Source organism: Aristolochia californica, unplaced genomic scaffold (genome assembly GCF_029961685.1).
Source record: "Aristolochia californica isolate CCGP_79_NKW_82.1479 unplaced genomic scaffold, dmAriCali1.0.hap1 SCAF_5, whole genome shotgun sequence".
Classification (NCBI taxonomy): domain Eukaryota; kingdom Viridiplantae; phylum Streptophyta; class Magnoliopsida; order Piperales; family Aristolochiaceae; genus Aristolochia; species Aristolochia californica.
Window position 1 is genome coordinate 5,940,950 of NW_027182214.1, and position 144,179 is coordinate 6,085,128.

Genomic DNA, 144,179 nt, shown 5'->3' on the forward strand with positions numbered 1-144,179 from the left:
GACAACGATTCAATTATTGAATGAATAAAGACAATTATTAGGTGATTTTTTGGGATTTCCTTTAAAGTTCAAAAGGCTGAACAGAAAAAGAAACAGGGAACCAAGGTAGCAAAGCAAGAGAAATGTACGGAGTAGGATATTTTGAAGTAAGAAGACTTTCTTTCGCCTCTCTTTATGTTCTCTTTTTTCCATAATGATTTTGTTATGCAACTTGTATTCGACATAAAGGAGAGAAATTTTCACAACAAAGTATGAGAGGATGAATTGAACCACATTTTACATTGATTTAAGAGTAGTATTTATACACAATTTATAACAGAAATCTCTTCATCCAAAGGGTACAAAACATCCAACCTATGTCTACAAACTTCATAAAGTTGTATAGGGTCTCAAATAGGCTCCATGGGTTTGGTATCATAAACTGCATCAATTTCTTGTGGGTTCAGGTTTCAAGAATTTTCACTCTCATACTTCCCTATTTACTCTCAATACTGGCAAGCATGTTCTGTTTCTATTAGTGTATGTCAACAATATTATCATTATTAGTAATAGTGATGATCATATTTCTCTTGAGCAAGATCCTGTCAGTTATTATCCGGATTTTATCAAGGCTCACACAAGCTACAGCAAGACAACTCATTTCCTAATGAAAGACAACCCGGCTTCCTAGATTTTTTATCAGACAAAATAAATGAAATAAACAGTAAATTTTTTTTCTGTCTTTGTAAAGAAATCAGTTGTTTCTTTAACAGAGAGAAATTTTCAGCGAGTGCAGAGAAAGAAAAAAAGTTAAAGAATGGGGATGGGAAAGAGAAAGCTGGAGATGAAGAAGATTGAGAATCGACAAGCTTCGCAAGTCACCTTCTCCAAGCGGAAGAAGGGACTGTTCAAGAAAGCTAAGCAACTCTCCCTTCTAATCGGCGCTTCCATCCTCGTCGTTCCCTTCTCTCCCACCGGCAAGCGCTTTGTCTTCGGAGATGTGGGTTTGTTGTAGCGCTATCTCGAAGGCGAGACGAACATCCCATAGGCGGTGGAAGACGAAGATCCCTTTGTCTCCTTGGACAACATCGACTTGGAGCAATGCACCCTTGATGAGCTCGAAGTTTTGATTGCCAATCTGGAGGAGGAAGAAGCCACGATACTGGAGCTAGCGGACGAATTGAATGCTACCAAGCCGGCCTCTGGGCAGCAGTTGACGTTGGAGGCTGCACCTGCTGCTATAATTGACGAAGTGGAGGCTACCCAACTGCATCACGATCTTGAGATATTTCTTATGGATACCGAAGAAGTAGGAATTACCTCATCCGAGATTTCGCTACCATCGGAAGATTTCTTTATTGATTTTCCGCCACTGGATGTCTCCGACTACTACCTGGATTCATTCCTGCGTTGATGTTGGTTTTGTTTAATTTTATACTGTTTGATTCCTCACCATTTCTGGGTTCTGGCACTGTACTTCTGTGTTTGACACATTTGGTTTTTTATTCTTTAGAGGGATGATTATACCTTATTCTAATTGATTGACTCTCAAAACTCTCTTTGGGATTCAATAATAATTCTTGCTCATTTTCGGGAAATTTTCTCCCTCTTTCACCGTTTACTTCCTCTTTACTACATTTACTTCATGGTGGCTTGTGTATTGGGTGTGGATGAAGGTTTCTGTAAATCTCTTGCCCGTCTGGAGACTAGAAGAGATGTAAATTAGTTTATATTTTTGTTAAATCAAAGGTTGAAGACGATTATTAACTCTAAAACCGATCCAAAAATCTAAAGTCCAACACTAGAAATTGCATCGAAATGGACACCAAAAATAATCGACCTATCTTGCACAAATTAAAACTTGTATAGGTATTGGGAAAGATCTGGACAACCAAATGATCCCGGTTCTGAATCCGAGACTGTCACCGGATTCAGATTGCAGGACCCCTATTGAGGAGAACCGAGAACTTAATCCTTCGCACTTGTAAACAACAATTGATGTTTTTTCTCATTTCAGACGTTTCAGAAAATATACAAGAAATTTCAGAAAATCCAGGAGATAAGAGTTTACATCTTCCGGACATCAACTGTGGCAAATGGTTAATAAGTGGTTGCATTAGACTAGAAAAAAAAAGACAATGTAAAGTTGAAAAAAATTTTGTACAAAAAGGATTTTTTTTTTCTTTTTTCTCCTTGAACCGATGAGAATGCCTTCATGGTAGCTGCAGCTTCTACCAAATAACAAAGACATGGCATTGGTGTTATACAGAGTGTCATAAAGACCAAAAACCCTGGGTTTGGGTTTTGGGTGGGTGAAGAAAACACTCATATCTATTCAGACACCCACTCTGAATAATCTCCTTAACTCCACCATCACGAGCATGATGAGGTGCATAAATGAAAATTGGTCAATGGATCTCCTTGAGGAACTCCCTCAAAATTTTCAAGATGTAATTTTTACTGTCTTTGGACATACATTAAGGAATTCCTACGAGGTGAGGATACGAGACCTCACCATGTGACAAAGAGGACATGGAAATAGTGACTCATGTTTTGAATCCCAAGAAGGGAACCTTCTCTCGGCTCACCATAACTGATATTTTCTGGTTGATGACTATCTTCTAGAGGGTCACTCTGGATTATGGATATTTCATGGCCAATAGGATGGCCGATGTAGTTGTTAACTCAGAGGCGGGCAATCTACTATTCGCACAAGAGATTACCATCACCCTTCTCCAAAGTGGCATAGACCTCTCGAATGAGGTTTCTATGGACATGACAAGGAAGATGTCCATAAGAGAAATCAAAGTTGGAAATTTTTGGATTTGTCAAGTGGTGTGGATAGTGGATTCATTAAGAAAATATACCCAAGGAGAAAACCCCACAATAAGCCACTTCCAGAGACGAGATGAGTCTCGAGTCTCTCGAGGAACAATAAGAATTTTCAAAGGGGAAAAGAATGGAAGAGGGTGCATCATCGTCTACTGATCATCTCTCTACTCTTGCAGAAGTCATCAATGATGTTCGGCTTACTCAAGTAACAATTGTTTCCCGCTATGACAAGACGACACAGCTGCAAATGATGGAGCAGCAGTTTGACATCATCCTCAGTCGACTTCCGCCTTCATCCTAGTTGACCATAGGATCTACCCTTTTTTTTTCCTCCCGTGTACATGATTATACTTATATGGTTTTTGTTTGATACTTGCACACATTTTGTAATCATTGGAACTTCTTTCTAGCGTACTACAGCGTAAAATTCATAAAAGCACTTTGAATCAAAAGGCACATGCAGATAAAAATAAATTCTTAGTTTATTTTAGATAGTTTGATTTTTTAAAATAAAATAATTTTAACATGTTTTAAATTAATAAATAATTTAAAAATGTTTTTAATTTATTAATAGTTTTATAAATAATTATTTATTTAACATAATTTATCATTATAAATGATAAAAATTACTTAATTTTATAATAACCGCATTTTTAATTTTTTTAATAGCTAAATTCTCTCTCACAAATTTGAAATCAAATAAATTGTTAAAATCCTTAATTTATATAAATAAAAAGATGTTATTTTACATAAAATTACTATGATAGATTTAATTTTTATAACATAAACTAAGATAAATTTAAAAATTTTTAAACAAATAAATAAATACATTAAATTAAGATTTTTTATTTTAATTCAATATATAAATTAGGAGTATTGAGAGTTCTTTCTAGCGAAAGAAAGCATAAAATTCACAAAAGCACTTTGAATAAAAAGGCACATGCACAAAAAAATAAAATCTTAGTTTATTTTAGATAGTTTCATTTGTTTAAAATAAAATAATTTTAACATGTTTTAAATTAATAAATAATTTTTACTAGTTTTAAATTTATTAATAATTTTTATAAATAATGAGTTATTTAACATAATTTATCAATATAAATGATAAAAGTTACTAAATTTTATAATATCCGTATTTTTAATTTTTTAATAGATAATTTTATCTCACACAAATTTTAAATAAAATAAATATTTAAAATCCTTAATTTATATAAATAAAAAAGTAGTTATTTTACATAAAATCACTCTGATAGTTTTAATTTTTATAAGATAAACTAAGATAAATTTAAACTTTTTTAAACTAATAAATAAATTAATTAAATTGAGAGTTTTTAATTTAATTAAATATATAAATTAAGAGTACTGAGAGTTCTTTCTAGCGTACGAAAGCGTAAAATTCACAAAAGTACTTTGAACAAAGGACACATGCAAAAAAAAAAAAATCTTACTTTATTTTATATAGATTGATTTGTTTAAAATAAAATAATTTCAAAATGTTTCAAATTAATAAATAATTTTAACATGTTTTTAATTTATTAATAAATTTTAAAAATAATTAGTTATTTGACATAGTTTATCAATATAAATGATAAAATTTACTTAATTTTATAATATCCGTATTTTTATTTTTTTAATAGCTAAATTCTCTCTCACAAATTTGAAATCAAATATATCGTTAAAATCCATAATTTATATAAATACAAAAGAGGTTATTTTACATAAAAAATACTCTGATAGATTTAATTTTTACAAGATAAACTAAGATAAATATTAACTTTTTAAACTACTAAATAAATACATTAAATAAATATTTTTTAATTTAATTAAATATATAAATTAAGAGTACCGAGAGTTCTTTCTTGCGTATGAAAGAGTAAAATCCACCAAAGCACTTTGAATCAAAAGGCACATGCAGATAAAAAGAAAAACTTAGTTTATTTTAGATAGTTTGATTTGTTTAAAATAAAATAATTTTAACATGTTTTTAATTTATTAATAATTTTTATAAATAATTAGTTATTTAACATAATTTATCAATATAAATGATAAAAATTACTTAATTTTATAATATCCGTATTTTTAATTTTCTAATAGCTAAATTCTCTCTCGCAAATTTGAAATCAAATATATTGTTAAAATCCTTAATTTATATAAATACAAAAGAGGTTATTTTACATAAAACTACTCTGATAGATTTAATTTTAATAAGATAAACTAAGATAAATATTAAATTTTTTAAACTAATAAATAAATACGTTAGATTAAGATTTTTTAATTTAATTAAATATATAAATTAAGAGTACCGAGAGTTCTTTCTAGTGTACGAAAGCGTAAAATTCACAAAAGCACTTTGAATCAAAAGGCACATGCTGATAAAAATAAAATTTTAGTTTATTTTAAATAGTTTGATTTGTTTAGAATAAAAAATTTTAGTTGGAAAAGACTCTTGGGATTACATTGATGGACAAATCACTGCTCAGAACCTACATCCACTGACTTCATCAAAGAACATAAGAAGTGGTTGACTGAAAATGTAAAAATCATCACTTGGATCAACAACTCCGTGGATTCGTCTATCAGTTTGCAACTTTTGAAGTATGAGACTGCAAAAGAAATATGGGACTATTTGGAAACTCTGTATGAGCAGACAAACTATGCCAAAATATATCAGATTGAGAAAGAATTGTTGTCCGCTAAGCAAGGTGATCGTACAATTCAAGAATTCTACTCCTTTATGACACCTCTGTGGGATCAACTATATATGATGGATCCACCCTCCTTTCGGAAGCTCCCTGAATATAGCAGAGCATGTGATGATCGCAAGCTTACCGATTTTCTTATGGCTCTTCGCAGTGATTTTGAACTGATAAGAGGATCTATGATCCATAGAGCTCCGCTACCCAACTTGTCTGCAACTGTATCTTAATTGTTGGCTGAAGAAACATGGTTGAGGTCTTTGGGTGGGCTTTCTTCCAGTAAAACATCATCACCTGATATGTCACAGGTACTTGTTTCTGGAACACACTCTCATACTCCTCAGCCATCAGGGGGCATACTTGGTTCTGGAACACACTCTCATACTCATCAGTCATCAGGGAAGCCTAAAGTGCCACTTCCACAAGATGAATGTTCCCACTGTCATGGTAAAGGTCATTGGAAACACCAGTGCCCCTCATTGCAAAGCAACAATAAAAATCAAGGCAATTTCAAACCTACACAACATCATGCCTCTGGTCGTTAACATCAAGGCCATTTCAAATCTGCACCACATCATACATTTAGTTGTCCACCACCACATAGAGGTTTTCATCCATCTGCTGCCATTGGATCTTTGGATTATTCAGATGCACCTTCTGCACCAGCTCCCCCCAGCATTCTACGCCTGATCTCTCATCATTAGCTGTCGAGCTCACTCGCATTCTTGGCAAGTCGTCTGCTCCCAGTACTCAATTTGCATCCCATGCAGGTATGTCTTGTTTGGCTGGCTCCAGTGACACTCACAAATGAATCTTAGATTCTGAGCGACACACCTTATGACACCTCATTTGTCTCGTTTACATGATTGTGTTAAGCCTTCTCACCCAGTTAACATCCAAGCTGCTAATGGCTCTCTCATGCCACTAGCCTCGGTTGGAACAGTCACTCACCCTACTTGGTCTTTGTCTGATGTTTTCTATGTTCCCCGTCTAGCTGTTAACCTTTAATCAATTGGCAAACTTACTGATTTGGGTCTTATCATTACCTTTATTTCTGATCATTGTCTTATACAGGATCGCAAGTCCGGGAGGCAGATTGGGATAGGCCATAGAAAAGGTGGTCTTTACTTGCTTGATGACTTAAAATTGCTAGTATCTCTACAGGTATCTAGTTTGTCAGTTCAATCCATGTTGCAAGATTTACTTTCTATAAATAATCATTTTTACTTATGGCATACTCGTTTAGGACATGTTTCTGCTTCTCGTTTACAGTTTATGATCACACACAATATGTTGGATTCTACTATTAAATATTCCCCTCTTAGTTATTGTGTTGGTTGTAATCTTGGCAAACAATGCCATTTACCTTTTACATTAAGTCACTCGGTTACCTTTTCTCCTTTTGATCTTGTTCACTCTGATGTTTGGGGCCCTGCACCTGTTTCCACTAAAGGTGGGGCTCGCTTTTATGCATTGCTTGTCGATGATTTCACTCGTTTCTCTTGGATATTTCTTATGCATCGAAAATCAGATTTTTATTCTATTTATGTTCAATTTTGTGCTATGGTGCGAACCCATTTTTCCACTCACATTAAAAAATTTTGCTCTGATTCGGGTGGTGAATATATGTCATCTTTATTGAATGATTTTCTGAAGTCTGAGGGCATTATTCATCGGTTGTCTTGTCCTTATACACCTCAGCAGAATGGTGTTGCAGAACGTAAACATCATAATCTTGTTGAAACCGCTCGCTCTTTACTGCTCCATGCCTCTGTCCCTTCTGAATTTTGGGGGGAAACCCTTCATACTGCCACTTATTTGATTAATCATATTCCTTCATTTATTTTTGGTAGTATCTCCCCTTTTGAACGGTTGTATGGTGTTCGTCCTACCTATGAGCACTTGCATGTCTTTGGCTGTGCATGCTTTGTCTTATTACCCCCTTCCTGTCGCACTAAATTGTCTGCCAAATCTGCATTATGTGTGTTTCTTGGTTATGGTTTTGGTAAAAAAGGATACCGATGTTACCATCCTGAGTTTAGTAGACTTTTTGATTCTTGCAATGTTAAGTTCTTGGAACAGTTATGTTACTTTCGGATTCCCTTGTCTACTCCTGGTTTGCATGATACAGAATTGTTACACATTGATCCCTTTGTATCTGATGAGTCCCATGATGACCAGTTAATCACTCACCATCCATCCACTGATTCACCCCTCCATCCGGAGGTTTCCTCTAGTCTGCCTTCACAACAGTCACATGCAGGTACTGACTTACCTTCTCCCATGGCGCCTCTCCCTCTCGACTCTCTGGACTCTGGCGATCCGCATCTTGCCACCCCTCATGTTTCCACTTGTGTCTGACGTCCCCCACAGATGGTGAGTGAGTTATTTAACATAATTTATCAATATAAATGATAAAAATTACTTAATTTTATAATATCCGTATTTTTAATAGCTAAATTCTCTCCCACAAATTTGAAATCAAATATATCGTTAAAATCCTTAATTTATTTAAATACAAAAGAGGTTATTTTACATAAAACTATTCTGATAGATTTAATTTTTATAAGAAAAACTCAGATAAATATTAACATTTTTAAACTAATAAAAAATACGTTAAATCAAGATTTTTTAATTTAATTAAATATATAAATTAAGAGTACCGAGAGTTCTTTCTTGCGTACGAAATAGTAAAATCCCCCAAAGCACTTTGAATCAAAAGGCACGTGCCGATAAAAAGAAAAAACTTGGTTTATTTTAGATAGTTTGATTTGTTTAAAATAAAATAATTTTAACAAGTTTTAAATATTAAATATTTTTTACATGTTTTTAATTTATTAATAATTTTTAGTAATAATTAGTTATTTAACATAATTTATCAATATAAATGACAAAAATTACTTAATTTTATAATATCCGTATTTTTTATTTTTTAATAGCTTAATTCTCTCTCACAAATTTAAAATAAAATATATTGTTAAAATCCTTAATTTATATAAATACAAAAGGGGTTATTTTACATAAAACTACTCTGATAGATTTAATTTTAATAAGATAAACTAAGATAAATATTAAATGTTTTAAACTAATAAATAAATATGTTAGATTAAGATTTTTTAATTTAATTAAATATATAAATTAAGAGTACCGAGAGTTCTTTCTAGTGTACAAAAGCGTAAAATTCACAAAAGCACTTTGAATCAAAAGGCACATGCAGATAAAAAACAAATTTTAGTTTATTTTAGATAGTTTGAATTGTTTAGAATAAAAAATTTTAGTTGGAAAAGACTTGTGGGATTACATTGATGGACAAATCACTGCTCAGAACCAACATCCACTGACTTCATCGAAGAACATAAGAAGTAGTTGACTGAAAATGCAAAAATCATCACTTGGATCAACAACTCCGTGGATCCGTCTATCAGTTTGCAACTTTTGAAGTATGAGACTACAAAAGAAATATGGGACTATTTGGAAACTCTGTATGAACAGACAAACTTTGCCAAAATGTATCAGATTGAGAAAGAACTACGGTCCGCTAAGCAAGGTGATCGTATAATTCAAGAATTCTCTTCCTTTATGACACCTCTGTGGGATCAACTATATATGATGGATCCACCCTCCTTTCGGAAGCTCCCTAAATATAGCAGAGCATGTGATGATCGCAAGCTTACCGATTTTCTTATGGCTCTTCGCAATGATTTTGAACTGATAAGAGGATCTATGATCCATAGAGCTCTGTTACCCACCTTGTCTGCAACTGTATTTGAATTGTTGCCTGAAGAAACATGGTTGAGGTCTTTGGGTGGGCTTTCTTCCAGTAAAACATCATCACCTGATATGTCACAGGTACTTGTTTCTAGAACACACTCTCATACTCCTTAGCCATCAGGGGGCATACTTGGTTCTGGAACACACTCTCATACTCATTAGTCATTAGGGAAGCCTAAAGTGCCAGTTCCACAAGATGAATATTCCTACTGTCATGGTAAAGGTCATTGGAAACACCAGTGCCCCTCATTGCAAAGCAACAATAAAAATCAAGGCAATTTCAAACCTACACAACATCATGCCTCTAGTCATCAACATCAAGGCCATTTCAAATCTTCACCACATCATACATTTAGTTGTCCACCACCACATAGAGGTTTTCGTCCATCTGCTACCATTGGTTCTTTGGATTATTCAGATGCACCTTCTGCACCTGCTCCCCCCAGCATTCTACGCCTGATCTCTCATCATTAGCTATCGAGCTCACTCGCATTCTTGGCAAGTCGTTTGCTCCCAGTACTCAATTTGCATCCCATACAAGTATGTCTGGTTTGGCATGCTCCAGTGACACTCACAAATGAATCTTAGATTCTGGAGCCACACACCATATGACACCCCATTTGTCTCTTTTACATGATTGTGTTAAGCCTTCTCACCTAGTTAACATCCAAGCTGCTAATGGCTCTCCCATGCTACTAGCCTCTGTTGGAATTGTCACTCACCCTACTCTGTCTTTGTCTGATGTTTTCTATGTTCCCCATCTAGCTATTAACCTTCTTTCAATTGGCAAACTTACTGATTTAGGTCTTACCATTACCTTTGCTTCTGATCATTGTCTTATACAGGATCGCAAGTTCGGGAGGCAGATTGGGATAGGCCATAGAGAAGGTGGTCTTTACTTGCTTGATGACTTAAAATTGCCAATATCTCTGCAGGTGTCTAGTTTGTCAGTTCAATCCATGTTGCAAGATTTACTTTCTATAAATAATCCTTTTTACTTGTGGCATACTCGTTTAGGACATGTTTCTGCTTCTCGTTTACAGTTTATGATCATACACAATATGTTGGATTCTACTATTAAATATTCCCCTCTTAGTGATTGTGTTGGTTGTAATCTTGGCAAACAATGCCATTTACCTTTTACATTAAGTCACTCGGTTACTTCTTCTCCTTTTGATCTTGTTCACTCTGATGTTTGGGCCCTGCACCTGTACCCACTAAAGGTGGGGCTTGCTTTTATGCATTGCTTGTCGATGATTTCACTCGTTTCTCTTGGATATTTCCTATGCATCAAAAATCAGATTTTTATTCTATTTATGTTCAATTTTGTACTATGGTGCGAACCCATTTTTCCACTCACATTAAATTTTTCGCTTTGATTCGGGTGATGAATATGTCATATTTATTTATTGATTTTCCGAAGTCTGAGGGCACTATTCATCAGTTGTCTTGTCCTTATACACCTCAGCAGAATGGTGTTGCAGAACGTAAACATCATCATCTTGTTGAAACCGCTCGCTCTTGACTGCTCCATGCCTCTATCCCTTCTGAATTTTTGGGGGAAGCCCTTCATACTGCCACATATTTGATTAATCGTATTCCTTCATTTGTTTCTGGCAGTATTTCCCCTTTTGAACGGTTGTATGGTGTTCGTCCTACCTATGAACACTTGCGTGTCTTTCGTTGTGCATGCTTTGTCTTATTACCCCCTTCCTATCGCACTAAATTGTTTGCCAAATCTGCATTATGTGTGTTTCTTGGTTATGGTTTTGGTCAAAAAGGATACCGATGTTACCATCCTGAGTCTGGTAGACTTTTTGTTTCTCGCAATGTTAAGTTCTTGGAACAGGTCTATTACTTTCGGATTCCCTTGTCTACTCCTGGTTTGCATGATACAGAATTGTTACACATTGATCCCTTTTTATCTGATAAGCCCCATGATGACGAGTTAATGACTCACCATCCGTCCACAGATTCACCCCTCCGTCCGGAGGTTTCCTCTAGTCTACCTTCACAACAGTCACATGCAGGCACTGACTTACCTTCTCACATGGCGTCTCTCCCTCTCGACTCTCTGAACTTTGGTGATCCACATCTTGCCACCCCTCGCGTTTCCACTCGTGTCCGACATCCCCCTCAGAGGTATTGTCCATCTTCATATTTGTTCTCTTCCCCCGATTTGACCTTTTTGTCTAAGATTCACTCTTTAGTTGAGCCTAAGTCATACAAGGAAGCTGCATCCGATGCAAATTGGCGACAAGCCATTTAATGATGAGCTCACTGCTCTGCACCAAATAGGTACCTGGGAGTTGGTTCAACTTCCTCCAGGTAAGCATGCTATTGGTTGTAAATGGATTTTCAAAATCAAAACTCAATCTGATGGAACACTTGAGCGATACAAAGCTCAGTTAGTTGCTAAAGGATTCTCACAAACTAAAGGCTTTGATTATGATAAGACTTTTGCTCCTGTTGCTCAAATGAAGACCATTCGTACCTTGATTTCTATTGCAGCAGTTCAAAAATGGCATCTTCATCAACTGGATATTAAAAATGCTTTTTTAAATGGTGATTTGACCGAGGAGGTATATATGCGGCCACCACCAGGCCTTCCTCATCCTGTTGGTTATGTTTGCCGTCTTCAACGGGCTTTATATGGTTTCAAACAGGCTCCTCGCGCTTGGTTTGCAAAGTTCAGTTCCTCCATGATTCGTCTTGGCTTTGTTGCTTCAAACTATGATTCTGCCATGTTCATTCGTAAAAGTGTTGTGGGGCATATTGTGGTCCTTCTATATGTTGATGATATGATTGTGACTGGTGATGATGAAGATGACATTGCAGACCTTAAACAACAACTTCATTCTCTCTTTGAAATGAAGGATCTTGGATATTTACGGTATTTTTTGGGTATTGAAGTTGCCTATTCTCCAGAAGGTTATATTTTGTCTCAATCAAAATACATCTCTGAAGTGATCAGTCGAGCAGGATTGACAGATGATCGGATTATGGACTCTCCCATTGAAGTCAATCATCGCCTTAGCCCTACAGATGGTGAATTGTTGTCCGATGTTACCCGATACAGAGAGGTAGTTGGGTCCCTGGTTTACTTGACGGTCACCTGTCCTAATATTACCTATGTTGTTCATGTGGTTAGTCAGTTTGCTTCTGCCCCTCGTACCACTCATTGGACAGTTGTTCTCCGTATCTTACGTTACTTACGTGGCACTGTGCATCATGGCTTACTTTTGTCTTCCACCTCTGATTTGGTTTCCACTGGTTATTCTGATGCTGGCTGGGCTGGTGATCCGACAAATCGAAAATCGACTACTGGGTATTATATCTTCCTTGGTAATTCTTTGGTGGCTTGGAAGAGTACGAAACAATCCATTGTCTCTCGCTCTTCTGCCGAGGTAGAATATCGGGCTATGGCAACCACTATTGCTGAGTGAATTTGATTTCGCCGCTTACTTGAAGAACTTGGCTTTCCTCAACTGTCTGCTACCCCTATGTTTTGTGATAATCAAAGTGCCATTCAGATTGTCAAGAATCCTGTTTTTCATGAGCGTACGAAGCATATTGAGATTGATTGTCATTTTGTGTGGCATCACTATTTACATGGCTCTCTCACCTTGCCCCATGTTTCCTCCACATATCAACTTGCTGATGTCTTCACCAAATTGCATACAACTCCTCGTTTTCATCATCTCATAAGCAAACTTATGGTACTTGCCCCTTCATAAGTTTGAGGGGGGGTGTTAATGTAAATATGTGTATGTAAAGGGGCATACTTGTCTTTTTCGTTTGTCCAAGGGTATACTTGTAAATTCCCCTTTTCCTCTTCCTTTTCGAATAGGGTTTCTGATGAACCCATCAGCTACTTTATATTTTTCGAGATTCTGAGTTTCATAAGGAAAAACTCTCTGAAATCAGAGAGATTTACATGATTTGTTTAAAATAAAATTATTTAAACATGTTTCAAAATAATAAATAATTTTAACATTTTTTAATTTATAAATAATTTTTATAAATATTTAGTTACTTAACATAATTTATCAATATAAATGATAAAAATTAATTAATTTTACAATATCCGCATTTTTAGTTTTTTAATAGCCAAATTCTCTCTCACAAATTTGAAATCAAATAAATTGTTAAAATCCTAAATTTATATAAATAAAAAAGAGGTTATTTTACATAAAGTTACTATGATAGATTTAATTTTTCTAAGATAAAATAAGATAAATTTTAACTTTTTTAAACTAATAAATAAATACATTAAATTTAGATTTTTTAATTTAATTAAATATATAAATTAAGAGTACCGAGAGTTCTTTCTAGCGTACGAAAGCGTAAAATTCATAAAAGCACTTTGAATCAAAAGGCACATGCAGATAAAAATAAAATCTTAGTTTATTTTAGATAGTTTGATTTGTTTAAATTAATAAATAATTTTAACATGTTTTAAATTTATTAATTTTTATAAATAATTAGTTATTTAAAACGATTAATCAATATAAATGAAAAAAAAATCTTAATTTTATAATATCCGTATTTTTAATTTTTTAATAGCTAAATTCTCTCTCACAAATTTGAAATCAAATATATTGTTAAAATCCTTAATTTATATAAATAAAAAAATATTGTTAAAATTACTTAATTTACTAGGTGCAGCTAATGTCATTAAGAGTATATGACCATCTTAGGCGCTCGTCCACACAATTAATCTTAGGATTTCAATGTGAATAGTTCGTGAAAGAACCCAAAAGTCTCCAAGAAATGGTAAATGTAGATGGTTTCTACTTATTTAAACAGACCTTTCTCAAGATTCAATCCCCCATCATTTCGTATTAAAGGGTAAGAAGCACTGAGTTAGCAATTCTTCCTTCCTTGAATTAACTTCTTAAGCTCAATAATTTTAACAACTATCAGTAAATGGAGAACTAAAGAGATCTAGTTTGCTTCTGTCCTGAGATGCATCAACATAAGTCCAGACATATCTTATACACTGATTAATAACTGATTTCCAGGAAAGCAGATGAAGGGACTCACCAACAACATGTTTTGTCATAATCTTTCATGGAGAGTCAGTGAGTATACTGTATTAAGTGATATTGACTTCAGTAGAGACACTCCAGCAACCATTGGATGCAAATATAAGTTTGTCAAAGTATAATATGTGAGAACCAAGGAGTGCAGCTACTGTACCTTGGTTGGCGCTGTTGTGTGTTGGCAACTTGGCACTGTCTTTCGTCTTGACACAGTTCTTGCTGCTTTGAGCCTGTTTGTACAGTGGTCCATGTCCATCATTACTGGTTTCTCCATTTACTATCACACCATCCAGTCCAACTGTTATTTCATTGGATCCGCAGCTCTCCTTTTCTTCTCCTCCCACATCATCTTTCTTCTTGGTATTGAACGAAGCTTGATGACTGTAGTGAGTTGCTTCTTAGATCTTCAACAGAGGATTCTGGCTGGCAGGTTGCCATCCACCTCTCTAACCAGCTCCATCCCCAAGTTGGGTTGCCTGGAGTCTGATTGGGCTTGTTTCTTTTTGGATGTACAGGTTCTTAGCAGTCAACAAGTAGAACATTTGGATACTTGAGTCTTTACTCTGAACATACAGAAATTAGAGTCGATAAGTTGAAAATAAACAGATCAGTGTCCTTGAGAAACCTAGACTTACCTGTTGTGAAAATGCATAAGCCAATGCTCTCTCACGCCTTGTTGTTGCCTCCTGCCTGTGTTGAATTCTTAACTTTGCTATATTGCTACTCACTGTGCTGTCGTTCCATTCTTCCTTTGATGGCATCCTTCAAGGTGAACAATTTTTCTAAAAATTCAATTTTCTTTTCGTTCATTTGTTTTTGACAATCACACTAGTCTGAGTTGAAATACCAATTCCAAACAAGTTATATAATTCTATCAGCTTTCAAGTATTTTACCATCTGCTATTCTGGGCCTTAAATCTATTAGATTGAACTAACTCTTACTCAATTGGTCATCTTCTCCTACCTGTTAATTTATTACGTATTGGATATAAATAAAAAAATTCTATTAGACAGAACTATTCGATGGAGACAATTCCAAGTTATGGCTACTTCTAGAGTGGCAATTTCAAAAGTACCATCAGCTTACCTATCGGCAGTTGCTATCTGTTAGATCCCAATATATGTGTTGACAACTTGTTTATATGCCTACTACAGAAATCAGATTTCTCATTTCCTAGTATGATTGCTTATGTTATGAGTTCACTTCAATTTACCCAAGTATTATTTAAGAGGAATAGAGACTGAACTTTTCATAATTAAATGATAGTTTTACATGTGGTTCGACAAAATTTTGATGTCATACTATGAAATATACATGCAGAACTTTCCCTTTAAGGTCTCAAGCAGGCAGTGTAGTTTCAATTTACATGTACATGTCAGTTTCAAGTGAGAAGAGTTGGCATGTGTAATACCTTCTGCTTGGAGATTTGGGTTTTGGACTTCTGATGTACTCGAGGATGAAAAGGGGCAGTTTCATGTATTTTTCAGTTGAAGCACCAGTTTCGACTTCAACTGATGTGCCTCCAGACTCGGTGAATGGTTTGCTTTCTTCACTACTCTCCCTTTTACAGAACCCTCTGGTTTCTTGGAACTGACGCCTGGCCTGATAGAAAGACAGCAGCAAAATGGCTTTTCAGAATCACCCAAGTAAAGTCACTAAAAAGAAACCCTTGACTTGAAAATCCAACAAGATCAGTTAGCCTCATTGTGGATAGGTGAAACTCTGAAAGTCTTGAGTCAGCCACTTCTTAAGGGCATGCCTCTTGATGTTAGACCATCAGAATTTCTTTTCCAAGAGGCTATTTCTTTCAGCATGACTGTCAACCAATTGCCCAATTTAAGAATCATGCTGCATAATTTCTATTGGATTACATCATTTATGATGCTAATACCTAGATGGCTTTTGTAGCTATTAGTAGATACAATGTTTAGGAAGCATAAGCAAACCAGAATGCCGACTGGATAACTATAGCTGCATCATCTTTCTGTGAGCATCATGCTTGGTTGACGTCTTCTCTTTCTGTAATTTGTTCTTCATAAGATTCAGACTGTATTTCTTGATGAATTTCTTCATCCTTTATTGGCTCTGTTGTGAGTTGCCTCGGAACTCCTTACAGAAGCAGAATCCTCCTCTGCAAGAACTGAATTTACTTCGTCCACTCCCAACTCTTCTTGTCCATCGCAATGCTCTTAATCTGCTAAAATCAAATAAATATCACTCTATTTAACATAAAAATGTGCCAAGTAACAAAGTCTACAATGTCAGAAAATCTTCGGTCATATGAAGACAAAAACTACAGAAACAGGACAAATGCTCCAAAAGTTCGGTATAGACCTCACAGTTAGAAACAGCCGGAAGATTAAATTCTTGACTCATTTTCGTAAGATTTACCGGGCAAAACTACACAAAAATGCGACTCTTCTTACAGCCATACGGTTTAACTTGCTGAAACCGTTGTATTTCAAAACCGTTGTGTCTGTTAGGACAGCAAAGATGATAATTACCTGGATTCAGTTTATGCCCCGAGATTACGATTACAACCCTGAGATTATTAAAACCAAATCTCTTGTGCAAGATCCCGTCAGTTATTATCCGGATTTTATCAACGGTTTCAAGCTACTGCAAGACAACTCATTTCCTACTGCCTTCCTAGATTTTTTATCACACAAAATATATGAAATAAACGGTAAAGAAATCAGTTGATCTGCTATGTTATTTCTTTAACAGAGAGAAATTTTCAGCGAGAGCAGAGAAAGAAAAAAAGTTAAAGAATGGGGATGGGAAAGAGAAAGCTGGAGATGAAGAAGATTGAGAATCGACAAGCTTTGCAAGTCACCTTCTCCAAGCGGAAGAAGGGACTGTTCAAGAAAGCTGAGCAACTCTCCCTTCTAACCGGCGCTTCCGTCTTCGTCGTTGCCTTCTCTCCCGCCGGCAGGCCCTTTGTCTTCGGAGACGAGGGTTTGTTGCAGCGCTATCTCGAAGGCGAGACGAACATCCCAAAGGCGGTGGAAGACGAAGATCCCTTTGTCTCCTTGGACAACATCGACTTGGAGCAATGCACCCTTGATGAGCTCGAGCTTTTGATCGCCAATATGCAGGAGGAAGAAGCCACGATACTGGAGCTCGCGGACGAATTGAATGCGACCATGCCGGCCTCTGGGCAGCAGTTGACGTTGGAGGCTGCACCTGCTGCTGTAATTGACGGAGTGGAGGCTACCCAACTGCATCAGGATCTTGAGATATTTCTTATGCACACCGAAGAAGAAGGAAATACCTCGTCCGAGATTTCGCTACCATCGGAAGATTTCTTTAATGATTTGCCGCCACTGGATGTATCCGACGAAGATTTCTTTAATGATTTGCCGCCACTGGATGTCTCAGACTACTACCTGGATTCATTCCTGCGTTGATGTTGGGTTTTTTTAATTTTTATACTGTTTGGTTGCTCACCATTTCTGGGTTCTGGCACTGTATTTCTGGTGTTTCACACGTTTGGTTTTTTATTATGTACAGAGATGATTCTAATTAATTGACTCCCAAACTCTTTGGGATTGAATAATAATTCTTGCTCATTTTCACCCTTTGCTTCTTCTTTACTGCATTTATTTCATGGCTGCTTGTGTATTGGGAGTGGATGTAGGTTTCTATAAATTTGTTGCCCGTCAGAAGACTAAGAAGAGATGTAAATTAGTTTATATTTTTCTTATATCAAAGGTAGAAGACGATTATTAACCCTAAAACCTGTCCAAAAACCTAAAGTACAACACTAGAAATTGAATCAAAATGGACACCAGAATTAATCGACATATCTTGCACAAATTAAAACTTGTATAGGTACAGGGAAAGATTAATCTTGCTGACTAATAACTTGTGGGCAGTCCTCTTCTACATAATTGCACATTTTATTTATTTTATTCACTTTAGGTCTAACAAATAAAGATTAATTAATCTCTACGCATTTCTTAGTAGTAGTGCTGACGTGTCTAGGCAATACATGTATCACTGCAGTGTCTATGTATTCATTAACTGGTTGACCAGAAGAAATCATGTAGCCATCCTTGAATTTAATGGATTTGGTACGATGGGCACCTCACCATCGCAGTTGTAAAAAATTGACGTTTTTCTCATTTCCGAAGTGTTAAAAAATATACCATAAATTGCTGAAAAGATAGGAGATAGAGTTTCCATCATCCGGACATCAAACTTGACAAATGGTTAATTAGTGGTTGCATTAGTCTAGAAAAACAAATGTCATTCTAAACATATTGTTATTTCATTAAAACTTTTTTATTTTGAAAGACTATATATCTATCTATTTCTAGCTATATATCCATATTATCTAATCTAATATATACGTTAATGGAACAGGGGTCAAGTTTTTCTCATAAACTAGCCGAGATGGCAAATGCTCCCTGCCCCCTCAGCCTCTTAAACAAACGAGAGTCGAAAGATAAGTGGAAGAGAAACTCGTAGAGAAAATCGATATCGTTAGATGGAAATCCATATTTTGGCACTATCTTCCTCCAAGAATCTCGATGCATGTCCAAAGGTGAATGAGGATTTTTACAGTAGAACGCTCTATGGAGGAGCAAATGAAGATAAAGACATCTCATGACATCAGTAATCCTCAATCCCCTTTTATTCTGGTAGCATATGCCAAATATTTTGCTAGCTGCTAGGATTTTTTCGATCGAGGTGTGCAATCAAGCAAGCTCGAGCAATTCCATTCTTGCCTAACTGCTGCCAAGACTTTACTTTGCTGGTAATTTTTCCATATGCGGCCTTATTTCAGCTACAATTTGCATGACAAAGGAGTCTTGGGACTTGGCTCATTGTAGCATGGATTATTGTACAGTAGAATGCTCATTGTGAGTTTCTTCGTCCCTCTTCTTTTCATCTTTCTTTTGTTTGTAAGACTGAAGGGAGCTCTTAGATTTGACAAAGATTCAATTATTGAATGAATAAAGATAATTATCAAGTGATTTTTTGGGATTTCCTTTAAAGTTCAAAAGGCTGAACAGAAAAAGAAACAGGGAACCAAGGCAGCAAAGCAAGAGAAATGTATGGAGTAGGATATTTTGAAGTTAGAAGTCTTTCTTTCGCCTATTTTATGTTCTCTTTTTTCCTTAATGATTTTGTTACGCAACTTGTATTCGACATAAAGGAGAGAAATTTTCACAACAAAGTATGAGAGGATGAATTGAACCACATTTTACATTGATTTAAGAGTAGTATTTATACACAATTTATAACAGAAACCTCTTCATCCAAAGGGTACAAAACATCCAACCAATGTCTACAAACTTCATAAAGTTGTATATGGTCTCAAACAGGCTCCATGGGCTTGGTATCATAAACTGCATCAATTTCATGTGGGTTCAGGTTTCAAGAATTTTCACTCTCATACTTCCCTATTTACTCTCAATAATGGCAAGCATGTTCCGTTTCTATTGGTGTATGTCAACAATGTTATCATTACTGGTAATAGTGATGATCGTATTTCTCTTGAGCAAGATCCTTTCAGTTATTATCCGGATTTTATCCAGGCTCAAACAAGCTACTGCAAAACAACTCATTTCATCCAAAAACCTAAAGTAAACCACTAGAAATTTAATCAAAATGGACATCAGAATTAATCGACCTATCTTTCACAAATTAAAACTTGTATAGGTACTGGGAAAGATTAATCTTGCTGACTAATAACTTGTGGGCAATCCTCTTCTACATAATTGCTCATTTTATTCACTTTAGGTCGAACAAGTGAAGATTATTTAATCTCTATACATTTCTTAGTAGTGGTGCTGACGTGTCTAGGCAATACATGTATGACTACAGTGTCTATGTATTCATTAACTGGTTGACCAGAAGAAATCATGTAGCCGTCCTTGAATTTCATAGATTTGGCACGATAGGCACCTCACCATCGCAGTTGTAAATAATTGAAGTTTTTTCTCATTTCAGACATGTTAGAAAATATACCATAAATTGCTAAAAAGATAGGAGATAGAGTTTCCATAATCCGGGCATCAAACTTGACAAATGGTTAATTAGTGGTTGCATTAGTCTAGAAAAACAAATGTCATTCTAAAGTAAACCAAGGGTCATATTGTTATTTCGTTAAAACCTTTTTATTTTGAAAGACTATATATCTATCTATTTCTAGCTATATATCCATATTATCTAATCTAATATATACGTTAATGGAACAGGGGTCAATTTTTTCTCAGAAACTAGCTGAGATGGCAAATGCTCCCTGCCCCCTCAGCCTCTTAAACAAACTGGAGTCGAAAGATAAAAGGAAGAGAAGCTCGTAGAGAAAATCGATATCGTTAGACGGAAATCCATATTTTGGCACTATCTTCCTCAAAGAATCTCGATGCATGTCCAAAGGTGAATGAGGATTTTTATAGTAGAACGCTCTACGGAGGAGCAAATGAAGATAAAGACATCTCATGACATCAGTAATCCTCAGTCCCCTTTAATTCTGGTAGCATATGCCAAATATTTTGCTAGCTACTAGGATATTTTCGATCGAGGCGCGCAGTCAAGCAAGCTCGAGCAATTCGACTCTTGCCTAACTGCTGCCAAGACTTTACTTTGCTGGTAATTTTTCCATTAGCGGCCTGATTTCAGCTACAATTTCCATGACAAAGGAGTCTTGGGACTTGGCTCACTGTAGCATGGATTATTGTACAGTAGAATGCTCATTGTGAGTTCCTTCGTCCCTCTTCTTTTCATCTTTCTTTTGTTTGTAAGACTGAAGGGAGCTCTTAGATTTGACAACGATTCAATTATTGAATGAATAAAGACAATTATCAGGTGATTTTTTGGGATTTCCTTTAAAGTTCAAAAGGCTGAACAGAAAAAGAAACAGGGAATCAAGGTAGCAAAGCAAGAGAAATGTACGGAGTAGGATATTTTGAAGTAAGAAGACTTTCTTTCGCCTCTCTTTATGTTCTCTTTTTTCCATAATGATTTTGTTATGCAACTTGTATTCGACATAAAGGAGAGAAATTTTCACAACAAAGTATGAGAGGATGAATTGAACCACATTTTACATTGATTTAAGAGTAGTATTTATACACAATTTATAACAGAAATCTCTTCATCCAAAGGGTACAAAACATCCAACCTATGTCTACAAACTTCATAAAGTTGTATATGGTCTCAAATAGGCTCCATGGGTTTGGTATCATAAACTGCATCAATTTCTTGTGGGTTCAGGTTTCAAGAATTTTCACTCTCATACTTCCCTATTTACTCTCAATACTGGCAAGCATGTTCTGTTTCTATTGGTGTATGTCAACAATATTATCATTATTGGTAATAGTGATGATCATATTTCTCTTGAGCAAGATCCTGTCAGTTATTATCCGGATTTTATCAAGGCTCAAACAAGCTACTGCAAGACAACTCGTTTCCTACTAAAAGACAACCCGACTTCCTAGATTTTTTATCAGACAAAATAAATGAAATAAACAGTAAATTTTTTTTGCGTCTTTATAAAGAAATCAGTTGTTTCTTTAACAGGGAGAAATTTTCAGCGAGAGCAGAGAAAGAAAAAAAGTGAAAGAATGGTCATTTTACAAAGCTATAAGGTGTAGCTTTTGTTTGATTTTCTTGATCTTGCATCTAAGGTTGTAGATGAGATCAGTATATCTTTCCCGATAATAGTAATACCATACCATTGCTGGGATTGTATTATCTTCTGGTTGAAGAATATTTCGTTGGAGTAAAGCGAGGTCAAGGCTTTCTCTTTTTAATTTTAAATGATCTAAAAGTTTCTTTTTATAGATAATTCTGGTGTCCAAGGTGTAAAAGGTGTTTTATACCTTGATGGACCTGGAGAACCTAGACGTTCTTTTGAACCTAGATGTTCTTTTAATGTTAAGACTTCTGTTAAAAGTTCTTGCATTTTATCTTTGTTTAGATTATCTAAACTTTGTTTTAGTTCTGTTAATTCTTTGAAGAAAATAGGACTATTTCCATGGTCAATCTTTTCTAGAATATTTTCTAGGATGTTTTGACACTTTATTATTTATCTTTGTTTATGTTCATCATAGAGGAAATTTATTTTCTATTGGAGATTCTCAATAGTTTTTTCTAACCGATTAAGGGTCTTACCATAAGACTCTAAGGTTTGATTGGAATATGTGACAATGTCACTATTTCCTATTGATGGGCCTAAGGGTTTATATGGGTTATGTGCCATCATCGATGTGATGTGAAGAGGAACATAAGCATACAGCCTTGGGTTTCCTATTCCTTCGAAACGGGAACTGTTTGAGGTTCTACTTGTTGAGGTAGAGGGCCTATCCTGTTCGATGGAAAAACTGGATCTAGTGTTTGTGATTACTAGTTTTCCTTCTATCTCCTTTATGGTTTTTCAGGAGAGGGGAAGGTGTCTGGGTGCCAAAAGTTGGACTACCCATTCTGTTGGCCATGTTAACTCTCTGGGGTCGAGTTCTTCTATGGTCAAGTTATCAGAATAACCAATGTTTTTGGCTAATTCTGTGAGTTTCTTTGAATCTTTAACTGAAACCTTTCCAAGTTTGATTCCTCAGGCTACTATGCATACAAGTATGCGCATAATTCTTCTTCCTGGTTGAATTCCATTTTTCGACCAGTAATCTGTATAGATTTTTAGGGACAAGTTATCTTGGATGTGCCTGTCTTCTAAATCTATTTGTAGATTGGGCCATGTTGTAAAGGATACTGGGCCTAATCCAAAGTTAGCTCTAACTCCTCCGAGTAGGGCTTTTTCAAAATTATTCTTCACAGAGTTATCTACTATAGCTGCTATGAAGGGTAAATTCTGATTGATTCGTATTAAGGGGTCTAATCCTATAAGAACTAGTCCATAATGGACATATTTAAATCTTTTTAGCTTAGCTAAGTCAGATTCACTTAATAATCTGTAGCAGAAGGTACTTGAGTCGGTATCCTGTATTTCTACAGATAGTTCCTTTTGGAAGACGAAGAATTTCTTTTGGAACTCAATCCAATCTTTGTTGTAGACTTCAGATATCCTAGGGATACTTATTGTCCACTTTTGTCCATCCTGCATAAGATTAGGATGTTCATCGTATTTTCCTTGTCTTTCATGATGTATATGAACACTATTTTGGAGAGAAGTACATTTTATTCCTATTTCTTCAAACATTTAGGAATGTTAGATGAGTTGAGGTCTGTTCTAATTTTTGGAACAAGATTTCAATCAGTCGTTCTAATTGATACAAAGTGATGAAAGGAGAGATGTGTTGTATAACTAATTCCCTCAATTCATCATTTTGAGTTAAGGAACAGATGTCTCGTATAAGACAATCTCTATCTGTTCCTTTATGAGATTTTACAAAAGCTAGAGAAAGCTGGAGATGAAGAAGATTGAGAATCGACAAGCTTTGCAAGTCACCTTCTCCAAGCAGAAGAAGGGACCGTTCAAGAAAGTTGAGCAACTCTCCCTTCTAACCGGCGCTTCCGTCCTCGTCGTTGCCTTCTCTCCCGCCGGCAGGCCCTTTGTCTTCTGAGACGAGGGTTTGTTGCAGCGCTATCTCGAAGGCGAGACGAACATCCCAAATGCGGTGGAAGACGAAGAGCATTTCTCCTTGGACAACATCGACTTGGAGCAATGCACCGTTGATGAGCTCGAGCTTTTGATCGCCAATTTGGAGGAGGAACAAGCCACGATACTGGAGCTCGCGGACGAATTGAATGCGACCAAGCCGGCCTTAGGGCAACAATTGACGTTGGAGGCTGCACCTGTTGCTGTAATTGACGGAGTGGAGGCTACCCAACTGCATCAGGATCTTGAGATATTTCTTATGGATACCGAAGAAGAAGGAAATACCTCATCCGAGATTTCACTACCATCGGAAGATATCTTTAATGATTTGCCGCCACTGAATGTCTTCGACTACTACCTGGATTCATTCCTGCGTTGATGTTGGTTTTTTAAAATTTTTATACTGTTTGATTGCTCACCATTTCTGGGTTCTGGCACTGTATTTCTGTGTTTGACACATTTGGTTTTTTATTTTGTAGAGAGATGATTATACTTATTCTAATTAATTGACTCTCAAAACTCTCTTTGGGATTGAATAATAATTCTTGCTCATTTTCGGGAAATTTTCTCCCTCTTTCACCGTTTACTTCCTCTTTAATGCATTTACTTCATGGCGGCTTGTGTATTGGGAGTGGATGAAGGTTTCTGTAAATCTCTTGCCCGTCTGGAGACTAGAAGAGATGTAAATTAGTTTATATTTTTCTTAAATCAAAGGTAGAAGACGATTATTAACCCTAAAACCTATCCAAAAATCTAAAGTCCAACACTAGAAATTGCATCAAAATGGACACCAGAAATAATCGACCTATCTTGCACAAATTAAAACTTGTATAGGTACTGGGAAAGATCTGGACAACCAAATTCATCCCAGTTCTGAATCCGAGACAATCACCGGATTCAGATTGCGGGACCCCTATTGAGGAGAACCGAAAACTTAATCCTTCGTAATTGTAAACAACAATTCATGTTTTTTCTCATTTCAGACGTGTCAGAAAATATACCATAAATTACACAAAATACAGGAGATAAGAGCTTCATCTTCCTGACATCAGCTATGGCAAATGGTTAATTAGTGGTTGCATTAGTCTAGAAAAAAAAAAGACAATGTAAAGTTGAAGATATTTCTGTACAAAAAGGATTTTCTTTTTCTTTTTTCTCCTAGAACAGATGAGAATGCCTTGAGGATAGCTGCAGCTTCTACCAAATACCAAAGACATGGCATTGGTGTTATACAGAGTGAGCATCATAAAGACCAAAAACCCTGGGTTTGGGTTTTGGGTGGGTGAAGAAAACACCCATATCTATTCAAACACCCACTCTGAATAATCTCCTTGACTCCACCATCACGAGCATGATGAAGTACATAAATGAAAATTGGTCAATGGAACTCCTTGAGGAACTCCCTCAAAATTTTCAAGATGTAATTTTTACTGTCTTTGGACGTACATTAAGGAATTCCTACGAGGTGAGGATACGAGACCTCACCATGTCACAGAGAGGACATGGAAATAGTGACTCATGTTTTGAATCCCAAGAAGGGAACCTTCTCTCGGCTCACCACTACTGATATTTTCTGGTTGATGACTATCTTCTAGAGGGTCCCTCTGGATTATGGATATTTCATGGCCGATAGGATGGCCGATATAGTTGTTAACTCAAAGGCGGGAATTCTACTATTTGCACAAGAGATTACCATCACCCTTCTCCAGAGTGGCATAGACCTCTCGGATGAGGTTTCTATGGACATGACAAGGAAGATGTCCATAAAGAGAAATCAAAGTTGGAAATTTTTGGATTTGTCAAGTGGTGTGGACAGTGGATTCATTAAGAAAATATATCCAAGGAGAAAACCCACAATAAGCCACTTCAAGAGACGAGATGAGTCTCGAGCCTCTTGAGGAACAATAAGAATTTGCAAAGGGGAAAAGAATGGAAGAGGGTGCATCACCGTCTACTGATCAACTCTCTACTCTTGTAGAAGTCATCGATGATGTTCGGTTTACTCAAGTAACAATTATTTCCCACCATGACAAGACAACAAGACTGCAAATGATGGAGCAGCAGTTTGACATCATCCTCAGTTGACTTCCGCCTTCATCCTAGTTGACCATAGGATCCACCCTTTTTTTTCCTCCCGTGTACATGAGGATACTTATATGTTTTTCGTTTGATACTTGTACACATTTTTTAATCATTGGAACTTCTTTCTAGCGTACGAAAGTGTAAAATTCATAAAAGCACTTTGAATCAAAAGGCACATGTAGATAAAAATAAAATCTTAGTTTATTTTAGATAGTTTGATTTGTTAATGTAAATATGTATATGTAAAGGGGCATACTTGTTTTTATCGTTTGTCCAAAGGTATACATGTAAATTCCCCTCTTCCTTTTTGGATAGGGTTTCTGATGAACCCGTCGGCTACTTTGTATTTTCGGGATTCTGAGTTTCATAAGGAAAAACTCTCTAAAATCAGAGAGATTTACATGGTATCAAAGCGGAAAATTGAGCGATTTTGCTTCGATTTTGCAGTCTAAGTTGATTTGGTTGTTCTCGCACTCGAAATGTTTTTTGTTTTGCTCGGTTTGCGCTCGTTCTGCTCGTCTGCAGTTTTCGCGCCGCTCATCTGCTCCTTGTCCGGTGATCTCTGGTGCTTGAAGATGCCTCGCCGCCCCGTAAAAGCTCTGTCGTTGGTTGAATCGATGTTTTTGCGTCATTCGAGGTCGGTTCCCCTCTATTTCTGCTTTATTTGTGGTTTGTATTACTTTGTTTTGTCGACTTATGGTGCTAGCTTGTGCGGTCTCTATCTGTGGAGAGCATTACGGGCTCACGGTATTCTAAGAATCCTGCTGTTGGTTTACTGTGGAAGTTTATTGATTTCGGAGTTTTGGAGTGGGTTTGGACAGTAGCTCTATGTGGTTGTTTGAAGTTCTCGTGTTTCTATTTTTTTGAGAAAGTGTGGTATAGATTTGTGTTTGTGAGGGAGGTTGATTATAGTGGCTGGGTTAAGAGTTGGTTTCGGTCTTGTCACTGCCTGCTCGTGAATCCAGACTGGTGCAACCATCTTCTGTTGCTTGTGGCACTTTTGCTATTGGACTTATAGTTTTATGGATTCAATTAGTCATGGTTTGAAGGTTATCTTTGTTCGTTTAAATGGGAGTAATTACTCTCTTTGGAAGTTTGTGATGCGAAATTTTTTAGTTGGAAAAGACTTGTGGGATTACATTGATGGACAAATCACTGCTCTAGAACCTACATCCACTGACTTCATCACTTGGATCAACAACTCCGTGGATCCGTCTATCAGTTTGCAACTTTTGAAGTATGAGACTGCAAAAGAAATATGGGACTATTTGGAAACTTTGTATTAACAGACAAACTTTGCCAAAAGATATCAGATTGAGACAGCACTGCGGTCCGCTAAGCAAGGTGATCGTACAATTCAAGAATTCTACTCCTTTATGACACCTTTGTGGGATCAACTATATATGATGGATCCACCCTCCTTTCGGAAGCTCCCTAAATATACCAAAGCATGTGATGATCGCAAGCTTACCGATTTTCTTATGGCTCTTCGCAGTGATTTTGAACTGATAAGAGGATCTATGATCCATAGAGCTCCTCTACCCACCTTGTCTGCAGCTGTATCTGAATTATTGGCTGAAGAAACATGGTTGAGGTCTTTGGGTGAGCTTTCTTCCAGTAAGACATCATCACCTGATATGTCACAGGTACTTGTTTCTGGAACACACTCTCATACTCATCAGTCATCAGGGAAGCCTAAAGTGCCAGTTCCACAATATGAATGTTCCTACTGTCATGGTAAAGGTCATTGGAAACACCAGTGCCCCTCATTGCAAAGCAACAATAAAAATCAAGGCAATTTCAAACCTGCACAACATCATGCCTCTAGTCGTCAACATCAAGGCCATTTCAAATCAGCACCACATCGTACCTTTAGTCGTCCACCACCACATAGATGTTTTCGTCCATCTGCTGCCATTGGATCTTTGGATTATTCAGATGCACCTTTTGCACCAGCTCCCCCCAGCATTCTACGCCTGATCTCTCATCATTAGCTGCCGAGCTCACTCGCATTCTTGGCAAGTCCTCTGCTCCCAGTACTCAATTTGCATCCCATGCAGGTATGTCTTGTTCTGCTCGCTCCAGTGACACTCACAAATGAATCTTAGATTCTGGAGCCACACACCATATGACACCCCATTTGTCTCTTTTACATGATTGTGTTAAGCCATCACACCCAGTTAACATCCAAGCTACAAATGGCTCTCCCATGCCAATAGCCTCGGTTGGAACTGTCACTCACCCTACTTGGTCTTTGTCTGATGTTTTCTATGTTCCCCATCTAGCTGTTAACCTTCTTTCAATTGGCAAACTTATTGATTTAGGTCTTATCATTACCTTTGCTTCTGATCATTGTCTTATACAGGATCGCAAGTTCAGGAGGCAAATTGGGATAGGCCATGGAGAAGGTGGCCTTTACTTGCTTGATGACTTAAAATTGCCAGCATCTCTACATGTGTCTAATTTATCAGTTCAATCCATGTTGCAAGATTTACTTTCTATAAATAATCCTTTTTACTTATGGCATACCCGTTTAGGACATGTTTCTGCTTCTCGTTTACAGTTTATGATCACACACAATATGTTGGATTCTACTATTAAATCTTCCCCTCTTAGTGATTGTGTTGGTTGTAATCTTGGCAAACAATGCCATTTACCTTTTACATTAAGTCACTCGATTACTTATTCTCCTTTTTATCTTGTTCACTCTGATGTTTGGGGCCCTGCACCTGTATCCACTAAAGGTGGGGCTCGCTTTTATGCATTGCTTGTCGATGATTTCACTCGTTTCTCTTGGATATTTCTTATGCATCGAACATCAAATTTTTATTCTATTTATGTTCAATTTTGTGCTATGGTGCGAACCCATTTTTCCACTCACATTAAATTTTTTCGCTTTGATTCGGGTGGTGAATATATGTCATCTTTATTGAATGATTTTCTGAAGTCTGAGGGCACTATTCATCAGTTGTCTTGTCCTTATACACCTCAGCAGAATGGTGTTGCAGAACGTAAACATCGTCATCTTGTTGAAACCGCTCGCTCTTTACTGCTCCATGCCTCTGTCCCTTCTGAATTTTGGGGGGAAGCCCTTCATACTGCCATTTATTTGATTAATCGTATTCCTTCATTTATTTCTAGCAGTATCTCCCCTTTTGAACGGTTGTATGGTGTTCGTCCTACCTATGAGCACTTGTGTGTCTTTGGCTGTGCATGCTTTGTCTTATTACCCTCTTCCTGTCGCACTAAATTGTCTGCCAAATCTGCATTGTGTGTTTCTTGGTTATGGTTTTGGTAAAAAAGGATACCGATGTTACCATCCTGAGTCTAGTAAATTTTTTGTTTCTCGCAATGTTAAGTTCTTGGAACAGTTCTGTTACTTTCGGATTCCCTTGTCTACTCCTGGTTTGCATGATACAGAATTGTTACACATTGATCCCTTTGTATCTGATGAGCCCCATGATGACCAGTTAATCACTCACCATCCGTCCACTAATTCACCACTCCATCCGGAGGTTTCCTCTAGTCTGCCTTCACAACAGTCACATGTAGGTACTGACTTACCTTCTCCCATGGCGCCTCTCCCTCTCGACTCTCTGGACTCTGGCGATCCGCATCTTGCCACCCCTCGCGTTTCCACTCGTGTCTGACGTCCCCATCAGATGGTGAGTAAGTTATTTAACATAATTTATCAATATAAATGATAAAAATTACTTAGTTTTATAATATTCGTATTTTTAATTTTTTAATAGATAAATTCTCTCTCACAAATTTGAAATCAAATATATCGTTAAAATCCTTAATTTATATAAATACAAAAGAGGTTATTTTACATAAAACTATTCTGATAGATTTAATTTTTATAAGATAAACTCAGATAAATATTAACATTTTTAAACTAATAAATAAATAGGTTAAATCAAGATTTTTTAATTTAATTAAATATATAAATTAAGAGTACCAAGAGTTCTTTCTAGCGTACGAAAGCATAAAATTCACAAAAGCACTTCGAATCAAAAGGCACATGCAGATAAAAATAAAGCCTTAGTTTATTTTAGATAGTTTGATTTGTTTAAAACAAAATAATTTTAACATGTTTCAAATTAAAAAATAATTTTAACATGTTTTTAATTTATTAATAATTTTTAAAAATAATTAGTTGCTTAAAATTATTTATCAATATAAATGATAAAAATTACTTAATTTTATAATATCCATATTTTTAATTTTTTCATAGCTAAATTCTCTCTCACAAATTTGAAATCAAATAAATTGTTAAAATCCTTAATTTATATAAATAAAAAAGTCGTTATTTTACATAAAATTTCTCCGAAAGATTTAATTTTTATAAGATAAACTAAGTTAAATTTTAACTTTTTTAAACTAATAAATAAATTTATTAAATTAAGATTTTTTAATTTAATTAAATATATAAATTAAGAGTACCGAGAGTTCTCTCTAGCGTAAGAAAGCGTAAAATTCACAAAAGCACTTTGAATCAAAAGGCACATGCAGATAAAAATAAAATCTTAGTTTATTTTAGACAGTTTCATTTGTTTAAAACAAAATTTTTTTAACATGTTTTAAATTAATAAATAATTTTACTTGTTTTTAATTTATTAATAATTTTTATAAATAATTAGTTATTTAACTTAATTTAGATAGTTTGATTTGTTTAAAATAAAATAATTTTAACATGTTTTTAATTTATTAATAAGTTTTATAAATAATTAGTTATTTAACATAATTTATCAATATAAATGATAAAAATTACTTAATTTTATAATATCGTTATTTTTAATTTTTAATAGCTAAATTCTCTCTCACAAATTTGAAATCAAATACATCGTTAAAATCCTTAATTTATTTAAATACAAAAGATGTTATTTTACGTTAAACTATTCTGATAGGAACACCCATACTTCAAATTTAATATATAAATAAATACGTTAGATTAAGATTTTTTAATTTAATTAAATATATAAATTAAGAGTAGTGCGAGTTCTTTCTAGTGTACGAAGCGTAAAATTCACAAAAGCACTTTGAATCAAAAGGTACATGCATATAAAAATAAAATCTTATTTTATTTTAGATAGTTTGATTTGTTTAAATTAATAAATAATTTTAACAAGTTTTAAATTTATTAATAATTTTTATAAATAATTAGTTATTTAAAATGATTAATCAATATAAATGAAAAAAAAATCAAAATTTTATAATATCCATATTTTTAATTTTTTAATAGCTAAATTCTCTCTCACAAATTTGAAATCAAATATATTGTTAAAATCCTTAATTTATATAAATAAAAAAATATTGTTAAAATTACTTAATTTACTAGGTGCAGCTAATATCATTAAGAGTATATGACCATCTTAGGCGCTCGTCCACACAATTAATCTTAGGATTTCACTGTGAATAGTTCGTGAAAGAACCCAAAAGTCTCCAAGAAATGGTAAATGCAGATGGTTTCTACTTATTTAAACAGACCTTTCTCAAGATTCAATCCCCCATCATTTCGTATTAAAGGGTAAGAAGCACTGGTTAGCAATTCTTCCTTCCTTGAATTAACTTCTTAAGCTCAATATTTTTAACATCTATCAGTAAATGGAGTACTAAAGAGATCTAGTTTGCTTCTGTCCTGAGATGCATCAACATAAGTCCAGACATATCTTATACACTGATTAATAACTGATTTCCAGGAAAGCAGATGAAGGGACTCACCAACAACATGTTTTGTCATAATCTTTCATGGAGAGTCAGTGAGTATACTGTATTAAGTGATATTGACTTCAGTAGAGACACTCCAGCAACCATTCGATGCAAATATAAGTTTGTCAAAGTATAATATGTGAGAACCAAGGAGTGCAGCTACTGTACCTTGGTTGGCGCTGTTGTGTGTTGGCAACTTGGCACTGTCTTTCGTCTTGACACAGTTCTTGCTGCTTTGAGCCTGTTTGTACTAGCTCCATGTCCATCATTACTGGTTTCTCCATTTACTATCACACCATCCAGTCCAACTGTTATTTCATTGGATCCGCAGCTCTCCTTTTCTTCTCCTCCCACATCATCTTTCTTCTTGGTATTGAACGAAGCTTGATGACTGTAGTGAGTTGCTTCTTAGATCTTCAACAGAGGATTCTGGCTGGCAGGTTGCCATCCACCTCTCTAACCAGCTCCATCCCCAAGTTGGGTTGCCTGGAGTCTGATTGGGCTTGTTTCTTTTTGGATGTACAGGTTCTTAGCTGTCAACAAGTAGAACATTTGGATACTTGAGTCTTTACTCTGAACATACAGAAATTAGAGTCGATAAGTCGAAAATAAACAGATCAGTGTCCTTGAGAAACCTAGACTTACCTGTTGTGAAAATGCATAAGCCAATGCTCTCTCACGCCTTGTTGTTGCCTCCTGCCTGTGTTGCATTCTTAACTTTGCTATATTGCTACTCACTGTGCTGTCGTTCCATTCTTCCTTTGATGGCATCATTCAAGGTGAACAATTTTTCTAAAAATTCAATTTTCTTTTCGTTCATTTGTTTTTGACAATCACGCTAGTCTGAGTTGAAATACCAATTCCAAACAAGTTATATAATTCTATCAGCTTTCAAGTATTTTACCATCTGCTATTCTGGGCCTTAAATCTATTAGATTGAACTAACTCTTACTCAATTGGTCATCTTCTCCTACCTGTTAATTTATTACGTATTGGATATAAATAAAAAAATTCTATTAGACAGAACTATTCGATGGAGACAATTCCAAGTTATGGCTACTTCTAGAGTGGCAATTTCAAAAGTACCATCAGCTTACCTATCGGCAGTTCCTATCTGTTAGATCCCAATATATGTGTTGACAACTTGTTTATATGCCTACTACAGAAATCAGATTTCTCATTTCCTAGTATGATTGCTTATGTTATGAGTTCACTTCAATTTACCCAAGTATTATTTAAGAGGAATAGAGACTGAACTTTTCATAATTAAATGATAGTTTTACATGTGGTTCGACAAAATTTTGATGTCATACTATGAAATATACATGCAGAACTTTCCCTTTAAGGTCTCAAGCAGGCAGTGTAGTTTCAATTTACATGTACATGTCAGTTTCAAGTGAGAAGAGTTGGCATGTGTAATACCTTCTGCTTGGAGATTTGGGTTTTGGACTTCTGATGTACTCGAGGATGAAAAGGGGCAGTTTCATGTATTTTTCAGTTGAAGCACCAGTTTCGACTTCAACTGATGTGCCTCCAGACTCGGTGAATGGTTTGCTTTCTTCACTACTCTCCCTTTTACAGAACCTTCTGGTTTCTTGGAACTGACGCCTGGCCTGATAGAAAGACAGCAGCAAAATGGCTTTTCAGAATCACCCAAGTAAAGTCACTAAAAAGAAACCCTTGACTTGAAAATCCAACAAGATCAGTTAGCCTCATTGTGGATAGGTGAAACTCTGAAAGTCTTGAGTCAGCCACTTCTTAAGGGCATGCCTCTTGATGTTAGACCATCAGAATTTCTTTTCCAAGAGGCTATTTCTTTCAGCATGACTGTCAACCAATTGCCCAATTTAAGAATCATGCTGCATAATTTCTATTGGATTACATCATTTATGATGCTAATACCTAGATGGCTTTTGTAGCTATTAGTAGATACAATGTTTAGGAAGCATAAGCAAACCAGAATGCCGACTGGATAACTATAGCTGCATCATCTTTCTGTGAGCATCATGCTTGGTTGACGTCTTCTCTTTCTGTAATTTGTTCTTCATAAGATTCAGACTGTATTTCTTGATGAATTTCTTCATCCTTTATTGGCTCTGTTGTGAGTTGCCTCGGAACTCCTTACAGAAGCAGAATCCTCCCCTGCAAGAACTGAATTTACTTCGTCCACTCCCAACTCTTCTTGTCCATCGCAATGCTCTTAATCTGCTAAAATCAAATAAATGTCACTCTATTTAACATAAAAATGTGCCAAGTAACAAAGTCTACAATGTCAGAAAATCTTCAGTCATATGAAGACAAAAACTACAGAAACAGGACAAATGCTCCAAAAGTTCGGTATAGACCTCACAGTTAGAAACAGCCGGAAGATTAAATTCTTGACTCATTTTCGTAAGATTTACCGGGCAAAACTACACAAAAATGCGACTCTTCTTACAGCCATACGGTTTAACTTGCTGAAACCGTTGTATTTCAAAACCGTTGTGTCTGTTAGGACAGCAAAGACGATAATTACCTGGATTCAGTTTATGCCCCGAGATTACGATTACAACCCTGAGATTATTAAAACCAAATCTCTTGTGCAAGATCCCGTCAGTTATTATCCGGATTTTATCAACGGTTTCAAGCTACTGCAAGACAACTCATTTCCTACTGCCTTCCTAGATTTTTTATCACACAAAATATATGAAATAAACGGTAAAGAAATCAGTTGATCTGCTATGTTATGTCTTTAACAGAGGGAAATTTTCAGCGAGAGCAGAGAAAGAAAAAAAGTTAAAGAATGGGGATGGGAAAGAGAAAGCTGGAGATGAAGAAGATTGAGAATCGACAAGCTTTGCAAGTCACCTTCTCCAAGCGGAAGAAGGGACTGTTCAAGAAAGCTGAGCAACTCTCCCTTCTAACCGGCGCTTCCGTCTTCGTCGTTGCCTTCTCTCCCGCCGGCAGGCCCTTTGTCTTCGGAGACGAGGGTTTGTTGCAGCGCTATCTCGAAGGCGAGACGAACATCCCAAAGGCGGTGGAAGACGAAGATCCCTTTGTCTCCTTGGACAACATCGATTTGGAGCAATGCACCCTTGATGAGCTCGAGCTTTTGATCGCCAAGATGCAGGAGGAAGAAGCCACGATACTGGAGCTCGCGGACGAATTGAATGCGACCATGCCGGCCTCTGGGCAGCAGTTGACGTTGGAGGCTGCACCTGCTGCTGTAATTGAGGGAGTGGAGGCTACCCAACTGCATCAGGATCTTGAGATATTTCTTATGCACACCGAAGAAGAAGGAAATACCTCATCCGAGATTTCGCTACCATCGGAAGATTTCTTTAATGATTTGCCGCCACTGGATGTCTCCGACGACTACCTGGGTTCATTCCTGCGTTGATGTTGGGTTTTTTTAATTTTTATACTGTTTGGTTGCTCACCATTTCTGGGTTCTGGCACGTTTCACACGTTTGGTTTTTTATTATGTACAGAGATGATTCTAATTAATTGACTCCCAAAACTCTATTTGGGATTGAATAATAATTCTTGCTCATTTTCACCCTTTGCTTCTTCTTTACTGCATTTACTTCATGGCTGCTTGTGTATTGGGAGTGGATGTAGGTTTCTATAAATTTGTTGCCCGTCAGGAGACTAAGAAGATATGTAAATTAGTTTATATTTTTCTTATATCAAAGGTAGAAGACGATTATTAACCCTAAAACCTGTCTAAAAACATAAAGTACAACACTAGAAATTGAATCAAAATGGACACCAGAATTAATCGACATATCTTGCACAAATTAAAACTTGTATAGGTACAGGGAAAGATTAATCTTGCTGACTAATAACTTGTGGGCAGTACTCTTCTACATAATTGCACATTTTATTTATTTTATTCACTTTAGGTCTAACAAATAAAGATTAATTAATCTCTACGCATTTCTTAGTAGTAGTGCTGACGTGTCTAGGCAATACATGTATCACTGCAGTGTCTATGTATTCATTAACTGGTTGACCAGAAGAAATCATGTAGCCATCCTTGAATTTCATGGATTTGGTACGATGGGCACCTCACCATCGCAGTTGTAAAAAATTGACGTTTTTCTCATTTCAGACGTGTTAAAAAATATACCATAAATTGCTGAAAATATAGGAGATAGAGTTTCCATCATCCGGACATCAAACTTGACAAATGGTTAATTAGTGGTTGCATTAGTCTAGAAAAACAAATGTCATTCTAAACATATTGTTATTTCATTAAAACTTTTTTATTTTGAAAGACTATATATCTATCTATTTCTAGCTATATATCCATATTATCTAATCTAATATATACGTTAATGGAACAGGGGTCAAGTTTTTCTCATAAACTAGCCGAGATGGCAAATGCTCCCTGCCCCCTCAGCCTCTTAAACAAACAAGAGTCGAAAGATAAGAGGAAGAGAAACTCGTAGAGAAAATCGATATCGTTAGATGGAAATCCATATTTTGGCACTATCTTCCTCCAAGAATCTCGATGCATGTCCAAAGGTGAATGAGGATTTTTACAGTAGAACGCTCTATGGAGGAGCAAATGAAGATAAAGACATCTCATGACATCAGTAATCCTCAATCCCCTATAATTCTGGTAGCATATGCCAAATATTTTGCTAGCTGCTAGGATTTTTTCGATCGAGGCGTGCAATCAAGCAAGCTCGAGCAATTCCATTCTTGCCTAACTGCTGCCAAGACTTTACTTTGCTGGTAATTTTTCCATTTGCGGCCTTATTTCAGCTACAATTTGCATGACAAAGGAGTCTTGGGACTTGGCTCACTGTAGCATGGATTATTGTACAGTAGAATGCTCATTGTGAGTTTCTTCGTCCCTCTTCTTTTCATCTTTCTTTTGTTTGTAAGACTGAAGGGAGCTCTTAGATTTGACAAAGATTCAATTATTGAATGAATAAAGATAATTATCAAGTGATTTTTTGGGATTTCCTTTAAAGTTCAAAAGGCTGAACAGAAAAAGAAATAGGGAACCAAGGCAGCAAAGCAAGAGAAATGTATGGAGTAGGATATTTTGAAGTTAGAAGACTTTCTTTCGCCTATCTTTATGTTCTCTTTTTTCCTTAATGATTTTGTGACGCAACTTGTTTTCGACATAAAGGAGAGAAATTTTCACAACAAAGTATGAGAGGATGAATTGAACCACATTTTACATTGATTTAAGAGTAGTATTTATACACAATTTATAACAGAAACCTCTTCATCCAAAGGGTACAAAACATCCAACCTATGTCTACAAATTTCATAAAGTTGTATATGGTCTCAAACAGGCTCCATGGGCTTGGTATCATAAACTGCATCAATTTCATGTGGGTTCAGGTTTCAAGAATTTTCACTCTCATACTTCCCTATTTACTCTCAATACTGGCAAACATGTTCCGTTTCTATTGGTGTATGTCAACAAAATTATCATTACTGGTAATAGTGATGATCGTATTTTTCTTGAGCAAGATCCTTTCAGTTATTATCCGGATTTTATCCAAGCTCAAACAAGCTACTGCAAAACAACTCATTTCCCATCCAAAAACCTAAAGTAAACCACTAGAAATTGAATCAAAATGGACATCAGAATTAATCGACCTATCTTTCACAAATTAAAACTTGTATAGGTACTGGGAAAGATTAATCTTGCTGACTAATAACTTGTGGGCAGTCCTCTTCTACATAATTGCTCATTTTATTCACTTTAGGTCGAACAAGTGAAGATTATTTAATCTCTATACATTTCTTAGTAGTGGTGCTGACGTGTCTAGGCAATACATGTATCACTACAGTGTCTATGTATTCATTAACTGGTTGACCAGAAGAAATCATGTAGCCATCCTTGAATTTCATAGATTTGGCACGATAGGCACCTCACCATCGCAGTTGTAAATAATTGAAGTTTTTTCTCATTTCAGACGTGTTAGAAAATATACCATAAATTGCTAAAAAGATAGGAGATAAAGTTTCCATCATCCGGACATCAAACTTGACAAATGGTTAATTAGTGGTTGCATTAGTCTAGAAAAACAAATGTCATTCTAAAGTAAACCAAGGGTCATATTGTTATTTCGTTAAAACCTTTTTATTTTGAAAGACTATATATCTATCTATTTCTAGCTATATATCCATATTATCTAATCTAATATATACGTTAATGGAACAGGGGTCAAGTTTTTCTCAGAAACTAGCTGAGATGGCAAATGCTCCCTACCCCCTCAGCCTCTTAAACAAACGGGAGTCGAAAGATAAGAGGAAGAGAAGCTCGTAGAGAAAATCGATATCGTTAGACGGAAATCCATATTTTGGCACTATCTTCCTCAAAGAATCTCGATGCATGTCCAAAGGTGAATGAGGATTTTTATAGTAGAACGCTCTATGGAGGAGCAAATGAAGATAAAGACATCTCATGACATCAGTAATCCTCAATCCCCTTTAATTCTGGTAGCATTTGCCAAATATTTTGCTAGCTACTAGGATTTTTTCGATCGAGGCGCGCAGTCAAGCAAGCTCGAGCAATTCGACTCTTGCCTAACTGCTGCCAAGACTTTACTTTGCTGGTAATTTTTCCATTTGCGGCCTGATTTCAGCTACAATTTCCATGACAAAGGAGTCTTGGGACTTGGCTCACTGTAGCATGGATTATTGTACAGTAGAATGCTCGTTGTGAGTTCCTTCGTCCCTCTTCTTTTCATCTTTCTTTTGTTTGTAAGACTGAAGGGAACTCTTAGATTTGACAAAGATTCAATTATTGAATGAATAAAGACAATTATCAAGTGATTTTTTGGGATTTCCTTTAAAGTTCAAAAGGCTGAACAGAAAAAGAAACAGGGAACCAAGGCAGCAAAGCAAGAGAAATGTACGGAGTAGGATATTTTGAAGTAAGAAGACTTTCTTTCGCCTCTCTTTATCAAATATTTTTTCCTTAATGATTTTATTATGCAACTTATATTCGACATAAAGGAGAGAAATTTTCACAACAAAGTATGAGAGGATGAATTGAACCACATTTTACATTGATTTAAGAGTAGTATTTATACACAATTTATAACAGAAATCTCTTCATCCAAAGGGTACAAAACATTCAACCTATGTCTACAAACTTCATAAAGTTGTATATGGTCTCAAATAGGCTCCATGGGTTTGGTATCATAAACTGCATCAATTTCTTGTGGGTTCAGGTTTCAAGAATTTTTACTCTCATACTTCCCTATTTACTCTCAATACTGGCAAGTATGTTCAGTTTCTGTTGGTGTATGTCAGCAATATTATCATTACTGGTAATAGTGATGATCATATTTCTCTTGAGCAAGATCTTGTCAGTTATTATCCGGATTTTATCAAGGCTCACACAAACTACAACAAGACAACTCATTTGCTAATGAAAGACAACCCGACTTCCTAGATTTTTTATCAGACAAAATAAATGAAATAAACAGTAAATTTTTTTTGCGTCTTTGTAAAGAAAACAGTTGTTTCTTTAACAGAGAGAAATTTTCAGTGAGTGCAGAGAAAGAAAAAAAGTGAAAGAATGGGGATGGGAAAGAGAAAGCTGGAGATGAAGAAGATTGAGAATCGACAAGCTTCGCAAGTCACCTTCTCCAAGCGGAAGAAGGGACTGTTCAAGAAAGATGAGCAACTCTCCCTTCTAATCGGCGCTTCCATCCTCGTCGTTCCCTTCTCTCCCACCGGCAAGCGCTTTGTCTTCAGAGACGTGGGTTTGTTGTAGCGCTATCTCGAAGGCGAGACGAACATCCCAAAGGCGGTGGAAGACGAAGATCCCTTTGTCTCCTTGGACAACATCGACTTGGAGCAATGCACCCTTGATGAGCTCGAGCTTTTGATCGCCAATCTGGAGGAGGAAGAAGCCACGATACTAGAGCTAGCGGACGAATTGAATGCGACCAAGCTGGCCTCTAGGCAGCAGTTGACGTTGGAGGCTGCACCTGCTGCTGTAATTGACGGAGTGGAGGCTACCCAACTGCATCACGATCTTGAGATATTTTTCTTATGGATACCGAAGAAGTAGGAATTACCTCATCCGAGATTTCGCTACCATCGGAAGATTTCTTTATTGATTTGCCGCCACTGGATGTCTCCGACTACTACCTGGATTCATTCCTGCGTTGATGTTGGTTTTTTTTAATTTTTATACTGTTTGATTCCTCACCATTTCTGGGTTCTGGGACTGTACTTCTGTGTTTGACACATTTGGTTTTTTATTCTGTAGAGGGATGATTATACCTTATTCTAATTGATTGACTCCCAAAACTCTCTTTGGGATTCAATAATAATTCTTTCTCATTTTCGGGAAATTTTCTCCCTCTTCCACCGTTTACTTCCTCTTTACTACATTTACTTCATGGTGGCTTGTGTATTGGGAGTGGATGAAGATTTCTGTAAATCTCTTGCCCGTCTGGAGACTAGAAGAGATGTAAATTAGTTTATTTTTTGTTAAATCAAAGGTAGAAGACGATTATTAACCCTAAAACCTATCCAAAAATCTAAAGTCCAACACTAGAAATTGCATCGAAATGGACACAAAAAATAATCGACCTATCTTGCACAAATTAAAACTTGTATAGGTATTGGGAAAGATCCGGACAACCAAATGATCCCGGTTCTGAATCCGAGACAGTCACCGGATTCAGATTGCAGGACCCCTATTGAGGAGAACCGAGAACTTAATCCTTCGCACTTGTAAACAACAATTGATGTTTTTTCTCATTTCAGACGTTTCAGAAAATATACCATAAATTTCAGAAAATCCAGGAGATAAGAGTTTACATCTTCCGGACATCAACTGTGGCAAATGGTTAAATAGTGGTTGCATTAGACTAGAAAAAAAAAGACAATGTAAAGTTGAAGAAATTTTTGTACAAAAAGGATTTTTTTTTTCTTTTTTCTCCTAGAACAGATGAGAATGCCTTCAGGGTAGCTGCAGCTTCTACCAAATAACAAAGACATGGCATTGGTGTTATATAGAGTGTCATAAAGACCAAAAACCCTGGGTTTGGGTTTTGGGTGGGTGAAGAAAACACCCATATCTATTCAGACACCCACTCTGAATAATCTCCTTAACTTCACCATCACGAGCATAATGAGGTGCATAAATGAAAATTGGTCAATGGATCTCCTTGAGAAATTCCCTCAAAATTTTCAAGATGTAATTTTTACTGTCTTTGGACAAGCATTAAGGAATTCCTACGAGGTGAGGATACGAGACCTCACCATGTCACAGAGAGGACATGGAAATAGTGACTCATGTTTTGAATCCCAAGAAGGGAACCTTCTCTCGGCTCACCACAACTGATATTTTCTGGTTGATGACTATCTTCTAGAGGGTCACTCTGGATTATGGATATTTCATGGCCAATAGGATGGCCGATGTAGTTGTTAACTCAAAGGCGGGCAATCTACTATTCGCACAAGAGATTACCATCACCCTTCTCCAAAGTGGCATAGACCTCTCGCATGAGGTTTCTATGGACATGACAAGGAAGATGTCCATAAGAGAAATCAAAGTTGGAAATTTTTGGATTTGTCAAGTGGTGTGGACAGTGGATTCATTAAGAAAATATACCCAAGGAGAAAACCCCACAATAAGCCACTTCCAGAGACGAGATGAGTCTCGAGCCTCTCGAGGAACAATAAGAATTTGCAAAGGGGAAAAGAATGGAAGAGGGTGCATCATCGTCTACTGATCATCTCTCTACTCTTGCAGAAGTCATCGATGATGTTCGGCTTACTCAAGTAACAATTGTCTCCCGCCATGACAAGACGACACGGCTGCAAATGATGGAGCAGCAGTTTGACATCATCCTCAGTCGACTTCCGCCTTCATCCTAGTTGACCATAGGATCTACCCTTTTTTTCCCCTCCCGTGTACATGATTATACTTATATGTTTTTTGTTTGATACTTGTACACATTTTGTAATCATTGGAACTTCTTTCTAGCGTACTAAAGCGTAAAATTCATAAAAGCACTTTGAATCAAAAGGCACATGCAGATAAAAATAAATTCTTAGTTTATTTTAGAAAGTTTGATTTTTTTAAAATAAAATAATTTTAACATGTTTTTAATTTATTAATAGTTTTATAAATAATTATTTATTTAACATAATTTATCATTATAAATGATAAAAATTACTTAATTTTATAATAACCTCATTTTTAATTTTTTTAATAGCTAAATTCTCTCTCACAAATTTGAAATCAAATAAATTGTTAAAATCCATAATTTATATAAATACAAAAGAGGTTATTTTACATAAAAAATACTCTGATAGATTTAATTTTTACAAGATAAACTAATAAATAAATACATTAAATAAAGATTTTTTAATTTAATTAAATATATAAATTAAGAGTACCGAGAGTTCTTTCTTGTGTATGAAAGAGTAAAATCCACCAATGCACTTTGAATCAAAAGGCACATGCAGATAAAAAGAAAAACTTAGTTTATTTTAGATAGTTTGATTTGTTTAAAATAAAATAATTTTAACATGTTTTTAATTTATTAATAATTTTTATAAATAATTAGTTATTTAACATAATTTATCAATGTAAATGATAAAAATTACTTAATTTTATAAAATCCATATTTTTAATTTTTTAATAGCTAAATCTCTCTCGCAAATTTGAAATCAAATATATCGTTAAAATCCTTAATTTATATAAATACAAAAGAGATTATTTTACATAAAACTACTCTGATAGATTTAATTTTAATAAGATAAACTAAGATAAATATTAAATTTTTTAAACTAATAAATAAATACGTTAGATTAAGATTTTTTAATTTAATTAAATATATAAATTAAGAGTACCGAGAGTTCTTTCTAGTGTACGAAAGCATAAAATTCACAAAAGCACTTTGAATCAAAAGGCACGTGCTGATAAAAATAAAATTTTAGTTTATTTTAAATAGTTTGATTTGTTTAGAATAAAAATTTTTAGTTGGAAAAGACTCTTGGGATTACATTGATGGACAAATCACTGCTCAGAACCTACATCCACTGACTTCATCAAAGAACATAAGAAGTGGTTGACTGAAAATGTAAAAATCATCACTTGGATCAACAACTCCGTGGATCTGTCTATCAGTTTGCAACTTTTGAAGTATGAGACTGCAAAAGAAATATGGGACTATTTGGAAACTCTGTATGAACAGACAAACTTTGCCAAAATATATCAGATTGAGAAAGAATTGTTGTCCGCTAAGCAAGGTGATCGTACAATTCAAGAATTCTACTCCTTTATGACACCTCTGTGGGATCAACTATATATGATGGATCCACCCTCCTTTCGGAAGCTCCCTGAATATACCAAAGCATGTGATGATCGCAAGCTTACCGATTTTCTTATGGCTCTTCGCAGTGATTTTGAACTGATAAGAGGATCTATGATCCATAGAGCTCCGCTACCCAACTTGTCTGCAACTGTATCTTAATTGTTGGCTGAAGAAACATGGTTGAGGTCTTTGGGTGGGCTTTCTTCCAGTAAAACATCATCACCTGATATGTCACAGGTACTTGTTTTTGGAACACACTCTCATACTCCTCAGCCATCAGGGGGCTTACTTGGTTCTAGAACACACTCTCATACTCATCAGTCATCAGGGAAGCCTAAAGTGCCACTTCCACAAGATGAATGTTCCCACTGTCATGGTAAAGGTCATTGGAAACACCAGTGCCCCTCATTGCAAAGCAACAATAAAAATCAAGGCAATTTCAAACCTACACAACATCATGCCTCTAGTCGTTAACATCAAGGCCATTTCAAATCTGCACCACATCATACATTTAGTTGTCCACCACCACATAGAGGTTTTCGTCCATCTGCTGCCATTGGATCTTTGGATTATTCAGATGCACCTTCTGCACCAGCTCCCCCCAGCATTCTACGCCTGATCTCTCATCATTAGCTGCCGAGCTCACTCGCATTCTTGGCAAGTCGTCTGCTCCAAGTACTCAATTTGCATCCCATGCAGGTATGTCTTGTTTGGCTGGCTCCAGTGACACTCACAAATGAATCTTAGATTCTGGAGCCACACACCATATGACACCCCATTTGTCTCTTTTACATGATTGTGGTAAGCCTTCTCACCCAGTTAACATCCAAGCTGCTAATGGCTCTCCCATGCCACTAGCCTCGGTTGGAATTGTCACTCACCCTACTTGGTCTTTGTCTGATGTTTTCTATGTTCCCCATCTAGCTGTTAACCTTCTTTCAATTGGCAAACTTACTGATTTAGGTCTTACCATTACCTTTGCTTCTGATCATTGTCTTATACAGGATCGCAAGTTCGGGAGGCAGATTGGGATAGGCCATAGAGAAGGTGGTCTTTACTTGCTTGATGACTTAAAATTGCCAATATCTCTGCAGGTGTCTAGTTTGTCACTTCAATCCATGTTGCAAGATTAACTTTCTATAAATAATCCTTTTTACTTATGGCATACTCGTTTAGGACATGTTTCTGCTTCTCGTTTACAGTTTATGATCATACATTTACCTTTTACATTAAGTCACTCGGTTACTTCTTCTCCTTTTGATCTTGGTCACTCTGATGTTTGGGCCCTGCACCTGTACCAACTAAAGGTGGGGCTCGCTTTTATGCATTGCTTGTCGATGATTTCACTCGTTTCTCTTGGATATTTCTTATGCATCAAAAATCAGATTTTTATTCTATTTATGTTCGATTTTGTACTATGGTGCGAACCCATTTTTCCACTCACATTAAATTTTTCGCTTTGATTCGGGTGGTGAATATGTCATATTTATTGAATGATTTTCCGAAGTCTGAGGGCACTATTCATCAGTTGTCTTGTCCTTATACACCTCAGCAGAATGGTGTTGCAGAACGTAAACATCATCATCTTATTGAAACCGCTCGCTCTTGACTGCTCCATGCCTCTATCCCTTTTGAATTTTTGGGGGAAGCCCTTCATACTGTCACATATTTGATTAATCGTATTCCTTCATTTGTTTCTGGCAGTATCTCCCCTTTTGAACGGTTGTATGGTGTTCGTCCTACCTATGAACACTTGCGTGTCTTTCGTTGTGCATGCTTTGTCTTATTATCCCCTTCCTATCGCACTAAATTGTTTGCCAAATCTGCATTATGTGTGTTTCTTGGTTATGGTTTTGGTCGAAAAGGAAACCGATGTTACCATCCTGAGTCTGGTAGACTTTTTGTTTCTCGCAATGTTAAGTTCTTGGAACAGGTCTGTTACTTTCGGATTCCCTTGTCTACTCCTGGTTTGCATGATACAGAATTGTTACACATTGATCCCTTTTTATCTGATGAGCCCCATGATGACGAGTTAATGACTCACCATCCGTCCACTGATTCACCCCTCCGTTCGGAGGTTTCCTCTAGTCTACCTTCACAACAGTCACATGCAGGCACCGACTTACCTTCTCCCATGGCGTCTCTCCCTCTCGACTCTCTGGACTCTGGTGATCTGGACCTCACAGTTAGAAACAGGCGGAAGATTAAATTCTTGACTCATTTTCGTAAGATTTACCGGGCAAAACTACACAAAAATGCGACTCTTCTTACAGCCATACGGTGTAACTTGCTGAAACCGTTGTATTTCAAAACCGTTGTGTCTGTTAGGACAGCAAAGACGATAATTACCTGGATTCAGTTTATGCCCCGAGATTACGATTACAACCCTGAGATTATTAAAACCAAATCTCTTGTGCAAGATCCCGTCAGTTATTATCCGGATTTTATCAACGGTTTCAAGCTACTGCAAGACAACTCATTTCCTACTGCCTTCCTAGATTTTTTATCACACAAAATATATGAAATAAACGGTAAAGAAATCAGTTGATCTGCTATGTTATTTCTTTAACAGAGAGAAATTTTCAGCGAGAGCAGAGAAAGAAAAAAAGTTAAAGAATGGGGATGGGAAAGAGAAAGCTGGAGATGAAGAAGATTGAGAATCGACAAGCTTTGCAAGTCACCTTCTCCAAGCGGAAGAAGGGACTGTTCAAGAAAGCTGAGCAACTCTCCCTTCTAACCGGCGCTTCCGTCTTCGTCGTTGCCTTCTCTCCCGCCGGTAGGCCCTTTGTCTTCGGAGACGAGGGTTTGTTGCAGCGCTATCTCGAAGGCGAGACGAACATCCCAAAGGCGGTGGAAGACGAAGATCCCTTTGTCTCCTTGGACAACATTGACTTGGAGCAATGCACCCTTGATGAGCTCGAGCTTTTGATCGCCAATATGCAAGAGGAAGAAGCCACGATACTGGAGCTCGCGGACGAATTGAATGCGACCATGCCGGCCTCTGGGCAGCAGTTGACGTTGGAGGCTGCACCTGCTGCTGTAATTGACGGAGTGGAGGCTACCCAACTGCATCAGGATCTTGAGATATTTCTTATGGACACCGAAGAAGAAGGAAATACCTCGTCCGAGATTTCGCTACCATCGGAAGATTTCTTTAATGATTTGCCGCCACTGGATGTCTCCGACGAAGATTTCTTTAATGATTTGCCGCCACTGGATGTCTCCGACTACTACCTGGATTCATTCCTGCGTTGATGTTGGGTTTTTTTAATTTTTATACTGTTTGGTTGCTCATCATTTCTAGATTCTGGCAGAGAGATGATTATACTTATTTTAATTGATTGACTCTCAAGACTCTCTTTGGGATTGAATAATAATTTTTCCTCATTTTCGGGAAATTTTCTCCCTCTTTCACTGTTTACTTCCTCTGGACTGCATTTACATCATGGCGCCTTGTGTATTGGGAGTGGATGAAGACTAGAAGAGATTTAAATTAGTTTAGATTTTTCTTAAATCAAAGGTAGAAGACGATTATTAACCCTAAAACCTATCCAAAAATCTAAAGTCCAACACTAGAAATTGCATCAAAATGGACACAAAAAATAATCAACCTATCTTGCACAAATTAAAACTTGTAGGTACTAGGAAAGATCGGGACAACCAAATTGATCCCAATAGACAGTCGTCGGAATTAGATTGCGGGACCCCTATTGAAGATAACCGAGTACTTAAGCCTTCGCAGTTGTAAACAACAATTCATGTTTTTTCTCATTTCAGATGTGTCAAAAAATATACCTACAGGAGATAAGAGTTTATATCTTGCTGACATCAGCGGTGGCAAATGGTTAATTAGTGGTTGCATTAGTCTAGAAGAAAAAAAGACAATGTAAAGTTGAAGATATTTCTGTACAAAAAGGATTTTCTTTTTCTTTTTTCTCCTAGAACAAATGGGAATGCCTTGAGGATAGCTGTAGCTTCTACCAAATACCAAAGACATTGCATTGGTGTTATACAGAGTGAGCATCATAAAGACCAAAAACCCTGGGTTTGGGTTTTGGGTGGGTGAAGAAAACACCCATATCTATTCAGACATGCACTCTGAATAATCTCTTTGACTCCACCATCAGGAGCTTGATGAGGTACATAAATGAAAATTGATCAATGGATCTCCTTGAGGAACTCCCTCAAAATTTTCAAGATGTAATTTTTTCTGTCTTTGGACATACATTAAGGAATTCCTACGAGGTGAGGATACAAGACCTCACCATGTCACTGAGAGGACATGGAAATAGTGACTCGTGTTTTGAATCCCAAGAAGGGAACCTTCTCTCGGCTCACCACAACTGATATTTTTTGGTTGATGACTATCTTCTAGTGGGTCCCTCTGGATTATGGATATTTCATGGCCAATAGGATGGCCGATATAGTTGTTAACTCAAAGGCCGGCAATCTACTATTCGCACAAGAGATTACCATCACCCTTCTCCAGAGTGGCATAGTCCTCTCGGATGAGGTTTCTATGGACATGACAAGGAAGATGTCCATAAGAGAACTCAAAGTTGGAAATTTTTGGATTTGTCAAGTGGTGTGGACAGTGGTTTCATTAAGAAAATATACCCAAGGAGAAAACACCGCAATAAGCTACTTCCAGAGACGAGATGAGTCTTGAGCCTCTCGAGGAACGATAAGAATTTGCAAAGGGGAAAAGAATGGAAGAGGGTGCATCACCGTCTACTAATCAACTCTCTCCTCTTGTAGAAGTCATCGATGATGTTCGGCTTACTCAAGTAACAATTATTTCCCGCCATGACAAGATGACACGGCTGCAAATGATGGAGCAGTAGTTTGATATCATCCTCAGTCGACTTCCGCCTTCATCCTAGTTGACCATAGGTTCCACCCTTTTTTTTTTCCTCCCGTGTACATGATTATACTTATATGTTTTTCGTTTGATACTTGTACACATTTTGTAACATTGGAACTTCTTTCTAGCGTACGAATGCGTAAAATTCATAAAAGCACTTTGAATCAAAAGGCACATGCAGATAAAAATAAAATCTTAGTTTATTTTAGATAGTTTTATTTGTTTAAAATAAAATAATTTTAACATGTTTTAAATTAATAAATAATTTTAACATGTTTTAAATTAATAAATAATTTTAACTTTTTTTAATTTATTAATAATTTTATAAATAATTAGTTATTTATCATAATTTATCAATATAAATGATAAAAATTGCTTAATTTTATAATATCCGCATTTTTAATTTTTTAATAGCTAAATTCTCTCTCACAAATTTGAAATCAAATAAAATTTTAAAATCCTTAATTTATATAAATAAAAAAGAGGATATTTTACATAAAATTATTCTGATAGATTTAATCTTTATAAGAAAACTAAGATAAATTTTAACTTTTTTAAACTAATACATAAATACATTAAATTAAGATTTTTTATTTAATGAAATATATAAATTAAGAGTACCAAAAGATCTTTCTAGTGTACGAAAGCGTAAAATTCACAAAAGTACTTTGAATCAAAAGGCACATACAGATAAAAATAAAATCTTAGTTTATTTTAGATAGTTTGATTTGTTTAAAATAAAATAATTTTAACATGTTTTAAAATAATAAATAATATTAACATGTTTTTAATTTATTAATAAAATTTTCAAATAATTAGTTATTTAAGATAATTTATCAATATAAATGATAAAAATTATTTAATTTTATAATATCCGTATTTTTTAATTTTTTATTAGCTAAATTCTCTCCCACAAATTGGAAATCAAATATATTGTTAAAATCCTTAATTTATATAAATACAAAAGAGGTTATTTTACATAAAACTACTCTGATAGATTTAATTTTTATAAGATAAACTAAGATAAATTTTAACTTTTTTAAACTAATAAATAAATACATTAAATTAAGATTTTTTAATTTAATTAAATGTATAAATTAAGAGTACCGAGAGTTCTTTCTAGTGTATGAAAGCGTAAAATTCACAAAAGCACTTTGAATCAAAAGGCACATGCAGATAAAAATAAAATCTTTGTTTATTTTAGAGAGTTTGATTTGTTTAAAATAAACTAATTTTAACATGTTTTAAATTAATAACATGTCTCCCTCTTTTTCCCCACGAGCTAAATCCATGGAGTCTTAAAAATCAACAATTATAATTCTTGATTTAATTAAGGCTAATTTCTAAATATACCTTCTTAGATATCATATTTCTTAATGAATTGAAATTTGAATGCGATAAAAAATTAGGAATAAATTTCTTCACTTAAACCAAGCTTTCTCCATTCCAAAATAAAAAATTAAACTAGGAGGAAAGTCACAAAAGATTCTCCTAGCTACAAGTCAAGTTGAAGGAAGTTGATGAAAAACTTGATTTTGTTTCATCCTAGTTTCTCATTATATTGCAGACCCAGAATCAATTTGAGAAAGAGAAAAGTTGATGTTCTTGGATTAGCGGAAAGAATGATTGAGTAGATAATGAAAAAAATTTCTTGGAGTTCAACTTTATTATATCCCTCCAAATGGTTCAAATCCCATATTAAGTAGCCCAAGCTGATTGGTATACAACCATATATGTAGAAAGTTTTTGTTTAGGGTATTTCCTGGAATTAATTGTGGCTTGTCGAATTGGTGGTCCAGGTGGCATGCGTAGATATCCTCCATAGTGCCTTTGTCAAGTTCAACTACCCCAAACTACAAGTTGTTTCCATTTGCACAATTCATTGACCTCATATCTTTTGAACTTGAATCCTCATTAAAATTGAATTCAGCTATCTCCTTGTCATTGGCTCCTCCTACATGCGGCGGTCTACGGTTCTCAAATTCACCGAATTAGCCGCAAGGTCTTCTGAGATTTCATAGCAGGTAACTTGGTCAACCATCCCTTCTAGAAGTTCCCACCATAATCCCACTAAACCCTTGACATCATTAAAATTACTTTTGTCATCTTTGCCTTACCTGTCCCCCTCAAACATTATTTGAGAATTTTTTTTGTCATATATGCCTTACTAGTGCCCCTTAAAGCATTAATGAGAATTACTTTTATCATTTATGCCTTACTAGCCCCCTTAAAACATTTAGCTACTACTCACTTCAATTGTAGCCCCTTCAATGACCAATGACCCTCATTCTTGATTCTTGAGGTTCAACTATAGAGTGGCTACTCATGGAGGTGGCTCCCAACTTAACATAGTGGGAAAGAAATACTCTACAAATGGAGTAGCACTAGTCCTTAAAATGAAACTCAAGACTAATACAACATGGTTAGGGGTTGATCATGTAAAAATATCTCCTTGTTGGAAGACACCTCAAGTGGCATTAATGTAATAACATTACCCACATCAAGGAGGTGGCACAAAGAGTAATTAAATGATCTTCTCATAAAAATGATGCAACAATGTAATTAAAAAAAATGATATATATCTACATATGTCTTTTCCTTTTGAAAGCTAGTAGCCCTAAGAGCATTGCAGTCATTGAAACCTTCCTTCATAAACTATAAATAGAGGCTCAAGGCAAGAGGTAGATCATCAAGTCTCCCCTCTTCTCTCTCAAATTCGTCCTTACACTTTTCTCTCAAAGTCTCTCCCTTTCTCCTCTCCTTGGCCGTCCCTCTATGTCTTCACCTCTCTTCCTTCTTCCTCTCTTTTTCTTCTTCTCTTCTTCTTCCTCTCCTCTCTCTCACCCTCTACTCGAGGACCTTATGTGAGGTCTTGGGTTTAAAAGTATCACTAGGAATATAGGATTGTAGTTTATGTGTATAATCAATATTTATTAAAAAAAACTGCTTTGGAGTTGTGAAGTGCAATTTCTGATTGATCTTGGGTGAAGCATCAAATCATTTCCTTTGAATAGTTCTTGGATTTTATTGCTTTTTGTTTGCTCATTGGAGCTATTGGATAGTGAGCTAGATTTCTAGCTTGCTAAACCACAAGAAGTATATACATTTCTTTGTTCTTGATGCTTACTTTTCAATCATTGGATTATATACTACTAAAACTGATGACAACTACCGGGTTACATGAGGATCTTTTAAAGAAGGAGATTGCTAAATATGATGTTATTCGAGCAGAATGATTACGTATGTCCTCCTTCAACTTGAAATGTTCATTCAAAAATAGGGTATCAGTTTGATTTACAACTGTTGTTTTATACATATAAAAAATATCAAAATGTACAAGGAATCAAAAAGAGATACAAGTATAGTCAATCATATGTCAAAAAGAGCTATACAATATGAACTAGGGCCTTGATACTACTCCTGAGATGGAGGTGGAGGTGGAGGTGGAGGTGTAATATGTTCAATATGCGCTATGATGATATTGAAGAACAAGTATGGAGGAGTCTTACATGACTCTCACAGACAAAAGTCTCACAAAGCAATAATTAATATGGCATAGTCTAACATGAGTCTCATGGAAGGAAACCTCACATAAGTATTTTTATTTAGAGGAATTTCATTATTTTAGTCTTCTATATATGTTTTAGTTATTATTTTTTCTAGCACTTATCTTTATGATTTAGACTTTAGGTATAATTGAGACATTAATCTAATTCTACTTATTTCCACTATTATAAATAGAAGATCATTGTACTCAATTAATAAATCAAGTCAGTGAATTATTTTCTTCTCCAAAAATTCAACATGGTATCAGAGCAAGTTCACTAAATTGGTGTTACATCAATCTACATAAACAATGTATTTCTCTCTTCCAATTTAGTTCTTAGTTCAGTTTAGATTTACCCATCAAAGAGTTTTTATTCATTGTCAAGTAGTTCTTAGGATGTCATTGTCTTCATCTACATTTCTTTGCACCTCCTTCTTTTCCTTTAAAAACACATATTTTTGTTCTTTTACTGCACAATCTGAGATTTATCCCTTTGTACAACATCAAGACTCCAAATACCAGACAAAACTCCAACACTTGCTCAGTTCTACCATACAATATGAGAACCATTTTTTGTCATTCTATTTTCAACTTGTTACCTATGGTTGTATTTAATCTTTACCATTCTATTTTTGACCTCATGCAAAAACTTCATCTTTCATCATCAAAATATATGTTGGTTGCTTCAAGGGGAAGAATTCAGCAATTTTTCATTCGAATTTTTGCATGTGATTGAGAAACATATTCCGAGTATTATTGCATTAGGGTCCACATTATCTTGACCTAGTCTTCTTCCATTAGAACCATGTAGAATTTGATTCTTCAAGATGATGTTAGATTTCTCCCGCTAAACCATGACCCTAAAACGATTTAAAAATCTCTTCTACTAAGTTGATTCATAGTCTCCCATGACAACTCTGATTCCCTCTTGAGTCCTATCGAAGGAGGACTATTTCAGTTGTGCTCTGCCTTTGGTCTTGCAAAAAATTGCAATTCAACAACAAGCAAGTATCCAGTCACATAACACAACAACACAATGAATGGTCTTATGAAATCAACAACAACCTCAGTTCATCTTGTCGTGGGACTATTGGTTTTTCATTGGCAATCAAAACAAGGCATTCAAAAGTTTCCTCTACGCTCACATGCAGCATCATCAAATCTACCAATTTGTCACAAAATCAACAAAGCTTCATGCAATAAGAGTCCAACTCTGATAAGACTCAATGCCATGAGTATCACTTTCCTCTACCAAAGGCCAATGTTTTGAACACTAAGTGCAGAAAATCTAGAAATCCAATTTACCCATTTGTGAGGAAGGCAACAGCCTCCATATGAGAAGTTGAGCTATTGTTGTCTCAGTAATTAAACTTGATCTATTGTTGCTTCAGTAATTAAACTTGATTTGTTGTTATCTTACTGATTGACGTGAATTTTATACGCAATCCTATTTTCTACAAGAAACAAAGTTGCATCCTCAAAAGGTTCAAGAGAAGCAAGCTTTGAGTTGTTAAGTAGCAGTTCATGGAACTGCTTCACTCAATTACCATTTATTGCTACTGTGATTCATGTCTTTGTTGACATGGTTCGGAAGCTACGAGAGACCATAATTCAGAACCAAGTAAGCGGATGCGAGTATGACTTTTGCATAAAATAATTTTTGTAATTGTTCAACAAGTAGTCCCACTTCAAGTAGGACTTCATAGCCGTACAATTCCTTTATTTGTTGCAACAACGGAAAAAACTCTTCCAACTATATTGCTCCAAGTTCAGAAATTAAGTCATATTTTTTTCTCAACAACTACTACTACAGACCAATCATTAAGACATGTGCCATGTTTCCTTTTCCTCCCTTCTCCTTGTCAATGAGTTCTTGATCTTCTACATAGTCATCTAAAAAAATTAAGGTTCACCCTCTAGGAATTCCCTTGAGGTCATACATGGTCCAACTTATTTGTCAAGTTTTATAATTGTACTACTACAGTCTTCCCTAAATTTCAAAAAAGGCCACTTTTTCATTGTTTTTCCTCTAATATTTCTTCAATTTATCATTTTCATCACTTTTGAAGTAATAGCTAGACCCACTACCTACAGAGTATAGGAGTCTACCCAACATCTAGCGTGAGTCAAATCCTTTTATACTTCAGCCAAGAGGTGGTTTTCTAAGCTACCCTTAAAAACTTAGTATTTTTATGTCTAAAATTAGGCCTTTTTCGCCTTTGAGTTTGAGGAATTTTCATTTTTAGATTATGACGGCTTTGACTGGTGTATGGAGTTTTGTCATACATCTAGGAGTGATTTTCTTCTCCCATATTTGTTTTATCCAAGTTGGGTTCTAAGTCCTTTTATCCCCAACTTGTGGGAAATAATTAAAAGAAAAAGTAAAAAGAAAGAGGTATTTTATTTTATGTGACAAGGATTATCAAGTAAGGGTAGAACAAAAAATGAAGATTTTGCATCTGTGAAGAATTTTTTTTCAGTCAAAGAAGAACGAAGACCAAATTTTTTTTTCTTGCAAGTTGAAGTTATAAACTCCAACTTGAGGGGGATTGCTGAAGAACAAGTATGGAAGAGCCTTACATGACTCTCGTAGAAAGAAGTCTCACAAAGCATTTATTAATATGGTGGAGTCTAATTGTTGTCTCATGGGAGAAAGTCTCACAGAAGTGTTTCTATTTAGAGGAGTTTTAGTTATTTTAATCTTTTATTTATGTTACAATTGTTTAATTATTCTAGGATTTATCCTTAGGAGTTAGACTTAGGGTGTAACTAGGACATGGGTAATTTTATTGTAATTTGAGTCTACTTATTTATTCTACTATAAATAGATGTTCATCTTACTTAGTTAACCAATAAAGTGAGTGAATTATTTTATTCTCCATAAATTCAACAATCCAAACCCTATTTAAAAAATAGGGTTTCGCAAAAAATATGTTTAACTTTAATTTCACTATTAGTAGGGGATACTAACTCTTCGAGGGGAGTCTTTTTAATTCAAACCATGATCCCAAGGAAATTTTCAAAAGCAAAGACCTCGAGCTTTAAATATGAAGACATTTTTTTCTGGCATTGATGACAAACATGGATATTATTAGCTTTTTGTTTATGTGTAGCTGGTTCAGTGGTTCTATCCTGGCTCCTACGTTTTTACCTTCCTTACAGAAACTTGGATAGGCCCAATTCATGTGTTTAACATGTGACATTGTCATGATTGTGCATGGTTCCATGTTAACCACTAAGCCAATGACTTTTCAGTTTTATTTCCATGACAACCTTAACCCTATAATAGCTTGATTTTTTTCGTGGAAGTTGTTCATTTGAAAATTTTACTAGAAGTTTAATAATGGGTCTTTCTCTTTGATAATGGGTTTATAATAGCTTGATTTTGTTTGTGGAAGTTGTTCATTTGAAAATTTCACTAGAAGTTTAATAATAGGTCTTTCTCTTTGATGAGTTATACTGTGTGATGCTTTTTAATTATCTTGTTGAAGAGTTATCAAGAATGTACAAGTTTGCTAGTTTTCCAAAATCACTTATTTGTATAAATGGTTACATGGAGGGTTTCTTATGTGAGGTCTTGGGTTCAAAAATATCATTGGGGATATAGGGTTGTAGTTTAATTGTATAATCAATATTTATAAAAAAAATTGCTTTGGAGTGTGTTAACTGCAATTTCTGCTTGTTCTTGGGTGAAGCACCATATCTTTTCCTTTGAATAGTTTTAGGATTTTATTGCTTTTTGTTTGCTCATTGGAGCAATTGGACAATGAGCTGGGTTTCTAGTCTGCTTAACCACATCATGGTGCTTTTTTCTCAATCATCGGGTGATATATTACCAAAACTGATGACAACTACTGGGTCACATGAGGATCTTTTTAAGAAGGAGATTACTAAGTATGATGGTATATGTGAAGAATGATTATGTATGTCCTCCTTCAACTGGAAATGTTCATCCAAAAATAGCAGTTGATGATAAGTATTAACCCTTTTTCAAAGTAAGCTTTACATGAACTATTATTTATGTGTTTATTCATTTAAAAGAACAATTATATTAACTTTCAATATCAAAATTTCAGAATTGCATTGAAGCAATTGATGGGTTATCAGATTGCAATGATGAAGGGATTGAGGAAGAGGATCCAGTAGAACTTGTTGGGGATGATTTAGTATTTGGACAAAATCAAGAAAAATGTGAAGATGATTTGCAGAAGCTAATTAACAATCTACAGTCTCAATATCGGGGAGAAGAAGGAAAAATGAACAAACTAAATTAGCTAATCATTTTTCGTAACAATATAGCAGCTCATACGTGGGACAATTATGTAGAGTACAATAGTTGATTTAACATGACCAATTTGTTTTTAAATAAAAAAAATTTAAATTTTGTATTTGACATTTTTATTTTACTAAAAATTTATTGGATAAATATGGTAATGTGTGAGATTATTCATTAACTTTCATTTATTTTCCTGGAAAAGGCACTAACGTATCTATTTAATTTTCCTTGATTTTTTTTAAAAATTCCTTTTTATTTCCTAATAAGGCACTAAAAAGGTTTTTATCTTAAGTTTTTTTTTTGGAAATTTATATCCTAGGAAAAGCTAGGGAAAAACATTTCTAGTTTTTCCTACGATATAAATTTTCAAACAGGGGCACTTATAGGGCCTAATAAGATTTCATACTAAAGGTTTCAAGGAAATGTATATCCTAGGAAAAAAACATTTCTGGATTTTTTAGGATATAAAATGTCGAGATATAAAATGCTTAAGTGCTAGAAGTTCCGCTTAGAAGCATCAAAATCATATCTTGAATATACAAAGAAAAGTTAGATAAGAAAACTAGCTAACAACAATTAGGAAAGATCCAATTTTCCCTATTATCTAATCCAAAGAGAATTCCAAAAAATATAAGTGGAATAAAGGCTAGTAAGGCAAGCAAAAGGAACTTTCTTCATAGACATGCAACTCCAATGACTAGGAATCTTTGGGGGGGGGGGGGGGGGGGGGGGGGGGGCATTTTGAAAGTGAATTACCTAGTAAGAGTAAAGGTGAAATTGAATTACTTTTTTTTGTGTTAGTTTGCACAAAGGAAAATATAGTGAAATTTATTAATAAAATACTCTAATAGATTTAACTTTTATAAAATAGTTTTTATTTAATTTTTCTATTAATAATTTAAGAAATATTTTAACTTGTTAAAATTAATAAATAATTAATAAAATAAAATAAATTTTTATATTTAATTTTATATATAAATTAAATATTTAACTAATTTTACCTTTATAATACCCAAATGCTTAATAAAATTGTTACTTTTAATATCTAAATTCTCACTCTTAAAATATTGATTAAATATAAAATTAAAAACCATAAGTTTATGTAAATAAAAAAGAGGGTATTTTATTTTTATTTAAAATAATTTTATAGATTTAATTTTATAAGATTGTTTTATTTAACTAAAACAAAATATATTTTAACTTGTTTTAAATTAATAAATAATTTAAAATAATGGCATTAAAGAATATAGAGAGTTCTTTCTAGAGTACAAAGGCAAGAGAGAGGAAGGGCCATTGGCTCGTGCACAAAGATCAAATTAAAGATTTTCTACTTGTACATTTTTTAGGGAAGGAATGATGATAATTGCATTGTTGTGACATGCATTGAGTTTATGCACCCATTAATAAAAAGTATTACCATTACAACCCAAACATAATTAAAACCACATCTTTTCTTTTGTGAGATCCTGTCAGTTATTATCCCCATTTTATCAGCAAGGAAAAGGAAATAATGGCTAAATTATAGTCAATAAGGGTTTCAAAACTGAAAGATAACTCATTTCAAGCCTCGACTTTGTAGATTTTTATAATACAAAAGAAATGAAATAAATCGTAAAAATCTTGCGTTTTTATAAAGAAATCAGTTGATCTATTATGTTATTTATTAAAAGAAATTTAGAGCGAGAGTAGTGAAAGAGAAATGAAAGAGAAGCCATGAGAAAGAGTAAGCTGGAGATAAAGAAGATTGAGAATCGACAAGCTCTACAAGTCAGCTTCTCGAAGCGGAAGAAGGGACAGTTCAAAAAAGCTGAGGAACTCTCCGTTCTAACCGGCTTCTAACTGGCGCTCCAGTTCTCGTCGTTGCCTGATTTCAGCTACAATTTCCTTGACAAAGATGTGTTGGGACTTGGCTCGATTATTGTATAGTAGAATGCTCACTATGAGTTTATTTTCCCTATTATCCAATCCATAAAGAATTCCAAAAAGTATAAGTGGAATAAAGGCTAGTAAGGCAAGCAAAATAAGATTTTTCATAGTCCTGCAACTCTCTAGTGACGAGGACTCTATATTGCATATTGAAATTGAATTACCTAGTGAAAGTGAATTACTTTTATGTGTTAGTGTGCACAATGAAAAGTGTGAAAAATATTTTTTGTTGATAGTGTATAGTAAAAAATATAGTGGAAAGTATATAAGAAATTTATTAATAAAATATTCTAATAGATTTAACTTTTATAAGATATTTTTTATTTAATTTTCCTATTAATAAGTTAAGAAATATTTTAAATTGTCTGAATAAAAAAATAATTAAAAAATAAATTAAATATATAAAAATAAAATACTTAACGAATAATTACTTTTATAATGCCCAAATACTTAATCAAATTGTTACTTTTTAATATGTAAATTCTCTCTAAAAATATTAATTAAATATAATATTCAAAATCATCAATTTATTTAAATAAAAAGAGGGTATTTTATTATTAAAATTTAATTTTATAGATTTAATTTTATACCATAGTTTTATTTAACTAAGCTAAAATGTTTTTAAAAATTTTTAATTAATAAATAATCAAAAAATAAATATTATTTATTTAATTAAATATATAAAAATAAAACGATTAAACAAATCTTTAATTTTTTTTTATAATATCCAAAAGTTAATAAAATTTTTACATTTAAAATATCTAAATTCTCACTCTAAAAATAGTCATTAAAAATAAGGAATTTATAACCCTGAGATTTTCTTTTCATCTAACCATTACAACCTTAGGATCCAGATTTTATGAGCAAGGAAAGGAAATAATGGCTAAAATACGAATATCATTGATAGTCGAAGTAGTATTTCAAAACCGTTGTGTCTATTAGGACAACAAAGATGATAATTACCTGGATTCAGTTTATGCCCCGAGATTACGATGATAACCCTGAGATTATTAAAACCAAATCTCTTGAGCAAGATCATGTAAGTTATTATCCGGATTTTATCAAGGCTCAAACAAGCTACTGCAAGACAACTCATTTCCTATTGAAAGACAACCCGGCTTCCTAGATTTTTTATCAGACAAAATAAATGAAATAAACGGTAAAATGTTTTTGCTTCTTTATAAAGAAATCAATTGATCAGCTATGTTATTTCTTTAACAGAGAGAAATTTTCAGCGAGAGCAGAGAAAGAAAAAAAGTGAAAGAATGGGGATGGGAAAGAGAAAGCTAGAGATGAAGAAGATTGAGAATCAACAAGCTTTGCAAGTCACCTTCTCCAAGCGGATGAAGGGACTGTTCAAGAAAGCTGAGTAACTCTCCCTTCTAACCGGCGCTTCCGTCCTCGTCCTTGCCTTCTCTCCCGCCGGCAGACCCTTTGTCTTCGGAGACGAGGGTTTGTTGCAGCGCTATCTCGAAGGTGAGACGAACATCCCAAAGGCAGTGGAAGACGAAGAGCATTTCTCCTTGGACAACATTGAATTGGAGCAATGCACCGTTGATGAGCTCGAAGTTTTGATCGCCAATCTGGAGGAGGAAGAAGCCACGATACTGGAGCTCGCGGACGAATTGAATGCGACCAAGGTGGCCTCTGGGCAGCATTTGACGTTGGAGGTTGCACCTGCTGATGTAATTGACGGAGTGGAGGCTACCCAACTGCATCACGATCTTGAGATATTTCTTATGGATACCCAAGAAGAAGGAAATACCTCGTCCAAGATTTTGCCAGCATCGAAAGATTTCTTTAATGATTTGCTGCCACTGGATGTCTTCAACTACTACCTGGATTCATTCCTGCGTTGATGTTGGGTTTTTTAATTTTTATACTGTTTGATTTCTCACCATTTCTGGGTTCTGGCACTGTATTTCTGGTGTTTGACACATTTGGTTTTTTATTCTATAGACAAATGATTATACCTTATTCTAATTAATGGACTCTCAAAACTCTCTTTGGGATTATATAATAATTCTTGCTCATTTTTGGGAAATTTTCTCCCTCTTTCGCTGTTTACTTCTTCTTTACCGCATTTACTTCATGGCGGCTTGTGTATTGGGAGTGGATGTAGGTTTATGTAAATCTCTTGCCCGTCTGGAGACTAGAAGAGATGTAAATTAGTTTATATTTTTCTTAAATCAAAGGTAGAAGACGATTATTAACCCTAAAACCAATCCAAAAATCTAAAATCCAACACTAGAAATTGCATCAAAATGGACACAAAAAATAATCGTCCTATCTTGCACAAAAAACGTTTTGAAGACAAGAACCCAATTTTTGCATGGTACTGGGAAAGATCTGGACAACCAAATTGATCTTGCAGACTAATAAATTGTTGCCAGTCCTATCCTATATCATTGTTCATTTTACTCACTTTAGCTCAAACTTAGGTCCAACAAGTGAAAACTTTTGTGTGGGGAAGAACCAAAAGAAGAAACAAATAAAACCATCTTCATTCACGACAAAAACCCACTGAATTTAATGAAGGAAAAGATAAATTTAAGGAAGGGACAAAGATAGTTCTTGCAAAAACATATGAGATTGTAAAACAAACAAAGGGTCATATTGTTATTTCATTAAAAAACAATTTATTTTGAAAGACTTTTTATCTATCTATTTCTAGCTATATATCGATATGATCTAAGCTAATATATATATATGTTAGTGGAACAGGGGTCAAGTTTTTCTTAGAAACTAGCTGCGATGGCAAATGCTCCCTACCCCCTCAGCCTCTTAAACAAACGGGAGTCGAAAGATAAGAGGAAGAGAAGCTCGCAGAGAAAATCGATATCGTTAGACGGAAATCCATATTTTGGCACTATCTTCCTCCAAGAATCTCGATGCATGTCCAAAGGTGAATGAGGATTTTTACAGTAGAATGCTCTATGGAGGAGCAAATGAAGATAAAGACATCTCATAACATTAGTAATCCTCAATCCCCTTTAATTCTGGTAGCATATGCCAAATCTTTTGCTAGCAGGGAGGATTTTTTCAATCGAGGCGTGTAGTCATGCAAGCTCGAGCAATTCGACTCTTGCCTAACTGCTGCCTAACTGCTGCCAAAACTTTACTTTGCTGGTAATTTTTCCATTTGCGGCCTGATTTCAGCTACAATTTCCATGACAAGGGAGTGTTGGGACTTGGCTCACTGTTGTGTGGATTATTGTACAGTAGAATGCTCATTGTGAGTTCTTTCATCCCTCTTCTTTTCATATTTCTTTTGTTTGTAAGACTGAAGGGAGCTCTTAGATTTGACAAAGATTCAATTATTGAATGAATAAAGATAATTATCTAGTGATTGTTTGGGATTTCCTTTAAAGTTCGAAAGGCTGAACAGAAGAAGAAACGGGGAACCAAGGTAGCAAAGCAAGAGAAATGTACGGAGTAGGATATTTTGAAGTGAGAAGATTTTCTTTCACCTCTCTTTATGTTTTCTTTTTTCCTTTTTGATTTTTTTATGCAACTTATGTTCGACAAAAGAGAGAATTTTTCACAACAAAGTACGAGAGGTTGAACTGAACCACTTTTTACATTGATTTAAGAGAGGTATTTATATACAATTTACAACAAAAATATCATCATCCGAAGGGTACAGAACATCCAACCTATGTCTACAAACTTCATAAAGTTGTATATAGTCTCAAACAGGCTCCATGAGCTTGGTATCATAAACTGCGACAATTTCTTGTGGGTTCAGGTTTCAAGAATTTTCACTCTCATACTTCCCTATTTACTCTCAATACTGGCAAACATGTTCCGTTTCTATTGGTGTATGTCAACGATATTATCATTACCGATAATAGTGATGACCATATTTCTCAATTTGTTGATTGCCTCGCTCATCGTTTCTCTTTGAAAGATCTTGGCTCTCTCTCTTGCTTGCAATGGCATATTACTCTCTTAATGTTGATACATCTAAGACATACTCAAAAGGACTCATATGGAAGATATTAAACCTATTCTCACCCTATTGCTGACAAAATTTTTATCACTTACTATGACCTCAGGCTCTCCTCTCTTTGATCCATCTAAGTTTCTTGAAGTAGTTGGCAACCTACAATATCCCTCGATCGCTCGACCTGATATTTTTTTTGCTATCAATAAGATGTCCCAGTTTATGTATCAATCGACTAACAAGCACTAGGTAATTGTCAAACAAATTTTAAGGTATTTATGTGGCACATTGGATAAATGACTTCTTCTATATCATAAATCTCCTATATCTCTACATGGGTTCTCGGATGCCGATTGGGCTGACAATAAAGATGATTACTCTCCCACTAGAGCCTACCTTATCTATCTTGGGCGTAATCTCATTTCCGGGAATTCAAAGAAGAAACACTATATTGTTCGTTCTTCTACTGAGACTAAGAATCGATTAGTTGTTGCTACAACTACTGAACTACAGTAGGTGTGCTCTCTACTTACTGAACTTGGTGTGACTTTATAGTATTCCACTATAATCTATTATGATAACATTGGTGCCACTTAGCTAAACTCCAATCCCATGTTTCACTTCAGAATGAAACATGTAACAGTTGATTTTCACTTCATCTGGGATCAGGTTCAATTTGGTCTACTTTGTGTTGCTCATATTGCTTCTATTGACCAACTTCCTAATTTCCTTATAAAGCCATTCCCACCTTCACAATTTATGTTACTACGAGATACGATTGGCCTCTCTAACTGTGGCCTATCTTGAAGGAGCATAAAGAAATTATCTTATCTTATCTTCGGTTTAGGAGCTAAGTTTTTATTTCAATTTGTATTTTTCCTTCGGTTGAGTTTCAAATTAAGTTTAAATTTGACAAAATATTTAGGCATAGTCCCAAAACCTTTTTAAAATATTTTAAAAATGATTTTGAGTATAACTTTGAAATATTAATGACCTATGCTCCATTCATGCTAAGTCAAGTTTTGGAAGATGGAAGGCTACTCTTACATTGCTCGAGTCTCCTTCACCTTTTTATAGGGATAGGAAGGGACCAACTCCCCATTAATAGTATGCGGACTAACAAATTTGAACTTATTATTAAGTATATACACTTGATTTAAAATCACTTAGAGATGCTTCTGTTTTATGTGGGTGGTGATAGGATGATTTTCTATATTTGACCTGTCTATATAGATGAGCCACATTTACCTTGTTCTAAGATTGTAAGGGACAAACATATTGTCAGTACATGGGCTAGCAAATCTGAACTTCTTATTAAGTACAACAAGAGGCACCACTATTTTATGTGAGAGTGGTGATAGGACAGGTTTTAACACTTGATATGTCCATCTAAGTGGGTCACATTCACTCTTTTATTAGAATAGGAAGAGACCATCCCCATTACTAGTACATAAGCTAGCAAATCTGAAATTATTAAGTACATACACTTGCTCTAAAACCATTGAGAGATGCTTCAGTTATATGTGAGGGTGTGGTTTTAGGATGTGTTTTTACACTTGATCTCTCCATATAACTCATCACTTTTTCCTTAGGATTAGAAGAGACAACCCATTACTAGTACATGAAGGAGCAAATTTGAACTTAATATTACTCTAAAACCACTAAGATATGCTTTTGCTTTATGTGAGGGTGGTGGCAGGACAGGGTTTTAGACTTGTTCTCTCCATATAAAACTAGCTTTCATTCACTTTTTTTTTTAGGATTGGAAGAGACCAACCCCATTTCTAGTACATGAACTAGCACATATGAACTTATTAAGAAACTTACTCTAAAACCAATGAGAGATGCTTTTATTTTATATGAGGGTGGTAGTAAGACAGGATTTTACACTCTCTCTCCATATATATCAGACATATTCACTTTTTCTTAGGATGGAAAGGACCAACCCCATTGCTAGTGCATGGACTAGAAAATCTGAACTTACTATTAAGTACATACACTTACTTTTAAAACCAAACGACAAAAACTTAAAAGGGTAATTTCATAATATGACCTTCTCAAATACCCCCTGGGACCAAATTATATGAGTGTTTGGAACCCCTAGAAAAGAAAAGAAAGGAAAATAAGAATTTGATCATTATTATTCCAAAAACTAGTTAGTAAAAATGAGATAGTGATCAAATTCTCCTTTTCACTAACTATTTTTTTGGAATAATAATGTTTCAAAATTCTCATTTTCTTTTATTTTCTTATATATGATAAGAAATAAACAAGAAATATGTACATTAAAATACGGAGTCAAGTAAAACATAATGCAGCACATGTCCAGAATAAACACCATATACACGATATTAAAACATGAAAATACAAACAGAGTGAAATTTGAGGTATTTACAAGATTGCCATTGCACGAGATAAACACAATGAGAACCCTGTTTGTCTCTTGGCTGGCTGCCTTATTGATTGTCAAGCCTTATACAACACAAAAGGTACAGTGAGAGTTGATTGGCATCATTCAAAGAAGGACAATAGAGCCTTTTCTTTCAGAGTGGGCAGATGATATTTGAGATGAAATGTCTTTACGTTTCATTTCTCTCCCATGTGTAGCTGTTGTACTTGTTTCTCCTTCCCTACTTCCCGCAGTATATCTTTCCTGCTTACCTTAACAATAGTTTTAAGGCTAGTAAAACATGTCCAAGAAAAGCCAGAGAAGATAATTGCTTCATTAAGCTAGATGGAGAAGATGGCAGTTTTATAAAAATCCTTACTTTCAAAGAGTAAGAAAATGGGGTGAAAATAATAGTAGGGTGGAGTGACATGAAAATCCTACACCCCGGGTTAGATTTGGTTATTTACAGAATCTACATTATTCACTGCTATAAAATAGATGGTCTTGACTAACACAAAAGCTGGCAAAAACTTTGCTTACTAGGTCCTTCTGGTGCAGCTAATATCATTAAGAGTATATGACCATCTTAGGCATTCGTCCACACAATTAATCTTAGGATTTCACTGTGAATAGATAGTGAAAGAACCCAAAAGTCTCCAAGAAATGGTAAATGCAGATGTTTCTACTTATTTAAACAGACCTTTCTCAAGATTCAATCCCCCCTTCATTTCCTATTAAAGGGTAAGAAGCACTGGTTAGCAATTCTTCCTTCCTTGTATTAACTTCTTAAGCTCAATATTTTTAACATCTATCAGTAAATGGAGTACTAAAGAGATCTAATGAAATGGCCCCGTCTAGTTTGCTTCTGTCCTGAGATGCATCAACATAAGTCCAGACATATCTTATACACTGATTAATAACTGATTTCCAGGAAAGCAGATGAAGGGACTCACCAACATGTTTTGTCATAATCTTTCATGAAAACCTAAAATTAGAACGTCAATATTTTTCTATTATATTTCACGGAAACCTAAAATTAGAAAGTCAATATCTAGCTCTACAAGGGGCATAGTTTGCAGGTAAGGACACTAGTAGGCCTAAAAAAATATTTTGTCCCATTAGTTTGTATAATAATGCTTGACATGCTGTATTAAGTGATATTGGCTTCAGTAGAGACACTCCAGCAACCATTCGATGCAAATATAAGTTTGTCAAAGTATAATATGTGAGAACCAAGGAGTGCAGCTACTGTACCTTGGTTGGCGCTGTTGTGTGTTGGCAACTTGGCACTGTCTTTCGTCTTGACACAGTTCTTGCTGCTTTGAGCCTGTTTGTACTAGCTCCATGTCCATCATTACTGGTTTCTCCATTTACTATCACACCATCCAGTCCAACTGTTATTTCATTGGATCCGCAGCTCTCCTTTTCTTCCCCTCCCACATCATCTTTCTTCTTGGTATTGAATGAAGCTTGATGACTGTAATTCGCCCTCAGTGAGTTGCTTCTTAGATCTTCAACAGAGGATTCTGGCTGGCGGGTTGCCATCCACCTCTCTAACCAGCTCCATCCCAAGTTGGGTTGCCTGGAGTCTGATTGGGCTTGTTTCTTTTTGGATGTACAGGTTCTTAGCTGTCAAGAAGTAGAGCATTTGGATACTTGAGTCTTTACTCTGAATATACAGAAATTAGAGTCGATAAGTCGGAAATAAACAGATCAGTGTCCTTGAGAAACCTAGACTTACCTGTTGTGAAAATGCATAAGCCAATGCTCTCTCACGCCTTGTTGTTGCCTCCTGCCTGTGTTGGATTCTTAACTTTGCTATATTGCTACTCACTGTGCTGTCGTTCCATTCTTCCTTCGCATGGCATCATTCAAGGTGAACAATTTTTCTAAAAATTCAATTTTCTTTTCGTTCATTTGTTTTTGACAATCACACTAGTCTGAGTTGAAAGACCAATTTCAAACAAGTTATATAATTTTATCAGCTTTCAAGTATTTTACCATCTGCTATTCTGGGCCTTAAATCTATTAGATTGAACTAACTCTTACTCATTAGTCATCTTCTCCTACCTGTTAATTTATTACATATTGGATATAAATAAAAAAATTCTATTAGACAGAATTATTCGATGGAGACAATTCAAAGTTATGGTTACTTCTAGAGTGGCAATTTCAAAAGTACATCAGCTTACCTATTGGCAGTTCCTGTCTGTTAGATCCCAATATATATGTTGACAACTTGTTTATATGCCTACTACAGAAATCAGATTTCTCATTTCCTAGCATGATTGCTTATGTTATGAGTTCACTTCAATTTACCCAAGTATTATTTAAGAGGAATAGAGACTGAACTTTTCATAATTAAATGATAGTTTTACATGTGGTTCGACAAAATTTTGATGTCATACTATGAAATATACATGCAGAACTTTCCCTTTAAGGTCTCAAGCAGGCAGTGTAGCTCAATTTACATGTACATGTCAGTTTCAAGTGAGAAGAGTTGGCATGTGTAATACCTTCTGCTTGGAGATTTGGGTTTTGGACTTCTGATGTACTCGAGGATGAAAAGGGGCAGTTTCATCTTGAAGACGGTATTTTTCAGTTGAAGCACCAGTTTCGACTTCAACTGATGTGCCTCCAGACTCGGTGAATGGTTTGCTTTCTTCACTACTCTCCCTTTTACAGAACCTTTTGGTTTCTTGGAACTGACGCCTGGCCTGATAGAAAGACAGCAAAATGGCTTTTCAGAATCACGAAGTTAAGTCACTAAAAAGAAACCCTTGACTTGAAAATCCAACAAGATCAGTTAGCCTCATTGTGGATAGGTGAAACTCTGAAAGTCTTGAGTCAGCCACTTCTTAAGGGCATGCCTCTTGATTGTAGACCATCAGAATTTCTTTTCCAAGAGGCTATTTCTTTCAGCATGACTGTCAACCAACTGCCCAATTTAAGAATCATGCTGCATAATTTCTATTGGATTACATCATTTATGATGCTAATCAGGGCTACCTAGATGGCTTTTGTAGCTATTAGTAGATACAATGTTTAGGAAGCATAAGCAAACCAGAAAGCCTCTAAATGCCGACTGGATAACTATAGCTGCATCATCTTTCTGTGAGCATCTTGCTTGGTTGACATCTTCTCTTTCTGTAATTTGTTCTTCATAAGATTCAGACTGTATTTCTTGATGAATTTCTTCATCCTTTATTGGCTGTGTCACAGTTGCCTCGGAACTTCTTACAGAAGCAGAATCCTCCTCTGCAAGAACTGAATTTACTTCGTCCACACAGAAATAGGATTTTACCAAACTCCAACTCTTCTTGTCCATCGCAATGCTCTTAATCTGGTAAAATCAAATAAATATCACTCTATTTAACATAAAAATGTGCCAAGTAACAAAGTCTACAATGTCAGAAAATCTTCAGTCATATGAAGACAAAAACTACAGAAACAGGACAAATGCTCCAAAAGTTCGGTATAGACCTCACAGTTAGAAACAGCCGGAAGATTAAACAAGACAAATTCTTGACTCATTTTCGTAAGATTTAACGGGCAAAACTACACAAAAATGCGACTCTTGTTACAGCCATACGGTTTAACTTGCTGAAACTCCAAAAGCAGAGAGAGACAGGACAAATTCATACCATCAAATAACCCGCTAAAAATTCCACTTAGAAGATTAAAAAAGTACTGCGACAGAATTCTCAAATGCAGTACTCTCCAGAAACTCGAAAGACGGCAATGAGAAGAGAACCCACTTAAGAAAGGAAGAACACTTCAAAAAATCGTTTCAAGAACCCGAAACAAGGAAAAATGGAGTTGTCTATCTTCAGAATGCAGACCAAAAAAGCTTCAAAACAGCAAAAAAAGAAGAGAAAACAGTGAAGAACTGAAACAAGAGTAGCTTACGTTGCCATCATGAGCACTAACAGACCGACTCTTGGAGAAGACACTCTTCACAAGCTCTCCAGTCCGCCCCATCTGCCAGCAAATGCTTCACGCCAAACCTCCCAAATGGCTTCCCTCTAGTTAGAACAGGCTCCCCACAATCCACTGAGAAATTTAGCTACGTAAAACATGGAAATATAGATTCTAAATTTCCAAAAACCTGCATTTCAGCGCTTAGCATCTCCCGCAGTAAGCTGCCACAGAATTAAAAATGACTAAAGCATAACTCACATGTTTAGTAAAAAATAGAGAGGGAATTTGTGGGTTGGTAGTAAGCCTTTAAAGCTGGCAATGGGGCCTGGTTTGGTCACAGCATCGTAAAGCAAGAAAAAGAAGAAAAAAGGTGAGTTTTGAGATTTGCAGAGTTTGCAGAGTTTGCTCCCTGTATATATTTTTTTCTTCTTACTTTTGCACATGGCTCACAGAGGAGAAACAAGCAAATGCTTGCTCATGGGTCCAACCATATTCTCTCTTCTATTTATCTCACTGGTCTTCACCAATTTTCAGTAGATAATGGTGGGTTTGAGACTGAAGCTTCTATGTTTGTTAACAAAATTGTGCCTCCAGGTTTTTCTTAATGCATTCATGTAATACAAGTACTGATAACGTCATCATGTAAGATATGGTTCTCATCCAAGGATTTTTCCTTCCTAATTCCTGAATTACATTATTAGTGCTGGTTATATGATTTTATAATCGATACTCATTTAAAGCTGCTGATTCGTGGTTTTTGCAATGTCGGCGAGTAGTGGACCACCGTCCGGCTACATTGATTTCATGAAAGATGCTCACAGGTTGGTGATTAAGATTCTCGGATGCCCTTTTAATCTTCTTCTAATCATGGGTGATGAAAATGGTCGCCAAGAGAATGGAATATGTTGGTTGAATGATACCTGCGAGCCCTTCGCTTGCGACAGCCACGAAGGCCTGGACTATTCGACCGTCAGACCCTACAAAGACATGGATAACCTGGGAACAGAAAAAAAGAAAATTCAGACCAGACAATTCATTAATCATGATCCAAGGGTGAGGTTGTTCGTTCCTTCCTATCCGTGGCTGAATTCAGAGCCGTGCTCTGCCTGTTATAGAAGCTTTTTCTCATGTCATTTGCACTGGTGAACGAACAATTGTACATAACAGCAGTAGCTTCTCAAAAAGTTGAAAAGAAGAGTTTGCCTTTTCTGCTCTGCCCTCCAGTCTTTTCTTTCTTTTTTGCGTTGAAAGACATTTTTTTTTTTTTTTTGCCTGTTCAATTAGAAGATGCCTATCAATCGTCCTCAACTTTGCAGCTGTCAATGAAAACTTTAAGTGGGCTTTCCCCTGTGTGCTCTGAAATCAAACCAAATATCTTCATTGCATTTAACCACCAACAGAAAAGAAAATTAATTAATATTTACAAAGACAAAGGAATGATTAGCTATAAGTGCAGAGCCCTCGAAAAGTTGATTATATATTGATTGTTGTTTCATTAACGATTGTACTAGTTTCTCTTTATATTTAGGGGCCCCGTTATCATCGAGGATTATGAATTATGGAAAAGAAAGGTTAAGGAAAAACACTTGAATGTGTGATATTTCTTTTACAAACTACCTTATCAAAATAGTGAATTATTACAACAGCAAAATAATAGATATAAACACATTTTAAGCCAAACCTGTATACATATTGTGTTCTTGTGCTTAATTATTTATTCTTCTACAATTATTATTTCTCTCATTAGTATTGAATTGGGACGTCGAATTCCTAACATAATGTTGTTAAGGCTCTCAGACATCGAACACTTCTAAACAACATTTCAGAAGGGCTGAAAGAAAATAACCACAATTCTAAACAAAGTGTTTAGGGTCTATAACATAAAACTTGAATTGGAAAGTAGGTACATTTATGAACGGCCTTTTTCAATGACTCAATTATTGTATCCTGCTGGCTACATTTTTTCACTCTTATGGGATGTTAAAAATCCCAGTCCATGTTTAACTTATACCTTTCAATGCCTTAAATTGACATAACCCCTCTTCTTGAACATCGTAACCCAGTCTCTTGTTGGGTTATAAGACCAATTGATAATTGGGAACAAATCCAGATGATGAGATACATCTTAAATTCTTACATAAAGATATTCACAAGCTTGCCAATCAAAACTGAATCACACCCTAAGGTAATTGAGCAACTATCTGCACCACCCGAGCAACCAAACCATCAAACCCTCATACTTTACACTATTTCGTTTCCATTTTTGTGGTTCAGTTTGGATGAGGAATGATGAGCCTTGCAAACTTGTCCTAGAGAAAGTAATCTGGTGCAGGTTTTTTAGAAGGAACCTCTCTTGACTCCTGCATCATACAAACAAGACAAAATCCATTTAAGAAAGCACTCCATTTCCTTAGATACTGTTCCTAATCTAGGAACACTGGAGCAGAATGCACTATTCTTTGTGCCATATTGCACGAGTTCAATTGGCTGCTCAAGTGTTCCTAATCTTAGGACATCAAACCACCTATTATTTCGAAAAGGAAATAAATTGAAATAGCAAGTATCTTGTGTACAAACATGTGAAGCTGCTTCAAACACGCGAAACTGTTTGTTTAGATTTTCATCCAGTTCAAGGATAGCTGCTACATTGCCGCATCTGAATAAGCACATCAAATAGTGAGAAACTCAACCAATAATCAAAATCTAAGCAACAAAAAGGGTATAATCAGCACCCAAGAAATAAATAATTTATACAAAATGACACCAAACGTAAGGAAACATTACACACTGCCTCAGCATCTATTGAACCAATACAGTGATGAAAAGTGCCTTAAAAAAGCTATAATATATTTTCTTTAACGTTGATATCTAGGCCCAAGAATCTAAAGCGAACATTTTTTTTTTTAAACCAGAAAAGAGACTTCCCCAATCAGCCCCACATTGATAAAAATAAGTCTCACCTCAGCAACAATTTCCCATCAAATCTGCATAACCCATCGATCCCATAAAAGTCCATTGTACAGGAGACAATACCTATTCCAAAGGGTATCCTGTCTTTTTATGTCTAGATATACGAAATGATATATGATGATGGAAAAGAGTGCTTCCAATTTTTTTCAATTTTTTACGAATAAGTAATTATCTAAGCACTATGAGTGTGCATGAGTGCAAAAGTGCATAGGCAAGCATGTCTGTGTTATATTTCTAATGGGGTGAAGAAACCTAACATGGGTGTACATCTCTTCATCCTATTCTGCATTCTTTCAAGTTTAAGAACTTCTCATGACCATTATAAAATGAAATCTAAAGAAGGGGAAAAGAAAACAGATTGATACCTATAACAATAGTTTGGGGCTGACCACACTGTCACAATCTGATTATTGAACATCCACTTGTAACCTTCCATCACCAATTGATGGGCACGACAAATATAATCAATGTTATTTGAATGATTAAAAGATGAGACCACATTCCCACCAAACAGGAAACCAGCACCTCGTGGGCTTAAACCCCAACCATCAACAATGTCCTCGGGATCCGACCACAGAAGGTCACACATGGCCCCATCATGAGGTACTTCCTGCTTCCGATCAATAGTCCTAATCTGTTGCCAGAGAAAATGTTTCTGTGTCAAAAGGAAGTCTGAGAAGGAATACTCCGCAAATAACCAGGAAAGGTATATCTGACCTGGTCTAATGTGGTTATGGCAGGAGAGAGCCCCCCATGAACACTAAATACTTGATTTTCAATAAGAGCTGAGAGACTGTAGAAAAGGTAATGTAAGATTTATAGTTTTTTGCTTTTTCAGTCCTGCAACGTCATGAAACAGAATGAATGATGACAAGATGGAAAAAGGAATCTGTTGAGTAGAGAGACAAACCTTAAGTAATCAAATATATCCGTGCAATATCTCCATACATTTACAGAGCCATATTTTCGAAGGCATTCATCATAAAACCCATACACCTGGTAAAGGAATGACACTGGATCAGTTGAGCAAACTGGATTAAAGTAAGCATTGGAAATGCGAGTGAATACACAAATGACCTGTGTTATCTGCCGACTCTCATGATTTCCTCGTATAAGTGTTATTCGATCTGGGTATCTAACCTGGAAGGACCATATATTGCAAAAAGGATCAAGAACACACAAAAAAAAAAAACAAAAACAAGTTAATAGATAGACCAACAACAATTGTTTCACAATACAAACATAAATCCTGGACCAAGCAGAGCTACATGATGACCTTAGACATAGTCACACATCCTTTTCCTTCATGCACAATCTCCCTCTACTTGCAGAGAAGGAGATAACGATAACAGTTGCACTGCTATTATTACTCAGATATTTATTTAGAAAAAACATTCATAAATTTTTTAACAAAAACTATCAATTCCTAAAGCATCTCACACATTTCAAGGTTAATCCAACATACTACATTGTACCAACTCTTAATGCTCTCCCTAGGTTTCCTAGGCATTTTTATACTCTCTAAAGAATAATAGAACAGTGTTCACTCCCACATCCCAGATTGTACCAACTCCTATGGTCTCCCAGGTAAGGCAGCATAGGCACACAACGCTAGACCTTAAGTAAGCACATTTAACTAAAACTAGCAGGCATCTAATCTCTTTTTATCAAGGGCATCATCTCTCACCTAATAGAAATATGACCAAAAAGTCAAATGCCAGAATCACTCCAATGCTTCCAAGTTGGCTATTTAAGGCCTTGAAAGGTTAAGGGTATACAGTCTTAAAAGTAATTTTCTTTTGAGAGATTGGATTCTATTTTCCAACTGGTGATTGGCCAAAATCAGTAGATAGCACAGCAATGACTATATCTCTTCTTCGCCATACAATTTGCATAACAAGCCAATGGCTAATAAGGCAAAAATTCACAATGTTTAATGTTCATGATTTTATAACTACAACATTCAAACTTTGAAGAAAAAGATATGGAAAGCAATCTCTAGAAGATAAAGTAAAGGGTAAGGTTGCAAGGCATTTGTCACCTCAGAATACTTGATATTTGAGGTTTGGAAAGAACTTTGCCTAGGTATGCATGCCCCACACAAACAAAAATTCCTGGTATAAGTAGCAAGGAAATGACTTTTCATCTACCAAAAGAAAACTACAATTTATATCAATGTGCTAGGAATGCGTAGAACAAGTTTTTGTTATTCTCACTTTCCACAACATAAACATACCCTAATAAATGACACAGCAAATCAAAAGAAGACAAATGTTTGACACATTCCATGACTTCTTTAGGGCTTTTAATGTGTTGGGTGTACACAAAACCAAACCCAATCCAAATCATTAAAAATTCAATGGATTTCCATTAAGAACACAAAGAAGTATATTCGGTTGATATTGGACTCTTAAGGGATACCCAATAAGCTTAGCGGGCTTTTAATGGAAACTCAATACACTTTAAAATGCAAAAATAACATTAAATACACTTTACGAATTTAATATAATATAATATAACAAAAATACCATTGCATATATTTCATTCATTTAATATAATAAAAAATAAAAAATAGCCTGGTATATAAATGCATGTATGTGCAATATGGGCCCATATGGGTAAGAGTGCACGTAAGTTAGATGTGTGGACCCATGCGTTTATAAGTGGTCTCAAACATTTCTGTGTGTAAGTGCTGGGCCCACTTATCTCAAATAGGAATAGAAGACGATTTGATACAAAAAGTGAATCTGTAGACCGGGTTGCGGACAGAGTGGCGGGTCATATATCTACTTGGCTTTTAACAAAGAAAGCATTTTCTCCCTATCTGGGTTCCTCCATTCGTGAAAATTAGAGAAACTTGGCTTTGATGCACATTGGAAAAAAGCCTCCGGTCATGCAAGAATGGACTCCTCCGGCTCCTGGTTATCTCAAGCTAAATTTTGATGGTTCATCTCTTGGCAACCCTGGTATTTCTGGTTATGGCGGAGTAATTTCTGATCACTCCGGCAATCAGCTCTTCACGTATGCCGGTCCTCTTGGTATTTCTGACTCTACGAATGCCGAGTTACAAGCTCTCCTCTCCGGTCTTCGTGTTTTCAAAGAAAGATGCAGTGGGCCCCTCCAAGTTGAAGGGGATTCAAAAGTAGTGATTGGTTGGTGTGAGAGAGTGTCTTCTCCTCCGTGGAGACATTGGGATACTTTTAAGGGAATTTTAGATATTACCTCAATTGTTTCTTGTTGTTGGACCCACATTCCGAGATCCGCAAATTCAGCGGTAGATGTACTTGCTAGGCAGGGAGCTGCCCTACAATCACTGGTTGTAAGGGAAATGCTCCCTCAAACATTGTAATTTTCTTCTGTTTTATTAATACATATTTTTCAAAAAAAAGTGTTGGGCCCACATGTGCATGCATGTGTAATGTGGATCTACATGCGTGTGAGGGCTGATCCAATACGAAAAACCATTTGGTGCGAAACATGTAAAAAGGCTATCTCAGCCATCATATATATATATATATATATGAGCCTACAGGTGTGCGATCACCTGCGTATCTATTTGCAACCACACATATTTGTGTGTGGGCTCACATATTGTATACATTGGAGAATGTATAAGGACACACATTTATGCATGTGTATAGGCCCATACATCTGTATGAGTGTGACAGTGTATAGGCCCACATGATTTATGAGTGTATGGTCCACAAGTTTTAAGTGTGCGTGAGTGTGTCTAGAAAGGCCTACATAAGTGAGTTTGTGAGTGAGTGGGTCAAATTGTATGATTTCGTGTGGGCCCAGCTGTGTATGATTGTGTGTGGGCCCAAGTGTGCATGATTGTGTGTGGGCTCAGATGTGCATGATTGTTTTGCGTAGGTTCATATGTATATTATTCCATGGGCCCCTGTGTGTAAGTTTGAGAAAGTGTGGACCAGTGTGTAATTTTGAGCATGTGTAGGCCCATATTTATAAGTTTGAGCAAGTGTGGGCCAATGTGTGTATGATGGTGCATGGGCTCATGTGTATACGATGGTGAGCCCGTTAGTGTGTCAATGCCCACCTCTCACAAGTTACCATTAATGTAATATATTCTCTGGCCCCCAATAATGAGAAGCGCCAATATCGATAGTGAGTAAATTAGTTAGCGGTTCCGGCTTAGACGCTGATGAAGTCAAATTGTGACTGCAATGGTTATTTGTGAAGAAACTGTAAAATGAATAAGGAAGATGGGGGTTCGGGCCGTCAGCCCCGACGGGGGTCCAAGGGGGCTGGCCCCTTGGCGGCGGGGTCCGGGGAAGTTTCATGAGGTCAACTGGATTGCGTGCAGCAGCCATTGCGTGAAGCAGCCATTGAGTGCTGCAATGCTTATAAATAGAGGAGTTCTTCAGCAGCATGAGCCATCCAAAATTAGACCTCTTCCTTGTTACTCTGTTTTGTTTTAGTTTCTTCTCTTGTATTTCTGTTCAGTCCAGAAGCCATTGAAGCTCTTCTAAGAGCGTGTGATGGGACGAAACCTTCTTGTATTTGTGATAGATCAGTGTTGGCTTTCTTCTTGATTGTTGTTTAGACGTTCTTGGTTGAGCTTACTCTGTTTTACACTAATGTGTGTATGATGGTGTGTGGGCTCATGTGTGTATGATGGTGTGTGGACCCATGTGGCACGTTTGTGCATGGGCTCATACGTGTATGGTTCCAAGTAGGCCCATGTGCATATGATTGTGTGACCCCGTGTATGTGTGAGTTTTGAGTGTGTGTGAGTTTGTGTATATATTATTGTGTGTGTGTGGTGTGCCTATAGAGTGTATGTGTGTGTGTTTTGTTAAAGATAAGATATGGAAGACTCTTACATAACTCTCTCAGTAAGAAGTCTCACAGAGCCCGAATTAATATGGTGGAATCTTACAGGAGTCTCACAAAAGAAGGTTTCACAGAAGAGTCTCAATTTAAATGTGTTTTAGTTATATTAGTCTTTTATTTATACTCGGTTATTTAATGTAGACCATATTATTAGCCACATGCTCCTCCATGCTATTTATCAACCAACTAATTACCAATGTATTATTCATTAACCACTTAATAAAGAAGTTGTCCTCCTCATCAATAGGTGGAGCTGGTTTGGTGAGATGTCCTAAGAGGTCCCGTGTAATGAAAAACCTTTTAACCGATTGTGACTAGCTCAAGTAATTAGATAACCCTTTCAAGGGTATAGTGGCAATCTTAAGAAGGTCACTCTTACTCCCCATGTGATCTTCAGCCATTAGGAATGAACCAACTCAAGAGGAGGGAGACCAAGGCCAACTCGGGTTGGAACTAATTTGGGAAAAGAAGAAGATTTAACCCAAAAACCAAATATGTAATTTTTGCGACAACTAATCATGCACTAAATAAGAGAGTACATGCTAGCTGAGATCAACAAATAGGTAGGGCATGGAAGACTTTCTCTGTTAGGAAATAATATTCACCAAGAAATCAAATCAAGGAAGATCTTCCTTCAATCAACCACTTTCCAAAAATAAGATAGGAAACTTTCCTTTAGTGTCTTAGGTGCCACTTCAGCAAATCAATCTCATTCCTTGACTTGCCTAAATATTTTAGTAGGCAAGGGAATAATTAAGGAAGGTAATCAATAATCATACCAAGAGGGAGATCTCGGATATCTTGGAGATCCTTTAAAGAATGAACCTTTCCTTCTAGTGTTTGGCGCCAACAAATAACCCAAAGACCCAGCCTTTGCTGCCTTTTTTTCTTAAAAAATTTTTTGGTAAGTCTTTTTATTCTTGTCCTTTCGTGGGATACACCCCAATGAGAAGATCAAGATATGTGAAATTATACCAAAACTCAAGAGATCTCAATCAATTTGGTGGATCTTCTAAAGAAGGTTATGAGTCATGCGCCAACTAATCATGTAACTCCAGCCTTTTCTTTCCCTTTTTTCCTCTTAAACTTTTAGGAAAGAAAATCAAGAGCCAATCTTAATGATAGAATAACATTCCAACATAAAAGAATAGCGTATAATCTTTTCAAAAAAAAAAAATATCTTGCTCCAATGACATCAACCTTCAACATTCAACGTATGTAAATATAGTCTTTCAATCATAAAACACCACCATAAAACCATCAATGGAATAGCAAAACTTTATTCAACAAATAAAGAACCAGAAATCCACAAGTTGTATCAATCTAAAAACTGATCTCTTTTACCAAAGATAACATAGATAAACATATCAATATCAACCAAGCAAAAGTTAATATATAAGATGCAGCAACTCTATCTTTTCTTATCAAAGCATGCTTAATAAACCTTCAATTTTCGAGATATATAAAAGCATTCATCTCAAGGAAAAGAATAAAAGAAAAAACTTATCTTTGTGAGCCAAAAGTGGTTCAAAACCAAACCTTGTTCAATACCTCAACTTCCTCCGAAAGAGTTGATAAAAACTTGATTAACCAGCATCATAATTTCGGGATACCAAACCTAATGCTCTGATACTATGTTAGATTTAGGATCCCATGATAAGGTACTCGACCAAGAGGGTGAGAGAGGAGAGAAAGAAGAAAAGAAGAAGAAAAGGAGAGGAAGAAGGAAGAGTGGAGAAAGGTGTGTGTGTGAGAGAGAGAGAGAGAAAGAAAAGTAAGGACAAATTTGAGAGAGAAGAGGGGAGACTTAATCATCTACCCCTTGCCTTGAGTCTCTATCTATAGTTGATGAAAGAAGTTTACAATGACTATAAAAAGTATGTGATTAGGGGAGAAAATAGAAGAGGAAAAAGAGTTCTGGAAGAGGGGCAACTTTTCTACCTTGGAAAGCCAAAAAGGCCCTTCCAGCTTATTTATAATCAGGGTTTAAGTAAAAATTTACAAAAGAACAAAATTGCCCCTCAATACTCAAAATTACATATCTCCTAAAATACATGTCCAAATTGAAACAAAATTTAACTAGAGATAAAATAAGGCATTCTCTATCTAATAACCATACAAAAAGAGAAAAATGTAATGTGGAAAATATAGGAAATGACCAAAATACCCCTAGACTTTAATTTTAACACTCCCCCTCAAACTGGAAAGTTGATATTAAACAATCTCAGTTTGTCATAAATATTCATGTCTTCCCAAAGGCTTGGTAAATATATCTCCCAATTGGTTTGAAGACTTTAGATAAGGAGTTACCACCTTCCCCTGCATAACTGCATCTCTAATAAAGTGACAGTCAACCTCTATATGCTTCGTTTTCTCATGGAATACAGGGTTGTTGGCAATAAAATGGCTGCCTGATTATCACAATTCATAACCATAAGGTCAGGTAATGTAAAACCAAACTCAAAAAGCATAGACTTAATCGACATAAGCTCACTAACTATAAGAGCCATTGCACAATACTCGGCCTCTGCATTGGACCTAGCCACAACTGTTTGTTTCTTACTTTTCAAACATACTAGGTTGCCTCCAACAAAATAATAGTAGCCTGACGTAGAACGTTTATCCATCTTCCACCCAACATAATTGGCATCAGAATACCCAAGTACATCAACTTTCCCATTCTGAGTATATAGAAGACCTTTCCTAGGTGCACCCTTCAAGTACTTCAAAACCCTTTGAGCAGCTTCTAAATGGATTTTCTGAGGATTTTCCATGAATTTGGCTCACAACTCCCACAGAAAATGAGACATCTGGTCTGGTAACTGTAGCATAGATTAGTTTACTTACTAACCGTCACTATTGAGTTTTATCCTTGAGTGTAGGACCTTGGGTGTCATGTAGATTATGATTAACTTCCATGGGGGTGTCTATGGGTTTAGCACCTAATAAACCATACTCTTGTAACATACCCAATATATATTTTCTCTAAGAAAGAACAATACCTCGCTTGCTACGAGCGACTTCAATGCCAAGAAAGTACTTGAGAAAACCCAAATCCTTTGTCTGAAAATGTGTGGCCAGATATTGTTTAAATTCTGTAATACCATCAAGATCATCACCAAATAATACAATGTCATCTACATAGACAACCAAAACCACCATACCAATCTTCCTTTTAAGTAGGAACATAGAATGATCACAATGGCTCCTATAGAACCCAAACTATAGTACCACATCACTAAACTTTTCAAACCAGGCCCGTGGACTTTGTATAAGTTCATAAATAGCCTTCTGTAGCTTACACACCTTTCCTATTTCCCCTTGAGCAACATACCCTGGAGATTGCTCCATATACACTTCCTCATGTATATTACCATATTAAAAGACATTTTTCACATTGAGCTAAAAGATAGGCCAACCCTTATTAACAGCCACAAATATTAAGATACATACCGAAGTAAGTCGGGCCACATGAGAGAATGTCTCAAAGACATCAACTCCAAAAGTTTGCGTATACCCCTTCGCCACCAGCTGAGCTCTGTACCGTCCAATAGAGTCATCAACATTATATTTTATAGTATAAACCCAACGATACCCCACAATAACTGCTCCTGCTGGTGGATCACATAGACGCCATGTTCCTCGAGACACCAAAGCACTCATCTCATCATCCATAGCTTGTTTCCATTCTGGAGAGTACAAAGCTTCCTACACTTAACGGGGTATATGGGAAGTAGACAATGACATAACAAAGGACTTGAAGGAAGGGGACAAAAAATCAAGAGACACATATTTGGATATCGGATGAGAAGTACAAGATCGTTTACCTTTTCGTAAACTAATAGGCAGGTCCAAATTAAACATAACAGGATCTGCAAGCAATGAGGAAGTTGGTGGATCATGAGAAGAGAGCACTATAAAGGTAACTGCTAGAGGCACTGTAGGAGCATAAGAGAGACGACTATAAAAGCAAAGAGGCAATGAAGAACTCGATGAAGCTGGTACATCCAAAACTGTAACAAGGACGGGATTGTCTGGAGGAGATTCAGGTGATACAGTAAGCTCAGTAGATGATGAAAAATATAGAGTATGTTCAAAGAAGGTCACATCGGCTGACACATATGTGTTCCATCGAATAGGTTCATAACATTTGTACCCGTTTTGTTGATGAGAATATCCCAGAAAAACACATTTGACTGACCGAGGTGAGAACTTATCAACCAAAGTTCCAAACATATGAACAAAACAAGTACATCCAAAAATACGAGGAGCTACATCAAACAATTTACAATTGGGAACTTGACCACCCAAAATAGATGAGGGCATATGATTAACCAAGTAGCACAAAGCTAAAATTGCATCTCCCCAAAAAGATTTAGGAATATTCATGTGCAGTAATACTGTCATTGTAACCTCAAGGAGATGTCTATTTTTACCTTCAACCATCCAATTTTGTTGTGGTGTATAAGGGCAGGATGTTTGGTGGGTAATAACATGAGAAGCACAAAATACTGAAAATTTATGGTTAAGATATTGCAAACCATTGTCAGTATGAAGCACATGCACCAAATTGATTTTTTATGTAATTGAAAAAATTAAGGAATACATAAAATACTTTGAACTTCTCCCATAGGAGATACACCCAATTGACTCTACTGAAATTATTAATGAACTACACAAAATACTTAAAACCAAATGGGTTAGGAACCCGACATGGACCCCATACATCAAAGTGGACTAATTTAAACAACTCGCTACTTTGACTAAAACTAACTGGGAAACTGGAGCAACGACGTTTTCCCAACTGATAGGATTCGCAATCAAATGAAATATTGGTTGGCAAAGAAGGAAAAGACTGACGCAACTTAGCTGGTGAGGGATATACCAAGATGCAACTTAGTTGGTGAGGGATATACCAAGTGCAGATGCCACAAGTAGGAAGAATCTGCAATAGATAGAGCTAAACCTGGAGAAATGGATACATCATCCAGCATGTAGAGCCCTCCCTTCTCATGTCCTAAACCAATCATCCTCTTCGTCTGCAAATCCTAGAAGACACAAGATTTAGGATAAAAGGTTACTAAACAATTTAAGGATTTAGTTATATGACTCACAGACAAAATCTAAGGATATTTGTGTAGTAGTGTCAATTGTACCCTCCCCCTGAATGGGAGAGTGGATCCATCAGCTAAAATAACTTGACGATATGAATGAGATGGACTAATGGACTGAAATAGGGAAGGCATACCTGACATGTATGTAGAGGCTCCTGAATCAATAATCCAAGAGGGAAAATGAGACACATCCAGTGCATTCATACCTGTACTAGCCATCGTAACACTTGCCGAGGAAGAAGGAGTCGTCTCGGTAGTCTGAGAAGCAATAGATGAAGCAGTCAGTTGACTCATACATTGTAATAACTGTTGAATTTCCTCATAGGATCCAGTGTGTGAGGAGGCATCCTTATCTGTGACTATAGAGTTAGCCCAAATAGACTTACCAAATTTTCCCAGCATTTCTCAGAAATATGATTAATACTACCACAATGAACACATTTTCGATTCCTCAGATTATTTCGGCCACAGGCATGGGTGGAGCAAGAGCGACCTCTACCTCTATTATTACCACCATGAAACTAACCATCAAGCTTACCAGTAGAAAACAAAAGGTTAAGAACAATTGCTTCAAAGAGAGCTCCACTTGCCTCATTCTTACTTACAACTGCACCTTCAGCTCGAAGAACTCTATTAAAGGCTTGCTCAAGGGTGGTCACATCCTCATTGTCCAACAGCTGGCCTCTAATAGCATCATACTTAGGCCCCAAACCATCCAAAAATCGAGTTACTTGAATCTGATTTTCTTTCTTACAAATGTCTTCAACATTCGTAGTAAAAGGATGGAATGTACTAATCTCCTATAGTACTCCCCTTATCTCAGTGAAATAATCTGTCACCGACCTACCTCCACACTTCATAGTAAAGAACTTCACATATAATTCATAGATCCTCAACAAATTACTTTCTTGTGACAAAAGGGAAGCCAAAGTAATCCACATTGCCTTAGTAGTAATGCAACTCAAAATCTAGTCATTAAATCGGAATTTCATACTGTTGACCAACTAGGTCATTACTAAATTATCTTATGCCACCTAATCTTCAGTAACAAGCACCGGGGGATCATCAGTTATATATTTTGCCATTCTTCAGGCCCTCAAATACATCAAAACTGATTTGGGCCAGTTTACATAATTCGACCCATTCAACCGGATCGTAGTTATCTGAATAGACTAAAAGAATTTCACATCTGAACTCTCAGCAATCCTCTAGACAGCAACTCAAGTGTTGGAGTCAGCCATTAAATATCAGCAAACACCACAATTCAGTACTCTAGAGCATCAATTAACCAAGGGAAACATTTTTCCCAAATTTCTATGCTTGTGCAATCAAGTGGCCCCACACCGAATTCAATTAGGGCAATTCACACAATTTCGAACCAACAATGATCAATTTTAGCAATTGAGACCATAAATTGATGAGAGAATGACTTAATTGCAAGAAACTAGGATGACACGGGCTATATGGATGATGATGCAAGCATTGGGTTGATGACACAGGCAGATTTGAAAAAATTTCTCAAATTGGGATCATCAAACACTTCTAAATCTCAACAATCAATCAAATAGAAGCAGTAATCATTAGCCAATGGGCTAAGATAGGCAGAAAAAAGGGTTACCCTACCAGTTCAGAAATTTGGGGAAAACCTTCAAGGAGATTGCTGAAAATGGAGAGAAGACCCACAAAATCGAAAGAAACCTGCCCAAGACTTGCGTTGCTGCTCTGATACCATGAAAAATATGTGATTTGGGGAGAAAATAGAAGAGGAAAAAGAGTTCAGGAAGAGGAGCAACTTTGATGCCTTAAGAATCCGAGCCAAAAAGGCCCTTCCAGCTTCTTTATAATCAGGGTTTAAGTGAAAATTTACAGAAGGACAAAAATGCCCCTTGATACTCAAAATTACATATCTCCTAAAATACATGTCTAAATTCAATGAAAATTTAACTAGAGATAAAATAAGACATTCTCTATCTAGTAGTCATGCCATAAGAGAAAAATGTAATGAGAAAAATATGGGAAGACCAAAATACCCCTGGACTTGTATTTTAACAGACTACATTGCCTTTATAGTACAAGCTCTCAAAAAAAAAAAAAAAAAAAATACACAAGTAGACATACATCATCTTCTCTGTTTACACCCTTGTGTGTCATCCTTATGAGAAGAACACTAATTTAAACCCTTTGCCATCTCTTTGATGTGGGGAAAGTATTTACCTTAATGCCCCTTTGAGATGTCTTCCAACAAGCTTCAATAAGCTGCAGCAACAGCAAGCTGATCATCTAGAGTCTGTTTTCTCAGTGAGAGAAGTTGAGGAAGCTAGATAAATCCCCAGGCTTTGATGGCTTTGGACTGGATTCTATAAAGCTAATCCAGAGGCCTTCATGTATGATATCATGGCCACATTTAAAGATTTCTGCAAGTTCAGCATCATAAGCAGCTCAATTGGTGCATCATTAATTACTCTTATTCCTAAGAAAATGGTGTGTCCCAGCCAGCGGGCATTCAACTCATCCTTCTGTTTTCAAGTGCATTTAAGATCATCACGAGAGTTGTCACCAATCAGCTCAGAACAATAATCAGAAAGCTTGTGAATTCCCATCAGTCTGCCTTTATAAAAGAGTGGCAGATATTAGATTCTATCTTAGCAGCTCACAAGTTAAATCCACTACTAAGTCAAATGGTCGCAAGCTAAGGTCATCCTCAAACTTGATCTTGAAGCACTGGATGCCAGCAACCTCCTTACCTCTCTTGAATCAATATTCATTTATAGGTATGCTGAAGATGCCATAATCTGGAAACGGATCTACAGATGGTAACTTCATGGTCTCATCCTTCTACATTTCCAGACTTCCAAATGCTCAAGCTGGTGATCTGATCTCTACTAAAGTTTGGAAACTCCACCAATAGCCCATTCTTAATTGGTGTGCAATGAGGAATAGGATCCTTACTGTTGATAGCCTTGACAGGAGAGAAACTACTGTTATTAACTCTCTATGCAGGTTTTAAAACAACATTGAGGGAACAGAGTAGGTCTGCTGTTCAGACTCCCTCAACATTTGGCACCATGCGCTTCTGTCCAACAGCAGCCTCTCTACCCTACTCCCCCCCTATTGCTTCACAAATTTCATCCTCTAATCTGCCTCTATTCCAATTTGCCACCGCAGAAAAATATTTAGGTGAACCTTATTCACTACAATACTGAGGAATATCTGGAATGATAGAAATTTTTCGGGTTTTCTCTAACGAGGCTTCCACTCATATGGAGTTACCTGAAAAGATTTTCCCCACCTTGTCCACGTCACAACTAAAACAGAACTTAGCCGCTCTGAAAGTGCGTATACTAGAAACATCAGAGCTGAAATTGCAAATCTAACCTCTGTCAAGCAGTGCACTATAAATCCTTTGGAGTGGTAAAGCTTCTAGATGTGCTTCACTCACATTTATTGCTTTACGCTCTTCTGTTTGAGGGTAGTTTATGAAAGAATTGCAGTGTCATAGTTCAACTAGAAGAGGTAGTGTACTTATAGAAGCAGTTTCTATTGAGTTGATTAGTTGATAGAACTCAAAATGTGTATATGTATTCTATAACAGTTTCCAAGTCTTATATGTAGAAAATCAAAGTATATAATCATTAGGAGTCTTGTTTATTTTCCATAGTGTTTTAGCACTCCTTACCATACTAAAACTTCAACCAGAGAATAGTCTATTTCAGGAGGCCTGCTGATTTTACCAGTTAGACAATTTTTTTCTCTTTCTCTTCTCCCTTACTCTAATATTTTTATTTCTTTATAATAGACAACATAAAGTTGTGTAATGGACTAAAACTGACAGATTTTTGGCTCAACATGAGACATCCATTGACTCTGATCAAATATTTGGCAGGCAACCCAACCCTTTCACCCCAAGCAGGAGTTTTAGTGTCCCTAAGAGCTTATAATGACCATATGACCTTGTCATTACTTTAAATAGAGGTGAATGCCCCAGAACTTCATGAATTACTTCTCATAATCAATAGTCCCATTGCAGTTTTCCAGAGAAAATGTTTTGTAGTTCACAAATGTTGAATTTATGGAACAGAGAAAAATTTCATTGACTTATTATAATCAGAGTACACGAACATCTATTTATAAAAGACGAAGGTAGTAGAGTCTAATTATAATAAAACTATTTTTGTCCCAATTACACTCAAACTCTAACACTTAACGATAAGTCCTAGCATAATTAAATAACTCAATATAAGTAGAAGACAACATAACTCAAACTAGAACTCTTCAATGAGGACGTGACCCTAAGATAAAGATGTCAGCTCGTGGCTATCTTTGTGGGTCCCACTTGATCTTCTAACCAGCTCGTGGTTATATTTGTGAGTCTTTGATCTTCCAACCAGCTTGTGGTTATCTTTGTGAGTCCCACTTGATCTTCTAATTTATGTGATAAGGATGCCAGCTTGTGATAATCATGGTGGGTCCTACTTCTTATGGGTTTGGGCCCATTTTACAATACTCTTAGATATGTGGGTCTTCCTTGGTCATGTGGCCCATCTTACAATACTCTTAGATATGTGGGTTTTCCTTGATCGTGTGGGCTTGGGCCCATCTTCGAACACTCCCCCTCAAGTTGGAGGTGAGAGAACATCATGAATTCCCAGCTTGTTGCAATGATGTATAAGATTTTTTTGTATAAAATGGCAGTCCTACATATCTTCCAACACTCCCCCTCACACTGGTGGCTCTTCCATGAGGCCCAACTGGCATAAGATAAGTGAGAGTAAAATCACTCCAAACCGTATGACATTGCTCCATACTCCAATAGGTTGGAGCACACTCCTATCTTCTATAGGTAGTGGGTCTATACGCAATGCTTAGAAGTGTAATAAAACTCCTCCATCACCGTGTCCCTCCACAGGACAACAACTCTCAAGTGGTAGGAGTAATAAATGCCAATTGAGGGGGGTATAACATAGATGTAGTAATAAGCTCTTCCATCACGGTGATATAACATAGATGTAGTAATAAGCTTGTTCATCATAATGTCCCAACCCGGGCACCGACTCTCACAGGTAGAAATTAACGGGTAACATAGATGTAGTAATAAGCTCCTCCATCACGATGTCCCAACCGTAGCAACACTCATAAGGTTACAATAAGGTTGGCCCAAAAATATTTATGAAAGTCAAATAAAGGATGGTAAAAAAAAGGATACTGAGACCACCACTTTTTCAATAATAATGTCTCATCTAAAGAGACACAATAGCTGCAACTGAAATGGGTTTGGGCCCATATAACACGAACCAAAATAATAAACCTTGTAAAATGACCCATGAAATAATCCGATGCAAAAATTTCTTCTTAGATGCAAAAGCTTCATCTTTTGTGCTCCCCTTTTCTTGAATATTTTGGTCACATAAAACTTATCCACAACATATGGTATAAAATACCTCTTTCTTGTACTTCTTCTACTTCTCCCCCTCAAGCTGGGAGGTAATGGCAATGATCCCAGCTTGAACCAAATATTATAGATGTAGTAATAAGCCCAAATAACATAGATATAGTAATAAGCCCTCAAACAAAGGAGAAGTGAGATATTTTCCTGATATAACAACTCAAAAAGTAACGCAAAACAATCGGCTTAAATTTGGATTTTTCAATTCAACAGGATACCAGCATAACCTTTGATTCTTCCAATGCGAATATATCTTTAAATATAGATTAGATTGACATGAAATTTTCTCCTTCTGAAACTAGACTTAAATACTTTTCATCCAAGTATAACTTCTCTTCATAAATTATACTTCTTTTGAGATAAATAATCTAATAGATTTCATTATAAAAAACTCAGATCGAGAATTGGTTGAATAGGTAAGAAAATAGACTTATAGATATTTTTTTTATATATAATTCTCCATATAAAGTCTCGTTCTTGATAGCATAAAGTACCTCGGAAGTTGAAGCTATCTGCTGCTACTCGAATCTCTTTTGCAATATGTCCTTCGCTGCTTCAAATATCGATTTCTCTTTGTAAATAACTCTGATTGGAAAAAAAAACATTTTTCCTTGGAAGTAGACTTGAATATCTTTCCGTCAATATATCATTTGCAATATGAAAAGCTCAGTATAGAGGTGAAAACATAAAACAACTAACAGGTGTAGGGACTGAAAAAAAGATAAATACGAAACCTAAACTGCTTGAAATAATAGATCAGAAAAGAATCACATTATCTCTGTGGGTTGACCGAGTCAACTCACAGAACCTGCTCTGATACCATGTTGAATTTATGGAAAAGATAAATACTTCATTAAATTATTATAATCAGAGTATATGAACCTCTATTTATAATAGAGCAAGGTAGTAGAATCCAATTATAATAAAACCACTTTTGTCCCAATTACACTCAAACTCTAACACTTAAAGATAAGTCCTAGAATAATTAAATAACTCAATATAAATAGAAGACAACATAACTCAAACTAGAACTCTTCTATGAGGACATGACCATAAGATAAAGATGCTAGCTCGTGGCTATCTTTGTGGGTCCTACTTGATCTTCTAAACAGCTTGTGGTTATCTTTGTGAGTCATTCTTGATCTTCCAACCAGCTTGTGGTTATCTTTGTGAGTCCCACTTGATCTTCCAACTTATGTGATAAGGATGCTAGCTCATGGTAATCATGGTGGGTCCTACTTCTTATGGGCTTGGGTCGATCTTACAATACTTTTAGATATGTGGGTTTTTCTTAGTCGTGTGACCCATCTTACGATACTCTTAGATATGTGGGTCTTCCTTCGTGGCCCATCTTACAATACTCTTAGATATGTGGGCCTTCCTTGGTTGTGTGGCCCATCTTAGAATACTCTTAGATATGTGGGTCTTCCTTGGTTGTGTGGTCCATCTTACAATACTCTTAGATATGTGGGTTTTCCTTGGTCGTGTGGCCCATCTTACAATACTCTTAGATATGTGGACCTTCCTTGGTCATGTGGCCCATCTTACAATACTCTTAGATATGTGGGTCTTCCTTGGTCGTGTGGCCCATCTTACAATACTCTTAGATATGTGGGTCTTCCTTGATCGTGTGGGCTTGGGCCCATCTTCCAACAACAAGGAGAAAGAGAACATAAATAGCCATAATATTTGTAACAAAATTGAAGCAACTACAAGACATGCATATAGTGACACAAACTGTCTCCATTATGAAAAATACAACATCCTGACCAGAATGAACAAAATTGCATGCACCACAAGAAGCAAATACATAACGAGGAAACTAAAAGCTCACATTTCCAAAGAATCTATCAGTTTTAGTTTCCCTTCGATTATTTTTTCAATTAGGTCAAAACTTATTTGGTTGTCTAAACTTATTTGGTTATATCTAGAGAAAGAGAGCAAGTAGACTCCTATTTAGCCACAAGAAGCAAAACTGATTGCACACAAGAAAAAGGAAAAAAAAAAAAAAAAAGAAAGAGTACCTTAAGGGCAAGAAGGAGCAAAAATGTTTCAACTGAATGAAATCCTCGGTCAACAAAATCACCAAGGAACAAGTAGTTTGTCTTTGGACAATCTCCTCCAACTTTGAATAGCTCTTTCATGTCATAAAATTGTCCGTGAATGTCACCACAGATCTACAAAACCAGATCCAACCTTCATCAATTAGACTATCCATTTTAAGATTCTGTAGTAACATAATCAGTTCAACACCTTCATAAAGACATACTCACTTAACCAGTAATATTTGTTTTGTTGTATACATAAAAAAAAAAAAAAATGTCACCAACCAAAACTTTCACCAAGATAGACAAAATCTTTAAATTTTCCTAAGACGCTTGAACAACGTCTCCCTGCCATATGTGATGCCCATGCAGCCACTTTCTTGCTCACGAAGTTCCACTGGAGTGCATCTCATGAGATAGTGCAGGACACATGATCAATGATGATTAGTCTTCTCTTTCAAGGATTCTCACTTCTCACCCACAGAGCATTTAGTGCTTCAACCAGATTATGTGGCAATGTGTACTCTTAAAGAATGCCAAAGAATCTTCCTCAGAGTCAGTTTTACTTCAACATGGAACAGGAGTACCTCAATTTTGGCCGATAATCCCAAAAAGAAACTCAATACTGTTCTGCGACAAACTTTAAAGGGCCCATACAATTTCTACATTCAATCAGGAGACTAAGACCGAGTCACCATTTAATAATGGAACAGCCAGGTCAGTTTGATGGACACAATAGCATGTAGTAAAAAATTTCTCTCAACTCATCGACAGTCAAAGAAATAATTTGCTCTGGTTTCCTTATAAAGCTTAAACTGTGTGCCATGGTTCTTGCAGCAGCCATTTGCTGCCAAAGATTCCGTAAAATGCCATTTTAGTATTTCTCGCATGCACTTCAAGTTTCATCTAACAAAAGAAAAACCTGGACTTCCGAATGCAACAATTTTCTGCATTAGTACTAGTCTTTTCTCTTTTTTTTAAGCTCAAAGTGTAAATCTTTTATTTTTACTTATAGAAAGGCAACTATTGAATGCAAAATGACATTTAAACTATGCCGCATAGATGAGAAACTAAATTCCTGTAGAATCAATCTGCAGCACCATGCTATGATGGCACACATGCACTGCATGCCAGATAAACACTTGATTTATTAAGCATATGTCATATCTGAGAGAGAACAAACATAGGGACCTGGTAATAACTATAATTTTCCCAGCATGTGTGCTTGGTGCAGTGTAGGAAGGTTCAGAGTTCAAGGTATGACGAAATTAACTAAGATTGGCACATGAATATATTTCTAACAGTCAGAATTTTTGTAGTAGACATTAATTATACATTCTTAACAGAATTTACAAAAATGTCAATTGCAATGAATCTTGACATCCAGTTCATAGAACTCCCATTGATAGTACTCTTCATTAGGCTAAAGCCCTTCCATTCTTAGATCATGTTACTCTGCTCTTCTCTGCTTCGCCATTGAAAACAACAGCACTTTAATCAATATATCGGAACCAATGGGCAAAGGTACAAACGAAAAAAATTGGCATTACGAAATTTGTGAAGTGGTTTGTTCTTGACAAACGATTCTTCAGCGGGTACTATTTCGTACGGCTCATCCGACGAGACCACGCACTAAACAAGGACAAAAATTAACGAACAAAAGGCTTTTTTCGACGTAAATGGACTACATTGCATCTCGAATTATCATGATAACCAGTCGAAAGGCTCTACAGAAAAAAAAAAAATCTTCCTTCAATACAAAAATACAAAAAATGCATACCAAAGAATAGATATTCTCCTAACCAGATAAACGCAAAAGCAGTGAAACGAAGGAACCAATTTCTGTCAAGTTGCAGAAAAGGCCAAAAAACACCTCGAAGATTCAAGTGAGAAAAGGAGACGCATGATCACATGAATCTAGGACCTTATCCCGTCTCATTGGACTTTACACAGAAAGCAATTTTAAAGGAAGACAGATGAAATACCGTGACGGGAGCATCCACCCTACGGACGTTGCTCTCTTCCACTAGGATCTCCATCGCCTTGAGACACAGAGCTTTCACCTCGGATTCTTTGAGAGGTTTGCATTTCTTCAGCTGCTCGATCTGCCTGTCCAAATCTGACATCTCGTTTGCCAATACGCGTAGAGCAGCTGATTAGCTACTTCTCTGTGAAATATATCACACGAACGTCACCCTGTGTTCTTCACTATCGTGCACTTTGAAAGTGCTGTGGAGAGTGATAATTTTTACTTAATTTTTTTATTAATAAACTAAAAGATAGATTTTAACTTGTGATAAATTACTAAATACTTAAAAAATAAATTAATATTAATTAATTAATTAATATAAATAATAATTAAACAAATGATAACTTTTATAATATTAAAATAGTTAATCAAATTGTTATTTTGAAATATCTGAATTCTCACTCCTAAACTAGTAATTAAATATAATATTAACCATCATTAATTTATTAAAAAGGATATCTATTATATAAAGTTAGTCTATTACCTCTTAAGATGATTTTAAATTTTTTATTGATAAACTAAGATAAATTTTAACTTGTGAAGAATAAATAAATAATTTAAAAATTAAATTAAGATGATTACATTAATTAAATTATTAAAATAAAATAATTAAACAAATATTTAATTAAATTATTATTTTTACAATGTTTAAATTCTTACTCTAAACTAGTAATTAAATATAGTATTAACCATGATTAATTTATATAAAAAAGATTTTATTAGTCTATTAACTCTTATAAGAGAGTTATACTTAAACTTTTTTAATGATAAATTAAGATTGATTTTAACTTGTGGTGAATAAATAAACAATTAAAAAATAAATTAAGATGATTAAATTAATTATATTATAAAAAATAAAATAATTAAACAAATTCTTAATTTTATTATATAAATTATTTAATTAAATTTTAATTTTATAATGTTTAAATTCTCACTCCTAAACTATTGATTAAATATAATATTAACCATCATTTATTTATATAAATAATATTTTATTATATAAAATTAGTCTATTAACTCTTATAAGATAGTGTTTAAATGTGTGATGAATTAATAAATAATTAAAAAATTGAATTATTATTAATTAATTTAATAAATATATTAAAAAATACTAAAACAAGTACTTACTTTTTTAATATCAAAATAGTTAATCAAAATTTTATTTGTATAGTGTTTAAATTCTCACTCTTAAACTATTCATCAAATATAATGGAATCATTATCCAATGTACTACGTAAATAACATAATAATAAAAATAAAAAATAATACAAATATAACTCGTTCAAATATTTAATATAAAAAACCTACAGTTTGTACATGCAAAATACAACCTAAAAAATTTAATTTTATTAAAGCACAATAGTCAATAATTTTGCCACATCTAAATTGCTAATACATCTAAAAAATATGATGTTGATACTACACACTCCCTTTGAGTACTTATTTGCATTGTGCACGGCTCATCCTCGATGATATGAAGGGATTAAGATGTTGGAATTGTGGCATGTTCAACCCTTCATGGCTGCCAATGCCATTGTTAATGCACTAATTAGCTATATTTAATGTATTGTTTAACCATTAACATATTTTTAATTAATAATTGGTGAGAAATAGTCACTAAAAATAAGATATTATCATTATAATCAAAGTTAAATAATTAACCCATTCAAGCCCAACCTGGTAGGGCTTCTATATTGAGAGAGTCACTCCCACTCACCCGATCCATCTCAGAATTCCGAGAACCCAACTCAGCTCCTGAGTCCAAGTTAGAGAACCTTTTGTCCATCCTGTTTCAATCATCAAGAAATAGTGAAGCTGAACTTTCAGCATTGTGTATGAGCCTGAAAAATTACTAGGGCTAAAGATAACAAGCACAGGTTTTTGAAGAGATTCTAATGATACATTAAACCCTTGCAAGGTAAAATATTAGAGAAAGGAAAAGTCAGCCAAAAAAATTGAACAAATAATCCTTCCAACTCAATGAGAACACAATTTGGCTAGAAATAGCTAAGAAAATTACTGAGGGCAGAATCAAATTAACTAAGGTCCAACAAACATTGTTTTAAGACAATAATGAGTATCGGCTCTTCAATTAAAAAACACAAAATCCTTCCAATGAAAGTAAATTATATTCACATTGCATTAACAGACCCTAAAGTAAAAGAGAGTAAACTAGCCATGTTAAGTGAATTCACTTTCACGGGAAAAGTCACCCATTAGTGCCTTGTATAAGTGGGGAGTGAATGATAGCTAAATGGTAGGTAAAAGGTGCCTTGTATAAGTGGGGAGTGAATGATAGCTAAATGGTAGATAACAAGAATGACGATTAATGGTAGCTTGGGGAGATGTGAGAGAACACAAATGTGTCAATTATACATGGTTTCATGTCCGACCGGAGCATCAAGAAATACTCATGCAGAGCAAAATAAGAGGAGAGCGAGAGCCAGAAGAATGAAACAGGAGAAGGGATCGAGTGAAACCGTTGAGCGCCGAGTGAAATGACGAGTTGAAAATTATTCTCTCCTTGGTTGCTAATTGCTAGTGGTCACTCTATCAACTTGATGTGAAAAAAATGTATTTTTTAATTGTGATCAATGTGAGGAGGTATATATGGATCAACCACTTGGATTTTTAGTATGTATTCTAAGTAAATCAGTGTATGGCCTCAAGCTATCCCATCGAGCTTAGTATGAAAATTTCAGCAATGTGGTGCTTCAGATGTGGTTTACACGATTTGTTGTGGATCATAGTGTATTTGTGCAACATAGTGTAAAAGGGTGATCATTATGACTATGTACGTAGATAATATCATTATGATAAGAAGTGATTCGGATGTCATTAAACATGCTAAAAAGGAACTTTTCTGAATTTTCTAGACCTAAGACTTGGAACTATGGAAGTATTTTATTAGTATTGAAGTGCTTCAGTCAAGGTATATAAGTATCTTATTTGAAAGGAACTATGTATTAGACTTACTTGAAAAAACAGGTAAGTTAGGTGATACTCCTATTGATGTAAATGCTAAGTTATGTGTTAGATTGGGAGGTGATGTAGATGTTGGTTTGCTATTAAGGTTGATAGGGAAATTGATTTTATCTTACTATGACCAGGCCATACATTTTCCTTGTGGTAAGTGTAATCAGCCAGTATATTCGTAAATCTCAAGTTTCTCATTAGCTAGCTTTAGAACGAATACTCCAATATTTAAAGAAAAGTTGAGGACAAGGTCTACTGTATAAATGTCATGAACATATTAATATAGATGATTTTGTATATGTTGACTAGATTGGATGTCCAAATACCAAAAAAATTACTTTAAGTTATTGTAACTTGGATGGTGGAAACTTAGTCACATGGAGAAGCAAAAAGTAAAATGTAATTGCATGATCCATGCAAAAATCAAGAATAGAGCAATGGTATATGTTGTTAGTGACATATTGGGTTTGTTGGAAGATAGGCCCAAGCCCACACGACCAAGGAAAGCCCAGATATTTAAGAATGTTGGAAAATGGGCCCAAGCCCATAAGATGTGGACTCACAGTAAAGTTTCAATTTAAAGGTATTTTAGTCATGATAATCTTCTATTTATATTGGGTTATTTAATTATACTAGGACTTATCTTTAAGTATTAGAGTTTGGGTGTAATTGGGGCAAAGGTAGTTTAATTTTAATTGGACTCAACTACTTTCCTCTATTATAAGTAGAGGTTCATGTACTCTGATTATAATAAGTTAAGCAAATATTTCTCTTTTCCATAAATTCAACGTGGTATCAGAGCAGGTTCTGTGAGTTGACTCTATCAACCCATAGAGATAATGTGATATTTTTCTGATCTATTATCTCTAGCGGTTTGGGTTCGTGTTTATCTTTTTCCAGTCTATACACCCGCTAGTTGTTTTATGTTTTTCATCTCTATACTGCTATTCTATTTTCGGGAGTTTCTAGTTCATGATCGGTGGCAACAACGATCCCTATCTCTGAAGCTGCTCTCCAGCTCCGAAGCTTGATGGCGTAGGCTATGGTTGCCACCTGTTTGGACTTGAATGTCCCGATCCAGATTCTTTGGTGGTTGACACAAATTTGGGCTCCTATGCATCTTTATCCTAGGAGAAATCCAGTCACCGATTTCTATTGTTAGAAGGTCGCAGCCTCTACTTCGCCGAATTATCATCAACATTCATCTTTTGTTACTGATCCTTCCCTCTCAACTAGAGGTACCTTCTATCTATCCTCACGAAAAACACGTTGCTGAATTTCTGGTTTTGTCTCATCATCGCTAGGTTGCCATTTTGGGTGGATGAAAGACAAAATTCAAAAGCCATCAAAATTGTCTTCCTAGACTCGCGTTGTTATTGGCACTAGCCTTGTTGGCAAAAAAATGTGGAAGCACGTCTGGTATTGATCACTGCTTCGTTGGCTGTCAATCTGGGATCATATCTTTGTTTTGGACGTTGTTTCAAAAGTTATCTACCTAGTTGTTGTTTCTGTCTTGCTGTCATTCCGAAATTATTTCACTGGATTATTTCCTCCGCCGGATTTATCTTTGTTCTCGAACCAGTGAATTATCTCTGCTCTAGTCAAACCATTTCTTTCCGAAAGTGTTGAGCTGGAAGTTTTATCTTCAGACGTTATCTTCGGAAAATATATGTGATATCCAGCAAGTTATACGTCCATCTGAAGCCTGTGATCAGCACAAAAAAATATTTCAGAAACTTATTGTTGTTGCTGCTTCTCCGGGATTTTTCTAGGATCTTCAAAAATATTATGGCAGAGATCATTCTGCTAGATTGTTCGGCTGGAACATTTATCCTTTGCTGGCATTTTTTTCTTCTCTGGTTCTTTGTTGTCCCATTGTTTAGGAGTCGGCACCGCAGCGAAGACAACCCACCGTTGTTGAAGAAGACGCACTGTTGATAAATTTTTCCTAAGTTAGGAAAAATTAAATCCTGGTTCTGAGTCTTGCACTGGCCCGTGCCTATTCTAACCCAACCTGGACCTTGCCGAGTTCCCAACAAACCAGCCATCACTTGATATTTCAAATTCCACCAAGTTAACTCAGGCTAGCTCAGTCTGGGTCAACTCAGACATGGCCTACTTATTTTTTGCCTCGGTATAGGTGTCCGGGACCCAAGTTTTAGACAAATTTCTGTTGCGACGCGGCTATATTGGTCTACTATTTGACTCGACGTGACTCAGTACTTTTTCTCTGGCTGGATTATTATTTTGAAGTATTGATAGCTTATTCCTTGGTCAGCATATTATTTGGTACAGATAGTTGCATTGGACTATTTCATATGTCATTTTATAAGGATTTTATTATTTTGGTTCGTGTTATATGGGCCCAGACCCATTTCAGCTGCTGCTATTGTGTCTCTTTGGATGAGACATTATTATTAAAGTGGTGGCATCAGTATCCTTTCTCATACCATCCTTTATTTGACTCTCACACATATCTTTGGGCCAACCTTTTGAGTGTTACTTCGGTTGGGAGTTTAAGTCCATCACATCTACATATGGGTGTTTTTAAGTCCATTAAAACTTATATATATATACCCATGGGTCTTTTATCGTCGTCTTGTGAATAACAAGCATTACCCACTTATCACCCATTTCTACCTATGAGAGTTGGTGCCCGGGTTGTGACACCGTGATGGAGGAGCTTATTACTACATCAATGTTATGCCCCCCTTAATTGGCATTTATTACTCCTACCACTTGAGAATCATTGTATTGTAGAGACAGTGATGGAGGAGTTTTATTACACTTTTGAGCATTGACTATAGATAATGTCATATAGGTTGGAATGATTATACTCTCACTTATCTTATACCAGTTGGGCCTCATGGAAGAGATCACCAGCTTGAGGGGGAGTGTTGGAAGATATGGAGGACTGCCATTTTATACAAGAAGATCTTATACATAATTTGCAGCAAGCTGGGAGTTCATGATGTTCTCTTACCCCCAGCTTTAAGGGGAGTGTTGGAAGATGGGCCCAAGCCAATAAGATATGGACCCACAGAAGAGTTTTAGCTTAAAAGTGTTTTAGTCATGATAGTCTTCTATTTATATTGGGTTTAAGTGTTAGAGTTTGGGTATAATTGGGACAAAGGTAGTTTAATTGTAATTGGACTCTACTACTTTCCTCTAGTATAAATAGAGGTTCATGTATTTTGATTATAATAAGTCAAATATGTATTTCTTTTTTTCATAAATTCGACAGGGTTAAATCTCTGCTTTCGAAACTTTGCTTTTAATGAACACTTTCACAACTCACATTTTCCATGAACAAACCCATGGAACTTCATTGTGATAATTAAGCTACTATCCACATTGATCAAATCCAAATTTTTATGAAAGGACAAAACACATTGAGATAGACTGGTATTCTGTTAGAGAAAAACTTCAGTCTAGGAGTATTAAAGCGGCACATTTATCATCCAAAGGTCAAGTGACTAACATCCACACTAAAGGAGTAACTTCAAATCTTCTTTGATTTACATATCTCAAACTGGGTATTTATGATATATATGCCTCAACTTGAGGGGGGGTTATAGAAAACAAATAGGAGTAGTAATGTAATCTATTTCAGATTGTATTCCTTTCTTTATTCCAGCCCTCAATGAGAGGCATTCTTCTAATTATTAGAGAATAGACGAAATAATACATAGACAAAGAAAAGGGTCGACGGGGAAGTCATGCCCTAACTCTCCCTGGTCACATGTTCTCCATCTTCTACTTGCATCTTCTTCTCCTTTTTTCTTCCTTCATCTTCCTTTTCACTTTCCGTGCACCTCTCACTTCACACTTAAGAACAAACTCTTAAAACACTTAATCATGAGATCCTAGAATCTTACAAACATTTATTTATGTTGAACAACCTAAAGTAACTTTGAGAGAGAGAGAGAGAGAGCAATGCAAACACATATTTAACATTGCAAGCCTGATAAACTATATTAAACATGAAAAAAAAAGATAAAAGTGATAATTAACCAACCTTCAACATTTCATAATGGAAATCTTCTATACACTTGGAGATTTGAATATGTATACTTTCAAAAATATTTTCTTTTTCCCAAAGACACCCATTCAAGAGTCATAAATTTTAGAGTAAAAGTATACAAGAGGGGGGAGAAAATGTAGGCTCAAGGATGAGAAGAAGAGAGAAAGTATTGGTTTGCTCCCTTCAAGATGAACTCTTATTTACATAATTGAATTTCCTAAATAAATTCTAATTTAACTCCCAATAACACAAGTACAACCAAACATAACTAGTTAAAAAATAACATGTAAGTAGGAAATTAAAAAAGAATTTTTAACAAAATAATTCTCCTTCATACGCTACAAATAAAAGACACGAGACTTGTTCTTCAAGAGACTCAACTTAAAACTCCATGAAACTAACTTCTTTCTTCAATTTTAATATTCATGAAAACGGTATATTACAAGCTCACTCTCTATCTCTATCACTATGTCAAAACATTCAATCTTTGCTTCTTCCTCCCATTATCCCTGTCTCATCTCTTGATTTTCCCATTCGGCTTCGATTTCCCCCCATTGGGCTTCTGTTTTCCCCAAATTTCAAATGGTAACCCTCAACCCTAATATTTTTTAACTAATATACTATTGTATTTGATTTGATTTTAATTTATGTGTGCAATATTTGTATTAATTGTTTATTTATTACATGATTTTGGGATTTAGGGTTAGGGTTTATAGTATTTAGGGTTCAATTTCGTCTTTAGGGTATAATTTCAAGTTTAGGGTTAGGGTTTAGGGTTTAGGTTTTTTTAGGGTTCTCGGTCTTAAGATTTAGGATTGTGGTTTAGGGTTTAGGGTTTAGTTTATTTTTTGGAATTAGGGTTTAGGGTTTGGGACTTTTAGGTTTTAAGGTTTGGGACTTTTAGGATTTAGGGTTTAGGGGCAAATGGAGGGTGGGTTAAGTCTAGTTCAAACTAGGTTGAGTCGCCTACACTAATGTCCATTAGCCAACGAAACCTGACCCCAATCACTCACGAGGTACGGTTCGTACTGACTGCGAAGTCATATGGGGCTCTACCAGGGGTGTTCGGAGAATTTGGACATGATGAGTGTGTTTAGAGTTTAGGGCATATATAATGGAATTAGTTTGATTAATTTTTAAATGTTATAGAATGTTGCTGAATAATTTTGAAGTGTTATGGAATGATCTTGCCATGTGGTGAGGAGATACGGGTGTTATAAATACCCACCACGTGGTATTTGTTTCAGTGGTTTTTTATATTTTCATGTGTCCCTAGTTACTATGACGGGTAGAGGTTGTTTGATAAAGTTTTTTCTATGAAGACCAACTTGAATTTATATTTGAAATGGCTGGAAGAAGACAGCAAAATGTTCAAACATATGACATTTGGACCTTCGAAGAAGACAGCAAAATGTGGTCGAATTAGTAGGTGTAAATGATGATGCAGATAGCAATGATAGCAATAGTCTTATGGATGAGGACAACCAATCAACAAACATTCGGAGGCAGCATGCATTAGAATCCACAAGTGCCACACAATATCAAAATGACATAGCGACTCACATGTGGAATGATAAATGATGGTTGTATCTTATTGCTTTGGAACATGTATCTTGTCGTTCACATGTATTAAAGCAGTAACTTGATGATTTTAATATTAAAGACACAAACTCGTTGTTATCTTCCAAGGCATAAACACTTTATGCTGCAAATTGTGGACTACTACGAGTAACTCAATTCATTTTCAAGCATGTTTTTTAATTTTTAATTTATATATATATATATATATATATATATGTTATTAATAATCTATTTTAGGTTATGGATAAAATAGTATATTTATTTATTTATTGTATTCATAAATTTTATTACTATATTAAATTAGATATTTAAGACTGATAATTAAAATATAGTTAAGTAAGCATTCAATAATTGTCCCATTTTTATAAATAATTAAACTAATCCTTTTTTAATTTAGTGGAAATATATTATTAATTAGTACTATGTAAAAATCCATCTTGTGCTATTAATAAAATAATTAATTAATTTATTATAGCCGTTTTTTGTTGTTTTTTACTTTGTATTTATTTATCTTGTATAATTAATCAGTGCACAATTAATTGTCACATGTAATTATTGTGTTAATGTACAATAAACTACAATCATTAATTAATATAATATATTATTTAATTAATTAGTATATTAATATATTTTAATTCTACATTAAATTACTTATTAGTGTAGTAATCATGTTTGTTTTAGTTAAGTTAGTGTTTAGGTATACATATTCTATTTAAGTATATCATTACAAGTTACTCATTCTCTTGTTTTGGTTATATTTCTCATTTTGGGGTACTAACATTGGAATCTATTTTTCAGTGCATTTGAACTCTATTGACTAACACACAACTTGAAGTTGAAATTGAATTAGATCATTCAAGTGAATTTGAATTTGAAGTTGAAGTCGAATTTAAGAAAAAACTAACATACCAAAAAGCTATAAAAAATAAAAATCTAAATTATAAGTTTGAATGTTCTTCAATTAGCACCTAGTTTTCAAAGTAGGTATACCAATTGGGTAGTATGGCTATAATCGGGTGAAATTTTATTTTAATTTTTTATGAAAATAAACAAGTTATAATTGTGAATGACTTGGGTGTATAAATGATATATAAAAAAAAAAATAAGTTATACACCATTTCGTCTATATATAATATATTCGGACAAGTTATACACCACTTTGCTTACACATAACCTAATTCGGTATATCGTATATTGGTATACTCTTACCTACATCTTCTTATCTTATAATTCCCTAGTAGAATGGGTAAATAAATAAAATGGATAATAAAACTACTAAAAGAATGTTGTATATGATTGGTCAATCGATTAATTGGGTAAAAATTAATCCTTATTAATTTCTTTTCCATTTAATAAATGATAAATAGGCAATTGGGCAAGAATTTTTTGTTATATTTTCATCCTATTTAATTAAAATTTTGTTTAAACAAATAAAACTGGCTCCCACCCATGAAAGTAGTACTACTATAATTCATGATTTTTCAATTTGCTCTTGAATCAACCTTGAGTTCTTCAAAAACCTAGGTTAGGTACCCCTGGCCTGGAGTTGGATCTAAAACAAGTCCCAAAATAGAAGAGGTAAGTCTAACCTCCTGACCCAATCCGCTGCCTTAAAAAATCAAGTCAACGAGACCCAAACAGGAGTCAACTCACCAGGTTGGAAAACCATACCTTGGATGCAATAAACAGGTAACTCTAGAAGTTTAAGAAACAAAGCAAACCCATATACAAATTATTGTTCAACAGCAGTGATAGAGCCTGGCAAAGCCAAAAACATGGCTTAAACTATGTTCCAAATTGATCATTGTTATCAAAAGAATTCACATAGATTCTCAAATAAGCACAACAGATCTAAGCCCCAATGACATCTTTAAGTGACTCTCGCCAAGCATATTCTCTCGCACCGTCCTTGTCAACAATTTTGATTACAAAATTTGGGGGAGCCACAACTAATCGAGACCGGATTTCAATTATGCATTTGTCGACCAGATCAATGGCTTCCTCCACTGTCATCCCAGGATGATAGTGCCGGTCCATCATTGCCAATGAGAAGTAAGATCCATAACCAAATGCACCTTTCTCAATCTTGTGAAGAGTAGCAATGTAGTCAATGTAGTATAGAGATGGACCAGTTTCCTTGTCGTAACCGGCCAAAAGAAGGTTCACAAAGTAGGGGCTCTGCATCATACCAATAAACAGGCTCAGGCTAGAAAGAAAACAAAGTGGTACACATCACCAAAATAAAAGCAATTGGCTTAGTCTTATCCCTACTTAGATTAGACTGTGTTCATATTGAAATTTATAAACATTCTTACAACAACAAAAGAAGAAGAGGAAGAAGAAGAAACACTCATACACATTCATTGAATTCCATGAAGTACCCAACAAGAAATAAAACACCCATATTCCCCAATTACTTGAATGAAGCTTGCACAACATCAATATTCTCTTTCTTCTCCACAAACATAAGTAAATTTCTTCCCTTCAACAAAATTGAAAGATAGTCATTCTAAACAACAATTAAACTTTGATTAGGAGTAAATTCATCCATCTTCCCTGGAAAACCTTCAGTGAACTTTTCCCACACAACCTAATGAAGGTGGTTTCTAGCACCAAAGTTAACTGAAATTCAAGGCACTAAATTTCTTCTACATTCTAAGAACCTTAATAAGAGCAGAAAGAAATAGAACCAAATAAAAGGTAGATCAGTGTTGGGTTGACTCGAGAGTAAAAGGCTAATTCAACTCATAATAGCACTCCTCATTATATAATCAAACTACACAACAATTAAAGAAAAAAAATATAACTAAAGCGTCTTTCAACTGAGACACTCTTGTGAGACTTCCTCCCATGATACTCCTGTTAGACTCCACACTAATTTTTCTTCTTTGAGACTTCCTCCTATAAGAGTCATAAAAGACTCTTTCCATGATAATTCTTCAACACACCCCCTCAAGTTGGATTTTGTAACTACAGCTTGTAAAGAAAAATATTCTTTGTTTTTAATTTTGGTCTTTTTTTTTAGAAGGGTGTGGCACGATTCGAACTCGTGACCTGACACACCTAATGTAAGAAAAATACCACAAGACCAAACAGCCATCGGGTTTTAATTTAATTAATTTTGGTCTTCAACCTTCATTGGCTAAAAAAAATTCTTCATAGATGCCAATTATTCATCTTATGTTCTCTCTCTTTCTTGGATATTTTGGTTACATAAAAATTTACCGAAAATTGTGGAATAAAATACCTCTTTCTTGTATTTCTTCTTCTATTTCTCCCCCTCAAGCCAGAGATAAAAAAAAGAAGACATAAGGACCTAGCTTGGACAAAACAAATATAGGAGAAAACAAACATAAGGGCTTCACTTATGGCGTGAGTGGTCATAGAATCCCACATGTCGTGTGTTATACTCCTTGTTAGTCATCTAGCTCAACAGCCCAGGCGGTTCGAAGAACGACAAGGACCTATGCGTTGGCGTCGCCCTCTGGATGATCTTCCTCAATGCCTCTGGATATGTCACTAGAAGGATGAGGACTTGTATTCGGCTGTTAAGAGGGAGCCCAGGACGTAGAAGGGCAAGAAGGCAAAAGGAAAGAAAGCAATGGTTACCCATATGCACCATGACTCTAGGAAAAAGTGAAAATAGTTGAAATAAGGCAGCAGCACTACAAAGGAGAGTCGATGCACTGTCAGAGACAGCCATGGCTGAGAAAAACAAAACCAGCCGACCAAAGAAAAACATTGGCTTTCAACTTTGAAGTGACCCATAAAAAATGACTATGGACAGGCAGTTAAAAAGAGAACCATGACATCCACTATAGATACGAAGGATAAATCTAGAGAACCACAAATAAGAAGCCAAAATTTGAGATATTATAGGGGAAGTCATAGAATTTTGATGAGTTAATGGCCATTGCTGTAGAAGAGAGAATAGATGGCAACAGAATTTATTTTATTTCTGGTGGAAAGCTTGGTAGTCTCATGAATACAAAACACCATTTCTTTTTCTTTCTTTTTTTAAATAATGCTGACAAAAGCACCATTTCAATGTACGAACAGATGACAACCCGCTATTGGTCAAACATAGGATTTGAGAAATAAAACAAAATACTAACAAACTTTTTCTTTTGAAGATAAAAGACTAACTTAAAAGAAAAAAATATTAAAAACAAAAGAGACAAGATTTATGAGAAGAAAAAATATTGTCATGTGGGTTGACTGAGTCAACTTAGAGAACTTGGCTCAGATACCATTTTGAATTTCTGAAAAAGATAAATAATTCATGAACTTACGTAATTTGAGTACATTGGGCCTCTATTTATAATAGAAGAAATATATAAAATCATAATAAAATTAAACTACCCAAATCCCAATTGCACCGAGAATAATACTAATTATAGCCAAAATAAACAACAAGTAGAGAGTCAAACTAGCTAAGGGGGGTCAGTGCACTTAAAGGTGGGAAGGGAAAGGGAAAGTGAAAGTGAAAGTGAAAGTGAATGAACTAGTGAAATTAAAAGTGAAATTAAATTATTTTTTCGTGTTAGTGTGCTCGATGTAAAGTGCACTGGAAAGTACTTTCTTGTGTTAGTGCCCAAAATGGAAAATGTAGTGGAAAAAAGAGAATCAATTACTTTTTATAATATACCTAAACTAATAATAAACCTAAACAAACAAAGTTACTTTTATAATTAGTAATTTAATATAATATTAATGTATTAACATAATAAATAATTAAGTAGGGCATTTTATTAATAAATTAAGATAGATTGTAGTTTAGTAATTTAATATAATATTAAAATGCATTAACATAATAAATAATTAAGTAGGGTATTTTATTAATAAATTAAGATAGCTTGTAGTTTAGTCTAAATTAATACAACAATTACAAGTTAAAATTAAATTATTATTTTAATTAATTATAAAAAATATAGAATACTCAAACAAAAATGTTTACTTTTATAATGTCTAGATACTTGATCAAATTCTTAGTTTAACAATATCTTAACTATTACTTTTAAATTAGTAATTTAATATAGTATTAACAGTAATGAATATAATAAATAAATAAATATGATATTTTATTAATAACATAAGATAGATTTTAGTGTAGTATAAATTAATAATATAATTACAAAGTAAAATAAAATTATTAGTTCAATTAATTATAACAAATAAAAAATTGATAGAGGACGGAGGGTTTGGACGGCGAGAGGGGGAAGAAAGGGTTCGGCGACGAGAGGGGGAAGAAATAGAAGAGTTGAGACGACAAGAGGGTTCGGGTTTAGCGACGGCGAGAGGGGGAAGAAAGAAAGTAACTGAGACGGCGAAAGGATTCAACGAGACGACGAGAGCGAGAGGCGAGAGTTGAGAGAGGGGGAGCAGAGAGGCCGAGACGAGGTTTTGACGGAGAGGTGAGATGAGGTTTTGGCAGAGAGGGAGAGGTGAGAGAGTGAAAGCAGAGAGGACCGAGAGAGAAGGTCGAGCGAGGGAAAGTTGAGCAACCGGATGCAAAGAGCGTCGAGTAAAAGTGAATGAACTAGGATTTGGGTCAGAATTCACTTTCACTCGCTTTACACATGAGTGAGTGAAAGTGAATGAACTGGTTCTTTCACTTTCACTTTCCTTCAGGTGCGCACACTTACGTTTTCGGGTGAGTGAGAGTGTAATCACTTTCACTTACCCTCCAGGTGCACTAACAAGGCCTAAAACACCTTTGACCTAAGACACTTTTGTGAGACTTCCCCTATGAAACTCATGTTAGACTCTATATCAATTCTCCACCTTAGAAACTTCTACCTATGAGAGTAATGTAGGACTCTTCAATAATTATCTTCAACAGTGGAATTAAATTCATACAACAGAAAAGGGTATATAATTCACAAACCTCCGATCTTACAAAATTCACTGCATAAGTCAGACTTTGACTGACCCAGCCAAACCAGCATACCTGGCTAGCATAGTCATGAACACATTCTCATTGCAAGTGATAACGATGGGCTTAAAAACTAACAAGCCTCAATTCCTAATCAGGTTATGGTTTTTCTTCCATAACCCATCATAAAGCATGACATTCAATCTAGCCCAAGAATAATCACTTTACATCAATCAAAATTGGCTAACCTAAGCCGAATACCAAAATTATACCAACAATGTGATTATTATTACTAGGTTCATCTAATTGGTCACATGATCTTCATGTCTCCACATTAAGAACAACAATAAGAAGGTAAACTTGCCCAAAAAACAGACAAGAAACATCGTCACCAGGCCCCAGGGTTAACCACCCTCCATCCATGTTAAGCCACTTGATGGGATTGTAGGAAACACCCTAGAAGTCATGCTAGGTGGAGTAATGGGAGTTATATTTTTTAGAGCGAAAGAAATTTCTCAAATATGAGCTGTTTTTTTTTTTTTTTTTTTTTTTTTTTTTTGAAATAGTGCTGAGTTATATTAAAAGGCTCAAAAGAGCAAGATTACAAGGTGGGGAAACCATCCCAAACAATGAGAAATTGTAGGATGTTCCACACTTAGCTAACCTATTGGCTGATCTAGGAGTGTGATTCCATGTACAAAAAAATTGAGGTTACAATGTTTGCAATAGAGGAAATTATTGGCCAATGGAGCCAAGGGGGGAGGCCAAGCTGAAGCACCAACTAATGATAACTTTGGAATCCCCTTCGATCAGCAGCTTCCTGTGAAGAAGGTCCTTGAAAATTTTTAATCCATGATGAAGAGCAGTCACTTCAGCGGTGTTGGAGTCGGCAATACCAACCGGCCCCGCATAGGAAAAAACATTCTCTCATCTGTGGTTTCTGAAGACTTCACCCACACCCATCGGCCGGGGGCATCCCAAAGCACTCCTGTCAAGTTTAACTTAATGCAATCGCTAGGGGGAGGCTCCCACACTGCTATGGCCAGAATCTTTTGAGGACCCGTCATATGGGCCAAAAGACTCCAATTCCAGTGAAGGGCAATACCAGCCTGAGGGGCAAATTCCTTCATGTGAAACCAGCTAGAGATCATACTCATTGCACAAGAGACTGTACTTTCCAGGTTGCTGAATTTGGAGTTGAATCTCCGGATGGAAGCAAGGATATTTCTTCACTGAATTTTCCAATAATATCTCTAAACATAAGTAATGTTTTATCTTCAATCAATTAGGTGAAACTAACATCATGGCATTATATATTAAAACTCACACATTAAAAAATAAATTAATTTAAAAAAATTGTCTTGATGTTTTAAGAATTGAGATGAACTTGACAACCAGAGATGGAAATATTCCTAAAACAAAGTAAGAGGCATCGTGTTCACTTGATCATTAGTAACTAAGACAGATTAAAGAACAAACTAAAAACAGAAAAAGATAAAGATGAACAGACCTTTCTTAAGGCTGTAGCAAGTTCACCTCGAGTGAAATTAGCTGCCGCAGCTGTTGTCAAGGGAATGCCATTTCGAAATTGATAAAGATGCACATTCTTCTGTATGTATTCAGTAAACTGGACCCTGAGAAAACCCAGTCTCTATGAAGAAACAAAAGAGAATAAACAAACTTAATTACTCAAATTTTCTTTGACGTGTTAGAGTAGCTTGAAGGGAAATAGTTGATACCTATCACCACCTTCTCCACTGGCACCAAGGAGCTTATGAGAATCAAGGACCATGATCTTGTCTTCATTGGACTTGTGCACAAGAATGCTGTGTACTGCAGATGAATCAGCTACTATCAAAGCAAAGCCATTACCAACCAGTCCGAAGACACACTCCATTTCAAGTTTCTAACTGTAAAAACCATAAAGAATCAAACAACAAGAAGCAGAAGAAGAATCAGTACATGTCATAGAGAGATAATAAGAAGAGAAACAATCCCTCAGGCAGAAAAATATTTCTTACTTTATCAAGGTAGGGGCTAAACCAAACCTCTTTAAAAACCAAGTTACAAAAGCCCAACCAACCTCCAAATCAGATCTTAAACATAACCAAGAGCAGAGAAGATCCGGTAATGCGATACTCAACACCATCAAGCAGTTTGGGCTGTCTTTTTTTCATTTTTTGGCTTGTGAATTTTGAACCTTCTGTTTCTTCTCCTATGACCTAAAAACTGACAAACTTTCTAGGTTGCCATTAACCTTAATATTTCTAAAAGAAAAATAAAAAATAAAAAATAAAAAATCAATATCAGTTATGTAAAATGGACTTATGGACTCTGCATTAACCACCAAGATGAAAGATCAGGGTCCTTCGGTATGAACCAAATATATTTTTAGTGGAGAAGTTTCTTCTGATAAGTATTCTTTAATTGTTACATAAGTGTAAAATAACCTAACAGACTTTTTTTAAGACAGCCTGTAAAATGAAACACAAAGGGAAACTAGTACCGTGTAGATAAGCTTTCACAAGGTAGTCCAGATAGAAGATAACAGTTGACAACATGGCCACTGAAAGTGCAGATGGCACAGGTGCTGGTAAACATGATTGTAAGGATGCACACCACGAGACAGCAGACTAAGAAATAACAATTAAGTCTTCAGTTTTCAAAATACACCACAAGACAATTTAAATCAATGATGAGTTATCTGACTTGCACCACACTTACACAAGGAGGATGTATCAGTCCAAATATGAAATATTCACCTCTTCACTATGAGCATTTATACATTATGATGATGAGCAATCTTGGAACATGTGGCGACTTCACATATTATTATTTTTAAAATCAAAACAAAAGTACCAAATTGGTACGAAAGAATCTAGATTGAGAGCATACCTCATAATTGAGGTCATGTCAGAACATCGATATTTAGAGAAAAATTGAAAATAAACATATGGAAGAGTATGGAAGACACCTCTTACAATTTTTTCCTTTTGTATAGAGGCACCTCTGAAAAGTTTCAAAGGACTCATGGAGAGATCAAGGGCAAAGGAAAGAAACCATAGTCTCACTTTTAAAAAAGAAGAAAAATGAAATCATGATATAAGCAAGATGCAGAGAGAAGGAAAAATGATATCGTGATATAAGAGAGGTAAGGAGAAGTGAGGTAAACACAAACTAGAGACCAGAGAGATGCCAGACAGCCAGAAATGTCAAAGATAGATGTTAACAATCCACAATACTCGTGGAGGAGAACAGGATGAGAGCTGGAGGCAGAGGAGCATGTGGCAATGTGGCGAGCAGAGGGACCCAAGTGAGAAAGGCGAGGCAAAAGGGACCAATGACCAAGGCACAGGGTAGACCAATAGAGACAGCAGTGGATAATGAAGGGGGAAAACTGTTGAGTGTAGAAGAAGAAGAAGAAGAGAGGAGCAGAGGATGAAGAGAAGTCCTGACAACTTTCACTAGGAATTTCATTACAGCGGAACACTCCTATCCATCAGCTATGGATTCTCTCTTGGCCGACTAATAATAAGAATCATGGTGTGAAACGGGCCTAAAGGTTTCCTTCATCAGGATTTCGGTGATAGTTTGTGACAATCTCATCAAACAACTCAAAGCGCCTTTTGAAGACAGAAGCTCCCAATCTAGAAGAAAGCTTTGGGCAAGGGACTCAATCTTCCCGATATCTGCCTTTAAATAAAGAAGCATAAAAGAATGCTAGATCGTGGAACGTAGAAGAAATCAAATCCTTGCCTTCTGGATATACATCCCTGAACTCACAAATAGTTTGGCTGGAATACAATCATAATCTGTCACCAGGAGTTTATTCCAGCTAATAACCAGCAACAGAATGGCAGATCAGAAGACTACGCCCTTCTACCGGGTGATCAGGCATCACTGAACCCCAATAGGCTTGAATGCACTCAAAGGCAGGAGCAGGAGAATAAAGTGGAGCAAATTGGAACCACAATCAAGATCTCAGACGATGTTTTGACAGACAAAAGAAACCACTTTTCAGGGAGCCTGGTACTAGAAATTGACGAGGAAATTGAAGATAGTGTTGACATGAATCAGTGGTTGAAAGACATAAAAGACTTCAAAAAACGTATATGGTGCTCATACAACCAGCCAAAAAAACCTGGCTTGTCTCTTCTTAAGATTGCAGTGAAAAGTATCGGTATGGAATAATGGGAATCTCCTATGTCCACCCAAGATATTAGCAAATGGACCTTGCAAGGCCAAGTGACAACCTAGGACAATGGATAAAAATCAGGGGCACTGCTGCATGAAAGCCAGCGAGTGAAACGCAGATGACACTATTGTAATAAGGAGCCAAGGGGTGTGTGCGCATGGCAGCAGGTGGGCCAATAGCAAGCTTTCCACCAGAACAGTGGCAAAACAAGGTTTGGGAAGACATCGAAAAATACGACCATCTCTTGGAGATTGATCTAGTCACATGTGCAAAGAGCAAATAGACTAAGCCTACATCTGGATCATGCCTAAATCTCAACTTTTTGGAAATCAACAAATTACCATGCAACCAGGAAATGAAACGTTTTGCATCAAGACCCTATTTTGAAAAGATTGGCATAGGGACTCGGCAACCCTGGCAACCAAATAGGAAACAGTGCCGGAAACGAAAAGGAAAGACAGCAAGTTGCACCTCCTGAACTCAGTAGGCAGATCAGATAAAGTCATGCTGAACCTGTTCAACAAAATGACTCTGTCAAACTTGAACCACATTCACATTTTGAATCTGTTCCTACCCCTAACAGCTATGGCCTTCGGTCAAGCCAACGATGTTGCAATATCTGAATGATGTACTACAGAGATAACACCTCCATAGCCAACTGCCATCCCTCCTCCAAACAAAACCCCTAACAACGACCTAGACCACAGAATTCACACCTTCCAACTGAGTCCCACGGGCCTCATAGACCTCTTTGATTAAACACTCCCTTCACTTGTGAACAAAACTTCACCCATGCATCCCTACCAACATGTGGACGAAGTTCTATTAAGGAATAGTCCCACATGGATTAGTGAGTACAAAGATCTTGAGATTATCAAATGCCAGCCCATGCCCAGTACCAAACAACCTGGACATCAAACAAAACTTGAACCCCAAAGATTACTCGGGGCCTCCCCTCAACCTTGATGTTTGGCAATCTCCTACACTAAATAGAAACATTCCATCACAACAACTAGATGCAACTCCTCGAAAAATCATCTCCATTCCAATCACCCCCCTCCTTTACCAGTAGGCCAGCTCAATAAGGCATCCCTACCAACCTGCGGACGAAGTTCTATTAAGGAATAGTCCCACATGGATTAGTGAGTACAAAGATCTTGAGATTATTAGTTGGAAAAGAGGTTTCCTAAGTTGGCTAGTCATTTTGGGATGGGCCTTGGATCCAAACTTAACATGGTATCAGAGCAAGTACTCATATGTGGGCCTACACCTAATCTATCCATTTGTAGAGCCACAAAAGAGGGCCTACACCTAAACTATCCACTTGTAGACCCACAAAAGAGGGCCTACACCTCAACTATCCACTTGTAGACCCACAAAAGAGAGCGTATACCTAAAATTATCCATTTGTAGAGCCATAAAAAAGGGCCTACACAGGGGGGGTGTTAAGGAATAGTCCCACATGGATTAGTGAGTACAAAGATCTTGAGTTTATTAGTTGGGAAAGAGGTTTCTTAAGTTGGCTAGTCATTTTGGGAATGGGCCTTGGACCCAACTTCACAAGTTCAATCAACAAGAATTGGAAGAAGACAGCAAGGAAGACCTAGAAAGACATCTAAGTGGAGCAACAATATCCCACAAAGCCTAAATGCACAAATCTTAACAAGAGGCAGGACTAGGCACAAGTTGCATAAAGAGAGGGGGGCACAGAAATTTGACGCAGTTCTTCAAGTTGAGAAGCATAAATATGATTGTCAAACCTAGGACAGAATGATGGAGCTTGGTCGAATAATGGGTGTGAATTAGAAAGGCCAACTGCCAGAAGTAAAGGTAATTGACAAAGTTAGAAGGTATGTTGACAATGAACAATGATCATCTTTTCATGAAATATAAGAGGAATTTGAAGCTTGAGGAAGCATGCTCCCATTGGAAGGACTCTCATGGAAAACAAAGTTAGATTAGTAACCCTCCAGGAAACCAAACTTGAGACTTTGATCAAGGGTTGTCTGTGTTTGGTACAAACAACTTCATGGAGTGGTGCCTTGTAAATGCTAGTGGGCATGCTAGTGGGTACTTATAGTTTGGGATGCAAACTATATAGGAGTTCTTGCCACTAAAGTGAGAGAGTTTCCGATTGCCCTCAAGTTCAAGGATTGCACCAATGCCATTTGGTGCTTTATAGGCGTTTATGGCTCCACCAGGTATCGAGATCGTGCCAGATTTTGGATGACCTTGACAGCTTGCCTAGGACTTCAATACAATTCTATTTTTGCAACAAAAAATCCTCTCCTACAAAGTGAATTACATGCTCCATGAGAGGGTTCTGCGACTTCATTGGAGCATGCAGTCAGAAAGACATTCACTTGGACAATGGCAAAAGGAAGCAGATATAATCCAAAATTTTCCACTTTTTGGTGACCTCTAGCTGTCTCTGACTCTATGAAGATGTGGTGGCAACAGTCATTAATAAGCCAGCATCTGCCTACTGACCAATCTTACTCGACAAGAAATTCGGGAGATGGGAGCCCAACCTTTCAGGTTTGGAAACTCCCGGCTGCTAGAGAAAGACTGTAAAGTGATGATTGAAAAGTGGTGGCAAGAGAATCACATCAAAAGGGCCCTAGGATGGAAATTCAGTCTGAAACTCAAGGCTCTGGAAGTCCACCTATGCTCCTGGTCTAAACAAACTTGTCCCGCTACTACCTCTCATCAGAAGCTCCACAATCCCAAATTGCCACCCTCGACTCTACTAAGAAAAGTAGATCTCTTACCCATACAGAATTCCACCAGAGAATTGGTTTACATTCTGATTTACAATTTCTCTTGCACCAAGACCAAATCCACTAGAAACAGGGGGATAGACTTAAAATGGTTGACTAAGGGGATGGACACATCAAGTTCTTCTATGCCTTGGCCTCTGTCCACAGGCGATCTAAACGTGTTACCTCACGATAAATGATGAGTAACTACAGATTTGCTTGGTGAGTCATTTCACAGACTTACTCATGGAAAAGATGGAGATGAGGCCACAAATTAGCAACCTAAGATTCAAACCCATACCCCATATCTGGCCAACTTTTGGAGTTGCTGTTCTTAGATCAGAAAATTTAGGAAGGTGTGACTGAACTCCCTACAATAAGGCATTGGGACCAGACAGACACAATGGAGAATTCTACAAGATTAAATCGAGTTTAATTAAGGAGGACATTCACAGCTTTGGTAATAACTTTCACCAAAAAGCCTCACAATTGCGCAATAGGAGCATCCTTGATTGCTCTTATTTGAAAGAAAAATCAAGTGTAGACACCCAGAGATTTCAGGCCAATAAGCTTGTTGTCTAGTCTGTAAAAAATCATTACTTGTCCACTTGCTAGAAGGCAATCTGTGGCAATGTCATTGGTGATCCACATAGGATAGTCTGCATTCCTGGACAGAAGAAGTATTTTGGATGCTGCGATGGTGATCCATTGAGAAGACTGATTGCCTGAAGTGTTGGGGATCTCCAAGCTTAGCATTGAAAGTTGACCTAGAAAAGGCCTTTGATATAGTTCATTGGAAGCAATTGGATGACCTCTTTGGAAGAATGGGTTTCGGTAAAACATCGCGGAAATGGATCATGAGCTGTGTGTACTCTGCCTCTTACTCCCTCCTTAATGGACAGTGTGTGGACATTTCAAGGGGCCGAGGAGAATACGGCAAAGAGATCCCTTGTCACTATTCTTATTCAATACTATTGGAAAATTTATACGCTATGACACACTTTGCAAGAAGAGAAGGATGACTCAACCCAACTGCACAAGAGACTAAATTGGATTTACCATAATCCTACTAGTGGATGGCACGATCATTTTCTGCGATGGCACATTGGACCAAGCCACTAGGCTCAAAAACTGTGTTGGGCCTCTTTGAGATCACATTTAAGCTAAGGACAAACTGGGGGAAGTTCTGTCTATTCTGATTCAACATGGGGGAGGACATTGCCAGTAATTTAGCACGCCTGAGTGTGGGTTCGCATGCCAACCTCCCTGCCACTTAACTCGGTCTGCTTCTAACATCCACAAGAACAAAGCACTACAAATCCCAGTGATAAAAAAACAAAAAAGAAAAAAAAAAAACGAAAGCAAGACTATCTATTTGGAAAGAGAGACTTCTCTACAAAGGCAATTGATTGACCCTCAGTTCATGTTTGGTTGGATTGCCAACTTAATATATGTCCTTTCTTTCTTGCCCTGCTAGCGTTGCTAGCAATATTGAATTGCTTAAAAGGAGATTCCTGTGGAGACGCACCAAGAGCGGATTCAAACACCACCTGGAGGCATGGGCTTATGTTTGCTAACCAAAGTATATGGGTAGCTTGGGCTGTCGATCCACAAAAGAGACAAGACAAACATTATTGATCAAATGGTTATGGAGGTACAACACCCGAAGAGACATGGCATGGAGGAATCTAGCTGAAAATAAGCTCAAGAGTCCAACCTAGTTCTTGGTGGCTTGACAGAGGTATCAAAAGTAACCTTTCATCCATCTCGTGGCACTTATTTCTTTTGCTCAATAAATTCAAGAAGGGAGTAAAATTTTACCCAAGGAAGGGAAACACTGTAAGAGTCTAGATGGACTGGTGGATTGAAGATAGAGATATCAAGACATCACACCCGAGAGTAGTCAACCCTATCACCAAGTAGGATTGGACAATTGCTGAAGCCAGAACCCCTCCTGAACTGGCTGGAACCTTCATATCCATGGGGGACTCAATGAGGAGGAAGTTATTGAGATTAGCTGCCTATTTAGCCTCCTTGACAGCTGTAAAAATATAAACAAGGGTATTTTGGTCATTTTCCTTACTAACGTATACTTCTGGAGTTAGCAATAGATTATATGTCATGTTGAACCTATGATGAGTTCTGATTTGTATACATGAAATTATATGAGTAGAGGTTATGACGGGTATTCCTACAAACTTACCTTTGTAATTTTATTTTTTTTGAGGAAAACCTTTGTAATTACTTAAGTGAAATAAAAAAAGAAGGGGTCAACTTTTTACCTCCAATGAGTGTTGCCTCGAGCACTTTTCTCCTCCATCCTCTCAATCTTCTCTTCCTTTCTCTCTTAGTTCTTCAATTTCTTACTTTTTCATGGCATTGTAGTAATAAGATCCTGTTTCAGGCCTTCGTAGGGGTTCTTCTTCCCTCTTCTTCAAGTTTGCATATTCCAAGAAAGGGGGATTTTCAGATTTTCGTTTGATTGGAGTTAAAGGTCAAACCTTTTTTAATTCTTTCTGTCATAACCCAAGGGCTAATGATTCCTATTGTTGATTAGATCAGTTCTATGAAAGATTTGTGCCCTTCAAGAGTCCTACTATTGGAAAGCTTCCAATCTTTGCCTGCACAGCAATAATATTGTCTGTCTCACTTCTCAGGAAGGTGACGTCACTTGTAGCCCGAATTGAGGTGTTATTTCTTGGATTTTGGCCTATTGATGGTGGAACTGGTCTAATATACCAGTAATTGATATTGTTCCAGCCCTAATTACCCTGTGCAGGGTCCTCATAGCCTGCGGATACATCAATTAGTGCCTGTTTTGAGTTTTTGAGATGGCAGATTCTAGCGAGGCCTTTACACCAACGAAGGAGACAGGCTATTCAGGATCGAAAAGATATAGTTGTGATAACTAAGGAGAGAATGAATGGCCAGAACTACTAAAGCTGGTCTAAATCAGTTTGGATCTTCTAGAAATTAAGAGGAAGACTAAATACCTGAGAGATGATCCTCTTGTACCAATGAATGATGATTGGAAAGCTAATGTTAACCAAGTAATGACTTGGTTGCTAAATAGTATGGATGCAAAGCTCCAAAACTAACTTATGAATTGTGAAATTACCAAGGTGATTTGGACATCCCTTGACTCCACATATGCACAGGAAAGTAATTTATCAAGGATCTATGAGCTCTATTTTAGATATTTGGCTTGAAGAGTTCTACAAGAAGGTTCTTGATTACTACAGTGAGTTACAAGGTATCATACAAGAGATCAGTATCTATCACCTATTTACTACTTATGAAAAACAACTGAGGAAGCAGCAATGACAGATTTATGTTGCAAAGTTTTTGGAAGGCCTTGGGGTCGAGCATGATACAATACGAGCCCAATTTCTTGCTTCAAAGGAGGTTCCATCAATTCCTAATGCTTTGAATAGAGTGATGCTGTGCAAAATCATTTGTGACATCACATGGTGGAAAGAAAACATCTACCCTTGATGCTGCTGCCCTTACTATTCAGCATTGGTCTAGTTGATCAAGGATCACTCATGGCCGTAGTAGTAGCAATAAAAGCCAAGGTTGAGATGGCAAAGGCAGAAGTGATCGTAGGTGTGTCCATTGTAGGTGAACCAACCATGTTTCAAAAACATGCTGGGAGAAGTTTAGTAAACCAACATGGACAAATTTTAGTGTTTTTGGAGTGGTGAGACCTCTGCAACTCCCGCAGGCGGTATTTTGCCCAGGCTCTAGATAAGATGCAATAGTTAATTCAAAGGATGGCCATGTTGACTACTGCTGCTATGTTTGTGCCTCAATCAACGCTTGCTGCTACAACTCTTATAGCTAAGTCAGGGGAGTCCGTTTTGCATGTGCTCCCAATGTCTACATGGGTTATTGACTCTAGAGTGTCATCTCATATGTCAGGTATATCTTCAATTTAATTAATCTTAGTCAATCTTCACCATGTAAATGGCTCGTCTTCATTGGCTAGTGGAGTAGGATCTATTACACCTACTTCTTCTTTGTGTCTACATTCTGTGTTATTAGCTCCAAAATTTCCTACCAATTTTCTCTCAATTAGCCAAATCACAATCTACGAATTGTTTAGTAACTTTTTACCCTTCTCATTGTGTGTTTCAAGACCTCCAGACAAAGAAGATGATTGACTCAGGGCTTGAGAAAGATGGACTGTATCACTTGAAGAGATCATCATCACATGCATCTTTTGCACTTCATGTTCATGGTACACTCTTCCAGTGGCATTTTTTACTAGGTCATCTGTCTCCAGAAAAATTATCATAGTTATTTCTTCCACTGTCATCTCCATCTCAGTTTCAGTGTGAGTCTTGTCAACTTGGAAAGCATCGACAAACATCATTTTCTTCAAGTCAATCTTCTAGTCGTAGTCTTTCTTAGATTGTCACATACCACCTGGGTATTGCAGTGCTAAGAGCGCCAACTACAGAGATCATCTCTAGTCTATAGCCTCAATTAATGTCATGATCACCATGCATATTGTCATCTTCTCTCTTCCTGCAATGAGGGCTTGGGTAGTAATCACAAAAATGAGGTTTTTCTCTTCATTGTTTTGGTTCTCAGTGGTGATTTTGGACAGTGGCTTGTGGCAGACAAAGGAGGGGAAGGGGAGGGAGATTAGCTTTGGCTCTGAGGGGTAGTAGGGGCAAGTTTGTGCAATTTTCTTCTCAGATTGGTGGTTGGCTGGGGTTCAGAGTTTGTTCAGAGATTGTAAAGACAGGCTATCAGCAAATAGATTCCACCCAAATCTAGTTGCAATCTATTCCAGGATGTAAATCGTGGAAATTATCATCTCACCTCCACATTGCAAGATTTTTACATTCTCAGGTACCCCTGTATTGAAGGATGGACAAGTAGAAGATAAGGCTCCCATCCATAGCTCTCTTATTCTGATTAGAGATGTTTAGTCTAGAAATGGGTTTTTGAGCAGCTTGACGAAGTTCACATAGGCCATGGTTGGAATGTTAATGAAGAACACTTTTATCTCATTTTGAATGCTAACTTTGACTATCTTGCTCTACTAATTCGATTTCTTTCGATGGTAAGAATAGTTCTTCCATATCTATGGGTGAGAATGGTTCTTCCATATCTGTAGGAAAATCCTTTCTTACCAGAGGTCCCCAAGGTTTTCTTTTCCCTTCAATCATTACATCTGCAGACAGTCCGCCATTTCTCTTTCTCTTCATCATTTCTAGCCATTAATCATCTTTTCATGCTTCATCCTCCCGAAGTGTCCCACCTCTAGCCTCCTCAACTCCTCACCTCCCACAATGTCACCTCCACTTCTCATCTCTCATCTCTCATCTCTCATCTCAGTTCGAAAATGTCCAGGCGAAAGGATGATTAAATCAGACAATCAGAAGATTAAAACATTTCCTTACCTTATAGATGATTATACTTTTTTTTTCTTGAAATGTTGATAATTTTATCTCAAAGAAAAGGAGGATACATCAAGGGAGACCTCCCCTAATAACAAGAGATTGAAAGGGGGGCTAATTTAGCATATAGATGATTATACTTAATAGTGTTATACATATTTTTAGTTCTAGCCAGGGACAATTAGTCACTGTTTTTTTAGTGCAGGCTGTGAGTCCTCCATGTAGTGATGAGGGGATTCTTTTGTGGGAGAAATTTGTTATTTAAAAGACAAACAGTACTCTTAAAAGTATATAAATATATAAATACATATATATTACATATATATATATATATATATATATATATATATATATATATGCATAAACTTTAGTTCTAAAATAGGTCTTTCAATTAGCAATATTATTTCCATGTTGAGTAAAGTGGTGAACGCACTTTAGTCAGATCACTTATGGATTTATTATTTCAGTCCTGTGATAAGACTATAATTGCAACTATGCACGAACAACTTCAGTAACAAATAAGAGGAAGTGGAGGGTTATGTTGGTTGAGCCCTATCTTTGTTTTCTACAACCTATCTTTTTGTTACTCTTCTCTTATTCTTCTTCTCCATTCCTCTTAATCCACAACTGTCATTAGCCTTTTTTCTACCTTATTTCTACCTAAATCTCAGACCCACTTGTATGTTCTTCACATCTTGGGCTAGGTTACATATTTAGGCCTAGACATGAGGCAAAAATGCAGGTGGATAAAAGGTCTCACTATTTGGGGTTTGGAAGTGTGCCATGTTTCAAACTAGTTTCCAGAATGTGAGAGTCATTATTATGGGATCTCACAAATGTAATGGGTAGGAGGATCCTGAACTTATTATTTGCGGAGAGGCCTCCTAAATTCATCCTATCATTTTTCGAGGGATGGAAATTCAACGTTTCAACTCTTTCCAAATGCCACTCAAACCCACACCATCGATGGGTCTGTATCTTGGCACCAGAATATGCTTTAAAAAAAAACAGACAACAAGATTTTACTTGGATTTCAAATAAAAGGCAACAGGACTTCAGTTTTTTATTTAAAGTACCAGAGTAAATGGATGAGTAAATTAAAAAAAAAAAAAAAAAGGATCTGGATGTAAATTTATAGTGTAATTTTTTTATGACAATGAGAAAGGAGGATTCAATTGATAGAGAGGACTCCGGGAGGAGATGAGTACAAAATAAGAAAATTACAAGCACATAAATAAGAAAAAGCTAGAAATAAAAGATAAAAGCCGATATGACCATTTATTGACATATTTCGATGAACTTGAAGATAGATGAAAGGGCTTAAACATCTTATGTCAGCATACTCCTAGAAGCGCCAATAGCATGGCCGATGCTTTGGCTAGGGAGGAGCTACCCTGAAACATTTTGCTGTTGGTAGCTCCCTCTGCATTTGAGTTTCTCGAGATTTTTTCTTGTAAACTCATAAAGTGTACAAGAAAATAAGTATTGATGTGATTGTCCATAAAGCAGAAGACAGCATGTCCACCAAGTCCTGGTGGCAAAGATGCTAGTAGACCCACAAAGAGGCAATTTATAAACCAACAGATACAACATACGCTAATAACAGCTTACTCAATTTTCACCTTTCAAATACACTTAAGGAAATTAGGAATCATCCAAAAAAATTGATACGAAGAAGCACACGAGTTGAGAAACAAATTGCAAAAGCATTAAAACAAATCCCACACTTACTCGGAGAAAATGTATCAGTTCAAATCCTCTCTTGATATCAGGATTTTTAACCATAAGGTACAAGCAGTTTTGGAATGCACAGCAACTGCGTATCTTATTATGGTTTGACAACAGCATCACAACAATTTGAATTAGAGCAAAAGAATCTCAGACTGCGTAACAAATGGAAACAGAGATAAACGGCGGTCCAACCTTAACGTAACTGACAAACAAATAGAAAATTGCCCAAGAACCAATATCAAAGTTCTCAAAGAAATCAGAGATATCTAGACCAAGAGAAAATATATTTTTTTTTATGAGAAGGGGAGAGAGAATGTGATAAAGCACAGAGAAAAGAGAAAGATCACAGAGGTGCGAGAGTTTTCCAAAAGTGTACCTGCTAACAACACGTCGAGCTCAAGCCAATCTATGTACGCTGGATTTTTAGGGCACAGCTAAGTGAGGGTGAAAGGTGGCATAGTCTGATCAGAAAAGCTCGTTACTTTTCATAACTTAACGAAAAATTAAGCCCTTCCAAATTGAAGCTACAAAATTTTCAGATAAAGTAAACTCTTTTTTCAGGTATTTCTTAACTGATGTTAGTCTCTATTTTTTTCCTCATGCATCTTTGTACGAAAATCTCAGTATTCTTAAGTAAAAAATGGTTACAGATCGTACCCATTTTTCTGTAGAACATCTCATTGTTTTGTTGGAAAGAAAATTGTTGTAGCGATCGGTTAACTTGGAAGGGAAGATGAAGCTGCCTCGTCCCGTGTTAAATCTTTTACGAGTGATGTTGCAAGTTGCTAGCACCTAATATATGATTAAGATAATAATGGTAATATATCTAGTGGTGGTTTAGGGTAAAAACGGGTGTTTTTGTCTCCACCCTACAAAAACCTCAAACACGATAGAAGAACTTCTCTTAAAGAAGTACCCGTGAGGAAGAAGACAACCAGAAGACTTGAGTTCAAGCATCATAGACAAACATTTTAACTCATTTAATCTTTATAAGAGAGTATTCTAACTATTATTCCTTAAGTACATGTGAAGATCGGAGCTTTAGGATATAAATTACATATAAACTTGTTTAAAATCATCATATACATCACTTAGAAATATGCTAAAGCACTTTGAGAGAAATTTCTATGTTGTGTAAAATATACATTTTTAATCTAGCATTAGAATGATTGATTAGTCATCGACTGTGATCGATCATCCAGAACTGTGCTAGCCAGAAATATAAAGCATGATCAATCAACCATAATCGATTAATCGATCATCCGGGACATAGTTATTTCATGCTATAACGAATGATTGATCATCTCGCAAATATTGATCGATTTTAGTTGTCCAGCCAAGTAGAATTTATGTTATAAGGTGGGAAAGGGGTATGGGGTGGAGTAGGAACAATTTTGCATGCTTGGTTGAATTCTCTAAAAGCTGCTCCAAAATGACCTCATTGTTATCCCTAAAAGGGAGGGTAGGAGTATCCTTGGTGAGAGAGGAGGGAGGCTCCCTCCCTTCTTCTATTATAGGTTTTTATTTAAATTTTTTAGTGTTTAAAAGTAATTTTTAAATTTTTTTAATTTATGTTCCATTTTTTTGGAATTCGTTGCCTATGTTTAGAATTTTGTTTATTCGAAACGGCATTTCTTCCACAATTAAAAAACAAGATCATATTAGGAAAAATACTTTTAATTATATAAAATGTTCAAGAGATAACATATCAATAAATCAACAAGAGTCCACTATTATATGAATACCTGCTTGTGTTGCCAGAAAAACCGTTTAGCAACCAATGGAAAAGAACTTATGAAAAGGAGATTGGTGGTAATCTCAAGAGTTCAATTCAATTACGCAATTAATTGTGAATTTTACAAAAAAAAATGCAAAAGACAAACACTGAGAAAACCTCAACTCCCCATAAGGAAAAAAAAAACATAATGAGATGACTCGATAGTCACGACAATAGAAGATCTAAATATCTTACTAGTGGAGTCTCGAGAAATAAGACATAGGGGGATTAGTCAAAAAAACTTCAAATTCAATTTTAAATTCATTTTATTCATCTACATGAACTTCAACTTCAAATTTGGTGGTAGAGTGGACGAGTTCATGTGCACTGGAAAACAGTTTCCAGTGTTAGTGCCCCAAAACGAGAAAAATATCAAAAACAAGAGAATGAGTAGCATGTAATAATATACTTAAATAAAATATCATACCTAAACCCAAAACTAGGTCAAACAAACATGATTACTATACAAATAAGTAATTTAATGTATAATTAAAATATATTAATATATGATTAATTAAATTAAATATTATATTATTTAATAATTACAATTCATTGTACATTAATACATTAATTACGTGAGACAATTAATTGTGCACATGATTAATTATAAAAATATACAATTAAAAATAATAGAAATGAATATAATAAATTAAGTTATTAATTTATTAATAACATATGATATACTTCAACATAAAAAGGAATGATTAAACAAAAAGAATTGATCAGATGTTAATTTTAACATACTATATATTTTTATGTATTATTAATTAATAATATTTTTCTATTAAATTTAAAACCATTGGTTTTATTAATTATAAAAATGGGTTAATTAAACCAAAATAAATATAATGAATAAATAAAAATATTATTTTATTAATAACACAAGATCGATTTTTTACGTAGTACTAATATAAGGAAAAATTAAATCGACGTCTTCTTCCTCATGGCGCTGTGACAGAGGCGGCATTGGGGGGTGCTGGGAGGGTTGCGACGGAGACGACGCTACACCACATGCGCTACAACAGAGGCATTCTGACAGGGAAAGGGGGCACTGCGAGGGCTGCGACAGAGATGCCGAGATAGATTGAGAGGGAGAAGAGAGGGAGAAGCTAGCGGAAGAGAAAGAAAAAAAAATCGACCTCCTGGACGACACGTCCCATTCGCTTCATCTGGATGATTCACAAAAAAACTACAGAATCCAAAATCCGGAAATTAAACTATGGGTGTTATCTTCGGATTCATCTGATTCATCCACATGAATCGGAGCTGGTGCACCACTAACGACGTCAGGAGATAAACTGAAGAATACGGTTGAAGTTCATTTCCTGATTCAAGTTGACTAACCCCCCCAAAGGAAGATCGAACAAATGAGAAAATGCAGAAGTAACATATAAAGAGAAGGAGAAGATACCTAAAAGTAGAAATCAGGTAGTCAAGCTGCTAGAGGCTTCAAGAGTTGATTCATTGAGACAAACCAGTTCCTCCCCAATCCAAGCAATTCGAGTTTTTAGAGGCAAACGAACCTACATGTGTCCGTTCAAATGCCAATTCCATGCACTAAATGGCCATTTTATAATTCAAGCTTTATAAATACACTTTCAAACCTAGTCTAAGAATTCTATTGAGACTCTTAGGCCTTGTTAGTGCCTTATTCTAGGAAACGCTGGAAAAACATATCTTGTAGAAATACATTTACAAGAATTGTTAGTGTCTCTTGTTTCCTGAAAATTCTTATTAGGAAAATCAAATACAGGAAAAAAATTTGGCCAAGATTTTTTTTGGAAAATAAAGCTAAAAAACAAGAACAAGAGTAATGAGATATATATATATATATATATATATATATATATATTCATGTGATTGACCTGATCCTTCCACAAAAGAAACATGGTGCTCCATATGGCCAGGCAAAGTTTAGATCATAGGTTTATTAATTGGGAAAGGGTTTTCCTACCCAACTAATAAATCCAAGATTTTAATACTTCCCCTCACATATGGCTCTCTTTGTGACTCCCACACATTGCCAATTTAGGCAGAGGGCCACATATAAGCACCTGCTCTAAAACCATGATAAAGTTGGGTCCAACCCAACCCAAAATGACCAAACAAGTTAGGAAACCTCATTCCCAATTAATAAACCCAAAATCATTCTACTAACCGATCCACGTGTGACAATTCTTTAATTATCTTTTAGTGTATTTTGACTTATTTATGAAAGTTCCTTTTTTTATTTGCATTACTTGAAGTACAAGAAAGAAACGTGAGCTCACGCATTATTAAATTCATCTCAAATTCATTCTTTATTACACTAGCAAATTCTTGACATTAAGAGGGTTTGTAGAACCAAAGATGATATCACTCACATACATTTGAATGATAATAAAATTTTGATCATGGTTCTTGGTAAATAGTATCTTATCCACACTTCCTCTTTTGTAATCGCTTTTTCTCTAAGAATTCGCTTAATCTTGCATAACATACTCTAGGCGCTTGCTCTAACCCATATAGTGCTTTATGTAATTTGTATACATGGTCAAGCTAGTTCATATATTCAAATCCTATAGGTTGCTCGATGTATACTTCCTCTTGAATATACCTGTTTAAGAATACGCTCTTGACATCCCTTTGGAACAATTGGAATTTTATGTGACAAGCATAGGCTAATAAAATTCTAATTGCCTCAAGTCTTGCCACGGGTGCATATTTTCTTTGAAATCAATTCCCTCTTCTTGGTTATATCATTTGGCAATTAACCTAGCTTTGCTCTTAAAGATCCATTTAGTTCCAATGACTTGCTAATTTTGGGGTCTAGGCACTATGGTTCAAAACTTTGTTTCTTTCAATTGGTTTCATTCTTCTTGCTTTGTTGTGATCCAAAAATCATTATTTTCGACTTCAGCAAAGCTTTTGGGCTCTATTTGAGAAATGAAAAAACCATTTGCCATAGTGTCATGAGTTGCTCTTCTAATTATAATTTTGCTTTGACCAATGATTTGTTTTATGGGGTGATTAGCCATGAATATATAGTTCTTTGGCTCCATAGGTGGTTCTTCTTAGTTATTCGGGTCATTCGGGCTTTCTTCAAGATTTTGGTCTTGAGATTGAGATCTCGTGGATGAATCAAATGGGTTTCCCTCTTTGTCATCAGAAATTAGAATTGGAATTGGATTTGGATAATCAAATTCATCAAACTCAACATACATCGACTCCTTAACTCTCATAGATGTCTTATTTTAAACTCTATATGTATTCCTATGAGATGAATAACCTAAAAAAATTCTTACATTAGCCCTAGAGTCAAACCTCCTTAATTTTTCCTTTGGTTCTTTTAATATATATATTTTATACTCAAAAGGTTCGAAAATAGGTAGTGTTGCGAAGAATGCCCGTATATAAAGAGTTTTGTTGAGAAGGGGCCTTAAGCTTACTTGGTTTATGATATAGCAAGCAGTATTTATGACTTTGGCCCAAAGGTCTATGTGGGAAATTGTATGCATGTCATATAATCCTTGCCATCTCAATTAAGGTTTTATTCCTTTTCTTAACAACACTATTTTGTTAAGGAGTTTGAGCTTAAAAGTATCGTCTATACCATGTTTAGTTCAATATTCCTTGAATTGTGAATTTTTAAATTCTCCTCCATAGTCACTCCTAATCTTGATAATGCTATAACATTGCACTTTTTGAACTTTTTCACATAATTTTGCCGAAGCCTAAAAAGCATCATCCATATGTACTAGGAAATCAACTTATCTAAACCTAGAATAGTCATCCACCACCACTATGGTGAGACACTTTTTGTTTAAGCTTAAAGTTCAATTAGGTGTGACACTTGAAGTCGCATATAAATTGCATCTTCCTTTAATTTGATAGTGGTAATAGCACAATACAATTGACTTCATCTTGACCATTGATTGGGTTTCAATCTTTGGAAATCGGTTTTTATTTTGACCAAATTCTGATTTTAACAATTGATAGACTATTTGACCAAACCTCTATTCTTTGACCATCAATAACTTTGACCTCAAGTCAACTAGTGATCTAGTTATTTCAATCTTGATTATTGACCGCTGATTCAAATTGTAGATCAAGATTTTAATTTTTGGTGATCAAGTTTTCATGCTTACAAGGTCATTAGACTAATTTAATATTATACTTCATCTTGACCATTGATCAAACTTCTATCTTAATAATCAATCTAGATTTTGACCAAATTTCTGATTTTGACAATTGCAGACTATTAGACCAAAATCTCTAATTTTTTTACCATCAAGAACTTTAATTTTGACCTCCGGTTAAGGAGTGATCAAGTTACTTCGATCATATCCTTTGATTGATGCCGATGATCCAAACCGTAGATGGAGGTTTTAATTTTTACAAAGATTGGACAAATTTGATATAATCTCATTCCAATGAGAACATATCACTAAAGGGCCCCAATTCATTGGGACTTCAAATGTAATGAAGAGGTTTATTGTTACTTCTAGATAATAATAAATTAGATCCTATCAAACAAACCTAAAAAGTGGTTCAAATGTAATTTGGACATCTGCATTTAACCAAAAGAGGAATCACAGCTTCCCACTCTTGCCATGATCCTGTGTTGATGATATAAGGCGCCCCGGCAAGTTGCTTGAGGAGGCAAAGACTTTGTTGGGTCGATAACAGGTTTTTAGTCTTGGACGTCCTTCAACAAAATCATCAAAATCAGTACCTGAAAATGTAATTTGGTAACACCAGAGGCACCAAATGTATGAGAGCTCTACTTACACTAGCAAAAAAGGAAATGCCAAGCTTGCAGCAGCAAAGACAACTAAGCCTGATGCAACAATAGCAGTCCTCAACCTGGCCATCTGATAGTGTAATAAAAAACCTGGGCCTATTAACCAGAATATTTGCACAACAAAAAAAAGTCTAAACAATGTTGACTGTTTTCAGCAACAGTGATAAGGCTTCTATCCGACTTGGCGAAATAGTATAACACCTATCTCAATTTTGGCTCATTATGCAGAAACACACAAAGCCATGGCACCAAGATAAGATTTAACTGAACATATCAAGTTCGTATGTGAACTCAGTGGCAGGTTCAAACTCTCTTATTTGCCAGTTTCATATCAAAATTCTAGCTTCACTACTACAGTCTAGAAGAAACAAAATATTTCTAGCTGTGTTGCTTAGTTAAATATTCAAGTAAAATATAGGTACGAGATTTTCTCTTTCATTTGGACTTCTTTCCTTGTTTCTTCTTTACAACTTCATCCATGTATAATATGCCCTTGCCCTTGTAAACATCAGGAGGTTTACAATCACGAACCGCAGCAGCAAACTGATGAACCCTCCGCTTATCTAAACCAGTGCAGCAAATAATGTTTGGTTTAAAGCAGAAGACTCGAACTGCTGGTGGGAGCGTCAACTCAATCTCATGGGTGAAGCCCACCTTCAAATAAAGTAAACGCCCTTCAGCTTCTGCTCTTGCCTTAAAACCCACTCCAACAACCTTAAGAAACCGAAAGAATTTTGCTTCCATTTTAATTTTGCAGTCCAACTTCTTTGCAGCAAACAAGGGTCTGAATAGAAAGTGAAAAAACAGAGTAAGTTGATCACAAAGTGCAAGGAAAATCATTAGATTACGACATGAATAACAAAATCTACTTTCAAAGTAGTAAACACTTGAGTATGTTTTATGTATTTAACATTCTAGCTACAAATATTGAGACTTCTAGGATGATGCAATATCTGTGGGACAACATTGACAAAACTATGCAGGAATTCTAGATAGGAAAGGTTCAGACTAAAGCTTGTTCCAAAATTCAGAAAAGTATAAGCCATTCCATACGTGAAATTATCGAGAAAAAGAACAACTCCAGTAAGTGTTTAGAATGTTTTTTCTCTTTCCTCATTTGCTTTTACTCCAATGCGTTGAAAGAGAGGGGAGAGGGAGGCCACGCCACATTTATTTTAATACAGAACATTTGATGAAGGACAACATTAGTCGGTAGCCAATAATATAATTAATGTATGGCCTCCCGTCAGCATTGAAAGAAAGGGGAGGACACCACACTCCCTCCTACGCTGACTTGGCCATTTTGTCGAAAGAATTACTTGTCTCATTTACCTTGTCTGTGAAGTAATTTGGTACCTTGACCATTAAAAAGGACAAATTTATAGTTTTCATTCAGAGTCTTGAGTTTAGCCAATGAGGCTATGAACATATAATTAGTATACTAATAATATAGTTGCTATGTGGCGATAATATAGTTGCCAATATAAGTGAATAATCTAGGGAGAGTTCGCTCTAACACAAGCTAGAGTAATCATATACAACTACAATATATTACTAGAAAGGACACTCTACTCTCCCCTCTAACTAGAGGGTATATGGAGGAGTTATTGGTACTTATGTTCCCGAAAAAAGTCATTACCAGTGTTTGAAATGACTTACCAATAATTGCATGTGTGAACGTCATTGTTAATCTCAATGCACTCTAAAATGAATGTTTCTTGTTGTGCCTCTATTTAAATAAGGAGAGGGGAAGAGGGTGGAAATGGAGGATTCTAATAGTCTCAATGGTTTAAAATATTAGACCAATGATATTTGGTCCCAAGTATATTAAAAAATACAACATCAGCATTATTTCTGTAATTTCACACTATGCATTTTGGCACTCATGGTGATCTCAAGATCCCAAACCCAAGTGGTTTTGATTATAACAAACATTTCAAACAAATCATGTGCATTGAAAGATTTTTAAATCCAGTAAAAAGACACAAAGAAAAAACACAAGTAGCATTAATTTTCAAATACAGAGGTTATTCAATAAAGCTCAGACAGCAGGAAAAGGAAAAGGGAAGAATATTGTCCAAACAATGGGACTTTTTGAACAAAGTGCACTCACGAATGTTTACTAAAAAAACAGCTATTCGAATGAGAATAATGTTTGAATGCTCTGAAAGTAAAAGTCCTTTGGAAAGAACATCATTCGAACAAGTGTGTTGTTCAGATAGAGTGGAATAACAGAAAGCTTCCAGAAAAGAAGATTGTTTGAATAAGGTCAGTGTCCGAACAAAGGAGAGAAACAATAAGCTTCCTAGAAAGGACGATGTTTGAACAAAAGCACTATTCAAATATTTGCGGAATTTCTCTGTCTTCTCGGAAAGTCAACTTCTTTCCATCGATCTTCGTCGGAGAAGGAGTCTGCATCTTTGCCGGAAGTCTGCAGTTGAGGGTTCCGGTCACCGGCCGGGGGATGGTGACCGGAGAAGAGTCTCTGATCATTTTCGAAAATCGGCGCACGTTAGCACATTCGAAGCTAACGGCGCATATTAGCACATTCGAAGCTAACAGTGCACGTTATGCGTTTCACCGGCGCACGATACGCGTTGACCGGCACACATTACGCGTAACATTATTTTATTTTATTTTTCACCCGAAATCGCCTCTCTCAATCAGATTCCACTATTCAAATATTTTGCATCAGCAAAGAACTCCTGACAAAAAATAAAATGTCCAAAAGACAACAATGTTCGAACAAAGGCATACAGATAGTAGAGCTAGAGCTTATATGACAGTTCAAACAAGTTGAAGATTCGAACATAAGAGATGCAAAGACACGTGACTATTGAACATTCAAGCATATTTGAACAAACGCAGTCCAACAAATTGCAAGGAAAGATTCCAAGACATGATCTAGTCATTGTAGAACATCAAAATCTATAAGTGACCTACCAAATTGATCAATCCAATCCTGGTTTTGCTTACTTTTCCTGTTTGATATGAGGGAAGCCCTATGAGTCACTAAAATGATGTCTTTTTGGCCCTTGGATCTATCAATAGAGGGAGCAGGTAAGATCAAAGTGTTTGCAATGCTGCCACAGCTGACCTAGCTGACAGAGAAGTCAATGAAAGTCGAGCTCCGAAGCTACTAGAGATGCAAGCGAGAAGCACCTATTGCTATAAGGTGAAGGATAAAATTCTCCTCTCACATAAAGGGGCTTGTGTGCTGGAGATGAGCTTGATATTGTCAAGAGTAGGCTTCAGCTGTATCCCGAGAGCTCCGAAGTTGTCCCTCAAGAAAATGAGTTGACTCAATCTTTTGCCTCATTAACTGCCAATGAAACTCAAACAAAATTTCCAAACATTTAGTTGAGATTCTTCTTGAATGTTTCAGACGATTTTACAAAATACAAAAAGCTCCTTTCAAAATCTAATGCTCCATTTTATAATGTTAGAGTTTGGCTTTATTAGTCAATTTTGTGCCTTATATCTAGTGAGGGAGCATGTAATAGTGTCCACAAAACTATCATGGTGGATTGAGATTGGTTCGATCCCAAAATGACTAGCCACTTAGGAGGCCTATTGCTCAAGCTTATAACCTAATAACATTTTTTACTATTTATCAATGTGGGACCTTTCCTACTCCACATTCTCTCTCACATCTAAACTTACATATAACCAGCATGAGACATGGGTAAAAACTCTTAACAAAGCACAAACTCCCAAAGGAACACATACTCCCAACGGAGCACAAATTGGGCCTTGGCCCATGCAAGTATCCTGCTCTCATATCAACGTTTGATTGAGCCCAATTTCATCCAAAATGATTAGCCACTTAAGAGGCCTAGTGCACAATATCACTAACCAATAACACTTCATAACTCTTATCAATGAAGATATTCTCACTAAATACTCCCCTTCATGTCCGAGCTAATAACAGACCTGAGACAAGAATAACAAAGCATTGTACTGTTGGTGAACGATGACGGAGCGACCTTTGGAGCGGCGACGGAAGGAGCGAGTTGACGAGCAAGATGAGGGATCATCGTCAATCGGGAAGAAGGCCCTATCGAAATTTGGGAAGCAGGAGGAAAATCATTCCTTACACCTCGGCAAGATAGCGGCTGTGCTTATTCCCGACACTGCGTTTCCGCAGCAAACAGACGGAGGCAATCTGCCGGTGACAACGGAGGAAGGATCCTGGAGCACAGTGAAAGGAAAAACAACCAGAAGAAAAGAAAATGGGAAGCAGGGAGACAGAGCATGGCGATACGGCGACTCTGCGGTCACAATGACTCTAAATCAGCTACGAAATACCAAGGTGGTGAGAATCACGCTACGGAACGGCCGGAAAAGTTCTTTTATCTCGATTCCCATGGCCGCTCTCTCGGACTTCACCCGCTGTCTAGATGATGCTCTTGGCGGACACGACCTGAGACTCCGGGAACTCAGAATTGGAGACATCTCCTTCTCCCTCTCTGTGTTCAGGAAATATGGCGTCCGAGAATTGAAGGTGATACAGAGACGAGAGCTCACCATAATGGCTCGAGTATACCTACCGGAGACGCTCGGACCGATCCAGTGCTGGAAGGAGATGCGGTCCGTAATTCTGGAATTCGGAGAGAAGCATTCTATATACTTCAAGCCGATGACGGAGACAGTAAACCTTCCTCTCAACAATGATCCTCGAAATTTCCCTCCGTTAATCCAACCCACTCAGAACCGTCAAGCCTCCCAACCACCGACCCCCTTACCACGCCCCCCAACTTTCTCCCACACGACACAGCAACTCCCTAACATAGATCTACTGCCCGAAATATTCGAAAATGGAAAGAAAAACCTCACTGCCGGCCTGATCGTAGAATCGACCTCTAAGAGGTGGTGGAACTGCGATAACCTCAAGATTTGGTTTGGAGATTTCTTTCGAACACAGCCCAGGGTCACGAGGTTGGAGCCACGGAAATGGCTAATCCTTCCAACATCGATGGAGGAGACGGAAGTAATCCTGGAAAACAGGAATTGGCTCCAAGAAGGTGACCTATGTGTTTCGCAGTGGACTGAAACTACAATATGCAAGCCCCTCGGCCAATGGATCTCGATACGTGGCCTTCCGGTCGAGCTGTGGACGATGAAGGTACTCAACGCGATTTTCGCAACCTTCGGAAAGATCATCAAGTGGTCGGACGCCACAATGGAGGGAACAAACCTTGAAGTTGCGAAGGCCTTCGTTGATCCGAACTCACGCTGGAGTGAGAAGTGCTTCCAAAAGCTCTGCTTCGGGGGAAATTTCGTGTGGATTGAGGTTTCTTTTGAGGACCTCTGCATACTGTGCCCACCGGAACAGTGCCGGACACGAGGACGAAGAAGCACGACCTCGGACTCAGCCTCTCAGAGCACTAAACGAGTCAACTCCGGAGACATGAGTCCAGGTGAGTCATCCCCATCCCCGAGTCCTGACTCAGTTCTAAAATCAAAAAATTTTTCAGCAACGAGCTATCCCGATGTATCCCCCATCCCGAGACCCATTGACTCCTCTGGTAAAATGGGGTACAAGCCAGTAACACTTCTGCCAAGTACCACTTGCAGTGCGTCAGAGGGTGCCCTCCCGAGGAATACTGATGGCGTGTCAGAGCTATTCAATTCAAATCAGTCTTACCTATATGGGCAGACGGTAGGTGTGGTACCAAACTCTTTAGTCTCGAGCCCAACTTTCGAAAAAGCAAATAGGGGTAACGTTTCAAATAAGACCCCTTCCGGAAATTTTAAAAAACACAGTCCACTTCAAATTTGAATTTGATGAATCAGGAAGCTTCTCCGAAACCAGTTTCTGCCTTGAAAAACGAGCCTACCCACTCCGTGAGTGCGCAGGGCACGCAGAACAAGCTCCAGTCTGTCCCTGATTCTCCTGAACAGTGTTCTGATTATGGCTACTCTTCCCGCACCGGCATGGCTGATTTTGAAAATTCCGGAAATATCCTCTCTCTTTTCTCTACCTCTTTCCTCTCACCCTCCCCCACACCCGTCAAAAATATGCCACCTGATTCCCATTTCCAGAAATACCCTTCCCCCCAGAAAGATTATCCCAATGACCCTTACACGCAGAATGTTGAACTCGATGGGTACAAGCAGGGTAGTCAAACCAGGACTACAGAAATCAGAAAGGACTCTAATATCAGTCTTGAAGATAGCTCCTCAAGTCAAACAAATGGCACAAAAACTGTCTTGGGAACTGCGCCCGATATGGACCTTGAATCTAGAAGATCAGAGAGGCAGATGGAATCCACCCAAACTCTGAATACTCAAATGGAGACCGCCAATCTGAATTTTTCCAACCCAATTCCAGAAATACCCTCCACTCCACCGTCTCCACCTATCCTGACCAACAACAGAAGAAGAAGAAGACAAGTGGAAACCGCCCTACACAGTAGGCAATCTAAAAGACTGGCTAAGAAGATGAGCATGGTTAAAACATCTCTCACTCCAAATGATAGATCTACTCGTCTGGTGAAGGCCCTCCAAGTTCAAAGTCACAAGTATGATGATGAAACATGGCAAAATATGATGAGATTGGCCAGCATATTGGGGGTTGTTTACAAGGGTCAGTTACCGGGAGACACAATCACATCAGGAGTGCAAACACGAGATAGTAAATGATTTTGCTTTCGTGGAATGTCAGAGGTATTGGCACCGCCCGAAAGCGCGGCATGATATCAAGTTTCCTCGCTCAATTCAAGGCTTCTATAATAATCCTCCAGGACACCAAATGCCAAGAAATGACTGATGCCATCGCAAAAGAGCTCTGGTCGTGTCCCTCAATTAAATGGGAAGTTGTGGATGCTATTGGTCACTCAGGAGCTATTCTTCTAGCATGGGACTCAACTTTCTTTGACTCTATGAACATCATTAAGGGGTGGTATTCACTAGGTATTCAATTTCGTGATCTCTCCTCCGAGAAACTCTGGTGCGTGGGAGGAGTATATGGTCCGACTAAATACAGAGATCGGAACTCTTTTTGGGAGGAACTTAATTCTCTTAAGCAGAATTGGAATCTCCCGTGGATCTTTGCAGGAGATTTCAACGCTATCAGATACTGTCAAGAAAAAAAGCCTCCGGCAATCCGAATTTCGGCCTCTATGCGAGGCTTCTCTGATTTTATTGGGGGGTGTGGGCTGGATGAGATTTCCCTATCTGGGAAGAATTACACATGGTCAAATGGTCAACAGCAACCAATTCTATCAAAATTGGACCGATTCTTGGCTTGTCATGACTGGATGTAGATGTTTGAGAACGTCACGGGTAGAGTCCTCAATAAGGTGGGATCTGACCATTGGCCTATTATGCTGACTACCACATTTGAAAAATGGGGACCCTCGCCTTTCCGATTTGAAAACTCTTGGCTTTTGGAGGAAAACTTTGAACAACTTATCAATGATTGGTGGGATGCGGGGCCAAACCTTGGTAGAAGGGAGTGGGCGTTCCCTCTAAAGTTGCGGTACTTAAAAGAGAAAATTAAAGAGTGGGCCAAGAGTAGACACACCTCTCTGTTAGTTGAAAAAGGATCTCTTATCTCTCAGATTGAGACACTAGACCTGGTGGAGGAGCAAAGACATTTAAATCCTGATGAAGTCTCTCGTCGAAACTCTTTTAACAATAAGCTAAAAACTATCCTGCACCAAGAGAGGATCCGGTGGAAGCAACGTGCCAGGTTTAGATGGTTAAAGGAGGGAGATGCAAATACAAAGTTTTTTCATGCCATTGCCTCGGCAAAAAAGAGATCCAACCGAATTACCTCATTATGCATAAACAATAAGGTAACATCGAGTCGAACCTCAATTACTAATGAGTTGGTTCAGTTTTTACAGGTCTATATTCGGAGGAGTGTACCAACAGGCCGAGGTTCCAGCACATTAATCTCTCCCATATATCCACAACAGCAGCCTCAATTCTTGAATCACCTTTCTCGTCTGAAGAAATTGAGCAGGCAGTATTGGGCATGGAAAGCAACAGAGCTCCGGGTCTTGATGGTTTTAATGGAGACTTTTTGAAAAAGTTTTGGCCCAAGATTAAGGAAGATATCAATGATATGATCGGAGGTTTCTACAGAAATGGCATAACATTCCGCAGTATCGGCGCATCCTTTATCACTCTAGTTCCCAAGAAAACAACTGTGGAAAAACCAGAAGACTTCCGGCCTATCAGTTTGGTCTCAAGTGCATACAAAATTATTGCACGACTCCTAGCGCGCCGTTTGAAGACTTTGCTTCCCCTTGTCATCCACAAAGGGCAGGGCGCTTTCCTCAAGGGAAGAGAAATTTTAGACTCCGCAATGGCTGCGCACGAGCTTATGGATCACTTCAAATGTAACCAGAAGCCAAGAATAGCCCTCAAGATTGATCTCGAAAAAGCTTTTGACCGTGTCAACTGGACCCTACTGGATGAAACAATGGAAAAAATGGGTTTTGGAGAGAAATGGCGTTTTTGGATAAGAAGCTGTGTGGGCTCAGCAACCTACTCCCTGATTCTCAATGGTTCGGTATGTGGTTATTTTAAAGGCACGAGGGGAATAAGACAAGGTGACCCCCTATCCCCTCTTTTATTCAACATAGTAGCAGAATTTCTCTCAGCCATGTTCTATTCGGCGGTCGACCTTGGATGGCTCTCCCCAACCAGCTCTCAACAGGCTTTCAATATACCGATTTTGCAATATGCGGATGATACCATAATTTTTGGCATCAGTGATATGGATACTGCTAGGAGGATAAAGGCAGTATTAGGGCTCTTTGAAATTGCATCAGGTCAGAAAGTTAATTGGAGGAAGACCTCTCTCATTGGTTTTAATGTGAGGCCAGAAGACCTTGAAGGGATGGCTAATCTATTTGGATGCTCTACGAATGCACTTCCAGCGAAGTATCTTGGTCTTCCTCTGTTTCATGGGCGTATTTCCCAAAATCTGTGGATCCCAGTGGTTGAAAAGATTGAATCCAGGCTAGCCAGTTGGAAGGGCCGACTTCTTAGTAAGGCAGGCAGACTAACTCTCCTCAAATCTTGTATTGTTGGCATCCCAAACTATGCACTATCTTTTCTGCCTTGCCCATCCTCAGTTTGCAAAGCCATAGATAAAATGAAAAGAAGATTCCTATGGAAAGGATCAAGTGACTCTTTTAAATATCATTTGGTCAAATGGAATGAAGTTTGCCTACCAAAAAGATTGGGAGGACTAGGGCTTCGGAAATCAAAAGATATGAACAAAGCCTTAATGCTTAAATGGATTTGGAAGTACAACACAATCTCCTTCAATCTTTGGAAGGATATGGTTCGCGTTAAGTTGGGCTGGAATATGCCATGTGGATGGCTGGAGGAAACCGGAGAGGACTGTCCTCAATATGGAGATCTATATTTTTGATTCTTCAGAATTTCACTTCAGCCTGTAGATTTTTTGTGGGCAATGGAAGATCTCTCAAATTCTGGGACGACTGGTGGACAGGACAGGCACCTTTACGGAACTCTTTCAGCACTCTTTTCCTTCTCTCCACTCACAAGGAAATTACAGTTGCGGATGCTTTTGAAGGAGGGAATGTGAACCTACATACCCGAAGAGGTTTAACTGACATGGAGGCCATGGAAGCCAGCAGCCTCTTAGATGCTCTAAAACATGTCAGAATTTGGCCTTCCAATGACGACAAACTCATTTGGTGGCCTGACAAAAGTGGGAAATTCTCAGTTGCTTCGGCATATGGATACATCAACGGTTGGGACCCGACGCAAAGGGAACATGACATCAACTTTGTCTGGAATCTTTGTGCCCCCCCTAAGGTAAAATTTTTCATGTGGAGTGCCTGTCAAAGTAAAATTCTCATGGCTGATGTGCTCAAAAGAAGAGGTCACCCATCTATAGATCCTCTATGCCCTTTCTGCCACAGTGAAGATGAATCCACCAGTCATACTCTTCTTCAGTGTCAGTTCTCATGGACTGTGTGGACCTCTATTTTAAGCAAATTGGAGATTCAATTTTGTATTGCTGCCGACCTGATAAGTTTTTGCAAGTCGATCTTGGGATATCCCCTTCCTGGCCTCGGTAAATTGATTATCTCAGCTTGTGCTAGTTTCGTTCCATGGGGGCTTTGGAATGAACGAAATAGAAGGCGGTTTGATGCTAAAAGTGAATCTGAGGCTAGAATTGTTGATAGAGTGATTGGGCAAATATCAACCTGGTTATTGACAAAAAAACCCCTCTCTTCTTTCAAAGGCACCGACATTCGAGACAACTGGAGCAATTTGGCGAGGATGCACATTGGAGCTAAAATCCCAGTTATGCAGGAATGGACCCCTCCGGAAACTGGCTACCTAAAACTAAATTTTGATGGATCTTCTCTTGGAAATCCCGGGATTGCGGGATTTGGGGGCGTTATTTCAGACTCAACTGGGAACAAATGTTTTTCCTATGCTGGTCCTTTAGGCATTTCCGACTCAATGTCGGCGGAATTACATGGCCTTCTTAATGGATTGCGGGTGTTCAAAGACAAATGCAGTGGGCCTATTCACATTGAAGGGGATTCCAAGGTGGTGATTGGTTGGTGCCAGCGCAATTCTTCTCCCCCATGGAGGCATTGGGGCGTTTACCAGGAGATTTTGGATATCGTTTCTTCCTTTTCTTGTATTTGGTCTCACATTCCGAGATCTGCTAATTCGGCAGCAGATGTGCTTGCCAAGGAGGGAGCTTTCCTGCAATCTCTCGTTGTACAGGATTTGCGCCCTCCGCTTTTGTAGTTTCTCTTCCTTCATTTTAATAAAAATACATCTTCTTCAAAAAAAAACACACCTGAGACAAGAGCGCAAACTCACAACAGAGCACAAACTCACAATCATGCACAAACTAGGCGTGGGCCCAAGCAAACATCCTTCTTTGATACCTCTATTGGGTTGAGCATAGTTCCATCTAAAATGACTAGCCACTTAGGATGCCTGTTACTCAACCTTAACCCAATAACATTTCTTAACTCTTAATGTGTCAAGGCCTATGAAACATCCTTGGGAATCACTTTCAGTGAACAAGAACCCAGTCTCTCAACCTCTCTAAAAATTAACTAAGTATATAGAACTCTTACTTTGAAATCAATGTTAGTACTTACTATTTTTGCTACCAAATCTATGTAGTTTACTTTAAAATCTGTTGGATAGAACATGTTCCATCCTAAAATGACTGACAGCATAGAAGGTTTATTTCTTAACCTTATAACCTATTAGTTTTTCTATTTCTCAATGTGGAACTTTTTCCCACTCACATCTAACACTTACACATAACAGGTCTAAGACATGGGTACAAACTCCCAAACGAGCAAATAATACACAACTCCCACCTCATGGAGCCCACTCACACAAATAACAAACAACCTAGAGAGCACAAACTGGGCCTTAACCCATGCACATGTCCTGCTCTAACACCATTGTTGAGTTGAGCTCAGTTCCATCCCAAAATGATTAACCACTCAGGAGGCCTATTACTAAACCTTATTACCCTTTTTTTTACATTTATCAATGTGAAACTTTTTCCCACTCAATAAGGATCCTACAATTAGCAAAGAAAAATAGGAAGGCCCAGTGAAAGATCCATTTGCTCAAAGGCACCATATCATCTTATCAGGCTGGTCATGCTTGAGTCCACTGTTGTCACGTCCTTAACCGAGTTGCATATCTTGAAAGCCTCAACATCATTAAAATCACAACGGAATATGGAGCTCCAATTTACTTCTTAAGAGTCCCCCTTTGCCACCAATATTGGATAGAAGTGTATCCTCGTTTTGAGCAACATAGAAAACACAAAGGTAGGAGACCTTCAAAGGAGTTGTTGAACCGCAGATGATACCAGAAATTCACACAGTTTCTAATGCCGAGCAAGAGACGAATATGGGGAGTAAAGTGATTGTTGTGAAAGATACATCTCCAAACCAAGGAAAGTTTGTTTGGTGATCCATCACCAAGCCACCAACAAGCATTGTCTCTCCCATATTCCTAGTAACAAATGAAATTCGTGCCAGAGAGGCAGAAGTATTCAAACGCCAACATTATTTTGTGAGGAGAGCAATATTAGTGTCCCTTACACACCAAATACCCAAACCTCTCTCCACCTTACATTTGTAGACATTCATCCATTTTATCATACAGTGCTTGAATCCATTACACGATCCCTTCCAAAGGAAGTTCCTAATGAATTTTCCTATGCCTTTAGCCAAGCTACCCGAGTAAGGTAACAAGGGTACCATCAAACAAGATCGGATGAGAGTCAACTGCCAGCTATGGAAATAAGATGCATCTTCCATGAGGGCAAACAAAGTTGGAGCTTCTCAAGGACAGAATTCCACAATGTTCTCTCCATTCTTCCTATGAAGAGAGGTAGTCCAACTAGATTCCTAGAAGAGAGCCAACACAACGCCACAATCTAGTGGCCATCTCATCGAGGCTAGCTTGATGTAAATTATAGGGTAATCTTGCTCCAATTAATTTGCTGTTCAGAAATAAAAAAATGTTCAGGAGAGCTTTAATATGAAGCACTTCTTCCATAATACCATCCACAAAGATGACTTTGTCATCCGCAAAATGCAGAATTGGATTATCAAGTCTCTCATCTTCAAAGAGAGGTTTAATCCAATCACGATCCTTTGTCAGGTGGAAGAGGCAAGTGAGGCCGTCAACAACAATATTAAATAACAACGATGAGATGAGATCTTCTTGTTGAAGTCCTCTAGACCCTTTAAAGTACCCATAGGCATTTCCAATAAGGATAACTAAATAAAATACAGATGAGATACAACTTTGAATCCAGTGCCTCCATTTGTTTCCAAATCTCATGCCCAATAGCTAGGAATCCAGGTAGCGCCAGCAAATCCTATCAAATACTTTTTCAAAGTCAAGTTTTAACATAATCCAAGGCCTAGAACTGCGCTTGAAACAATCAATTAAAGAAGAGAAGAAGAAAAAAAATTTCTCTTGAGTTCATGTTCCTGCACCCATTTTTCCATGGAGCTTACATTATCATACTACACTTTCCATATTGCAAATCATATATTGATGGAAAGGTTTTAAGTCTAGTTTCCAATGCAAAAAGAGTTTTGGAAATCAGAATTTTCTACAAAGAGAAATCAACATTTGAAACAGTAAAGGTCAGGCAGCAGTAACAAAAAAGCTTCAATTTGCAGGAGTTTGTGCCATAAAGAACATTTATATAGAAAACTATATGTTAAAGACAAGATCTCTAAGTCTATTTTCTAACCCCACAAACCGTTTCCCAATCCAATTTTTCTAAAGATATAAATCAACATTAGAAGAAGAAAAGGTTATGCTGGAAGCCTATTACAAGCAGAAAGCACGATTTTTGAGTTCGATTTTTTTTCTCTATTCTTTGTAGCTGGTTATTCTATTGCTTTGGTTTTCTTTTGTACTGGCCTTTGATAGCTTTGATGTTCTCAGTTTCCTTTTTCTTTTTTCAGCCTTAGTTGATGTTCATGATTTAATTTCTAGTGGTTTCATGTTGATTGGCAAACTAAAGTAATATCCAAAGTTTCTGCTGCATGGTCATTGACATGTCTTATATTTTCTGTCCTATGTGATGCTGTTTCTGCATGGGTCATTTTTGTTATTTGCTTCTTGAATAATTGACTGTTGTTGAGTTTTGGTTATGTGGAATTAACATTTCTGTTGTTTCATGATAGCTAGTAAACTGTAAGTCCTTAGTATCTGCTCCTTTTCTGATCTCGTAAAAGTAGGTTACATCCCTAGCTTAGTTCTTATCTCTTGTTATTAGGGGAGGCTTCCCTTGATGTATTTTCTTGCTTTCTTTTGAAATAAAATCATCACCGTTTCCAAAAAAAAAAAAAGAAGGTTCCTTATGTGGTAGCAACTACTAATTTTCTAAAGCAGAATAGAGTCCTACTAATTTTGGTATTTGAATTTATCCTAACACTTACAAGAGCAATGGAGATTCTTTTTCCATCAAGAAGATTGTAGAAGAATTGTGTTTTAGCTTCATGAGCTACTTGTCTTGCATCAATTCGTCTCTTGGTCCAGCATAATCAAAGTTTTGTTTCTCTCTGGCCCTCCTTGGTGTAAAAAACTGGCCACCATTGTTCTCTCCTTGTCCATACCTGCACTATGGTGAATAATTTAAGGATGTACTCACAAAAGAGGTAACTTCCAAGTTATGTTCCAGTGAAAGTCGCGAAACCTCTAATGGTACTTCTTCTATTGTTTTTTTAATCACTTCGAAGCAATACCATAGACACACTACTTGACGGAGTAAGAGTATGCCCAAATCCAATTTGAGTTGAGGCAAGTTAGGCTGTTTTACATTATTAAATTGGGTGAATGTAGTACTACCCTTAAAAGTGGGTAGGATGGTGTCTCTTAACTTTTCTTTGACCTAAGAGTGCTAGCATTTGGAGTTGTGTCAAGTGCTAGGACTGATTTTTTTATCGAAGTTGGAGACCAAAGTCAAGTTATTCACGATTGTTGGAAGATGGGCCTAAGCCCACACGACCAAGGAAGGTCCACATATCCAAGTGTGTTAGAAGATGGGCCCAAGCCCATAAGACCAAGGAAGACCCACACATCCAAGAGATGTAGAAGATGGGCACAAGGCCCATAGACCAAGGAGAAGGCCCACATGCCCATACAATGATGGCGGGATGGTAAATAAAGAGTCATCAAATAAAGATGGCATTGATGTAATTAAGTTAAGTTCTAGGGGCATAATTGTAATATTGTAAGTTCATTAATCTTTAAATTGAACTTGGGGGAAGGGTTAGGAAAACATGTCCATAACCTCTTCTTCCTCTTGTTTTTCTCCCAATGGGTGTCCATCTCTTTTTCTCCATGAGCTAAATCTATGGAATCCTGAAAATCAACATAGTATCAGAACATTGATTTTCAGGATTCGTAGATATGGTGTTTTAAAGTTCTAAACTTTTTTATTTTTCTCTTTATCGTGCCCTTGTTTTTTGCACTGCTAGTAATTACCATCAACTGATGATTATTTCCATCAGGCACTAATCATGTTTACAGTCTCGCCCAGTGCAGCGGAACGTCTTGCAGATGCCTGCAAGTTATGCATTGTCAAAACCAACGCGGAGATTACAACTACTTACCAAAGGCGATCTCTTTTTTTCTTTCCGCCCACATGGCCATCAACCCATTGCTGGACTTTAACATGGCCATTGACTAGTAAATCAGAATCCTGTGGAAGAGCAGCACGAAAGCCTTCCCATCCGCAGTGAGGTTCTTGTGCATCTACATCACCTGGGACCGGCAGTGAGTTCCCCTTCGCTTGCTTGGATTTCTTTGGTGACTCTGCCTCCAGAGCAGGTGCTGGCGCCGGAGCCTCTGCCTTAATCAACTCCCTCGGCAGCAAAACACTGTCCAATGTGTATGCCACAAAAGGCTCATCGTCTATGACGGTTCCTCTGATTTTGGCCATGTTAATCTTAATCTTTAATGTTACTTCCTCCCCTTCGTTCTGCACTGTGAAATCAAACTTCTAGGCGCTATACATTGCGAGTGTGTTTCTGCTATCTTCGGAAACTCCCGTAATCTTTCATCAATCCGGATTTGATCTTGGTTGCCGCTTTGGGAAGACAAAGACACTGGCTGATTGATCCCGCCGTGTTGCCGTTTCTGGACAATGAATCAGCCCGCTATGCACGGCAATCACCGGCGCCTTACTGGTTCATCGCTAACGAAAGTTGTTGATTATCTTGTTGGATTATTTCATCATGCCGAGAAGAGAGGTGCTGGTTCGAACCAGCCGAGTCCCTCTCTTGCTTGTTGATCTTGCTTTGTTAGTCAATATCCAGCTTGGTATTCAACTGGAAAGTTGTCATCAACCTAGTCCAGCCTGATTAAAGAACTTATATGCAAGAATGTTGTTCTCAATCAATGCGAAATTATCTTAGATCTTCGTAGCAAATTTCTTATCTCCGTAATTCTCGCTGATGTTTTTCGGAAGTCTTTGGCTCGATTACTGCTCGTTTACCGCTTTCTTCGTTGCAGATATAGGAAGGAAGCCGAGAGAGAGAAAGATGACTGTTTGAATTTAATCCGCCGAGTTATTGCCGTTGTTTCACTTTAACTAGTTAGTGATACTTTGATTCAGCAGGTGGAGAAAGAGAATCAAGAGTTTGATTAAAGGGAAGAGATGAACGAACATACTATTTCTGTTCTGCTGAGTTAAATTGGGCCAACTCGATCCGGGTCAAGCCGGTTCAAGTCTACTTGGTCCAGTCAACCCGACTCCGCTCACTTTTTTTTTGCCTCAGTTATACGAGTCTAGGTCCCAAGTCCTATACATATTTCTCCCGCGACTCGACTATATTGGCCTAATATTTGACTCGACTCGACTTGGTCCTTGTGTCTCTAGTTGGATTATTATTTTGAAGTATTGGCAACATATTCCTTGGTCAGCAAATTACTTGGTGCAGATACTCACATCGGATTATTTCATGTGTCCTTTTACAAGGATTTTTATTATTTGGTACGTGTTATTGAGCCTAGACCCATTTCAGCTATTGCTATTGTGTCTCTTTGGATGAGATATTATTATTGAAGAAAGACTTCTCAATTGCTGGATTTTTATCAGCAATGCTGATTTTGATGATGAAGAAAGCCAAGGTGGCCCCAAAATATTATCTTCCGGGTAATTACCAGTTACCCCCCTTTAATTGGTATTTATTACTCCTACCATTTGAGGATCAATGTCTTGTGGAGGGACAATGTGATGGAAGAGTTTTATTACACTTCTGAGTATAGACCCACTACCTATAGAAGATAGGAGTGTACCCTACATCTAGCATGAGTTATGACTGGAATATGGAGCGATATCATACGGCTAGGAGTGATTTTACTCTCACTTATCTTATGCCAGATGGCCTCATGGAAGAGACCACCAACGTAAAGGGGAGTGTTGGAAAATATGGAGGACTGTCATTTTATACGAGAAAATCTTATACACCATTTGCAGCAAGATGGGAGTTCATGATGTTCTCTCACCCCCAACTTGGAAGATGAGCCCAAACCCACACGACCAAGGAAGGTCCACATTTCCAAGTGTGTTAAAAGATGGTCCCAAGCCCATAAGACCAAGGAAGGCCCACGCATCCAAGAGATGTAGAAGATGGGCTCAAGGCCCATAGACCAAGGAGAAGGCCCACATGCCCATACAATGATAGAATGATGATAAATAAAGAGTCATCACATAGAGATGACATTGATGTAATTAGGTTAAGTTTTAGGGGCATAATTGTAATATTTTAGGCTCATTAATCTATAAATTGAACTTAGGGGAAGGGTTAGGAAAACAAGTCCACAACCTCTTCGTCCTCCTATTTTCTACCAATGGGTGTCCCTCTCTTTTTCTCAATGAGCTAAATCCATGGAGTCAAAGCCCATAGACCATGGAGAAGGCCCATATGCCCATACAATGATGGCAAGATGGTAAATAAAGAGTCGTCACATAGAGATGGCATTGATTTAATTAGGTTAAATTCCAGGGGCATAATTGTAATATTATAGGTTCATTAATCTATAAATTGAACTTAGGGGAAGGGTTAGGAAAACATGTCCATAACCTCTTCTTCCTCCTGTTTTTCTCCCAATGGGTGTCCCTTGCTTTTTCTCCGTGAGCTAAATCCATGGAGTCCTAAAAATCAACAACGATATCCCAATTGGATTTTGAGAAGTGACCAAATGCAAGTAGAAGTGGAAGATCAAGGTGAAGCTGAAATTTTGAGAATTCATTGCTACGTTGAAGATATTGAAGACGTAAGTATAGAAAATTTTATGATTTTTTTTATATTTTGATATGCTATGTAACAAACTGAAGTCAGAAACTCCAGCTTGAGGGAAGTGTTATAAGATATAATTTGTGTTTATATAGGAAAATGTTTTCTTACAAAAATTTATTACATAATACAATGTGAGATTTTCTCCAACCTTCTCTTTCTCCTCCCATGTTTTCTTTCTTCTCCCAATAACCTTGGGAGCACAAACTCGGCCTTGACTAACGCACACATCTTACTCTAATATCATTATTACGTTGAGCCCAGTTCCATCCCAAAAATGACTAGCTACTTGGGAGGCATTGCTCAATCTTATAACTATTTTTTTTTCACTTTCTCAATGAGGATTTTTTTCTAATCAACAGTCCCTCTCACGTCCATGCTTACACATAATAGGCCCGAGATATGGGCACAAACTCTCAATGGAGCAAACAACACAGACTCCCACCTCATGGAGCCTACAACGTTGATAACCTAGAGAGCACAAACTAGGCCTCGAGCCACGCACACATCCTATTCTGATACCACTGTTAGGTTGTGTCTGGTTCAATCCATAAAATGACTAGCCACTTAAGACGCTTATTATTCAATATCATAATCATTAACTTTTCTTCACATCTCTCGATGTGGGATCCCACTCAACAGTAACTTTACTATCTTATCTCTTTTGCTATCATTAAAAGCAACCACCATTTAAAAAAAAAGATGTTGTGCTGTTCTTCGAAGAGGAGATATTGTGGATTGGAAAATGGAAAACTAAGAAGGAAAATGCATCAGCTAGATCCAACACAAAATGGGGTATAGATCTACAACAGATTCCATTTGTGAGTTGCCATTTGAGAGTGCCTTAAAATTTTTTTGGCTTTCAAGAAGTACACCTATAATTTTTCATGCAAAAACCAACAGCAATTTAGATTTCAGCCAATCTAATTTTTCAAGAGTGCACAAAG

At 36.5% G+C, this 144,179-nt stretch overlaps 10 protein-coding genes across 19 annotated transcripts in view; 3 read left to right on the forward strand and 7 right to left on the reverse strand.

Annotated features, from left to right (window-relative positions):
• Positions 1–796: 796 nt before the first annotated feature.
• LOC137965171 (MADS-box protein SVP-like) lies at positions 797–1,393 on the forward strand. The gene is made up of 2 exons (XM_068811548.1): positions 797–979; positions 1,028–1,393. The coding sequence occupies exons 1-2, from the start codon at positions 797–799 to the stop codon at positions 1,391–1,393; spliced, it is 549 nt and encodes a 182-aa protein (XP_068667649.1).
• A 13,064-nt stretch (positions 1,394–14,457) lies between these two features.
• On the reverse strand, positions 14,458–17,699 carry LOC137966251 (protein IQ-DOMAIN 33-like). 4 transcript variants are annotated; one of them, XM_068812822.1, is made up of 5 exons: positions 17,161–17,699; positions 16,271–16,518; positions 15,736–15,926; positions 14,959–15,085; positions 14,458–14,886 (listed from the first exon to the last, which is right to left on the reverse strand). In XM_068812822.1, the coding sequence occupies exon 1, from the start codon at positions 17,549–17,551 to the stop codon at positions 17,213–17,215; it is 339 nt and encodes a 112-aa protein (XP_068668923.1). In that variant the 5' UTR covers positions 17,552–17,699; the 3' UTR covers positions 14,458–14,886; positions 14,959–15,085; positions 15,736–15,926; positions 16,271–16,518; positions 17,161–17,212. The 4 variants fall into 3 exon arrangements, with proteins under 4 accessions (XP_068668922.1, XP_068668923.1, XP_068668924.1 ...); XM_068812821.1 differs by having other exon boundaries at positions 14,959–15,072; XM_068812820.1 differs by lacking the exons at positions 14,458–14,886; positions 14,959–15,085 and having other exon boundaries at positions 15,134–15,926; positions 16,271–16,521.
• A 13,782-nt stretch (positions 17,700–31,481) lies between these two features.
• Positions 31,482–33,031, reverse strand: LOC137965782 (protein IQ-DOMAIN 33-like). The gene is made up of 2 exons (XM_068812127.1): positions 32,326–33,031; positions 31,482–32,213 (listed from the first exon to the last, which is right to left on the reverse strand). The coding sequence occupies exons 1-2, from the start codon at positions 32,452–32,454 to the stop codon at positions 32,097–32,099; spliced, it is 246 nt and encodes an 81-aa protein (XP_068668228.1). The 5' UTR covers positions 32,455–33,031; the 3' UTR covers positions 31,482–32,096.
• A 180-nt stretch (positions 33,032–33,211) lies between these two features.
• On the reverse strand, positions 33,212–35,033 carry LOC137965781 (uncharacterized). 3 transcript variants are annotated; one of them, XM_068812124.1, is made up of 3 exons: positions 34,528–35,033; positions 33,638–33,885; positions 33,212–33,293 (listed from the first exon to the last, which is right to left on the reverse strand). In XM_068812124.1, exon 1 carries the CDS (start codon positions 34,916–34,918, stop codon positions 34,580–34,582), a length of 339 nt encoding a protein of 112 aa, XP_068668225.1. In that variant the 5' UTR covers positions 34,919–35,033; the 3' UTR covers positions 33,212–33,293; positions 33,638–33,885; positions 34,528–34,579. The 3 variants fall into 3 exon arrangements, with proteins under 3 accessions (XP_068668225.1, XP_068668226.1, XP_068668227.1); XM_068812125.1 differs by having other exon boundaries at positions 33,638–33,888; XM_068812126.1 differs by having other exon boundaries at positions 33,214–33,288.
• Positions 35,034–45,596: 10,563 nt separating this feature from the next.
• LOC137965173 (agamous-like MADS-box protein AGL15) lies at positions 45,597–46,235 on the forward strand. The gene has a single exon (XM_068811549.1). The coding sequence runs from the start codon at positions 45,597–45,599 to the stop codon at positions 46,233–46,235; it is 639 nt and encodes a 212-aa protein (XP_068667650.1).
• Positions 46,236–58,858: 12,623 nt separating this feature from the next.
• On the forward strand, positions 58,859–59,452 carry LOC137965174 (floral homeotic protein PMADS 2-like). The gene is made up of 2 exons (XM_068811550.1): positions 58,859–58,962; positions 59,023–59,452. The coding sequence occupies exons 1-2, from the start codon at positions 58,859–58,861 to the stop codon at positions 59,450–59,452; spliced, it is 534 nt and encodes a 177-aa protein (XP_068667651.1).
• A 4,353-nt stretch (positions 59,453–63,805) lies between these two features.
• LOC137965780 (protein IQ-DOMAIN 33-like) lies at positions 63,806–68,195 on the reverse strand. Of its 2 annotated transcripts, none has more exons than XM_068812122.1 (6): positions 67,838–68,195; positions 66,993–67,271; positions 66,445–66,645; positions 65,670–65,783; positions 65,183–65,557; positions 63,806–64,192 (listed from the first exon to the last, which is right to left on the reverse strand). In XM_068812122.1, the coding sequence occupies exons 1-6, from the start codon at positions 67,907–67,909 to the stop codon at positions 64,055–64,057; spliced, it is 1,179 nt and encodes a 392-aa protein (XP_068668223.1). In that variant the 5' UTR covers positions 67,910–68,195; the 3' UTR covers positions 63,806–64,054. The 2 variants fall into 2 exon arrangements, with proteins under 2 accessions (XP_068668223.1, XP_068668224.1); XM_068812123.1 differs by having other exon boundaries at positions 63,806–64,200; positions 67,838–68,192.
• A 1,565-nt stretch (positions 68,196–69,760) lies between these two features.
• LOC137965575 (serine/threonine-protein phosphatase PP-X isozyme 2-like) lies at positions 69,761–90,440 on the reverse strand. The gene is made up of 8 exons (XM_068811842.1): positions 90,261–90,440; positions 88,255–88,407; positions 71,897–71,959; positions 71,730–71,815; positions 71,537–71,612; positions 71,185–71,453; positions 70,427–70,505; positions 69,761–70,209 (listed from the first exon to the last, which is right to left on the reverse strand). Exons 1-8 carry the CDS (start codon positions 90,399–90,401, stop codon positions 70,159–70,161), a joined length of 918 nt encoding a protein of 305 aa, XP_068667943.1. The 5' UTR covers positions 90,402–90,440; the 3' UTR covers positions 69,761–70,158.
• Positions 90,441–100,558: 10,118 nt separating this feature from the next.
• LOC137966411 (proteasome subunit beta type-2-A-like) lies at positions 100,559–119,632 on the reverse strand. Of its 3 annotated transcripts, XM_068813006.1 has the most exons (5): positions 119,514–119,632; positions 119,233–119,317; positions 106,500–106,670; positions 106,271–106,394; positions 100,559–101,063 (listed from the first exon to the last, which is right to left on the reverse strand). In XM_068813006.1, the coding sequence occupies exons 3-5, from the start codon at positions 106,655–106,657 to the stop codon at positions 100,737–100,739; spliced, it is 609 nt and encodes a 202-aa protein (XP_068669107.1). In that variant the 5' UTR covers positions 106,658–106,670; positions 119,233–119,317; positions 119,514–119,632; the 3' UTR covers positions 100,559–100,736. The 3 variants fall into 3 exon arrangements, with proteins under 3 accessions (XP_068669107.1, XP_068669108.1, XP_068669109.1); XM_068813007.1 differs by lacking the exons at positions 119,233–119,317; positions 119,514–119,632 and adding an exon at positions 113,536–113,577; XM_068813008.1 differs by lacking the exons at positions 119,233–119,317; positions 119,514–119,632 and adding an exon at positions 106,844–106,929.
• A 5,447-nt stretch (positions 119,633–125,079) lies between these two features.
• The window catches only part of LOC137966417 (large ribosomal subunit protein uL6m-like), a 23,777-nt gene continuing 4,677 nt past the window's right edge, over positions 125,080–144,179 (reverse strand). Inside the window, exons 3-5 of one of the 2 annotated variants that reach the window (XM_068813015.1) lie at positions 139,369–139,545; positions 125,404–126,200; positions 125,080–125,320 (exon numbers count right to left, since the gene is read on the reverse strand). In XM_068813015.1, the coding sequence (XP_068669116.1) occupies positions 125,852–126,200; positions 139,369–139,430 (411 nt within the window). In that variant the 5' untranslated portion in view covers positions 139,431–139,545 and the 3' untranslated portion in view covers positions 125,080–125,320; positions 125,404–125,851. The remainder of the gene's footprint in view (positions 125,321–125,403; positions 126,201–139,368; positions 139,546–144,179) is intronic. The other variant, XM_068813016.1, reaches the window with a different exon arrangement.

Bases quoted from the DNA above. Each gene is read 5' to 3' on its own strand.
- LOC137965171 (XM_068811548.1), top strand. From the start codon at position 797: ATGGGGATGGGAAAGAGAAAGCTGGAGATGAAGAAGATTGAGAATCGA. The intron at 980-1,027 runs GTGGGTTTGTTG...AACATCCCATAG, and splicing joins AGCGCTTTGTCTTCGGAGAT to GCGGTGGAAGACGAAGATCC.
- LOC137966251 (XM_068812821.1), bottom strand. From the start codon at position 17,551: ATGCAGTTGGGTAGCCTCCACTCCGTCAATTACAGCAGCAGGTGCAGC.
- LOC137965782 (XM_068812127.1), bottom strand. From the start codon at position 32,454: ATGATGCCATCAAAGGAAGAATGGAACGACAGCACAGTGAGTAGCAAT. The intron at 32,214-32,325 runs GTAAGTCTAGGT...ACTTGTTGACAG, and splicing joins CTTATGCATTTTCACAACAG to CTAAGAACCTGTACATCCAA.
- LOC137965781 (XM_068812124.1), bottom strand. From the start codon at position 34,918: ATGCAGTTGGGTAGCCTCCACTCCCTCAATTACAGCAGCAGGTGCAGC.
- LOC137965173 (XM_068811549.1), top strand. From the start codon at position 45,597: ATGGGGATGGGAAAGAGAAAGCTGGAGATGAAGAAGATTGAGAATCGA.
- LOC137965174 (XM_068811550.1), top strand. From the start codon at position 58,859: ATGGGGATGGGAAAGAGAAAGCTAGAGATGAAGAAGATTGAGAATCAA. The intron at 58,963-59,022 runs GTAACTCTCCCT...TCCCGCCGGCAG, and splicing joins GGACTGTTCAAGAAAGCTGA to ACCCTTTGTCTTCGGAGACG.
- LOC137965780 (XM_068812122.1), bottom strand. From the start codon at position 67,909: ATGGGGCGGACTGGAGAGCTTGTGAAGAGTGTCTTCTCCAAGAGTCGG. The intron at 67,272-67,837 runs GTAAGCTACTCT...TGATTTTACCAG, and splicing joins TTAGTGCTCATGATGGCAAC to ATTAAGAGCATTGCGATGGA. The intron at 64,193-65,182 runs GTACAGTAGCTG...TAAGGTAAGCAG, and splicing joins ACACAACAGCGCCAACCAAG to GAAAGATATACTGCGGGAAG.
- LOC137965575 (XM_068811842.1), bottom strand. From the start codon at position 90,401: ATGTCAGATTTGGACAGGCAGATCGAGCAGCTGAAGAAATGCAAACCT. The intron at 71,613-71,729 runs GTTTGTCTCTCT...CCTTTTCTACAG, and splicing joins GATATATTTGATTACTTAAG to TCTCTCAGCTCTTATTGAAA. The intron at 70,506-71,184 runs GTATCAATCTGT...GTGCTTATTCAG, and splicing joins GCCCCAAACTATTGTTATAG to ATGCGGCAATGTAGCAGCTA.
- LOC137966411 (XM_068813006.1), bottom strand. From the start codon at position 106,657: ATGGAGTGTGTCTTCGGACTGGTTGGTAATGGCTTTGCTTTGATAGTA. The intron at 106,395-106,499 runs GTATCAACTATT...GGGTTTTCTCAG, and splicing joins AGTGGAGAAGGTGGTGATAG to GGTCCAGTTTACTGAATACA. The intron at 101,064-106,270 runs GTCTGTTCATCT...GGTATGATGCAG, and splicing joins TTGCTACAGCCTTAAGAAAG to AGCCCCTACTTTGTGAACCT.